Source organism: Pagrus major, chromosome 19, assembly GCF_040436345.1.
Source record: "Pagrus major chromosome 19, Pma_NU_1.0".
Taxonomy (NCBI): domain Eukaryota; kingdom Metazoa; phylum Chordata; class Actinopteri; order Spariformes; family Sparidae; genus Pagrus; species Pagrus major.
In genome coordinates, this window is record NC_133233.1 from 23,670,497 (window position 1) to 23,786,659 (window position 116,163).

A 116,163-nucleotide genomic window follows, 5' to 3' on the forward strand; every position below is an offset into this window, starting at 1 on the left:
AGCTTCCAGGTCTTTGGACCGATTGACTCGAAATTTCTCCCAAATGTGGTCCTATACTGGCTGAACGAGACACAGCAGTTCCCATTGGATTCCGGTGGAATTTGTATTTTTGGTGAATATTTTAGTGAAATGTTGCCATTTTTCATGAAAACGTCTACTGATTTTTTCAATAGCTTCCAGGTCTTTGGACCGATTGACTCGAAATTTCTCCCAAATGTGGTCCTATACTGGCTGAATGAGACACAGCAATTCCCATTGGATTCCGGTGGAATTTGCATTTTTGGTGAATATTTTAGTGAAAAGTGTTCATTTTTCATGAAAACGTCGGCCGATTTTTTCAATAGCTTCCAGGTCTTTGGACCGATTGACTCGAAATTTCTCCCAAATGTGGTCCTATACTGGCTGAACGAGACACAGCAGTTGCCATTGGATTCCGGTGGAATTTGTATTTTTGGTGAATATTTTAGTGAAATGTTGCCATTTTTCATTAAAACGTCGGCCGATTTTTTCAATAGCTTCCAGGTCTTTGGACCGATTGACTCGAAATTTCTCTCAATTGTGGTCCTATACTGGCTGAACGAGACACAGCAGTTCCCATTGGATTCCGGTGGAATTTGTATTTTTGGTGAATATTTTAATGAAAAGTGTTCATTTTTCATTAAAACGTCGGCCGATTTTTTCAATAGCTTCCAGGTCTTTGGACCGATTGACTCGAAATTTCTCCCAAATGTGGTCCTATACTGGCTGAACGAGACACAGCAGTTCCCATTGGATTCCGGTGGAATTTGTATTTTTGGTGAATATTTTAGTGAAAAGTGTTCATTTTTCATGAAAACGTCTAGCGATTTTTTCAATAGCTTCCAGGTCTTTGGACCGATTGACTCGAAATTTCTCCCAAATGTGGTCCTATACTGGCTGAACGAGACACAGTAGTTCCCATTGGATTCCGGTGGAATTTGTATTTTTGGTGAATATTTTAGTGAAAAGTGTTCATTTTTCATTAAAACGTCGGCCGATTTTTTCAATAGCTTCTAGGTCTTTGGACCGATTGACTCGAAATTTCTCCCAAACGTGGTCCTATACTGGTTGAACGAGACACAGCAGTTCCCATTGGATTCCGGTGGAATTTGTATTTTTGGTGAATATTTTAGTGAAATGTTGCCATTTTTCATGAAAACGTCTAGCGATTTTTTCAATAGCTTCCAGGTCTTTGGACCGATTGACTCGAAATTTCTCCCAAACGTGGTCCTATACTGGCTGAACGAGACACAGCAGTTCCCATTGGATTCCGGTGGAATTTGTATTTTTGGTGAATATTTTAGTGAAATGTTGCCATTTTTCATGAAAACGTCTACTGATTTTTTCAATAGCTTCCAGGTCTTTGGACCGATTGACTCGAAATTTCTCCCAAATGTGGTCCTATAATGGCTGAACGAGACACAGCAGTTCCCATTGGATTCCGGTGGAATTTGTATTTTTGGTGAATATTTTAGTGAAATGTTGCCATTTTTCATGAAAACGTCTAGCGATTTTTTCAATAGCTTCCAGGTCTTTGGACCGATTGACTCGAAATTTCTCCCAAATGTGGTCCTATACTGGCTGAACGAGACACAGCAGTTCCCATTGGATTCCGGTGGAATTTGTATTTTTGGTGAATATTTTAGTGAAATGTTGCCATTTTTCATGAAAACGTCGGCCGATTTTTTCAATAGCTTCCAGGTCTTTGGACCGATTGACTCGAAATTTCTCCCAAATGTGGTCCTATACTGGCTGAACGAGACACAGCAGTTCCCATTGGATTCGGGTGGAATTTGTATTTTTGGTGAATATTTTAGTGAAATGTTGCCATTTTTCATGAAAACGTCTAGCGATTTTTTCAATAGCTTCCAGGTCTTTGGACCGATTGACTCGAAATTTCTCCCAAATGTGGTCCTATACTGGCTGAACGAGACACAGCAGTTCCCATTGGATTCCGGTGGAATTTGTATTTTTGGTGAATATTTTAGTGAAATGTTGCCATTTTTCATGAAAACGTCTGCCGAGTTTTTTCAATAGCTTCCAGGTCTTTGGACCGATTGACTCGAAATTTCTCCCAAATGTGGTCCTATACTGGCTGAACGAGACACAGCAGTTCCCATTGGATTCCGGTGGAATTTGTATTTTTGGTGAATATTTTAGTGAAATGTTGCCATTTTTCATGAAAACGGCGGCCGATTTTTTCAATAGCTTCCAGGTCTTTGGACCGATTGACTCGAAATTTCTCCCAAATGTGGTCCTATACTGGCGGAACGAGACACAGCAGTTCCCATTGGATTCCGGTGAAATTTGTATTTTTGGTGAATATTTTAGTGAAATGTTGCCATTTTTCATGAAAACGTCGGCCGATTTTTTCAATAGCTTCCAGGTCTTTGGACCGATTGACTCGAAATTTCTCCCAAATGTGGTCCTATACTGGCTGAACGAGACACAGCAGTTCCCATTGGATTCCGGTGGAATTTGTATTTTTGGTGAATATTTTAGTGAAATGTGGCCATTTTTCATGAAAACGTCGGACGAGTTTTTCAATAGCTTCCAGGTCTTTGGGCCGATTGACTCGAAATATCTCGAAAATGTGGTCCTATACTGGCTGAACGAGACACAGCAGTTCCCATTGGATTCCGGTGAAATTTGTATTTTTGGTGAATATTTTAGTGAAATGTTGCCATTTTTCATGAAAACGTCGGCCGATTTTTTCAATAGCTTCCAGGTCTTTAGACCGATTGACTCGAAATTTCTCCCAAATGTGGTCCTATACTGGCTGAACGAGACACAGCAGTTCCCATTGGATTCCGGTGGAATTTGTATTTTTGGTGAATATTTTAGTGAAATGTTGCCATTTTTCATGAAAACGTCTAGCGATTTTTTCAATAGCTTCCAGGTCTTTGGACCGATTGACTCGAAATTTCTCCCAAATGTGGTCCTATACTGGCGGAACGAGACACAGCAGTTCCCATTGGATTCCGGTGAAATTTGTATTTTTGGTGAATATTTTAGTGAAATGTTGCCATTTTTCATGAAAACGTCGGCCGATTTTTTCAATAGCTTCCAGGTCTTTGGACCGATTGACTCGAAATTTCTCCCAAATGTGGTCCTATACTGGCTGAACGAGACACAGCAGTTCCCGTTGGATTCGGGTGGAATTTGTATTTTTGGTGAATATTTTAGTGAAATGTTGCCATTTTTCATGAAAACGTCTAGCGATTTTTTCAATAGCTTCCAGGTCTTTGGACCGATTGACTCGAAATTTCTCCCAAATGTGGTCCTATACTGGCTGAACGAGACACAGCAGTTCCCATTGGATTCCGGTGGAATTTGTATTTTTGGTGAATATTTTAGTGAAATGTTGCCATTTTTCATGAAAACGTCTGCCGAGTTTTTTCAATAGCTTCCAGGTCTTTGGACCGATTGACTCGAAATTTCTCCCAAATGTGGTCCTATACTGGCTGAACGAGACACAGCAGTTCCCATTGGATTCCGGTGGAATTTGTATTTTTGGTGAATATTTTAGTGAAATGTTGCCATTTTTCATGAAAACGGCGGCCGATTTTTTCAATAGCTTCCAGGTCTTTGGACCGATTGACTCGAAATTTCTCCCAAATGTGGTCCTATACTGGCGGAACGAGACACAGCAGTTCCCATTGGATTCCGGTGAAATTTGTATTTTTGGTGAATATTTTAGTGAAATGTTGCCATTTTTCATGAAAACGTCGGCCGATTTTTTCAATAGCTTCCAGGTCTTTGGACCGATTGACTCGAAATTTCTCCCAAATGTGGTCCTATACTGGCTGAACGAGACACAGCAGTTCCCATTGGATTCCGGTGGAATTTGTATTTTTGGTGAATATTTTAGTGAAATGTGGCCATTTTTCATGAAAACGTCGGACGAGTTTTTCAATAGCTTCCAGGTCTTTGGGCCGATTGACTCGAAATATCTCGAAAATGTGGTCCTATACTGGCTGAACGAGACACAGCAGTTCCCATTGGATTCCGGTGAAATTTGTATTTTTGGTGAATATTTTAGTGAAATGTTGCCATTTTTCATGAAAACGTCGGCCGATTTTTTCAATAGCTTCCAGGTCTTTAGACCGATTGACTCGAAATTTCTCCCAAATGTGGTCCTATACTGGCTGAACGAGACACAGCAGTTCCCATTGGATTCCGGTGGAATTTGTATTTTTGGTGAATATTTTAGTGAAATGTTGCCATTTTTCATGAAAACGTCTAGCGATTTTTTCAATAGCTTCCAGGTCTTTGGACCGATTGACTCGAAATTTCTCCCAAATGTGGTCCTATACTGGCTGAACGAGACACAGCAGTTCCCATTGGATTCCGGTGGAATTTGTATTTTTGGTGAATATTTTAGTGAAATGTTGCCATTTTTCATGAAAACGGCGGCCGATTTTTTCAATAGCTTCCAGGTCTTTGGACCGATTGACTCGAAATTTCTCCCAAATGTGGTCCTATACTGGCTGAACGAGACACAGCAGTTCCCATTGGATTCCGGTGGAATTTGTATTTTTGGTGAATATTTTAGTGAAATGTTGCCATTTTTCATGAAAACGGCGGCCGATTTTTTCAATAGCTTCCAGGTCTTTGGACCGATTGACTCGAAATTTCTCCCAAATGTGGTCCTATACTGGCTGAACGAGACACAGCAGTTCCCATTGGATTCCGGTGAAATTTGTATTTTTGGTGAATATTTTAGTGAAATGTTGCCATTTTTCATGAAAACGTCTAGCGATTTTTTCAATAGCTTCCAGGTCTTTGGACCGATTGACTCGAAATTTCTCCCAAATGTGGTCCTATACTGGCTGAACGAGACACAGCAGTTCCCATTGGATTCCGGTGGAATTTGTATTTTTGGTGAATATTTTAGTGAAATGTTGCCATTTTTCATGAAAACGTCTACTGAATTTTTCAATAGCTTCCAGGTCTTTGGACCGATTGACTCGAAATTTCTCCCAAATGTGGTCCTATACTGGCTGAACCAAACACAGCAGTTCCCATTGGATTCCGGTGGAATTTGTATTTTTGGTGAATATTTTAGTGAAATGTTGCCATTTTTCATGAAAACGTCTACCGATTTTTTCAATAGCTTCCAGGTCGTTGGACCGATTGACTCGAAATTTCTCCCAAACGTGGTCCTATACTGGATGAACGAGACACAGCAGATCCCATTGGATTCCGGTGGAATTTGTATTTTTGGTGAATATTTTAGTGAAATGTTGCCATTTTTCATGAAAACGTCTACTGATTTTTTCAATAGCTTCCAGGTCTTTGGACCGATTGACTCGAAATTTCTCCCAAACTTGGTCCTATACTGGCTGAACGAGACACAGCAGTTCCCATTGGATTCCGGTGGAATTTGTATTTTTGGTGAATATTTTAGTGAAATGTTGCCATTTTTCATGAAAACGTCGGCCGATTTTTTCAATAGCTTCTAGGTTTTTGGACCGATTATCTCGAAATTTCTCCCAGATGTGGTCCTATACTGGCTGAACGAGACACAGCAGTTCCCATTGGATTCCGGTGAAATTTGTATTTTTGGTGAATATTTTAGTGAAAAGTGTTCATTTTTCATTAAAACGTCGGCCGATTTTTTCAATAGCTTCCAGGTCTTTGGACCGATTGACTCGTAATTTCTCCCAAATGTGGTCCTATACTGGCTGAACGAGACACAGCAGTTCCCATTGGATTCCGGTGGAATTTGTATTTTTGGTGAATATTTTAGTGAAAAGTGTTAATTTTTCATTAAAACGTCGGCCGATTTTTTCAATAGCTTCCAGGTCTTTGGACCGATTGACTCGAAATTTCTCCCAAATGTGGTCCTATACTGGCTGAACGAGACACAGCAGTTCCCATTGGATTCCGGTGGAATTTGTATTTTTGGTGAATATTTTAGTGAAATGTTGCCATTTTTCATGAAAACGTCTACTTATTTTTTCAATAGCTTCCAGGTCTTTGGACCGATTGACTCGAAATTTCTCCCAAATGTGGTCCTATACTGGCTGAACGAGACACAGCAGTTCCCATTGGATTCCGGTGGAATTTGTATTTTTGGTGAATATTTTAGTGAAAAGTGTTCATTTTTCATTAAAACGTCGGCCGATTTTTTCAATAGCTTCCAGGTCTTTGGACCGATTGACTCGAAATTTCTCCCAAATGTGGTCCTATACTGGCTGAACGAGACACAGCAGTTCCCATTGGATTCCGGTGGAATTTGTATTTTTGGTGAATATTTTAGTGAAATGTTGCCATTTTTCATGAAAACGGCGGCCGATTTTTTCAATAGCTTCCAGGTCTTTGGACCGATTGACTCGAAATTTCTCCCAAATGTGGTCCTATACTGGCGGAACGAGACACAGCAGTTCCCATTGGATTCCGGTGAAATTTGTATTTTTGGTGAATATTTTAGTGAAATGTTGCCATTTTTCATGAAAACGTCGGCCGATTTTTTCAATAGCTTCCAGGTCTTTGGACCGATTGACTCGAAATTTCTCTCAAATGTGGTCCTATACTGGCTGAACGAGACACAGCAGTTCCCATTGGATTCCGGTGGAATTTGTATTTTTGGTGAATATTTTAGTGAAATGTGGCCATTTTTCATGAAAACGTCGGACGAGTTTTTCAATAGCTTCCAGGTCTTTGGGCCGATTGACTCGAAATATCTCGAAAATGTGGTCCTATACTGGCTGAACGAGACACAGCAGTTCCCATTGGATTCCGGTGAAATTTGTATTTTTGGTGAATATTTTAGTGAAATGTTGCCATTTTTCATGAAAACGTCGGCCGATTTTTTCAATAGCTTCCAGGTCTTTAGACCGATTGACTCGAAATTTCTCCCAAATGTGGTCCTATACTGGCTGAACGAGACACAGCAGTTCCCATTGGATTCCGGTGGAATTTGTATTTTTGGTGAATATTTTAGTGAAATGTTGCCATTTTTCATGAAAACGTCTAGCGATTTTTTCAATAGCTTCCAGGTCTTTGGACCGATTGACTCGAAATTTCTCCCAAATGTGGTCCTATACTGGCTGAACGAGACACAGCAGTTCCCATTGGATTCCGGTGGAATTTGTATTTTTGGTGAATATTTTAGTGAAATGTTGCCATTTTTCATGAAAACGGCGGCCGATTTTTTCAATAGCTTCCAGGTCTTTGGACCGATTGACTCGAAATTTCTCCCAAATGTGGTCCTATACTGGCTGAACCAAACACAGCAGTTCCCATTGGATTCCGGTGGAATTTGTATTTTTGGTGAATATTTTAGTGAAATGTTGCCATTTTTCATGAAAACGTCTACCGATTTTTTCAATAGCTTCCAGGTCGTTGGACCGATTGACTCGAAATTTCTCCCAAACGTGGTCCTATACTGGATGAACGAGACACAGCAGATCCCATTGGATTCCGGTGGAATTTGTATTTTTGGTGAATATTTTAGTGAAATGTTGCCATTTTTCATGAAAACGTCTACTGATTTTTTCAATAGCTTCCAGGTCTTTGGACCGATTGACTCGAAATTTCTCCCAAACTTGGTCCTATACTGGCTGAACGAGACACAGCAGTTCCCATTGGATTCCGGTGGAATTTGTATTTTTGGTGAATATTTTAGTGAAATGTTGCCATTTTTCATGAAAACGTCGGCCGATTTTTTCAATAGCTTCTAGGTTTTTGGACCGATTATCTCGAAATTTCTCCCAGATGTGGTCCTATACTGGCTGAACGAGACACAGCAGTTCCCATTGGATTCCGGTGAAATTTGTATTTTTGGTGAATATTTTAGTGAAAAGTGTTCATTTTTCATTAAAACGTCGGCCGATTTTTTCAATAGCTTCCAGGTCTTTGGACCGATTGACTCGTAATTTCTCCCAAATGTGGTCCTATACTGGCTGAACGAGACACAGCAGTTCCCATTGGATTCCGGTGAAATTTGTATTTTTGGTGAATATTTTAGTGAAAAGTGTTAATTTTTCATTAAAACGTCGGCCGATTTTTTCAATAGCTTCCAGGTCTTTGGACCGATTGACTCGAAATTTCTCCCAAATGTGGTCCTATACTGGCTGAACGAGACACAGCAGTTCCCATTGGATTCCGGTGGAATTTGTATTTTTGGTGAATATTTTAGTGAAATGTTGCCATTTTTCATGAAAACGTCTACTTATTTTTTCAATAGCTTCCAGGTCTTTGGACCGATTGACTCGAAATTTCTCCCAAATGTGGTCCTATACTGGCTGAACGAGACACAGCAGTTCCCATTGGATTCCGGTGGAATTTGTATTTTTGGTGAATATTTTAGTGAAAAGTGTTCATTTTTCATTAAAACGTCGGCCGATTTTTTCAATAGCTTCCAGGTCTTTGGACCGATTGACTCGAAATTTCTCCCAAATGTGGTCCTATACTGGCTGAACGAGACACAGCAGTTCCCATTGGATTCCGGTGGAATTTGTATTTTTGGTGAATATTTTAGTGAAATGTTGCCATTTTTCATGAAAACGTCTAGCGATTTTTTCAATAGCTTCCAGGTCTTTGGACCGATTGACTCGAAATTTCTCCCAAATGTGGTCCTATACTGGCTGAACGAGACACAGCAGTTGCCATTGGATTCCGGTGGAATTTGTATTTTTGGTGAATATTTTAGTGAAATGTCGCCATTTTTCATGAAAAGGTAGGACCATTTTTTCAATAGCTTCTAGGTTTTTGGACCGATTATCTCGAAATTTCTCCCAGATGTGGTCCTATACTGGCTGAACGAGACACAGCAGTTCCCATTGGATTCCGGTGGAATTTGTATTTTTGGTGAATATTTTAGTGAAATGTTGCCATTTTTCATGAAAACGTCTAGCGATTTTTTCAATAGCTTCCAGGTCTTTGGACCGATTGACTCGAAATTTCTCCCAAATGTGGTCCTATACTGGCTGAACGAGACACAGCAGTTCCCATTGGATTCCGGTGGAATTTGTATTTTTGGTGAATATTTTAGTGAAATGTTGCCATTTTTCATGAAAACGTCGGCCGAGTTTTTTCAATAGCTTCCAGGTCTTTGGACCGATTGACTCGAAATTTCTCCCAAATGTGGTCCTATACTGGCTGAACGAGACACAGCAGTTCCCATTGGATTCCGGTGGAATTTGTATTTTTGGTGAATATTTTAGTGAAATGTTGCCATTTTTCATGAAAACGTCGGCCGATTTTTTCAATAGCTTCCAGGTCTTTGGACCGATTGACTCGAAATTTCTCCCAAATGTGGTCCTATACTGGCGGAACGAGACACAGCAGTTCCCATTGGATTCCGGTGAAATTTGTATTTTTGGTGAATATTTTAGTGAAATGTTGCCATTTTTCATGAAAACGTCGGCCGATTTTTTCAATAGCTTCCAGGTCTTTGGACCGATTGACTCGAAATTTCTCCCAAATGTGGTCCTATACTGGCTGAACGAGACACAGCAGTTCCCATTGGATTCGGGTGGAATTTGTATTTTTGGTGAATATTTTAGTGAAATGTTGCCATTTTTCATGAAAACGTCTACTGATTTTTTCAATAGCTTCCAGGTCTTTGGACCGATTGACTCGAAATTTCTCCCAAACTTGGTCCTATACTGGCTGAACGAGACACAGCAGTTCCCATTGGATTCCGGTGGAATTTGTATTTTTGGTGAATATTTTAGTGAAATGTTGCCATTTTTCATGAAAACGTCGGCCGATTTTTTCAATAGCTTCTAGGTTTTTGGACCGATTATCTCGAAATTTCTCCCAGATGTGGTCCTATACTGGCTGAACGAGACACAGCAGTTCCCATTGGATTCCGGTGAAATTTGTATTTTTGGTGAATATTTTAGTGAAAAGTGTTCATTTTTCATTAAAACGTCGGCCGATTTTTTCAATAGCTTCCAGGTCTTTGGACCGATTGACTCGTAATTTCTCCCAAATGTGGTCCTATACTGGCTGAACGAGACACAGCAGTTCCCATTGGATTCCGGTGGAATTTGTATTTTTGGTGAATATTTTAGTGAAAAGTGTTAATTTTTCATTAAAACGTCGGCCGATTTTTTCAATAGCTTCCAGGTCTTTGGACCGATTGACTCGAAATTTCTCCCAAATGTGGTCCTATACTGGCTGAACGAGACACAGCAGTTCCCATTGGATTCCGGTGGAATTTGTATTTTTGGTGAATATTTTAGTGAAATGTTGCCATTTTTCATGAAAACGTCTACTTATTTTTTCAATAGCTTCCAGGTCTTTGGACCGATTGACTCGAAATTTCTCCCAAATGTGGTCCTATACTGGCTGAACGAGACACAGCAGTTCCCATTGGATTCCGGTGGAATTTGTATTTTTGGTGAATATTTTAGTGAAAAGTGTTCATTTTTCATTAAAACGTCGGCCGATTTTTTCAATAGCTTCCAGGTCTTTGGACCGATTGACTCGAAATTTCTCCCAAATGTGGTCCTATACTGGCTGAACGAGACACAGCAGTTCCCATTGGATTCCGGTGGAATTTGTATTTTTGGTGAATATTTTAGTGAAATGTTGCCATTTTTCATGAAAACGTCTAGCGATTTTTTCAATAGCTTCCAGGTCTTTGGACCGATTGACTCGAAATTTCTCCCAAATGTGGTCCTATACTGGCTGAACGAGACACAGCAGTTGCCATTGGATTCCGGTGGAATTTGTATTTTTGGTGAATATTTTAGTGAAATGTCGCCATTTTTCATGAAAAGGTAGGACCATTTTTTCAATAGCTTCTAGGTTTTTGGACCGATTATCTCGAAATTTCTCCCAGATGTGGTCCTATACTGGCTGAACGAGACACAGCAGTTCCCATTGGATTCCGGTGGAATTTGTATTTTTGGTGAATATTTTAGTGAAATGTTGCCATTTTTCATGAAAACGTCTAGCGATTTTTTCAATAGCTTCCAGGTCTTTGGACCGATTGACTCGAAATTTCTCCCAAATGTGGTCCTATACTGGCTGAACGAGACACAGCAGTTCCCATTGGATTCCGGTGGAATTTGTATTTTTGGTGAATATTTTAGTGAAATGTTGCCATTTTTCATGAAAACGTCGGCCGAGTTTTTTCAATAGCTTCCAGGTCTTTGGACCGATTGACTCGAAATTTCTCCCAAATGTGGTCCTATACTGGCTGAACGAGACACAGCAGTTCCCATTGGATTCCGGTGGAATTTGTATTTTTGGTGAATATTTTAGTGAAATGTTGCCATTTTTCATGAAAACGTCGGCCGATTTTTTCAATAGCTTCCAGGTCTTTGGACCGATTGACTCGAAATTTCTCCCAAATGTGGTCCTATACTGGCGGAACGAGACACAGCAGTTCCCATTGGATTCCGGTGAAATTTGTATTTTTGGTGAATATTTTAGTGAAATGTTGCCATTTTTCATGAAAACGTCGGCCGATTTTTTCAATAGCTTCCAGGTCTTTGGACCGATTGACTCGAAATTTCTCCCAAATGTGGTCCTATACTGGCTGAACGAGACACAGCAGTTCCCATTGGATTCGGGTGGAATTTGTATTTTTGGTGAATATTTTAGTGAAATGTTGCCATTTTTCATGAAAACGTCTAGCGATTTTTTCAATAGCTTCCAGGTCTTTGGACCGATTGACTCGAAATTTCTCCCAAATGTGGTCCTATACTGGCTGAACGAGACACAGCAGTTCCCATTGGATTCCGGTGGAATTTGTATTTTTGGTGAATATTTTAGTGAAATGTTGCCATTTTTCATGAAAACGTCCAGGTCTTTGGACCGATTGACTCGAAATTTCTCCCAAACGTGGTCCTATACTGGCTGAACGAGACACAGCAGTTCCCATTGGATTCCGGTGGAATTTGTATTTTTGGTGAATATTTTAGTGAAATGTTGCCATTTTTCATGAAAACGTCTACTGATTTTTTCAATAGCTTCCAGGTCTTTAGACCGATTGACTCGAAATTTCTCCCAAATGTGGTCCTATACTGACTGAACGAGACACAGCAGTTCCCATTGGATTCCGGTGGAATTTGTATTTTTGGTGAATATTTTAGTGAAATGTTGCCATTTTTCATGAAAACGTCTACCGATTTTTTCAATAGCTTCCAGGTCGTTGGACCGATTGACTCGAAATTTCTCCCAAACGTGGTCCTATACTGGCTGAACGAGACACAGCAGTTCCCATTGGATTCCGGTGGAATTTGTATTTTTGGTGAATATTTTAGTGAAATGTTGCCATTTTTCATGAAAACGTCGGCCGATTTTTTCAATAGCTTCCAGGTCTTTAGACCGATTGACTCGAAATTTCTCCCAAATGTGGTCCTATACTGGCTGAACGAGACACAGCAGTTCCCATTGGATTCCGGTGGAATTTGTATTTTTGGTGAATATTTTAGTGAAATGTTGCCATTTTTCATGAAAACGTCTACCGATTTTTTCAATAGCTTCCAGGTCGTTGGACCGATTGACTCGAAATTTCTCCCAAACGTGGTCCTATACTGGCTGAACGAGACACAGCAGTTCCCATTGGATTCCGGTGGAATTTGTATTTTTGGTGAATATTTTAGTGAAATGTTGCCATTTTTCATGAAAACGTCGGCCGATTTTTTCAATAGCTTCCAGGTCTTTAGACCGATTGACTCGAAATTTCTCCCAAATGTGGTCCTATACTGACTGAACGAGACACAGCAGTTCCCATTGGATTCCGGTGGAATTTGTATTTTTGGTGAATATTTTAGTGAAATGTTGCCATTTTTCATGAAAACGTCTACCGATTTTTTCAATAGCTTCCAGGTCGTTGGACCGATTGACTCGAAATTTCTCCCAAACGTGGTCCTATACTGGCTGAACGAGACACAGCAGTTCCCATTGGATTCCGGTGGAATTTGTATTTTTGGTGAATATTTTAGTGAAATGTTGCCATTTTTCATGAAAACGTCGGCCGATTTTTTCAATAGCTTCCAGGTCTTTAGACCGATTGACTCGAAATTTCTCCCAAATGTGGTCCTATACTGGCTGAACGAGACACAGCAGTTCCCATTGGATTCCGGTGGAATTTGTATTTTTGGTGAATATTTTAGTGAAATGTTGCCATTTTTCATGAAAACGTCGGCCGACTTTTTCAATAGCTTCCAGGTCTTTGGACCGATTGACTCGAAACTTCTCCCAAATGTGGTCCTATACTGGCTGAACGAGACACAGCAGTTCCCATTGGATTCCGGTGGAATTTGTATTTTTGGTGAATATTTTAGTGAAAAGTGTTCATTTTTCATTAAAACGTTGGCCGATTTTTTCAATAGCTTCTAGGTCTTTGGACCGATTGACTCGAAATTTCTCCCAAACGTGGTCCTATACTGGTTGAACGAGACACAGCAGTTCCCATTGGATTCCGGTGGAATTTGTATTTTTGGTGAATATTTTAGTGAAATGTTGCCATTTTTCATGAAAACGTCTACTGATTTTTTCAATAGCTTCCAGGTCTTTGGACCGATTGACTCGAAATTTCTCCCAAATGTGGTGCTATACTGGCTGAACGAGACACAGCAGTTCCCATTGGATTCCGGTGGAATTTGTATTTTTGGTGAATATTTTAGTGAAATGTTGCCATTTTTCATGAAAACGTCCAGGTCTTTGGACCGATTGACTCGAAATTTCTCCCAAACGTGGTCCTATACTGGCTGAACGAGACACAGCAGTTCCCATTGGATTCCGGTGGAATTTGTATTTTTGGTGAATATTTTAGTGAAATGTTGCCATTTTTCATGAAAACGTCTACTGATTTTTTCAATAGCTTCCAGGTCTTTGGACCGATTGACTCGAAATTTCTCCCAAACGTGGTCCATTAGCAGTTCCCATTGGATTCCGGTGGAATTTGTATTTTTGGTGAATATTTTAGTGAAATGTTGCCATTTTTCATGAAAACGTCTAGCGATTTTTTCAATAGCTTCCAGGTCTTTGGACCGATTGACTCGAAATTTCTCCCAAATGTGGTCCTATACTGGCTGAACGAGACACAGCAGTTCCCATTGGATTCCGGTGGAATTTGTATTTTTGGTGAATATTTTAGTGAAATGTTGCCATGTTTCATGAAAACGTCGGCCGAGTTTTTTCAATAGCTTCCAGGTCTTTGGACCGATTGACTCGAAATTTCTCCCAAATGTGGTCCTATACTGGCTGAACGAGACACAGCAGTTCCCATTGGATTCCGGTGGAATTTGTATTTTTGGTGAATATTTTAGTGAAATGTTGCCATTTTTCATGAAAACGTCGGCCGATTTTTTCAATAGCTTCCAGGTCTTTGGACCGATAGACTCGAAATTTCTCCCAAATGTGGTCCTATACTGGCTGAACGAGACACAGCAGTTCCCATTGGATTCCGGTGGAATTTGTATTTTTGGTGAATATTTTAGTGAAATGTGGCCATTTTTCATGAAAACGTCGGACGAGTTTTTCAATAGCTTCCAGGTCTTTGGGCCGATTGACTCGAAATATCTCCCAAATGTGGTCCTATACTGGCTGAACGAGACACAGCAGTTCCCATTGGATTCCGGTGAAATTTGTATTTTTGGTGAATATTTTAGTGAAATGTTGCCATTTTTCATGAAAACGTCGGCCGATTTTTTCAATAGCTTCCAGGTCTTTGGACCGATTGACTCGAAATTTCTCCCAAATGTGGTCCTATACTGGCTGAACGAGACACAGCAGTTCCCATTGGATTCTGGTGGAATTTGTATTTTTGGTGAATATTTTAGTGAAAAGTGTTCATTTTTCATGAAAACGTCTACCGATTTTTTCAATAGCTTCCAGGTCTTTGGACCGATTCACTCGAAATTTCTCCCAAATGTGGTCCTATACTGGCTGAACGAGACACAGCAGTTCCCATTGGATTCCGGTGGAATTTGTATTTTTGGTGAATATTTTAGTGAAATGTTGCCATTTTTCATTAAAACGTCGGCCGAGTTTTTTCAATAGCTTCCAGGTCTTTGGACCGATTGACTCGAAATTTCTCCCAAATGTGGTCCTATACTGGCTGAACGAGACACAGCAGTTCCCATTGGATTCCGGTGGAATTTGTATTTTTGGTGAATATTTTAGTGAAATGTTGCCATTTTTCATGAAACGTCTACTGATTTTTTCAATAGCTTCCAGGTCTTTGGACCGATTGACTCGAAATTTCTCCCAAATGTGGTCCTATACTGGCTGAACGAGACACAGCAGTTCCCATTGGATTCCGGTGGAATTTGTATTTTTGGTGAATATTTTAGTGAAATGTTGCCATTTTTCATGAAAACGTCGGCCGATTTTTTCAATAGCTTCCAGGTCTTTGGACCGATTGACTCGAAATTTCTCCCAAATGTGGTCCTATACTAGATGAACGAGACACAGCAGTTGCCATTGGATTCCGGTGGAATTTGTATTTTTGGTGAATATTTTAGTGAAATGTTGCCATTTTTCATGAAAACGTCGGACGATTTTTTCAATAGCTTCCAGATCTTTGGACCGATTGACTCGAAATTTCTCCCAAATGTGGTCCTATACTGGCTGAACGAGACACAGCAGTTCCCATTGGATTCCGGTGAAATTTGTATTTTTGGTGAATATTTTAGTGAAAAGTGTTCATTTTTCATTAAAACGTCGGCCGAGTTTTTTCAATAGCTTCCAGGTCTTTGGACCGATTGACTCGAAATTTCTCCCAAATGTGGTCCTATACTGGCTGAACGAGACACAGCAGTTCCCATTGGATTCCGGTGGAATTTGTATTTTTGGTGAATATTTTAGTGAAATGTTGCCATTTTTCATGAAAACGTCGGCCGATTTTTTCAATAGCTTCCAGGTCTTTGGACCGATTGACTCGAAATTTCTCCCAAATGTGGTCCTATACTGGCTGAACGAGACACAGCAGTTCCCATTGGATTCCAGTGAAATTTGTATTTTTGGTGAATATTTTAGTGAAATGTTGCCATTTTTCATGAAAACGTCGGCCGATTTTTTCAATAGCTTCCAGGTTTTTGGACCGATTGACTAGAAATTTGTCCCAAACGTGGTCCTATACTGGCTGAACAAGACACAGCAGTTCCCATTGGATTCCGGTGGAATTTGTATTTTTGGTGAATATTTTAGTGAAATGTTGCCATTTTTCATGAAAACGTCTACTGATTTTATCAATAGCTTCCAGGTCTTTGGACCGATTGACTCGAAATTTCTCCCAAATGTGGTCCTATACTGGCTGAACGAGACACAGCAGTTCCCATTGGATTCCGGTGGAATTTGTATTTTTGGTGAATATTTTAGTGAAATGTTGCCATTTTTCATGAAAACGTCTAGCGATTTTTTCAATAGCTTCCAGGTCTTTGGACCGATTGACTCGAAATTTCTCCCAAATGTGGTCCTATACTGGCTGAACGAGACACAGCAGTTCCCATTGGATTCCGGTGGAATTTGTATTTTTGGTGAATATTTTAGTGAAATGTCGCCATTTTTCATGAAAATGTCTAGCGATTTTTTCAATAGCTTCCAGGTCTTTGGACCGATTGACTCGAAATTTCTCCCAAATGTGGTCCTATACTGGCTGAACGAGACACAACAGTTCCCATTGGATTCCGGTGGAATTTGTATTTTTGGTGAATATTTTAGTGAAATGTTGCCATTTTTCATGAAAACGTCTACCGATTTTTTCAATAGCTTCCAGGTCTTTGGACCGATTGACTCGAAATTTCTCCCAAACGTGGTCCTATACTGGCTGAACAAGACACAGCAGTTCCCATTGGATTCCGGTGGAATTTGTATTTTTGGTGAATATTTTAGTGAAATGTTGCCATTTTTCATGAAAACGTCTACTGATTTTTTCAATAGCTTCCAGGTCTTTGGACCGATTGACTCGAAATTTCTCCCAAATGTGGTCCTATACTGGCTGAACGAGACACAGCAGTTCCCATTGGATTCCGGTGGAATTTGTATTTTTGGTGAATATTTTAGTGAAATGTTGCCATTTTTCATGAAAACGTCGGCCGATTTTTTCAATAGCTTCTAGGTTGTTGGACCGATTATCTCGAAATTTCTCCCAGATGTGGTCCTATACTGGCTGAACGAGACACAGCAGTTCCCATTGGATTCCGGTGAAATTTGTATTTTTGGTGAATATTTTAGTGAAAAGTGTTCATTTTTCATTAAAACGTCGGCCGATTTTTTCAATAGCTTCCAGGTCTTTGGACCGATTGACTCGAAATTTCTCCCAAATGTGGTCCTATACTGGCTGAACGAGACACAGCAGTTCCCATTGGATTCCGGTGGAATTTGTATTTTTGGTGAATATTTTAGTGAAAAGTGTTCATTTTTCATTAAAACGTTGGCCGATTTTTTCAATAGCTTCTAGGTCTTTGGACCGATTGACTCGAAATTTCTCCCAAACGTGGTCCTATACTGGTTGAACGAGACACAGCAGTTCCCATTGGATTCCGGTGGAATTTGTATTTTTGGTGAATATTTTAGTGAAATGTTGCCATTTTTCATGAAAACGTCTACTGATTTTTTCAATAGCTTCCAGGTCTTTGGACCGATTGACTCGAAATTTCTCCCAAATGTGGTCCTATACTGGCTGAACGAGACACAGCAGTTCCCATTGGATTCCGGTGGAATTTGTATTTTTGGTGAATATTTTAGTGAAATGTTGCCATTTTTCATGAAAACGTCTACCGATTTTTTCAATAGCTTCCAGGTCTTTGGACCGATTGACTCGAAATTTCTCCCAAACGTGGTCCTATACTGGCTGAACAAGACACAGCAGTTCCCATTGGAATCCGGTGGAATTTGTATTTTTGGTGAATATTTTAGTGAAATGTTGCCATTTTTCATGAAAACGTCTACTGATTTTTTCAATAGCTTCCAGGTCTTTGGACCGATTGACTCGAAATTTCTCCCAAATGTGGTCCTATACTGGCTGAACGAGACACAGCAGTTCCCATTGGATTCCGGTGGAATTTGTATTTTTGGTGAATATTTTAGTGAAAAGTGTTCATTTTTCATTAAAACGTTGGCCGATTTTTTCAATAGCTTCTAGGTCTTTGGACCGATTGACTCGAAATTTCTCCCAAACGTGGTCCTATACTGGTTGAACGAGACACAGCAGTTCCCATTGGATTCCGGTGGAATTTGTATTTTTGGTGAATATTTTAGTGAAATGTTGCCATTTTAATGAAAACGTCGGCCGATTTTTTCAATAGCTTCCAGGTCTTTGGACCGATTGACTCGAAATTTCTCCCAAATGTGGTCCTATACTGGATGAACGAGACACAGCAGTTCCCATTGGATTCCGGTGGAATTTGTATTTTTGGTGAATATTTTAGTGAAATGTGGCCATTTTTCATGAAAACGTCGGCCGAGTTTTTCAATAGCTTCCAGGTCTTTGGGCCGATTGACTCGAAATTTCTCCCAAATGTGGTCCTATACTGGCTGAACGAGACACAGCAGTTCCCATTGGATTCCGGTGGAATTTGTATTTTTGGTGAATATTTTAGTGAAATGTTGCCATTTTTCATTAAAACGTCGGCCGAGTTTTTTCAATAGCTTCCAGGTCTTTGGACCGATTGACTCGAAATTTCTCCCAAATGTGGTCCTATACTGGCTGAACGAGACACAGCAGTTCCCATTGGATTCCGGTGGAATTTGTATTTTTGGTGAATATTTTAGTGAAATGTTGCCATTTTTCATGAAACGTCTACTGATTTTTTCAATAGCTTCCAGGTCTTTGGACCGATTGACTCGAAATTTCTCCCAAATGTGGTCCTATACTGGCTGAACGAGACACAGCAGTTCCCATTGGATTCCGGTGGAATTTGTATTTTTGGTGAATATTTTAGTGAAATGTTGCCATTTTTCATGAAAACGTCGGCCGATTTTTTCAATAGCTTCCAGGTCTTTGGACCGATTGACTCGAAATTTCTCCCAAATGTGGTCCTATACTAGATGAACGAGACACAGCAGTTGCCATTGGATTCCGGTGGAATTTGTATTTTTGGTGAATATTTTAGTGAAATGTTGCCATTTTTCATGAAAACGTCGGACGATTTTTTCAATAGCTTCCAGATCTTTGGACCGATTGACTCGAAATTTCTCCCAAATGTGGTCCTATACTGGCTGAACGAGACACAGCAGTTCCCATTGGATTCCGGTGAAATTTGTATTTTTGGTGAATATTTTAGTGAAAAGTGTTCATTTTTCATTAAAACGTCGGCCGAGTTTTTTCAATAGCTTCCAGGTCTTTGGACCGATTGACTCGAAATTTCTCCCAAATGTGGTCCTATACTGGCTGAACGAGACACAGCAGTTCCCATTGGATTCCGGTGGAATTTGTATTTTTGGTGAATATTTTAGTGAAATGTTGCCATTTTTCATGAAAACGTCGGCCGATTTTTTCAATAGCTTCTAGGTTTTTGGACCGATTGACTCGAAATTTCTCCCAGATGTGGTCCTATACTGGCTGAACGAGACACAGCAGTTCCCATTGGATTCCGGTGAAATTTGTATTTTTGGTGAATATTTTAGTGAAAAGTGTTCATTTTTCATTAAAACGTCGGCCGATTTTTTCAATAGCTTCCAGGTCTTTGGACCGATTGACTCGAAATTTCTCCCAAATGTGGTCCTATACTGGATGAACGAGACACAGCAGTTCCCATTGGATTCCGGTGGAATTTGTATTTTTGGTGAATGTTTTAGTGAAATGTGGCCATTTTTCATGAAAACGTCGGCCGAGTTTTTCAATAGCTTCCAGGTCTTTGGGCCGATTGACTCGAAATATCTCCCAAATGTGGTCCTATACTGGCTGAACGAGACACAGCAGTTCCCATTGGATTTCGGTGAAATTTGTATTTTTGGTGAATATTTTAGTGAAATGTTGCCATTTTTCATGAAAACGTCGGCCGATTTTTTCAATAGCTTCCAGGTCTTTGGACCGATTGACTCGAAATTTCTCCCAAACGTGGTCCTATACTGGCTGAACGAGACACAGCAGTTCCCATTGGATTCCGGTGGAATTTGTATTTTTGGTGAATATTTAAGTGAAATGTTGCCATTTTTCATGAAAACGTCTAGCGATTTTTTCAATAGCTTCCAGGTCTTTGGACCGATTGACTCGAAATTTCTCCCAAATGTGGTCCTATACTGGCTGAACGAGACACAGCAGTTCCCATTGGATTCCGGTGGAATTTGTATTTTTGGTGAATATTTTAGTGAAATGTTGCCATTTTTCATGAAAACGTCGGCCGATTTTTTCAATAGCTTCCAGGTCTTTGGACCGATTGACTCGAAATTTCTCCCAAATGTGGTCCTATACTGGCTGAACGAGACACCGCAGTTCCCATTGGATTCCGGTGAAATTTGTATTTTTGGTGAATATTTTAGTGAAATGTTGCCATTTTTCATTAAAACGTCGGCCGAGTTTTTTCAATAGCTTCCAGGTCTTTGGACCGATTGACTCGAAATTTCTCCCAAATGTGGTCCTATACTGGCTGAACGAGACACAGCAGTTCCCATTGGATTCCGGTGAAATTTGTATTTTTGGTGAATATTTTAGTGAAATGTTGCCATTTTTCATGAAAACGTCGGCCGATTTTTTCAATAGCTTCCAGGTCTTTGGACCGATTGACTAGAAATTTCTCCCAAACGTGGTCCTATACTGGCTGAACGAGACACAGCAGTTCCCATTGGATTCCGGTGGAATTTGTATTTTTGGTGAATATTTTAGTGAAATGTCGCCATTTTTCATGAAAATGTCTAGCGATTTTTTCAATAGCTTCCAGGTCTTTGGACCGATTGACTCGAAATTTCTCCCAAATGTGGTCCTATACTGGCTGAACGAGACACAACAGTTCCCATTGGATTCCGGTGGAATTTGTATTTTTGGTGAATATTTTAGTGAAATGTTGCCATTTTTCATGAAAACGTCTACCGATTTTTTCAATAGCTTCCAGGTCTTTGGACCGATTGACTCGAAATTTCTCCCAAACGTGGTCCTATACTGGCTGAACGAGACACAGCAGTTCCCATTGGATTCCGGTGGAATTTGTATTTTTGGTGAATATTTTAGTGAAATGTTGCCATTTTTCATGAAAACGTCTACTGATTTTTTCAATAGCTTCCAGGTCTTTGGACCGATTGACTCGAAATTTCTCCCAAATGTGGTCCTATACTGGCTGAACGAGACACAGCAGTTCCCATTGGATTCCGGTGGAATTTGTATTTTTGGTGAATATTTTAGTGAAATGTTGCCATTTTTCATGAAAACGTCGGCCGATTTTTTCAATAGCTTCTAGGTTTTTGGACCGATTATCTCGAAATTTCTCCCAGATGTGGTCCTATACTGGCTGAACGAGACACAGCAGTTCCCATTGGATTCCGGTGAAATTTGTATTTTTGGTGAATATTTTAGTGAAAAGTGTTCATTTTTCATTAAAACGTTGGCCGATTTTTTCAATAGCTTCTAGGTCTTTGGACCGATTGACTCGAAATTTCTCCCAAACGTGGTCCTATACTGGTTGAACGAGACACAGCAGTTCCCATTGGATTCCGGTGGAATTTGTATTTTTGGTGAATATTTTAGTGAAATGTTGCCATTTTTCATGAAAACGTCTACTGATTTTTTCAATAGCTTCCAGGTCTTTGGACCGATTGACTCGAAATTTCTCCCAAATGTGGTCCTATACTGGCTGAACGAGACACAGCAGTTCCCATTGGATTCCGGTGAAATTTGTATTTTTGGTGAATATTTTAGTGAAATGTTGCCATTTTTCATGAAAACGTCGGCCGATTTTTTCAATAGCTTCCAGGTCTTTGGACCGATTGACTCGAAATTTCTCCCAAATGTGTTCCTATACTGGCTGAACGAGACACAGCAGTTCCCATTGGATTCCGGTGGAATTTGTATTTTTGGTGAATATTTTAGTGAAATGTGGCCATTTTTCATGAAAACGTCGGACGAGTTTTTCAATAGCTTCCAGGTCTTTGGGCCGATTGACTCGAAATATCTCCCAAATGTGGTCCTATACTGGCTGAACGAGACACAGCAGTTCCCATTGGATTCCAGTGAAATTTGTATTTTTGGTGAATATTTTAGTGAAATGTTGCCATTTTTCATGAAAACGTCGGCCGATTTTTTCAATAGCTTCCAGGTCTTTGGACCGATTGACTAGAAATTTCTCCCAAACGTGGTCCTATACTGGCTGAACGAGACACAGCAGTTCCCATTGGATTCCGGTGGAATTTGTATTTTTGGTGAATATTTTAGTGAAATGTCGCCATTTTTCATGAAAATGTCTAGCGATTTTTTCAATAGCTTCCAGGTCTTTGGACCGATTGACTCGAAATTTCTCCCAAATGTGTTCCTATACTGGCTGAACGAGACACAGCAGTTCCCATTGGATTCCGGTGGAATTTGTATTTTTGGTGAATATTTTAGTGAAATGTGGCCATTTTTCATGAAAACGTCGGACGAGTTTTTCAATAGCTTCCAGGTCTTTGGGCCGATTGACTCGAAATATCTCCCAAATGTGGTCCTATACTGGCTGAACGAGACACAGCAGTTCCCATTGGATTCCGGTGAAATTTGTATTTTTGGTGAATATTTTAGTGAAATGTTGCCATTTTTCATGAAAACGTCGGCCGATTTTTTCAATAGCTTCCAGGTCTTTGGACCGATTGACTCGAAATTTCTCCCAAATGTGGTCCTATACTGGCTGAACGAGACACAGCAGTTCCCATTGGATTCCAGTGAAATTTGTATTTTTGGTGAATATTTTAGTGAAATGTTGCCATTTTTCATGAAAACGTCGGCCGATTTTTTCAATAGCTTCCAGGTCTTTGGACCGATTGACTAGAAATTTCTCCCAAACGTGGTCCTATACTGGCTGAACGAGACACAGCAGTTCCCATTGGATTCCGGTGGAATTTGTATTTTTGGTGAATATTTTAGTGAAATGTCGCCATTTTTCATGAAAATGTCTAGCGATTTTTTCAATAGCTTCCAGGTCTTTGGACCGATTGACTCGAAATTTCTCCCAAATGTGGTCCTATACTGTCTGAACGAGACACAACAGTTCCCATTGGATTCCGGTGGAATTTGTATTTTTGGTGAATATTTTAGTGAAATGTTGCCATTTTTCATGAAAACGTCTACTGATTTTTTCAATAGCTTCCAGGTCTTTGGACCGGTTGACTCGCAATTTCTCCCAAATGTGGTCCTATACTGGCTGAACGAGACACAGCAGTTCCCATTGGATTCCGGTGAAATTTGTATTTTTGGTGAATATTTTAGTGAAATGTTGCCATTTTTCATGAAAACGTCGGCCGATTTTTTCAATAGCTTCCAGGTCTTTGGACCGATTGACTCGAAATTTCTCCCAAATGTGGTCCTATACTGGCTGAACGAGACACAGCAGTTCCCATTGGATTCCGGTGGAATTTGTATTTTTGGTGAATATTTTAGTGAAATGTTGCCATTTTTCATGAAAACGTCGGCCGAGTTTTTCAATAGCTTCCAGGTCTTTGGACCGATTCACTCGAAATTTCTCCCAAATGTGGTCCTATACTGGTTGAACGAGACACAGCAGTTCCCATTGGATTCCGGTGGAATTTGTATTTTTGGTGAATATTTTAGTGAAATGTTGCCATTTTTCATGAAAACGTCGGCCGATTTTTTCAATAGCTTCCAGGTCTTTGGACCGATTGACTCGAAATTTCTCCCAAATGTGGTCCTATACTGGCTGAATGAGACACAGCAGTTCCCATTGGATTCCGGTGGAATTTGTATTTTTGGTGAATATTTTAGTGAAAAGTGTTCATTTTTCATTAAAACGTTGGCCGATTTTTTCAATAGCTTCTAGGTCTTTGGACCGATTGACTCGAAATTTCTCCCAAACGTGGTCCTATACGGGTTGAACGAGACACAGCAGTTCCCATTGGATTCCGGTGGAATTTGTATTTTTGGTGAATATTTTAGTGAAATGTTGCCATTTTTCATGAAAACGTCTACTGATTTTTTCAATAGCTTCCAGGTCTTTGGACCGATTGACTCGAAATTTCTCCCAAATGTGGTCCTATACTGGCTGAACGAGACACAGCAGTTCCCATTGGATTCCGGTGAAATTTGTATTTTTGGTGAATATTTTAGTGAAATGTTGCCATTTTTCATGAAAACGTCGGCCGATTTTTTCAATAGCTTCCAGGTCTTTGGACCGATTGACTCGAAATTTCTCCCAAATGTGTTCCTATACTGGCTGAACGAGACACAGCAGTTCCCATTGGATTCCAGTGAAATTTGTATTTTTGGTGAATATTTTAGTGAAATGTTGCCATTTTTCATGAAAACGTCGGCCGATTTTTTCAATAGCTTCCAGGTCTTTGGACCGATTGACTAGAAATTTCTCCCAAACGTGGTCCTATACTGGCTGAACGAGACACAGCAGTTCCCATTGGATTCCGGTGGAATTTGTATTTTTGGTGAATATTTTAGTGAAATGTCGCCATTTTTCATGAAAATGTCTAGCGATTTTTTCAATAGCTTCCAGGTCTTTGGACCGATTGACTCGAAATTTCTCCCAAATGTGGTCCTATACTGTCTGAACGAGACACAACAGTTCCCATTGGATTCCGGTGGAATTTGTATTTTTGGTGAATATTTTAGTGAAATGTCGCCATTTTTCATGAAAATGTCTAGCGATTTTTTCAATAGCTTCCAGGTCTTTGGACCGATTGACTCGAAATTTCTCCCAAATGTGGTCCTATACTGTCTGAACGAGACACAACAGTTCCCATTGGATTCCGGTGGAATTTGTATTTTTGGTGAATATTTTAGTGAAATGTTGCCATTTTTCATGAAAACGTCTACTGATTTTTTCAATAGCTTCCAGGTCTTTGGACCGGTTGACTCGCAATTTCTCCCAAATGTGGTCCTATACTGGCTGAACGAGACACAGCAGTTCCCATTGGATTCCGGTGAAATTTGTATTTTTGGTGAATATTTTAGTGAAATGTTGCCATTTTTCATGAAAACGTCGGCCGATTTTTTCAATAGCTTCCAGGTCTTTGGACCGATTGACTCGAAATTTCTCCCAAATGTGGTCCTATACTGGCTGAACGAGACACAGCAGTTCCCATTGGATTCCGGTGGAATTTGTATTTTTGGTGAATATTTTAGTGAAATGTTGCCATTTTTCATGAAAACGTCGGCCGAGTTTTTCAATAGCTTCCAGGTCTTTGGACCGATTCACTCGAAATTTCTCCCAAATGTGGTCCTATACTGGTTGAACGAGACACAGCAGTTCCCATTGGATTCCGGTGGAATTTGTATTTTTGGTGAATATTTTAGTGAAATGTTGCCATTTTTCATGAAAACGTCGGCCGATTTTTTCAATAGCTTCCAGGTCTTTGGACCGATTGACTCGAAATTTCTCCCAAATGTGGTCCTATACTGGCTGAATGAGACACAGCAGTTCCCATTGGATTCCGGTGGAATTTGTATTTTTGGTGAATATTTTAGTGAAAAGTGTTCATTTTTCATTAAAACGTTGGCCGATTTTTTCAATAGCTTCTAGGTCTTTGGACCGATTGACTCGAAATTTCTCCCAAACGTGGTCCTATACGGGTTGAACGAGACACAGCAGTTCCCATTGGATTCCGGTGGAATTTGTATTTTTGGTGAATATTTTAGTGAAATGTTGCCATTTTTCATGAAAACGTCTACTGATTTTTTCAATAGCTTCCAGGTCTTTGGACCGATTGACTCGAAATTTCTCCCAAATGTGGTCCTATACTGGCTGAACGAGACACAGCAGTTCCCATTGGATTCCGGTGAAATTTGTATTTTTGGTGAATATTTTAGTGAAATGTTGCCATTTTTCATGAAAACGTCGGCCGATTTTTTCAATAGCTTCCAGGTCTTTGGACCGATTGACTCGAAATTTCTCCCAAATGTGTTCCTATACTGGCTGAACGAGACACAGCAGTTCCCATTGGATTCCAGTGAAATTTGTATTTTTGGTGAATATTTTAGTGAAATGTTGCCATTTTTCATGAAAACGTCGGCCGATTTTTTCAATAGCTTCCAGGTCTTTGGACCGATTGACTAGAAATTTCTCCCAAACGTGGTCCTATACTGGCTGAACGAGACACAGCAGTTCCCATTGGATTCCGGTGGAATTTGTATTTTTGGTGAATATTTTAGTGAAATGTCGCCATTTTTCATGAAAATGTCTAGCGATTTTTTCAATAGCTTCCAGGTCTTTGGACCGATTGACTCGAAATTTCTCCCAAATGTGGTCCTATACTGTCTGAACGAGACACAACAGTTCCCATTGGATTCCGGTGGAATTTGTATTTTTGGTGAATATTTTAGTGAAATGTTGCCATTTTTCATGAAAACGTCTACTGATTTTTTCAATAGCTTCCAGGTCTTTGGACCGATTGACTCGAAATTTCTCCCAAATGTGGTCCTATACTGGCTGAACGAGACACAGCAGTTCCCATTGGATTCCGGTGGAATTTGTATTTTTGGTGAATATTTTAGTGAAATGTTGCCATTTTTCATGAAAACGTCGGCCGATTTTTTCAATAGCTTCTAGGTTTTTGGACCGATTATCTCGAAATTTCTCCCAGATGTGGTCCTATACTGGCTGAACGAGACACAGCAGTTCCCATTGGATTCCGGTGAAATTTGTATTTTTGGTGAATATTTTAGTGAAAAGTGTTCATTTTCATTAAAACGTCGGCCGATTTTTTCAATAGCTTCCAGGTCTTTGGACCGATTGACTCGAAATTTCTCCCAAATGTGGTCCTATACTGGCTGAACGAGACACAGCAGTTCCCATTGGATTCCGGTGGAATTTGTATTTTTGGTGAATATTTTAGTGAAAAGTGTTCATTTTTCATTAAAACGTTGGCCGATTTTTTCAATAGCTTCTAGGTCTTTGGACCGATTGACTCGAAATTTCTCCCAAACGTGGTCCTATACTGGTTGAACGAGACACAGCAGTTCCCATTGGATTCCGGTGGAATTTGTATTTTTGGTGAATATTTTAGTGAAATGTTGCCATTTTTCATGAAAACGTCGGCCGATTTTTTCAATAGCTTCCAGGTCTTTGGACCGATTGACTCGAAATTTCTCCCAAATGTGTTCCTATACTGGCTGAACGAGACACAGCAGTTCCCATTGGATTCCGGTGGAATTTGTATTTTTGGTGAATATTTTAGTGAAATGTGGCCATTTTTCATGAAAACGTCGGACGAGTTTTTCAATAGCTTCCAGGTCTTTGGGCCGATTGACTCGAAATATCTCCCAAATGTGGTCCTATACTGGCTGAACGAGACACAGCAGTTCCCATTGGATTCCGGTGAAATTTGTATTTTTGGTGAATATTTTAGTGAAATGTTGCCATTTTTCATGAAAACGTCGGCCGATTTTTTCAATAGCTTCCAGGTCTTTGGACCGATTGACTCGAAATTTCTCCCAAATGTGGTCCTATACTGGCTGAACGAGACACAGCAGTTCCCATTGGATTCCGGTGAAATTTGTATTTTTGGTGAATATTTTAGTGAAATGTTGCCATTTTTCATGAAAACGTCGGCCGATTTTTTCAATAGCTTCCAGGTCTTTGGACCGATTGACTCGAAATTTCTCCCAAATGTGGTCCTATACTGGCTGAACGAGACACAGCAGTTCCCATTGGATTCCGGTGGAATTTGTATTTTTGGTGAATATTTTAGTGAAAAGTGTTCATTTTTCATTAAAACGTTGGCCGATTTTTTCAATAGCTTCTAGGTCTTTGGACCGATTGACTCGAAATTTCTCCCAAACGTGGTCCTATACTGGTTGAAGGAGACACAGCAGTTCCCATTGGATTCCGGTGGAATTTGTATTTTTGGTGAATATTTTAGTGAAATGTTGCCATTTTTCATGAAAACGTCTACTGATTTTTTCAATAGCTTCCAGGTCTTTGGACCGATTGACTCGAAATTTCTCCCAAATGTGGTCCTATACTGGCTGAACGAGACACAGCAGTTCCCATTGGATTCCGGTGAAATTTGTATTTTTGGTGAATATTTTAGTGAAATGTGGCCATTTTTCATGAAAACGTCGGCCGATTTTTTCAATAGCTTCCAGGTCTTTGGACCGATTGACTAGAAATTTCTCCCAAACGTGGTCCTATACTGGCTGAACGAGACACAGCAGTTCCCATTGGATTCCGGTGGAATTTGTATTTTTGGTGAATATTTTAGTGAAATGTCGCCATTTTTCATGAAAATGTCTAGCGATTTTTTCAATAGCTTCCAGGTCTTTGGACCGATTGACTCGAAATTTCTCCCAAATGTGGTCCTATACTGTCTGAACGAGACACAACAGTTCCCATTGGATTCCGGTGGAATTTGTATTTTTGGTGAATATTTTAGTGAAATGTTGCCATTTTTCATGAAAACGTCTACTGATTTTTTCAATAGCTTCCAGGTCTTTGGACCGATTGACTCGAAATTTCTCCCAAATGTGGTCCTATACTGGCTGAACGAGACACAGCAGTTCCCATTGGATTCCGGTGGAATTTGTATTTTTGGTGAATATTTTAGTGAAATGTTGCCATTTTTCATGAAAACGTCGGCCGATTTTTTCAATAGCTTCTAGGTTTTTGGACCGATTATCTCGAAATTTCTCCCAGATGTGGTCCTATACTGGCTGAACGAGACACAGCAGTTCCCATTGGATTCCGGTGAAATTTGTATTTTTGGTGAATATTTTAGTGAAAAGTGTTCATTTTCATTAAAACGTCGGCCGATTTTTTCAATAGCTTCCAGGTCTTTGGACCGATTGACTCGAAATTTCTCCCAAATGTGGTCCTATACTGGCTGAACGAGACACAGCAGTTCCCATTGGATTCCGGTGGAATTTGTATTTTTGGTGAATATTTTAGTGAAAAGTGTTCATTTTTCATTAAAACGTTGGCCGATTTTTTCAATAGCTTCTAGGTCTTTGGACCGATTGACTCGAAATTTCTCCCAAACGTGGTCCTATACTGGTTGAACGAGACACAGCAGTTCCCATTGGATTCCGGTGGAATTTGTATTTTTGGTGAATATTTTAGTGAAATGTTGCCATTTTTCATGAAAACGTCGGCCGATTTTTTCAATAGCTTCCAGGTCTTTGGACCGATTGACTCGAAATTTCTCCCAAATGTGTTCCTATACTGGCTGAACGAGACACAGCAGTTCCCATTGGATTCCGGTAGAATTTGTATTTTTGGTGAATATTTTAGTGAAATGTGGCCATTTTTCATGAAAACGTCGGACGAGTTTTTCAATAGCTTCCAGGTCTTTGGGCCGATTGACTCGAAATATCTCCCAAATGTGGTCCTATACTGGCTGAACGAGACACAGCAGTTCCCATTGGATTCCGGTGAAATTTGTATTTTTGGTGAATATTTTAGTGAAATGTTGCCATTTTTCATGAAAACGTCGGCCGATTTTTTCAATAGCTTCCAGGTCTTTGGACCGATTGACTCGAAATTTCTCCCAAATGTGGTCCTATACTGGCTGAACGAGACACAGCAGTTCCCATTGGATTCCGGTGAAATTTGTATTTTTGGTGAATATTTTAGTGAAATGTTGCCATTTTTCATGAAAACGTCGGCCGATTTTTTCAATAGCTTCCAGGTCTTTGGACCGATTGACTCGAAATTTCTCCCAAATGTGGTCCTATACTGGCTGAACGAGACACAGCAGTTCCCATTGGATTCCGGTGGAATTTGTATTTTTGGTGAATATTTTAGTGAAAAGTGTTCATTTTTCATTAAAACGTTGGCCGATTTTTTCAATAGCTTCTAGGTCTTTGGACCGATTGACTCGAAATTTCTCCCAAACGTGGTCCTATACTGGTTGAACGAGACACAGCAGTTCCCATTGGATTCCGGTGGAATTTGTATTTTTGGTGAATATTTTAGTGAAATGTTGCCATTTTTCATGAAAACGTCTACTGATTTTTTCAATAGCTTCCAGGTCTTTGGACCGATTGACTCGAAATTTCTCCCAAATGTGGTCCTATACTGGCTGAACGAGACACAGCAGTTCCCATTGGATTCCGGTGAAATTTGTATTTTTGGTGAATATTTTAGTGAAATGTTGCCATTTTTCATGAAAACGTCGGCCGATTTTTTCAATAGCTTCCAGGTCTTTGGACCGATTGACTCGAAATTTCTCCCAAATGTGTTCCTATACTGGCTGAACGAGACACAGCAGTTCCCATTGGATTCCGGTGGAATTTGTATTTTTGGTGAATATTTTAGTGAAATGTGGCCATTTTTCATGAAAAAGTCGGACGAGTTTTTCAATAGCTTCCAGGTCTTTGGGCCGATTGACTCGAAATATCTCCCAAATGTGGTCCTATACTGGCTGAACGAGACACAGCAGTTCCCATTGGATTCCAGTGAAATTTGTATTTTTGGTGAATATTTTAGTGAAATGTTGCCATTTTTCATGAAAACGTCGGCCGATTTTTTCAATAGCTTCCAGGTCTTTGGACCGATTGACTAGAAATTTCTCCCAAACGTGGTCCTATACTGGCTGAACGAGACACAGCAGTTCCCATTGGATTCCGGTGGAATTTGTATTTTTGGTGAATATTTTAGTGAAATGTCGCCATTTTTCATGAAAATGTCTAGCGATTTTTTCAATAGCTTCCAGGTCTTTGGACCGATTGACTCGAAATTTCTCCCAAATGTGGTCCTATACTGTCTGAACGAGACACAACAGTTCCCATTGGATTCCGGTGGAATTTGTATTTTTGGTGAATATTTTAGTGAAATGTTGCCATTTTTCATGAAAACGTCTACTGATTTTTTCAATAGCTTCCAGGTCTTTGGACCGATTGACTCGAAATTTCTCCCAAATGTGGTCCTATACTGGCTGAACGAGACACAGCAGTTCCCATTGGATTCCGGTGGAATTTGTATTTTTGGTGAATATTTTAGTGAAATGTTGCCATTTTTCATGAAAACGTCGGCCGATTTTTTCAATAGCTTCTAGGTTTTTGGACCGATTATCTCGAAATTTCTCCCAGATGTGGTCCTATACTGGCTGAACGAGACACAGCAGTTCCCATTGGATTCCGGTGAAATTTGTATTTTTGGTGAATATTTTAGTGAAAAGTGTTCATTTTTCATTAAAACGTCGGCCGATTTTTTCAATAGCTTCCAGGTCTTTGGACCGATTGACTCGAAATTTCTCCCAAATGTGGTCCTATACTGGCTGAACGAGACACAGCAGTTCCCATTGGATTCCGGTGGAATTTGTATTTTTGGTGAATATTTTAGTGAAAAGTGTTCATTTTTCATTAAAACGTTGGCCGATTTTTTCAATAGCTTCTAGGTCTTTGGACCGATTGACTCGAAATTTCTCCCAAACGTGGTCCTATACTGGTTGAACGAGACACAGCAGTTCCCATTGGATTCCGGTGGAATTTGTATTTTTGGTGAATATTTTAGTGAAATGTTGCCATTTTTCATGAAAACGTCGGCCGATTTTTTCAATAGCTTCCAGGTCTTTGGACCGATTGACTCGAAATTTCTCCCAAATGTGTTCCTATACTGGCTGAACGAGACACAGCAGTTCCCATTGGATTCCGGTGGAATTTGTATTTTTGGTGAATATTTTAGTGAAATGTTGCCATTTTTCATGAAAACGTCTACCGATTTTTTCAATAGCTTCCAGGTCTTTGGACCGATTGACTCGAAATTTCTCCCAAATGTGGTCCTATAGTGGCTGAACGAGACACAGCAGTTCCCATTGGATTCCGGTGGAATTTGTATTTTTGGTGAATATTTTAGTGAAATGTTGCCATTTTTCATGAAAACGTCGGCCGATTTTTTCAATAGCTTCCAGGTCTTTGGACCGATTGACTCGAAATTTCTCCCAAATGTGGTCCTATACTGGCTGAACGAGACACCGCAGTTCCCATTGGATTCCGGTGAAATTTGTATTTTTGGTGAATATTTTAGTGAAATGTTGCCATTTTTCATGAAAACGTCGGCCGATTTTTTCAATAGCTTCCAGGTCTTTGGACCGATTGACTCGAAATTTCTCCCAAATGTGGTCCTATACTGGCTGAACGAGACACAGCAGTTCCCATTGGATTCCGGTGAAATTTGTATTTTTGGTGAATATTTTAGTGAAATGTTGCCATTTTTCATGAAAACGTCGGCCGATTTTTTCAATAGCTTCTAGGTTTTTGGACCGATTATCTCGAAATTTCTCCCAGATGTGGTCCTATACTGGCTGAACGAGACACAGCAGTTCCCATTGGATTCCGGTGAAATTTGTATTTTTGGTGAATATTTTAGTGAAAAGTGTTCATTTTTCATTAAAACGTCTAGCGATTTTTTCAATAGCTTCCAGGTCTTTGGACCGATTGACTCGAAATTTCTCCCAAACGTGGTCCTATACTGGCTGAACGAGACACAGCAGTTCCCATTGGATTCCGGTGGAATTTGTATTTTTGGTGAATATTTTAGTGAAATGTTGCCATTTTTCATGAAAACGTCGGCCGATTTTTTCAATAGCTTCTAGGTTTTTGGACCGATTATCTCGAAATTTCTCCCAGATGTGGTCCTATACTGGCTGAACGAGACACAGCAGTTCCCATTGGATTCCGGTGAAATTTGTATTTTTGGTGAATATTTTAGTGAAAAGTGTTCATTTTTCATTAAAACGTCGGCCGATTTTTTCAATAGCTTCCAGGTCTTTGGACCGATTGACTCGAAATTTCTCCCAAATGTGGTCCTATACTGGATGAACGAGACACAGCAGTTCCCATTGGATTCCGGTGGAATTTGTATTTTTGGTGAATATTTTAGTGAAATGTGGCCATTTTTCATGAAAACGTCGGCCGAGTTTTTCAATAGCTTCCAGGTCTTTGGGCCGATTGACTCGAAATATCTCCCAAATGTGGTCCTATACTGGCTGAACGAGACACAGCAGTTCCCATTGGATTCCGGTGAAATTTGTATTTTTGGTGAATATTTTAGTGAAATGTTGCCATTTTTCATGAAAACGTCGGCCGATTTTTTCAATAGCTTCCAGGTCTTTGGACCGATTGACTCGAAATTTCTCCCAAACTTGGTCCTATACTGGCTGAACGAGACACAGCAGTTCCCATTGGATTCCGGTGGAATTTGTATTTTTGGTGAATATTTAAGTGAAATGTTGCCATTTTTCATGAAAACGTCTAGCGATTTTTTCAATAGCTTCCAGGTCTTTGGACCGATTGACTCGAAATTTCTCCCAAATGTGGTCCTATACTGGCTGAACGAGACACCGCAGTTCCCATTGGATTCCGGTGAAATTTGTATTTTTGGTGAATATTTTAGTGAAATGTTGCCATTTTTCATGAAAACGTCGGCCGATTTTTTCAATAGCTTCCAGGTCTTTGGACCGATTGACTCGAAATTTCTCCCAAATGTGGTCCTATACTGGCTGAACGAGACACAGCAGTTCCCATTGGATTCCGGTGAAATTTGTATTTTTGGTGAATATTTTAGTGAAAAGTGTTCATTTTTCATTAAAACGTCGGCCGAGTTTTTTCAATAGCTTCCAGGTCTTTGGACCGATTGACTCGAAATTTCTCCCAAATGTGGTCCTATACTGGCTGAACGAGACACAGCAGTTCCCATTGGATTCCAGTGAAATTTGTATTTTTGGTGAATATTTTAGTGAAATGTTGCCATTTTTCATGAAAACGTCGGCCGATTTTTTCAATAGCTTCCAGGTCTTTGGACCGATTGACTAGAAATTTCTCCCAAACGTGGTCCTATACTGGCTGAACGAGACACAGCAGTTCCCATTGGATTCCGGTGGAATTTGTATTTTTGGTGAATATTTTAGTGAAATGTCGCCATTTTTCATGAAAATGTCTAGCGATTTTTTCAATAGCTTCCAGGTCTTTGGACCGATTGACTCGAAATTTCTCCCAAATGTGGTCCTATACTGGCTGAACGAGACACAACAGTTCCCATTGGATTCCGGTGGAATTTGTATTTTGGTGAATATTTTAGTGAAATGTTGCCATTTTTCATGAAAACGTCTAGCGATTTTTTCAATAGCTTCCAGGTCTTTGGACCGATTGACTCGAAATTTCTCCCAAACGTGGTCCTATACTGGCTGAACGAGACACAGCAGTTCCCATTGGATTCCGGTGGAATTTGTATTTTTGGTGAATATTTTAGTGAAATGTTGCCATTTTTCATGAAAACGTCTACTGATTTTTTCAATAGCTTCCAGGTCTTTGGACCGATTGACTCGAAATTTCTCCCAAATGTGGTCCTATACTGGCTGAACGAGACACAGCAGTTCCCATTGGATTCCGGTGGAATTTGTATTTTTGGTGAATATTTTAGTGAAATGTTGCCATTTTTCATGAAAACGTCGGCCGATTTTTTCAATAGCTTCTAGGTTTTTGGACCGATTATCTCGAAATTTCTCCCAGATGTGGTCCTATACTGGCTGAACGAGACACAGCAGTTGCCATTGGATTCCGGTGGAATTTGTATTTTTGGTGAATATTTTAGTGAAATGTTGCCATTTTTCATGAAAACGTCTAGCGATTTTTTCAATAGCTTCCAGGTCTTTGGACCGATTGACTCGAAATTTCTCCCAAATGTGGTCCTATACTGGCTGAACGAGACACAGCAGTTCCATTGGATTCCGGTGGAATTTGTATTTTTGGTGAATATTTTAGTGAAATGTTGCCATTATTCATGAAAACGTCTACCAATTTTTTCAATAGCTTCCAGGTCTCGATTGACTCGAAATTTCTCCCAAATGTGGTCCTATAGTGGCTGAACGAGACACAGCAGTTCCCATTGGATTCCGGTGGAATTTGTATTTTTGGTGAATATTTTAGTGAAATGTTGCCATTTTTCATGAAAACGTCGGCCGATTTTTTCAATAGCTTCCAGGTCTTTGGACCGATTGACTCGAAATTTCTCCCAAATGTGGTCCTATAGTGGCTGAACGAGACACCGCAGTTCCCATTGGATTCCGGTGAAATTTGTATTTTTGGTGAATATTTTAGTGAAATGTTGCCATTTTTCATGAAAACGTCGGCCGATTTTTTCAATAGCTTCCAGGTCTTTGGACCGATTGACTCGAAATTTCTCCCAAATGTGGTCCTATACTGGCTGAACGAGACACAGCAGTTCCCATTGGATTCCGGTGAAATTTGTATTTTTGGTGAATATTTTAGTGAAAAGTGTTCATTTTTCATTAAAACGTCGGCCGAGTTTTTTCAATAGCTTCCAGGTCTTTGGACCGATTGACTCGAAATTTCTCCCAAATGTGGTCCTATACTGGCTGAACGAGACACAGCAGTTCCCATTGGATTCCGGTGGAATTTGTATTTTTGGTGAATATTTTAGTGAAATGTTGCCATTTTTCATGAAAACGTCTACTGATTTTTTCAATAGCTTCCAGGTCTTTGGACCGATTGACTCGAAATTTCTCCCAAATGTGGTCCTATACTGGCTGAACGAGACACAGCAGTTCCCATTGGATTCCGGGGAAATTTGTATTTTTGGTGAATATTTTAGTGAAATGTTGCCATTTTTCATGAAAACGTCTACCGATTTTTTCAATAGCTTCCAGGTCTTTGGACCGATTGACTCGAAATTTCTCCCACATGTGTTCCTATACTGGCTGAACGAGACACAGCAGTTCCCATTGGATTCCGGTGGAATTTGTATTTTTGGTGAATATTTTAGTGAAATGTGGCCATTTTTCATGAAAACGTCGGACGAGTTTTTCAATAGCTTCCAGGTCTTTGGGCCGATTGACTCGAAATATCTCCCAAATGTGGTCCTATACTGGCTGAACGAGACACAGCAGTTCCCATTGGATTCCGGTGAAATTTGTATTTTTGGTGAATATTTTAGTGAAATGTTGCCATTTTTCATGAAAACGTCGGCCGATTTTTTCAATAGCTTCCAGGTCTTTGGACCGATTGACTCGAAATTTCTCCCAAATGTGGTCCTATACTGGCTGAACGAGACACAGCAGTTCCCATTGGATTCCGGTGGAATTTGTATTTTTGGTGAATTTTTTAGTGAAATGTTGCCATTTTTCATGAAAACGTCTACTGATTTTTTCAATAGCTTCCAGGTCTTTGGACCGATTGACTCGAAATTTCTCCCAAATGTGGTCCTATACTGGCTGAATGAGACACAGCAGTTCCCATTGGATTCCGGTGGAATTTGTATTTTTGGTGAATATTTTAGTGAAATGTTGCCATTTTTCATGAAAACGTCGGCCGATTTTTTCAATAGCTTCCAGGTCTTTGGACCGATTGACTCGAAATTTCTCCCAAATGTGGTCCTATACTGGCTGAACGAGACACAGCAGTTCCCATTGGATTCCGGTGAAATTTGTATTTTTGGTGAATATTTTAGTGAAATGTTGCCATTTTTCATGAAAACGTCGGCCGATTTTTTCAATAGCTTCCAGGTCTTTGGACCGATTGACTCGAAATTTCTCCCAAATGTGGTCCTATACTGGCTGAACGAGACACAGCAGTTCCCATTGGATTCCGGTGGAATTTGTATTTTTGGTGAATATTTTAGTGAAAAGTGTTCATTTTTCATTAAAACGTCGGCCGAGTTTTTTCAATAGCTTCCAGGTCTTTGGACCGATTGACTCGAAATTTCTCCCAAATGTGGTCCTATACTGGCTGAACGAGACACAGCAGTTCCCATTGGATTCCGGTGGAATTTGTATTTTTGGTGAATATTTTAGTGAAATGTTGCCATTTTTCATGAAACGTCTACTGATTTTTTCAATAGCTTCCAGGTCTTTGGACCGATTGACTCGAAATTTCTCCCAAATGTGGTCCTATACTGGCTGAACGAGACACAGTAGTTCCCATTGGATTCCGGTGGAATTTGTATTTTTGGTGAATATTTTAGTGAAATGTTGCCATTTTTCATGAAAACGTCGGCCGATTTTTTCAATAGCTTCCAGGTCTTTGGACCGATTGACTCGAAATTTCTCCCAAATGTGGTCCTATACTGGATGAACGAGACACAGCAGTTCCCATTGGATTCCGGTGGAATTTGTATTTTTGGTGAATATTTTAGTGAAAAGTGTTCATTTTTCATTAAAACGTCGGCCGAGTTTTTTCAATAGCTTCCAGGTCTTTGGACCGATTGACTCGAAATTTCTCCCAAATGTGGTCCTATACTGGCTGAACGAGACACAGCAGTTCCCATTGGATTCCGGTGGAATTTGTATTTTTGGTGAATATTTTAGTGAAATGTTGCCATTTTTCATGAAAACGTCTACTGATTTTTTCAATAGCTTCCAGGTCTTTGGACCGATTGACTCGAAATTTCTCCCAAATGTGGTCCTATACTGGCTGAACGAGACACAGCAGTTCCCATTGGATTCCGGTGGAATTTGTATTTTTGGTGAATTTTTTAGTGAAATGTTGCCATTTTTCATGAAAACGTCTACCGATTTTTTCAATAGCTTCCAGGTCTTTGGACCGATTGACTCGAAATTTCTCCCAAATGTGGTCCTATACTGGCTGAATGAGACACAGCAGTTCCCATTGGATTCCGGTGGAATTTGTATTTTTGGTGAATATTTTAGTGAAATGTTGCCATTTTTCATGAAAACGTCGGCCGATTTTTTCAATAGCTTCCAGGTCTTTGGACCGATTGACTCGAAATTTCTCCCAAATGTGGTCCTATACTGGCTGAACGAGACACAGCAGTTCCCATTGGATTCCGGTGAAATTTGTATTTTTGGTGAATATTTTAGTGAAATGTTGCCATTTTTCATGAAAACGTCGGCCGATTTTTTCAATAGCTTCCAGGTCTTTGGACCGATTGACTCGAAATTTCTCCCAAATGTGGTCCTATACTGGCTGAACGAGACACAGCAGTTCCCATTGGATTCCGGTGGAATTTGTATTTTTGGTGAATATTTTAGTGAAAAGTGTTCATTTTTCATTAAAACGTCGGCCGAGTTTTTTCAATAGCTTCCAGGTCTTTGGACCGATTGACTCGAAATTTCTCCCAAATGTGGTCCTATACTGGCTGAACGAGACACAGCAGTTCCCATTGGATTCCGGTGGAATTTGTATTTTTGGTGAATATTTTAGTGAAATGTTGCCATTTTTCATGAAACGTCTACTGATTTTTTCAATAGCTTCCAGGTCTTTGGACCGATTGACTCGAAATTTCTCCCAAATGTGGTCCTATACTGGCTGAACGAGACACAGTAGTTCCCATTGGATTCCGGTGGAATTTGTATTTTTGGTGAATATTTTAGTGAAATGTTGCCATTTTTCATGAAAACGTCGGCCGATTTTTTCAATAGCTTCCAGGTCTTTGGACCGATTGACTCGAAATTTCTCCCAAATGTGGTCCTATACTGGATGAACGAGACACAGCAGTTCCCATTGGATTCCGGTGGAATTTGTATTTTTGGTGAATATTTTAGTGAAATGTGGCCATTTTTCATGAAAACGTCGGCCGAGTTTTTCAATAGCTTCCAGGTCTTTGGGCCGATTGACTCGAAATATCTCCCAAATGTGGTCCTATACTGGCTGAACGAGACACAGCAGTTCCCATTGGATTCCGGTGAAATTTGTATTTTTGGTGAATATTTTAGTGAAATGTTGCCATTTTTCATGAAAACGTCGGCCGATTTTTTCAATAGCTTCCAGGTCGTTGGACCGATTGACTCGAAATTTCTCCCAAACGTGGTCCTATACTGGCTGAACGAGACACAGCAGTTGCCATTGGATTCCGGTGGAATTTGTATTTTTGGTGAATATTTTAGTGAAATGTTGCCATTTTTCATGAAAACGTCGGCCGATTTTTTCAATAGCTTCCAGGTCTTTGGACCGATTGACTCGAAATTTCTCCCAAATGTGGTCCTATACTGGCTGAACGAGACACAGCAGTTCCCATTGGATTCCAGAGAAATTTGTATTTTTGGTGAATATTTTAGTGAAATGTTGCCATTTTTCATGAAAACGTCTACTGATTTTATCAATAGCTTCCAGGTCTTTGGACCGATTGACTCGAAATTTCTCCCAAATGTGGTCCTATACTGGCTGAACGAGACACAGCAGTTCCCATTGGATTCCGGTGGAATTTGTATTTTTGGTGAATATTTTAGTGAAATGTTGCCATTTTTCATGAAAACGTCTACTGATTTTTTCAATAGCTTCCAGGTCTTTGGACCGATTGACTCGAAATTTCTCCCAAATGTGGTCCTATACTGGATGAACGAGACACACCAGTTCCCATTGGATTCCGGTGGAATTTGGATTTTTGGTGAATATTTTAGTGAAATGTGGCCATTTTTCATGAAAACGTCGGCCGAGTTTTTCAATAGCTTCCAGGTCTTTGGGCCGATTGACTCAAAATATCTCCCAAATGTGGTCCTATACTGGCTGAACGAGACACAGCAGTTCCCATTGGATTCCGGTGAAATTTGTATTTTTGGTGAATATTTTAGTGAAATGTTGCCATTTTTCATGAAAACGTCGGCCGATTTTTTCAATAGCTTCCAGGTCTTTGGACCGATTGACTCGAAATTTCTCCCAAATGTGGTCCTATACTGGCTGAACGAGACACAGCAGTTCCCATTGGATTCCGGTGGAATTTGTATTTTTGGTGAATATTTTAGTGAAATGTGGCCATTTTTCATGAAAACGTCGGCCGAGTTTTTCAATAGCTTCCAGGTCTTTGGGCCGATTGACTCGAAATATCTCCCAAATGTGGTCCTATACTGGCTGAACGTGACACAGCAGTTCCCATTGGATTCCGGTGAAATTTGTATTTTTGGTGAATATTTTAGTGAAATGTTGCCATTTTTCATGAAAACGTCGGCCGATTTTTTCAATAGCTTCCAGGTCTTTGGACCGATTGACTCGAAATTTCTCCCAAATGTGGTCCTATACTGGCTGAACGAGACACAGCAGTTCCCATTGGATTCCGGTGGAATTTGTATTTTTGGTGAATATTTTAGTGAAATGTTGCCATTTTTCATGAAAACGTCTACCGATTTTTTCAATAGCTTCCAGGTCTTTGGACCGATTGACTCGAAATTTCTCCCAAACGTGGTCCTATACTGGCTGAACGAGACACAGCAGTTCCCATTGGATTCCGGTGGAATTTGTATTTTTGGTGAATATTTTAGTGAAATGTTGCCATTTTTCATGAACATGTCTACTGATTTTATCAATAGCTTCCAGGTCTTTGGACCGATTGACTCGAAATTTCTCCCAAATGTGGTCCTATACTGGCTGAACGAGACACAGCAGTTCCCATTGGATTCCGGTGGAATTTGTATTTTTGGTGAATATTTTAGTGAAATGTTGCCATTTTTCATGAAAACGTCTACTGATTTTTTCAATAGCTTCCAGGTCTTTGGACCGATTGACTCGAAATTTCTCCCAAATGTGGTCCTATACTGGATGAACGAGACACAGCAGCTCCCATTGGATTCCGGTGGAATTTGTATTTTTGGTGAATATTTTAGTGAAATGTGGCCATTTTTCATGAAAACGTCTACTGATTTTTTCAATAGCTTCCAGGTCTTTGGACCGATTGACTCGAAATTTCTCCCAAATGTGGTCCTATACTGGCTGAACGAGACACAGCAGTTCCCATTGGATTCCGGTGGAATTTGTATTTTTGGTGAATATTTTAGTGAAATGTTGCCATTTTTCATGAAAACGTCGGCCGATTTTTTCAATAGCTTCCAGGTCTTTGGAACGATTGACTCGAAATTTCTCCCAAATGTGGTCCTATACTGGCTGAACGAGACACAGCAGTTCCCATTGGATTCCGGTGGAATTTGTATTTTTGGTGAATATTTTAGTGAAATGTTGCCATTTTTCATGAAAACGTCGGCCGATTTTTTCAATAGCTTCCAGGTCTTTGGACCGATTGACTCGAAATTTCTCCCAAATGTGGTCCTATACTGGCTGAACGAGACACAGCAGTTCCCATTGGATTCCAGTGGAATTTGTATTTTTGGTGAATATTTTAGTGAAAAGTGTTCATTTTTCATTAAAACGTCGGCCGAGTTTTTTCAATAGCTTCCAGGTCTTTGGACCGATTGACTCGAAATTTCTCCCAAATGTGGTCCTATACTGGCTGAACGAGACACAGCAGTTCCCATTGGATTCCGGTGGAATTTGTATTTTTGGTGAATATTTTAGTAAAATGTTGCCATTTTTCATGAAAACGTCTAGCGATTTTTTCAATAGCTTCCAGGTCTTTGGACCGATTGACTCGAAATTTCTCCCAAATGTGGTCCTATACTGGCTGAACGAGACACAGCAGTTCCCATTGGATTCCGGTGGAATTTGTATTTTTGGTGAATATTTTAGTGAAATGTTGCCATTTTTCATGAAAACGTCTACCGATTTTTTCAATAGCTTCCAGGTCTTTGGACCGATTGACTCCAAATTTCTCCCAAACGTGGTCCTATACTGGCTGAACGAGACACAGCAGTTCCCATTGGATTCCGGTGGAATTTGTATTTTTGGTGAATATTTTAGTGAAATGTTGCCATTTTTCATGAAAACGTCGGCCGATTTTTTCAATAGCTTCCAGGTCTTTGGACCGATTGACTCGAAATTTCTCCCAAACGTGGTCCTATACTGGCTGAACGAGACACAGCAGTTCCCATTGGATTCCGGTGAAATTTGTATTTTTGGTGAATATTTTAGTGAAATGTTGCCATTTTTCATGAAAACGTCGGCCGATTTTTTCAATAGCTTCCAGGTCGTTGGACCGATTGACTCAAAATTTCTCCCAAACGTGGTCCTATACTGGCTGAACGAGACACAGCAGTTGCCATTGGATTCCGGTGGAATTTGTATTTTTGGTGAATATTTTAGTGAAATGTTGCCATTTTTCATGAAAACGTCTAGCGATTTTTTCAATAGCTTCCAGGTCTTTGGACCGATTGACTCGAAATTTCTCCCAAATGTGGTCCTATACTGGCTGAACGAGACACAGCAGTTCCCATTGGATTCCGGTGGAATTTGTATTTTTGGTGAATATTTTAGTGAAATGTTGCCATTTTTCATGAAAACGTCTAGCGATTTTTTCAATAGCTTCCAGGTCTTTGGACCGATTGACTCCAAATTTCTCCCAAACGTGGTCCTATACTGGCTGAACGAGACACAGCAGTTCCCATTGGATTCCGGTGGAATTTGTATTTTTGGTGAATATTTTAGTGAAATGTTGCCATTTTTCATGAAAACGTCGGCCGATTTTTTCAATAGCTTCCAGGTCTTTGGACCGATTGACTCGAAATTTCTCCCAAATGTGGTCCTATACTGGCTGAACGAGACACCGCAGTTCCCATTGGATTCCGGTGAAATTTGTATTTTTGGTGAATATTTTAGTGAAATGTTGCCATTTTTCATGAAAACGTCGGCCGATTTTTTCAATAGCTTCCAGGTCTTTGGACCGATTGACTCGAAATTTCTCCCAAATGTGGTCCTATACTGGCTGAACGAGACACAGCAGTTCCCATTGGATTCCAGTGAAATTTGTATTTTTGGTGAATATTTTAGTGAAATGTTGCCATTTTTCATGAAAACGTCGGCCGATTTTTTCAATAGCTTCCAGGTCTTTGGACCGATTGACTAGAAATTTCTCCCAAACGTGGTCCTATACTGGCTGAACGAGACACAGCAGTTCCCATTGGATTCCGGTGGAATTTGTATTTTTGGTGAATATTTTAGTGAAATGTTGCCATTTTTCATGAAAACGTCTACTGATTTTATCAATAGCTTCCAGGTCTTTGGACCGATTGACTCGAAATTTCTCCCAAATGTGGTCCTATACTGGCTGAACGAGACACAGCAGTTCCCATTGGATTCCGGTGAAATTTGTATTTTTGGTGAATATTTTAGTGAAATGTTGCCATTTTTCATGAAAACGTCGGCCGATTTTTTCAATAGCTTCCAGGTCTTTGGACCGATTGACTCGAAATTTCTCCCAAACGTGGTCCTATACTGGCTGAACGAGACACACCAGTTCCCATTGGATTCCGGTGGAATTTGTATTTTTGGTGAATATTTTAGTGAAATGTGGCCATTTTTCATGAAAACGTCGGCCGAGTTTTTCAATAGCTTCCAGGTCTTTGGGCCGATTGACTCGAAATATCTCCCAAATGTGGTCCTATACTGGCTGAACGAGACACAGCAGTTCCCATTGGATTCCGGTGAAATTTGTATTTTTGGTGAATATTTTAGTGAAATGTTGCCATTTTTCATGAAAACGTCGGCCGATTTTTTCAATAGCTTCCAGGTCGTTGGACCGATTGACTCAAAATTTCTCCCAAACGTGGTCCTATACTGGCTGAACGAGACACAGCAGTTGCCATTGGATTCCGGTGGAATTTGTATTTTTGGTGAATATTTTAGTGAAATGTTGCCATTTTTCATGAAAACGTCTAGCGATTTTTTCAATAGCTTCCAGGTCTTTGGACCGATTGACTCGAAATTTCTCCCAAATGTGGTCCTATACTGGCTGAACGAGACACAGCAGTTCCCATTGGATTCCGGTGGAATTTGTATTTTTGGTGAATATTTTAGTGAAATGTTGCCATTTTTCATGAAAACGTCTACCGATTTTTTCAATAGCTTCCAGGTCTTTGGACCGATTGACTCGAAATTTCTCCCAAATGTGGTCCTATACTGGCTGAACGAGACACAGCAGTTCCCATTGGATTCCGGTGGAATTTGTATTTTTGGTGAATATTTTAGTGAAATGTTGCCATTTTTCATGAAAACGTCGGCCGATTTTTTCAATAGCTTCCAGGTCTTTGGACCGATTGACTCGAAATTTCTCCCAAATGTGGTCCTATACTGGCTGAACGAGACACCGCAGTTCCCATTGGATTCCGGTGAAATTTGTATTTTTGGTGAATATTTTAGTGAAATGTTGCCATTTTTCATGAAAACGTCGGCCGATTTTTTCAATAGCTTCCAGGTCTTTGGACCGATTGACTCGAAATTTCTCCCAAATGTGGTCCTATACTGGCTGAACGAGACACAGCAGTTCCCATTGGATTCCGGTGAAATTTGTATTTTTGGTGAATATTTTAGTGAAAAGTGTTCATTTTTCATTAAAACGTCGGCCGAGTTTTTTCAATAGCTTCCAGGTCTTTGGACCGATTGACTCGAAATTTCTCCCAAATGTGGTCCTATACTGGCTGAACGAGACACAGCAGTTCCCATTGGATTCCGGTGGAATTTGTATTTTTGGTGAATATTTTAGTGAAATGTTGCCATTTTTCATGAAAACGTCGGCCGATTTTTTCAATAGCTTCCAGGTCTTTGGACCGATTGACTCGAAATTTCTCCCAAATGTGGTCCTATACTGGCTGAACGAGACACAGCAGTTCCCATTGGATTCCAGAGAAATTTGTATTTTTGGTGAATATTTTAGTGAAATGTTGCCATTTTTCATGAAAACGTAGGCCGATTTTTTCAATAGCTTCCAGGTCTTTGGACCGATTGACTAGAAATTTCTCCCAAACGTGGTCCTATACTGGCTGAACGAGACACAGCAGTTCCCATTGGATTCCGGTGGAATTTGTATTTTTGGTGAATATTTTAGTGAAATGTTGCCATTTTTCATGAAAACGTCTACTGATTTTATCAATAGCTTCCGGGTCTTTGGACCGATTGACTCGAAATTTCTCCCAAATGTGGTCCTATACTGGCTGAACGAGACACAGCAGTTCCCATTGGATTCCGGTGAAATTTGTATTTTTGGTGAATATTTTAGTGAAATGTTGCCATTTTTCATGAAAACGTCGGCCGATTTTTTCAATAGCTTCCAGGTCTTTGGACCGATTGACTAGAAATTTCTCCCAAACGTGGTCCTATACTGGCTGAACGAGACACAGCAGTTCCCATTGGATTCCGGTGGAATTTGTATTTTTGGTGAATATTTTAGTGAAATGTTGCCATTTTTCATGAAAACGTCTACTGATTTTATCAATAGCTTCCAGGTCTTTGGACCGATTGACTCGAAATTTCTCCCAAATGTGGTCCTATACTGGCTGAACGAGACACAGCAGTTCCCATTGGATTCCGGTGGAATTTGTATTTTTGGTGAATATTTTAGTGAAATGTTGCCATTTTTCATGAAAACGTCTACTGATTTTTTCAATAGCTTCCAGGTCTTTGGACCGATTGACTCGAAATTTCTCCCAAATGTGGTCCTATACTGGATGAACGAGACACAGCAGTTCCCATTGGATTCTGGTGGAATTTGTATTTTTGGTGAATATTTTAGTGAAATGTGGCCATTTTTCATGAAAACGTCGGCCGAGTTTTTCAATAGCTTCCAGGTCTTTGGGCCGATTGACTCGAAATATCTCCCAAATGTGGTCCTATACTGGCTGAACGAGACACAGCAGTTCCCATTGGATTCCGGTGAAATTTGTATTTTTGGTGAATATTTTAGTGAAATGTTGCCATTTTTCATGAAAACGTCGGCCGATTTTTTCAATAGCTTCCAGGTCTTTGGACCGATTGACTCGAAATTTCTCCCAAATGTGGTCCTATACTGGCTGAACGAGACACAGCAGTTCCCATTGGATTCCGGTGGAATTTGTATTTTTGGTGAATATTTTAGTGAAATGTTGCCATTTTTCATGAAAACATCGGCCGATTTTTTCAATAGCATCCAGGTCTTTGGACCGATTGACTCGAAATTTCTCCCAAATGTGGTCCTATACTGGCTGAACGAGACACCGCAGTTCCCATTGGATTCCGGTGAAATTTGTATTTTTGGTGAATATTTTAGTGAAATGTTGCCATTTTTCATGAAAACGTCGGCCGATTTTTTCAATAGCTTCCAGGTCTTTGGACCGATTGACTCGAAATTTCTCCCAAATGTGGTCCTATACTGGCTGAACGAGACACAGCAGTTCCCATTGGATTCCGGTGAAATTTGTATTTTTGGTGAATATTTTAGTGAAATGTTGCCATTTTTCATGAAAACGTCGGCCGATTTTTTCAATAGCTTCCAGGTCTTTGGACCGATTGACTAGAAATTTCTCCCAAACGTGGTCCTATACTGGCTGAACGAGACACAGCAGTTCCCATTGGATTCCGGTGGAATTTGTATTTTTGGTGAATATTTTAGTGAAATGTTGCCATTTTTCATGAAAACGTCTACCGATTTTTTCAATAGCTTCCAGGTCTTTGGACCGATTGACTCGAAATTTCTCCCAAATGTGGTCCTATACTGGCTGAACGAGACACAGCAGTTCCCATTGGATTCCGGTGGAATTTGTATTTTTGGTGAATATTTTAGTGAAATGTTGCCATTTTTCATGAAAACGTCGGCCGATTTTTTCAATAGCTTCCAGGTCTTTGGACCGATTGACTCGAAATTTCTCCCAAATGTGGTCCTATACTGGCTGAACGAGACACAGTAGTTTCCATTGGATTCCAGTGAAATTTGTATTTTTGGTGAATATTTTAGTGAAATGTTGCCATTTTTCATGAAAACGTCGGCCGATTTTTTCAATAGCTTCCAGGTCTTTGGACCGATTGACTAGAAATTTCTCCCAAACGTGGTCCTATACTGGCTGAACGAGACACAGCAGTTCCCATTGGATTCCGGTGGAATTTGTATTTTTGGTGAATATTTTAGTGAAATGTTGCCATTTTTCATGAACACGTCTACTGATTTTATCAATAGCTTCCAGGTCTTTGGACCGATTGACTCGAAATTTCTCCCAAATGTGGTCCTATACTGGCTGAACGAGACACAGCAGTTCCCATTGGATTCCGGTGGAATTTGTATTTTTGGTGAATATTTTAGTGAAATGTTGCCATTTTTCATGAAAACGTCTAGCGATTTTTTCAATAGCTTCCAGGTCTTTGGACCGATTGACTCGAAATTTCTCCCAAATGTGGTCCTATACTGGCTGAACGAGACACAGCAGTTCCCATTGGATTCCGGTGGAATTTGTATTTTTGGTGAATATTTTAGTGAAATGTTGCCATTTTTCATGAAAACGTCTACTGATTTTTTCAATAGCTTCCAGGTCTTTGGACCGATTGACTCGAAATTTCTCCCAAATGTGGTCCTATACTGGCTGAACGAGACACAGCAGTTCCCATTGGATTCCGGTGGAATTTGTATTTTTGGTGAATATTTTAGTGAAATGTTGCCATTTTTCATGAAAACGTCGGCCGATTTTTTCAATAGCTTCCAGGTCTTTGGACCGATTGACTCGAAATTTCTCCCAAATGTGGTCCTATACTGGCTGAACGAGACACAGCAGTTCCCATTGGATTCCGGTGGAATTTGTATTTTTGGTGAATATTTTAGTGAAATGTTGCCATTTTTCATGAAAACGTCGGCCGATTTTTTCAATAGCTTCCAGGTCTTTGGACCGATTGACTCGAAATTTCTCCCAAATGTGGTCCTATACTGGCTGAACGAGACACAGCAGTTCCCATTGGATTCCAGTGGAATTTGTATTTTTGGTGAATATTTTAGTGAAAAGTGTTCATTTTTCATTAAAACGTCGGCCGAGTTTTTTCAATAGCTTCCAGGTCTTTGGACCGATTGACTCGAAATTTCTCCCAAATGTGGTCCTATACTGGCTGAACGAGACACAGCAGTTCCCATTGGATTCCGGTGGAATTTGTATTTTTGGTGAATATTTTAGTAAAATGTTGCCATTTTTCATGAAAACGTCTAGCGATTTTTTCAATAGCTTCCAGGTCTTTGGACCGATTGACTCGAAATTTCTCCCAAATGTGGTCCTATACTGGCTGAACGAGACACAGCAGTTCCCATTGGATTCCGGTGGAATTTGTATTTTTGGTGAATATTTTAGTGAAATGTTGCCATTTTTCATGAAAACGTCTACCGATTTTTTCAATAGCTTCCAGGTCTTTGGACCGATTGACTCCAAATTTCTCCCAAACGTGGTCCTATACTGGCTGAACGAGACACAGCAGTTCCCATTGGATTCCGGTGGAATTTGTATTTTTGGTGAATATTTTAGTGAAATGTTGCCATTTTTCATGAAAACGTCGGACGATTTTTTCAATAGCTTCCAGGTCTTTGGACCGATTGACTCGAAATTTCTCCCAAATGTGGTCCTATACTGGCTGAACGAGACACCGCAGTTCCCATTGGATTCCGGTGAAATTTGTATTTTTGGTGAATATTTTAGTGAAATGTTGCCATTTTTCATGAAAACGTCGGCCGATTTTTTCAATAGCTTCCAGGTCTTTGGACCGATTGACTCGAAATTTCTCCCAAATGTGGTCCTATACTGGCTGAACGAGACACAGCAGTTCCCATTGGATTCCAGTGAAATTTGTATTTTTGGTGAATATTTTAGTGAAATGTTGCCATTTTTCATGAAAACGTCGGCCGATTTTTTCAATAGCTTCCAGGTCTTTGGACCGATTGACTAGAAATTTCTCCCAAACGTGGTCCTATACTGGCTGAACGAGACACAGCAGTTCCCATTGGATTCCGGGGGAATTTGTATTTTTGGTGAATATTTTAGTGAAATGTTGCCATTTTTCATGAAAACGTCTACTGATTTTATCAATAGCTTCCAGGTCTTTGGACCGATTGACTCGAAATTTCTCCCAAATGTGGTCCTATACTGGCTGAACGAGACACAGCAGTTCCCATTGGATTCCGGTGAAATTTGTATTTTTGGTGAATATTTTAGTGAAATGTTGCCATTTTTCATGAAAACGTCGGCCGATTTTTTCAATAGCTTCCAGGTCTTTGGACCGATTGACTCGAAATTTCTCCCAAACGTGGTCCTATACTGGCTGAACGAGACACAGCATTTGCCATTGGATTCCGGTGGAATTTGTATTTTTGGTGAATATTTAAGTGAAATGTTGCCATTTTTCATGAAAACGTCTAGCGATTTTTTCAATAGCTTCCAGGTCTTTGGACCGATTGACTCGAAATTTCTCCCAAATGTGGTCCTATACTGGCTGAACGAGACACAGCAGTTCCCATTGGATTCCGGTGGAATTTGTATTTTTGGTGAATATTTTAGTGAAATGTGGCCATTTTTCATGAAAACGTCGGCCGAGTTTTTCAATAGCTTCCAGGTCTTTGGGCCGATTGACTCGAAATATCTCCCAAATGTGGTCCTATACTGGCTGAACGAGACACAGCATTTCCCATTGGATTCCGGTGAAATTTGTATTTTTGGTGAATATTTTAGTGAAATGTTGCCATTTTTCATGAAAACGTCGGCCGATTTTTTCAATAGCTTCCAGGTCTTTGGACCGATTGACTCGAAATTTCTCCCAAATGTGGTCCTATACTGGCTGAACGAGACACAGCAGTTCCCATTGGATTCCAGTGAAATTTGTATTTTTGGTGAATATTTTAGTGAAATGTTGCCATTTTTCATGAAAACGTCGGCCGATTTTTTCAATAGCTTCCAGGTCTTTGGACCGATTGACTAGAAATTTCTCCCAAACGTGGTCCTATACTGGCTGAACGAGACACAGCAGTTCCCATTGGATTCCGGTGGAATTTGTATTTTTGGTGAATATTTTAGTGAAATGTTGCCATTTTTCATGAACACGTCTACTGATTTTATCAATAGCTTCCAGGTCTTTGGACCGATTGACTCGAAATTTCTCCCAAATGTGGTCCTATACTGGCTGAACGAGACACAGCAGTTCCCATTGGATTCCGGTGGAATTTGTATTTTTGGTGAATATTTTAGTGAAATGTTGCCATTTTTCATGAAAACGTCTAGCGATTTTTTCAATAGCTTCCAGGTCTTTGGACCGATTGACTCGAAATTTCTCCCAAATGTGGTCCTATACTGGCTGAACGAGACACAGCAGTTCCCATTGGATTCCGGTGGAATTTGTATTTTTGGTGAATATTTTAGTGAAATGTTGCCATTTTTCATGAAAACGTCTACTGATTTTTTCAATAGCTTCCAGGTCTTTGGACCGATTGACTCGAAATTTCTCCCAAATGTGGTCCTATACTGGATGAACGAGACACACCAGTTCCCATTGGATTCCGGTGGAATTTGTATTTTTGGTGAATATTTTAGTGAAATGTGGCCATTTTTCATGAAAACGTCGGCCGAGTTTTTCAATAGCTTCCAGGTCTTTGGGCCGATTGACTCGAAATATCTCCCAAATGTGGTCCTATACTGGCTGAACGAGACACAGCAGTTCCCATTGGATTCCGGTGAAATTTGTATTTTTGGTGAATATTTTAGTGAAATGTTGCCATTTTTCATGAAAACGTCGGCCGATTTTTTCAATAGCTTCCAGGTCTTTGGACCGATTGACTCGAAATTTCTCCCAAATGTGGTCCTATACTGGCTGAACGAGACACAGCAGTTCCCATTGGATTCCGGTGGAATTTGTATTTTTGGTGAATATTTTAGTGAAATGTTGCCATTTTTCATGAAAACGTCTACCGATTTTTTCAATAGCTTCCAGGTCTTTGGACCGATTGACTCGAAATTTCTCCCAAATGTGGTCCTATACTGGCTGAACGAGACACAGCAGTTCCCATTGGATTCCGGTGGAATTTGTATTTTTGGTGAATATTTTAGTGAAATGTTGCCATTTTTCATGAAAACGTCGGCCGATTTTTTCAATAGCTTCCAGGTCTTTGGACCGATTGACTCGAAATTTCTCCCAAATGTGGTCCTATACTGGCTGAACGAGACACAGCAGTTCCCATTGGATTCCAGTGAAATTTGTATTTTTGGTGAATATTTTAGTGAAATGTTGCCATTTTTCATGAAAACGTCGGCCGATTTTTTCAATAGCTTCCAGGTCTTTGGACCGATTGACTAGAAATTTTTCCCAAACGTGGTCCTATACTGGCTGAACGAGACACAGCAGTTCCCATTGGATTCCGGTGGAATTTGTATTTTTGGTGAATATTTTAGTGAAATGTTGCCATTTTTCATGAACACGTCTACTGATTTTATCAATAGCTTCCAGGTCATTGGACCGATTGACTCGAAATTTCTCCCAAATGTGGTCCTATACTGGCTGAACGAGACACAGCAGTTCCCATTGGATTCCGGTGGAATTTGTATTTTTGGTGAATATTTTAGTGAAATGTTGCCATTTTTCATGAAAACGTCTACTGATTTTTTCAATAGCTTCCAGGTCTTTGGACCGATTGACTCGAAATTTCTCCCAAATGTGGTCCTATACTGGCTGAACGAGACACAGCAGTTCCCATTGGATTCCGGTGGAATTTGTATTTTTGGTGAATATTTTAGTGAAATGTTGCCATTTTTCATGAAAACGTCTAGCGATTTTTTCAATAGCTTCCAGGTCTTTGAACCGATTGACTCGAAATTTCTCCCAAATGTGGTCCTATACTGGCTGAACGAGACACAGCAGTTCCCATTGGATTCCGGTGGAATTTGTATTTTTGGTGAATATTTTAGTGAAATGTTGCCATTTTTCATGAAAACGTCTACTGATTTTTTCAATAGCTTCCAGGTCTTTGGACCGATTGACTCGAAATTTCTCCCAAATGTGGTCCTATACTGGCTGAACGAGACACAGCAGTTCCCATTGGATTCCGGTGGAATTTGTATTTTTGGTGAATATTTTAGTGAAATGTTGCCATTTTTCATGAAAACGTCGGCCGATTTTTTCAATAGCTTCCAGGTCTTTGGACCGATTGACTCGAAATTTCTCCCAAATGTGGTCCTATACTGGCTGAACGAGACACAGCAGTTCCATTGGATTCCAGTGGAATTTGTATTTTTGGTGAATATTTTAGTGAAAAGTGTTCATTTTTCATTAAAACGTCGGCCGAGTTTTTTCAATAGCTTCCAGGTCTTTGGACCGATTGACTCGAAATTTCTCCCAAATGTGGTCCTATACTGGCTGAACGAGACACAGCAGTTCCCATTGGATTCCGGTGGAATTTGTATTTTTGGTGAATATTTTAGTAAAATGTTGCCATTTTTCATGAAAACGTCTAGCGATTTTTTCAATAGCTTCCAGGTCTTTGGACCGATTGACTCGAAATTTCTCCCAAATGTGGTCCTATACTGGCTGAACGAGACACAGCAGTTCCCATTGGATTCCGGTGGAATTTGTATTTTTGGTGAATATTTTAGTGAAATGTTGCCATTTTTCATGAAAACGTCTACCGATTTTTTCAATAGCTTCCAGGTCTTTGGACCGATTGACTCCAAATTTCTCCCAAACGTGGTCCTATACTGGCTGAACGAGACACAGCAGTTCCCATTGGATTCCGGTGGAATTTGTATTTTTGGTGAATATTTTAGTGAAATGTTGCCATTTTTCATGAAAACGTCGGACGATTTTTTCAATAGCTTCCAGGTCTTTGGACCGATTGACTCGAAATTTCTCCCAAATGTGGTCCTATACTGGCTGAACGAGACACCGCAGTTCCCATTGGATTCCGGTGAAATTTGTATTTTTGGTGAATATTTTAGTGAAATGTTGCCATTTTTCATGAAAACGTCGGCCGATTTTTTCAATAGCTTCCAGGTCTTTGGACCGATTGACTCGAAATTTCTCCCAAATGTGGTCCTATACTGGCTGAACGAGACACAGCAGTTCCCATTGGATTCCAGTGAAATTTGTATTTTTGGTGAATATTTTAGTGAAATGTTGCCATTTTTCATGAAAACGTCGGCCGATTTTTTCAATAGCTTCCAGGTCTTTGGACCGATTGACTAGAAATTTCTCCCAAACGTGGTCCTATACTGGCTGAACGAGACACAGCAGTTACCATTGGATTCCGGGGGAATTTGTATTTTTGGTGAATATTTTAGTGAAATGTTGCCATTTTTCATGAAAACGTCTAGCGATTCTTTCAATAGCTTCCAGGTCTTTGGACCGATTGACTCAAAATTTCTCCCAAATGTGGTCCTATACTGGCTGAACGAGACACAGCAGTTCGCATTGGATTCCGGTGGAATTTGTATTTTTGGTGAATATTTTAGTGAAATGTTGCCATTTTTCATGAAAACGTCTACCGATTTTTTCAATAGCTTCCAGGTCTTTGGACCGATTGACTCGAAATTTCTCCCAAATGTGGTCCTATACTGGCTGAACGAGACACAGCAGTTCCCATTGGATTCCGGTGGAATTTGTATTTTTGGTGAATATTTTAGTGAAATGTTGCCATTTTTCATGAAAACGTCTAGCGATTTTTTCAATAGCTTCCAGGTCTTTGGACCGATTGACTCGAAATTTCTCCCAAATGTGGTCCTATACTGGCTGAACGAGACACAGCAGTTCCCATTGGATTCCGGTGGAATTTGTATTTTTGGTGAATATTTTAGTGAAATGTTGCCATTTTTCATGAAAACGTCGGCCGATTTTTTCAATAGCTTCCAGGTCTTTGGACCGATTGACTCGAAATTTCTCCCAAATGTGGTCCTATACTGGCTGAACAAGACACAGCAGTTCCCATTGGATTCCAGTGGAATTTGTATTTTTGGTGAATATTTTAGTGAAAAGTGTTCATTTTTCATTAAAACGTCGGCCGAGTTTTTTCAATAGCTTCCAGGTCTTTGGACCGATTGACTCGAAATTTCTCCCAAATGTGGTCCTATACTGGCTGAACGAGACACAGCAGTTCCCATTGGATTCCGGTGGAATTTGTATTTTTGGTGAATATTTTAGTAAAATGTTGCCATTTTTCATGAAAACGTCTAGCGATTTTTTCAATAGCTTCCAGGTCTTTGGACCGATTGACTCGAAATTTCTCCCAAATGTGGTCCTATACTGGCTGAACGAGACACAGCAGTTCCCATTGGATTCCGGTGGAATTTGTATTTTTGGTGAATATTTTAGTGAAATGTTGCCATTTTTCATGAAAACGTCTACCGATTTTTTCAATAGCTTCCAGGTCTTTGGACCGATTGACTCCAAATTTCTCCCAAACGTGGTCCTATACTGGCTGAACGAGACACAGCAGTTCCCATTGGATTCCGGTGGAATTTGTATTTTTGGTGAATATTTTAGTGAAATGTTGCCATTTTTCATGAAAACGTCGGCCGATTTTTTCAATAGCTTCCAGGTCTTTGGACCGATTGACTCGAAATTTCTCCCAAATGTGGTCCTATACTGGCTGAACGAGACACAGCAGTTCCCATTGGATTCCGGTGAAATTTGTATTTTTGGTGAATATTTTAGTGAAATGTTGCCATTTTTCATGAAAACGTCGGCCGATTTTTTCAATAGCTTCCAGGTCTTTGGACCGATTGACTAGAAATTTCTCCCAAACGTGGTCCTATACTGGCTGAACGAGACACAGCAGTTCCCATTGGATTCCGGGGGAATTTGTATTTTTGGTGAATATTTTAGTGAAATGTTGCCATTTTTCATGAAAACGTCTACTGATTTTATCAATAGCTTCCAGGTCTTTGGACCGATTGACTCGAAATTTCTCCCAAATGTGGTCCTATACTGGCTGAACGAGACACAGCAGTTCCCATTGGATTCCGGTGAAATTTGTATTTTTGGTGAATATTTTAGTGAAATGTTGCCATTTTTCATGAAAACGTCGGCCGATTTTTTCAATAGCTTCCAGGTCTTTGGACCGATTGACTCGAAATTTCTCCCAAACGTGGTCCTATACTGGCTGAACGAGACACAGCAGTTGCCATTGGATTCCGGTGGAATTTGTATTTTTGGTGAATATTTAAGTGAAATGTTGCCATTTTTCATGAAAACGCCTAGCGATTTTTTCAATAGCTTCCAGGTCTTTGGACCGATTGACTCGAAATTTCTCCCAAATGTGGTCCTATACTGGCTGAACGAGACACAGCAGTTCCCATTGGATTCCGGTGGAATTTGTATTTTTGGTGAATATTTTAGTGAAATGTGGCCATTTTTCATGAAAACGTCGGCCGAGTTTTTCAATAGCTTCCAGGTCTTTGGGCCGATTGACTCGAAATATCTCCCAAATGTGGTCCTATACTGGCTGAACGAGACACAGCATTTCCCATTGGATTCCGGTGAAATTTGTATTTTTGGTGAATATTTTAGTGAAATGTTGCCATTTTTCATGAAAACGTCGGCCGATTTTTTCAATAGCTTCCAGGTCTTTGGACCGATTGACTCGAAATTTCTCCCAAACGTGGTCCTATACTGGCTGAACGAGACACAGCAGTTACCATTGGATTCCGGTGGAATTTGTATTTTTGGTGAATATTTTAGTGAAATGTTGCCATTTTTCATGAAAACGTCTAGCGATTCTTTCAATAGCTTCCAGGTCTTTGGACCGATTGACTCGAAATTTCTCCCAAATGTGGTCCTATACTGGCTGAACGAGACACAGCAGTTCGCATTGGATTCCGGTGGAATTTGTATTTTTGGTGAATATTTTAGTGAAATGTTGCCATTTTTCATGAAAACGTCTACCGATTTTTTCAATAGCTTCCAGGTCTTTGGACCGATTGACTCGAAATTTCTCCCAAATGTGGTCCTATACTGGCTGAACGAGACACAGCAGTTCCCATTGGATTCCGGTGAAATTTGTATTTTTGGTGAATATTTTAGTGAAAAGTGTTCATTTTTCATTAAAACGTCGGCCGATTTTTTCAATAGCTTCCAGGTCTTTAGACCGATTGACTCGAAATTTCTCCCAAATGTGGTCCTATACTGGCTGAACGAGACACAGCAGTTCCCATTGGATTCCGGTGGAATTTGTATTTTTGGTGAATATTTTAGTGAAATGTTGCCATTTTTCATGAAAACGTCTACCGATTTTTTCAATAGCTTCCAGGTCTTTGGACCGATTGACTCAAAATTTCTCCCAAATGTGGTCCTATACTGGCTGAACGAGACACAGCAGTTCCCATTAAATTCCGGTGGAATTTGTATTTTTGGTGAATATTTTAGTGAAATGTTGCCATTTTTCATGAAAACGTCTACCGATTTTTTCAATAGCTTCCAGGTCTTTGGACCGATTGACTCGAAATTTCTCCCAAATGTGGTCCTATACTGGCTGAACGAGACACAGCAGTTCCCATTGGCTTCCGGTGGAATTTGTATTTTTGGTGAATATTTTAGTGAAATGTTGCCATTTTTCATGAAAACGTCTAGCGATTTTTTCAATAGCTTCCAGGTCTTTGGACCGATTGACTCGAAATTTCTCCCAAATGTGGTCCTATACTGGCTGAACGAGACACAGCAGTTCCCATTGGATTCCGGTGGAATTTGTATTTTTGGTGAATATTTTAGTGAAAAGTGTTCATTTTTCATTAAAACGTCGGCCGATTTTTTCAATAGCTTCCAGGTCTTTGGACCGATTGACTCGAAATTTCTCCCAAATGTGGTCCTATACTGGCTGAACGAGACACAGCAGTTCCCATTGGATTCCGGTGGAATTTGTATTTTTGGTGAATATTTTAGTGAAATGTTGCCATTTTTCATGAAAACGTCTACCGATTTTTTCAATAGCTTCCAGGTCTTTGGACCGATTGACTCGAAATTTCTCCCAAACGTGGTCCTATACTGGCTGAACGAGACACAGCAGTTCCCATTGGATTCCGGTGGAATTTGTATTTTTGGTGAATATTTTAGTGAAAAGTGTTCATTTTTCATTAAAACGTCGGCCCATTTTTTCAATAGCTTCCAGGTCTTTGGACCGATTGACTCGAAATTTCTCCCAAATGTGGTCCTATACTGGCTGAACGAGACACAGCAGTTCACATTGGATTCCGGTGGAATTTGTATTTTTGGTGAATATTTTAGTGAAATGTTGCCATTTTTCATGAAAACGTCGGCCGATTTTTTCAATAGCTTCCAGGCCTTTGGACCGATTGACTCGAAATTTCTCCCAAATGTGGTCCTATACTGGCTGAACAAGACACAGCAGGTCCCATTGGATTCCGGTGGAATTTGTATTTTTGGTGAATATTTTAGTGAAATGTTGCCATTTTTCATGAAAACGTCTACCGATTTTTTCAATAGCTTCCAGGTCTTTGGACCGATTGACTCGAAATTTCTCCCAAATGTGGTCCTATACTGGCTGAACGAGACACAGCAGTTCCCATTGGATTCCGGTGAAATTTGTATTTTTGGTGAATATTTTAGTGAAAAGTGTTCATTTTTCATGAAAACGTCGGCCGATTTTTTCAATAGCTTCCAGGCCTTTGGACCGATTGACTCGAAATTTCTCCCAAATGTGGTCCTCTACTGGCTGAACGAGACACAGCAGTTCCCATTGGATTCCGGTGGAATTTGTATTTTTGGTGAATATTTTAGTGAAATGTTGCCATTTTTCATGAAAACGTCTACCGATTTTTTCAATAGCTTCCAGGTCTTTGGACCGATTGACTCGAAATTTCTCCCAAACGTGGTCCTATACTGGCTGAACGAGACACAGCAGTTCCCATTAAATTCCGGTGGAATTTGTATTTTTGGTGAATATTTTAATGAAGAGTTAGGGTTAGGCGTTGGGGGTTAGGGTTAGGGTGTGCCGTCAGCAGCAGCAGATAGGGTGTGAGAAAATCGCTTGAAAACAGTGAGGTGTAGGACAGTACAAGGGAGTAAATACATAAAGTCAGCTTGTGTCTTGCAGCTGCCATCTTGTGTTGTTCAGAGGATGTTGTGCTGAAGGACTACATTTAGTAAGTAAGATATCCATGTTTAATGTATTTCTTCTGGCGAGGTGTCTGCAGCCAGCTGATGCCACTGCCAGTCATTTTAAATTCAGGCTATAGCTCATTGATTCAGAACCGTGAACAGACCGTGTCCAGAGGTTTTTTTCCCCGACACCCTGCAGCCAATCAGCTCCTTTACAGATCAAATAACTCCTTATGGATTAGCTGTATTTTGACACGTCGCAGTCGGGGGAAAAGTGTAAATAATGAAATGCACGATGGTGGAATTCATTTAGCCGCTTCACTTTCAGCCTGCTGTCAAGCTGTCACACTGGGAACACCTGTGCCTTTTCCTATTACAACACGTCAAAATGTCTGCTGTCAAGAAAAGGCCTGTTGCATCGACCGTGCATCTCACTCGACTGCCAGACGTTTCTGAACTTTGTCTTCTGAGTTGACAGGGAGTTATTTTCTGCACAGACAATTTATGTGACTCACAGTCGGAGCACTTGTTTGGCTTGGCGGGGCACGAATCTGTCCAAGTTTGTTCGTTAGTGCGAGCCAGAAAGAAACAAGACAAACAACACAATATTACAAATGAAAAGCAAGGGAAAGCGGTGTTCGTCTCGGTGGAGTGTAACTTTCACGTCTCCGGCCTGAGACAGAATGCTGAAAAGGTAATCGGATGAGACTCGTCTGCAGCCGCATTAGTGGCTCTGTGAGGCCGTTAAGCTCAGTGTCGGGTGAACTTACAGATGGATGCGTTTTTATTTTATAGCAATTCATTTAATAGTCTCAGTCTGGACTTTCCAGCAGTTGTATATGAACATACATTTGCAGCAGAGTGTATATTGTTATCACCTGAATCAGCAGCTCTCCCCTCAGCTTTGCAGAGCTTTAAAGTGGGTTTCAGCTCATTGTTTATCCGTCTGGTCCACAACTTTCTCGCTGATCTCCTAACGTCGTGATCGGCCACAGCAGGCAGCTGTTTTTTCAGCAAATAAGCTCTTAAAATCCAACAGTACACTACCTGCTTATCACCACACAGCAGACAGACACGGTTAGAGACGAGCTGGTGGACACTGTGGAGCATTTAGCTGCTAAAGAGTGTGGTGGAGACCAAAAACAGAGCTAAAAGAGAGGGAATAATGGACAAAAACTCCTCTCAAGAAAACCCACTAACATCTGGCCTTTGTCGCCAGTAGACCATATTCACAAGGCGGCCATTTTCCTCTGACATCACACTCAGGGTCAGAAGTGTCGACTCTGTAGTCTCATTTAGCCACTTGTTACTGTAGCAACCGCTGTTTTTAAGACACGAAGGATATTAAAGATGTGTTTCATGTTGTTTCGGGCATTTAACCGAAAACCAATTAAAAGACTTTGAGACGGGGGATGTGCTAAAAAGCGAATTGATTTCTGACCTCAGGACCACAAACTGCACCGCTCGGTTGGTGGATGAAAGGCAGCACTCGGATAATGGCTCTGCGACCCTGTGCCGTAACCTGCATATGCACGTGTCAATGTTGCTGCCCCAAAGTGGCCAAAAGTGGAAAAACAAGGTTGCATTATGGGAAAACAGGTAGAGCTTCTAAATGAGCTGACTAATGAGGCAACAATGAAGGAAAGAAATGGTTTGAGGGTGGAGAAGAGGTGGAGAGGTGGACTGAGGATTCATTAAGTTTCCTCACATGGTGGAGGACGCACAGTGTGTGTGTGTGTGTGTGTGTGTGTGTGTGTACCCCATGTTTCTCTGTAGGCAGAGGACACACGCGCGCGCACACACACACGCACGCACGGCCTGATTAAGCATCCTCTGGGACTATATTCCCCCCCATCATTGCTGCATGTTTCTGTCGCTCCGCAGGGAAATACGCCGACATGTGCGCGCGGAGCCACCCACGGAGCGCGTGCACGGGTTAATCATATCTGTGGGGGGAGAGAGAGAGAGAGAGAGAGAGAGGGAGGGAGAGGGAGAGAGAGAGAGAGAGAGAGAGAGAGATGCTGTCGGGTGTTGAGTCCGGTGTGACTTATCTATCCTACTCTGCTGCTGTCGGTAACGGACCGGCTGCGCACACACCTACACACACTCCTCTCTCACTCACACGCACACACACACACGCACACACATACCAGGAGGACCGGAGTGGCGCACCGGGAAGAAGAAGAAGAAGAAGAGGAAGAAGAAGAAGAAGAAGAAGAAGAAGGGAGGGAAGAGAGGAGAAAGAGACACATGTCAGACCGGATCGCGCAGGGGAATGTACCGGATCCCGCTGCTGCCCCGCACTGAGGGCTGCGCTGCGTTAACGGGACGCGACACCGGGCTGGAGCACCGGACCGGGATAGTGTGAAGAGGAGAGGAGTCACCTGGCTGCGCGGAAGGGAAGGAAGGAAGGAAGGAAGGAAGGAGGGAGGGAGGAGGGCGGGAGGGTCGCAGGGGGGGAGCAGATCTTTTGTTTTGGTGACAACACCGCTTGCGCGCAACGGAGAGTCGGCGCAAAGTTTCCTCGATGGCGCTGGTGATGGAGCCGGTGAGCAAATGGAGCACGAGCCAGGTGGTGGACTGGATGAAAGGTAAGAGGACACACTGACTTCAACACCTGATCAGTTTATAGACGACAAAAATCTCACCTGGATGCGCACACACACACACACACACACACACACACACACACGGTGAGTGATCACGACTGGTGTGATCGGTGCAGGGGGAGACAGAGGCTGGAGAGATGTGATGATGATGCGTGGGAGGTGTGTGTGTTTGTGTGTGTGTGTGTGTGTGTGTGTTAGGTTCATGCATCATCCTGGCACCTGATGATCAGTGGGAGATGATGTAATGTGTGAGTGACAGGAGGAGAACTTCAGCAGGGCCGGGCTGAGAAACTTTATGGATGGGGGGATGTGAGGGTGCCCCCAGGGAACATTAGAGAGTGACGTTAATTGTAGTTAATTGTGACTTCAAGCATCCTACAGCTACAGTCGGATCAACACACATAAGGCAACGAACCCTCTCCAACATATGAGCAAGACGTCCAGACTGAAAGAGACAGGAAACATCTTTGAAGTAATCTTGTGTTTCTCGGTGACGTGATTGAATCGTCTCGGGTCATTTCATGTCTCTTGTGGTCCAGAACAAGCCCCCAGGAAGAGCGCAGGTCTGTGAAGTCTGTTTTCATAGTGGTCAGACAGTGTAATTACATCGTCACGTGACGCACAGGGGCCCAAAACGACTTTTTTCCGTAAGCTAACAGTGTGAATGTTTTTGAGCGTCACAACTTGTTTCACTGTCATTATTTGAGCCATTCAGTCCAATAACATTTAGAAAGTCTAGAAGAGCTGCACGATTAACTTATTTTATCCCCGTTTAAGTTAGCCGACTCGGTCTGCGGGAGTCGAGATTTAATATAACGTCCTTGGCCCTGACACACCAAACTGATACCAAAAGAAGTAGTGGCAACAAAGCCGGATTGTTGTTTGGCCTTGAGTCGCTTGTGTCTCGGCCAAAAAAAGTGCACTTTAACACACTTAAGGACTACCGCTGACTAATTGGCTTGTACGTTCCCTTTTTCACGCCACTCTTGCTAAAATAACCTCTTCTAATAGAGAATATGTCTGATAAAAAGTTGAAAATGACGAGAAGACGAAGGCAAAATAAGGAGAAACTGCGCTAAATGGTTGTAATCATGGATACTACAGCGACAGGCTCGAGGGGCTTTCCCTTTTCTTTTACTGTTTCCCTCCTTGTTCACTGATTGGCTTAGCTGAACAGCCAATCAGAATACTCGCTCAAACGGCCAAAAACTCGCAGACTACAGGGCTGAACAATATAGCGTTTCAGCATCGATGCAGGTTAACTCAAACACAACATGCTTCAGCTTTTTCGCTGCTTGATACCAAACAAAATTGCCATAGTTCTCATTTTTCATGACTAAAAAATGTCACTTTTTTCCAATATCGTGCAGCCCTAGTCGACACATGCAACAACTAGAGCCACTGACGCTTACTGACGGCCCCAACATTGGCCAACTCGGGCCTTTAGTGGCCAGTTTTATGGTTGTTATTTTGGCATTGTACTGTATTAATTCAAACCATAGATATATTACATTTGTACATTTCTTTACGTTTCAATTTTATGTCATGAAAACCCCTGTGCTTATAGTCTGGTTAGGTTGAGGTACAAAAACAACATGGTTAGGGTTTGGAAAAGATCATGTTTTGGCTTAAAAGACCTGGATTTGTCGCTAAAAACACGTCTCTATGTAAATATCCAGTTGTTAGTCGGTCTTGAATGGCTGCTACCTGTCACACCTCCATTCCCTCCTCCTCACCATGCAAAACTCAGCTCATAAACATATAATCTGAAGAACGTCACTGCAGAAATGCTGATACAATGCCATCGTTTTATTCTGGCTACCCGGCTGTGAGGTTGTCTCTCTTGGTGTTCATTATGCGGGGAGGTAATCAGATTCCTGGGAGGCCGACCACGCCGGTGGCTCTTAGAGAGACTCTTGACTTCTGAGGACTAACCGACAGGATTAAGCTCAAATCACTCGTCCTTTTCAGTTTGACAATAGTCGTAAAAGATGTCAAATAATGTCCTCTGAAGCGCTGTCAGACGGAGATCTGGGGGATTGAGGAGCCACTCCACCGGAGCCCTTAAAGAAAAGACGCACACAAAAACACCTAAATGAGTATTTATCTGAAAATGTAATTGAGTTTTGTTTACATGAATGCTTGTGAGACGTTGCAGTGATCAGACTGGAGATTACAGTCATGCATAATTCAGGAGGCAGGCTGATTAGGTCTGTACCCAGGAGCCTGTGTGAACACTGTAAAACTCTCTCACACATTAAAAAAAGAAACAGCCCTCGCAGATACGTCGTGCTCTCCGGCTTCCACGCTGATGTTTGGCAGAGATTTTCTGCTCTATAACGAGCCGGTGTTGACGATTATGATGTTCTACTGCATTTTGCTCGATTGCCATCTTATTTACCTTTTTCTAAGCACAGCAAACATTCGATATGAGTTGCTGGCCGACACATTTCTGGTTGGTAACGGCTCGTTTTTGGCTCAGGCCTTCCCCAGAAACCACCTGCCAAAACTGAGAACTGCCACGGGAAAGACGGGTCTATTAATCAGATTTATTATCAAACCTAATTTAGACGAAATTAGCAGCGAGAGTTTTAAGCTGCGATGCCAAATCTATAAGTGCAAGATACATTAAAAAGGATGTGTAGTTTGGCCAAAAAAAGGGACGAAGTGAAGGTCATGAAGAACTTTATATTCAATATTCCAGTTTGAAACATTATTTTGGGATTAAATAAATATAATAATCTTGATTTTCGGTGACTTTTTCCTCTCAGTTCTCCAGCTGTTGGTGTTTTCGAATCTCAGCACACATCACAGTTGAGTTTCAAGTACATTTTATTGGATTTGGAGGTGTTATTGGACACAAAAACAACGTGAGGAATTGAAAACGATAAAGTTTTACACCCCCCAGAATCTCTATTTTTAGCAATAAACACTCGGTCACTTACGGGACAAATAGGTGGTCGTGAAAAGTTTATAGTTTTTGGAGAACTGAGGTGAAAGAAAACAGAAAATTATTCCCTCCTGTGTGAGATTATAGACTCAGACACATGTTCTTTATTTAAAATATAGTCATGAGAGTACGATACACTGAAAAATGTGTCATTAGTAATTTCATAGCGCAGCTTGTGTGGTTTGTTTCCGACTTCACATCAGCTGTTGAACTCTCCCCTTCACAGCATTTCTGGCGCTCCACCTGCTCGACTGGACGCTGGAGAGGATGAAAAAATTGTGTTCTGCTGTTGCTTCTCACATTCCTGACATAGTTTGTTGTGGCTGTGGCCTTTAAACTAATTGAGTAAACCAAGTCCAGACGAACATATCGTTAATATCATGCTAAAACTGTCACTTTACAAATGATGTTTATCTCGTAAAATCGGGGTAAAACTACAATTTCGGAAGGATATTTAACTAGTTTCAAGAGGTTCAGCTATTTCTGACCAGTTGTTTTAGCAGTAAAAACCTTCTAAATAACCTTAAAGTTCAGCGCCAGGACCTTCTTCCTTTGCTGTTATAATAATCAATATGGCCACTAGAGGTCGCCGCCTAAGAAGAAACATAACGGGTCGTATAAGCTACTTATGACCTATATGATCATTTTTCTGATGAAGACGGCCTGGATCATATTTTATCAACGGATCATTTGATGTGTAAAATCTTAATTTGAAAGGTAACAAGGTAAGAAAGGTGTCATGAGTAAAGAAGAAGTACCAGAAACACTCTGAATGTGTTTTCTCACTCGCAATCATCTCGTCTTCCTCCGAAACTGTAAAAAAACATCTCGTCTTTGTGTTTATTGTGACGTCATTTCCACCTCTGCCAACGACTAAGTGACGAGTTTTTGCCCTTTAACACAATCAATGACATTTTTTTCCTCGTACTGGATCGCGGCGCCCGAAGATGCATCATCGCTCCGTGTTTCATCAACCAGAGAAACGTGACTCACAAACACTGATATTAGCGATCTTTGTTATTCGCTCTGTCTGGTTGATGCATAAAAAGCAGGTCAGGGAATTTTTATTGACTCACGCGCTTCGATAAAAATGCAAAATAGAAAAATCGTGACATGAGATTTTATTTACATGATGCACAGTGTCGGTTTTCTCAGAGCCTCATCGTTGGACTGGGTTGTGTGCATATGGTGTGTGTTTATGTGTGTGTGTAGTCGGTGTGTGTGTGTGTGTGTGGGTGGATGGTGACTTGTTCGTCTCAGACCGTCTGTGCAGAACAGCTGACAGACACACACACACACACACACGCACACACACCGGCTCTGAACAGAAGGCTCCACCCGGGCCTTCGGACATTTGCGCACACACACACACATACAGAAAAACACACACACACAGCACACGTGGCATGCCTTAGTGTGGTATTCCGCTCACGCTGGGTCTCTTGGGCGTGTCGGTGGCGACAGAGGGCAACATGATATACTGTATTTGTGTGTCTGTGTGTGTGTACAATAATATATCCACATCACATATGCCCACAGGCGTTCGAGGGCCAAAAGGTCTCGGCTTTGTTGACTTGGCGACAGCGTTGCGTTGGCACGCCTGAGGCTAAAACAATATGGGGAGCGGTGCACTTCAGTGGTAATGTGAGAACTTTACCGTGCGTCGCTGGGAATGATGTGAATTTTCGCAGCCTCTTGTCATATTTTCGATTGCAGAAAGGGCATAATTGTGCCTCATTTCCCTTGCATGAACTTGATTGCTAGGCTGCAAAAATCAGCAGGGAAATTGGCGCGCCAGGCATAGGAGCAACATCTGATGACAACACTGCCGGGGTGATAGTCACAGCCTTTAGGATCAGAGGATTCGGGGTGCTTGATCTGTTTAGACTCTTTCTTTTTTTAGGCTCGTGAGGGTTGAGATTACTTAAAATATTCACCAGTTTGCATCAGAAATGTCAGATTTGCGTGCACCGAGCAAACAAGTGGCGCGTAAGGGGAATTAGGTTCGGTCATTCGGAGGCCAAAGAGTCCAAGCGAGGCCTGTAAAAGTCACTCCAGCGTGTTGAGCTCCGGCTTAAGGCATTTACATACTGCAGTGATAAAGCTCAGCGTTTTTTAAATGCATCAGTTAATGTCCAACACGACACTTATATAACAGGAAGAATTATTAGAGTCGAGGTAAGAGGCTTAAAAAGTCTTCTTATTACAGACAAGTGGATTCAATTAGGCTATTAAAGTTCCCATGAAGTCAAAATGACGTTTAAATGTTTTTTATTACTCCATATTTCACCTACACGACAGTTTCAGGCACAAAAATGGCAAAAAAAGTCATTTTGTAGATATTTTCAGTGTGTAACTTCCTGGAAAATGCTGAAAATGTTGATGACTCATCCTGCACTCGGAGGCGTGTATTCATTTTTCATCCAATAAAAACTCTCCTAACTTTTATGACACTGCCATGAGTGTATGAAGTATTTTCTGGATTTTCTCGATGTCCTCGCTGGTCTGCTGCAAGCCTGGACAGTTAGCTTTACTTGTTGCTAAAGCAACTGCTAACTAGTGCTTACCACCTGCCTCCTAATGAGCAGCCTCCCAAAAATGACGACAGAGACCAGTTACAGTATCTAGATGATTTATAGACTTTTCTGATGGACTTCTACTGGTAGCTTTGTTACTAACGTAAGCGCTAGGTGCTGCTAAATGTAGCTGCCGTTAGCTACTTTGCTAGCAGCAGCTGGGGACGTATACAGCCTCTGAAAACGATGATGGAGGGTAGCGACAGTACCGGGGTGATTTATGGACAGATACAAGTAGCTTTGATGTTTGTAGTTAGCGTTTGCTAGTTAGCGGTCCAAGCCACCAACACCACGTCAGTTGCTTACTGCCCTCTCAGAGATGACATTGTCCAGGCCAGGTTCATACAGCTTTAACTGCAACACAAGATGTCTCCTACATGGATCATCAACTCATGAGGATGCTAACTTGTTGCCTGGCACCTGTTAGCTTTAGCCTCAGTCTTCTAGGAGAAGGGCTTGGTGAACAGTGAATAAACAACAAGAAAGCAAGAAACATTTATTTGGAGTCATGTTTCTGGTTCTCTGATGACCTTCAGACTGTTATTCACACTATTTTAGCTCAGTTTTTGGTCTCCACCAACTCCTGATGGATACATCTGGCTCTTTAGTTGCTAAATTCTCCACTCAACTAGATGCTAACTGTGACTGTTTGCTGTCTTGTTGCTGAAAAAAGCTTCCTGCTGCAGCAAAACAAAATATGATTAAAAGAACAGTGAAACTAAACCAAAACAGTAAAGTCGTGACCCCAAAACAATTAGCTTAAAGTCGCTAAAACACACTGTAAAGTTGAGAGGAACTGGAGAATTGGCTGATTATTCTGTGTGGGTTCATCACGCTCATGTTACAATTAGTCAACCAATGTTTGTTGTTGTTTATTCATTTTTTTTTGCCATTTCAGGGTTTGAAAAACATGCTATTGTATTCTGTTATTAGCTCGATTAACAGGATTGTGTGTCTGTGGCTTTGGTAGAAATGTAACGTACATTTTTCCAATTAAATACCAGACGGGAGCGGAGATTTACAGGCACCAGGGTTTAATCTTTCCTGACATAAATTGTTTTTTATGACTAATTGACGTATCTGAACTTCCAAGAAAGAAAACTTACAGTTCTCTGCAGTCCCTGGGGCCAATATTTCTTCTGACTATGTTTTTTGTTTTCAGCTCGCCTAATTATATCAGAATAAGACTGACAGGGAGAGGAAGGAAATATATACGGCCTTTTAGTCTAGAAAAGTGACACTGGGATTTACACCAGCAACCCCAGAGGCCATAAACTCACTTCTGATAACCACTTTGCTTTCGAAAACATTCTGCATTTACAAATCCCAGGAAACACAGCGAAACGTTCCCTCTAACTTTTTTATTGTTACCGACACTGCACAGTTCTTGGCACAGATGACACATAACTGGACCGGGAGGGCCGGATCTTTTATAGGACTCTCAAACATCCCAGTAGTCACCCGCAAAATCTCGTTTTATTAGACGTGTGTGTGCGACAGAGAGAAAGAGGGTGTTTGTGGGAGTTTTGGCTCGCCTGCTGTTGTGAAAAGTGTGCCTCTGTGGGAGTTAAGTGTGTGAGTCAGCTATGAATCACACTTTTTCTGTATCAGTCGAACACATGCGCACACACAAGCTCTCCATCGCACATGAGCACATACTGTACGCAGAGATATGAGTGCATGATTATACAGATTAGACACCATTATACAACAAACCCACACGGGCATTTACACCGAGCATGTGATAGTCAATTTATAGAAAAAAAAACGTGAGCAAGGTACATTTTAGCATTTTTATTGGATATGCAGGAGAAACCTGAATACAAAACAGGGGTGCATGTTCCCAAGACGGCACTTCTGCACTTGCCACAGGGTAGCTGCAAGGGGTAGGACTATAATTAAAAAAAAAAGAAATTATATTTAGTTTGAAAAGAAAACACTGTGAGCAGTTGAGAATGGGTGAAAATCAGGTTGCAAGCAAGGAGAGAGATTGAAAAGTTACCTGAAGGTAATTGAAAAACAGTTAAAAATAGCTAGAAGCAACAGATAAATTGTTGGTTAGCATATCTAAGTAGTGTAAGAAGGCTAACGGGGAAACAGTTTTCTAAAATTAATTAGTTATCCGTAGTCAGTTAAATGATAAATGGTTGAAACTTAAGGCTAGTTTGCTAATTAATGGTAAGTAGTTAGCTTAAAGAAATGGATAAATGGTTACTACTTAGCTTTAAGTAGCTGAATAATGATAGTTAGCTAAAAGTAAAACGGTTAAAACTTTAGGCTAGTTAGCTAAGTAATGGATAAAGCAGCATAATAGATATACCGTTACTACTTAGCATATTGTAATGGATAAATGCTAGTTAGCTTAAAGATAAACTGTTGAAACGTAAGGCTAGTTCGCTAAGTAATGGATAAACTAAATAGTTAGCTTAAAGTGATTTAATAATGATAGTTAGCGAAAAGTAAACTAGTTGTGGGCTAGCTAAGTAATGGATAAACAAAATAGCTTGCTATAAGTAATAGATAAAGTAGCCTAATAGATAAATGGTAGTTAGCTAAAAGATAAATGGTTGAAACTTCAGGCTAGTTTGCTAATTAATGGATAAACTGTTCAAGTAGTTAGATAATAGTGGATAAAAAGTAGCTTAACAGATAATTGATAGTTAGCTGAAAGATAAACAGTTGAAACTGTTAAAAGTATTAGATTTACAGTTCAAATAGTTATTTTAAAGTAGTGGATAAACGGTTTAAATAACTAAAGCTAGAAATGAAACAGCTGAACATTGTTTAATAGCTAGCTAATAGTTGGAAACGTTAACTAAATGTAATTAATAGCCTAAACGCTGGTTAGCTTCGAGATAATTGGTTGAAATTATTAGCTAAGTGGCAGCTAACGAGGCTGTACAGGCATATTTTACAGAAAAGTTTGGGAGAAAAAGTGAATCCAGTGCTGCAGTCATTAAACTGCACATATATATGAACTGCATAACACTGTTTTAGTTTCTTGTTCAGTCTGCGGGGGTGTGTGTGCTCGCTCACTGATGTCACTAACAATTTGACTCATCAGTATTCAGGGCATTCACGCTCTCCCTCACTGCCAGTGATAAGCGGCGCTGATTATCAGTGAACTTTCGCTGCACAGCGTTCATCTTCCCCCTTCTGCTTCTGTGCCTCGCTCTCAGCTCTCTCGGCGGTAGTAACACTTTGCCTGCGAGAGCCAACATTGTTTTAATCAGCTTCACGTCTATTAGAAAATCAGCTGCTATTAACACTCATTTAAAAAAAAAAAAACACACACACACAAGTTTCACTGTTAGAGGGAAAACGGGTGCTCAGATGCCTTATGTGATTAAAAAATACAACACAAATTCACTGAAATTGCCCCCGTATGTGACCGCTGGACGTCTTACTCCAAAACTGTGAGTATTATCTGCTGCCCCGACTCTTCTAGGAAGGATCTCGGCGATAAAATTTTGTAACCTGGCTGCTGGGACTTGATCCCATTCAGCCGTAAGAGCATTAGAGGGGAAGTCGGCCATTGATGCTGGGCGATAAGCCTCGCAGTAGGTGTGTGATGGGGGTTGAAGTCAGGGCCTGTCGGCTTCCTCCACGTTTCTTTAAGCACAATGGACACGCATGTCCTCGACAACCTCTCGTCAAAATCCGTCCCGTGTCCCTACGAGACCTTAAAAACTGGGAATATCCGCACAAATCACATCAGAGCGCGTTGATGTCTTTATTCTTATCAAGTCCTTTCATGCTCGTCAGTGGAAGCTGCGAGCCGAAGATATCGCTCATCGACTTGAAGTGTTTCGGGGTCCAGATAGTGAAATCAATTCGTCTGGATCAGATAATGGTGCAACAGACGACGCTTCGAGCACGAGTATTTCATTTTTAAGACTTGTTTATTTAAGTTTTAAAGGATTAATTGATGTGTTTTTTACGCATTTCAGCCTCCGACGTCTGGATATTCTGGCATTTTTGAGCCAAACGCTTCATTTAGACTTCAGATGTGGCGGCTGAGGGGAGGGGAAGAAGCAATGCGAGGGTGCAGAGAGCCACAAATGCTGTTTGCTCGTCGCTGATGAGAGAAGGAATGTGTGTGTGTGTGTGTGTGTGTGTGTGTGTGTGTGTGTGTGTGTGTTAAATAGTTCGAATGCAATTTAGCAGCTGGCTCACGAGCTTCCTTTTGCCTTCTTCCTCCTCTTTCCTCCCTGACTCTTCCTCCGCACTCTTCCCAGTTTTGTTTTTTTTTCCCATCTTTGTTAGTGTGGTTATGATAGATGAGTGTATTATAACGCTGGGACTTGAAGCGGGGGAAATCAATGCTCATTCCTCAGAGGTGTGTGTGTGTGTGTGTTGGCTGTTTGTTAAGAGGTTAGGAGCTGGATACATTCATTGTTTTGGGAGCCAGGGGCTGCAGCTGAGCTGCTCTGTCTTGATCTGCTTTCCTTTGACTCAGCAAACCCGGCCAGGCCAGACAGTACACACACACACACACACACACACACACACACACATTAACAACGCACCCACCCACTTGTACGCTCACACACTCAGATCTAGAGAGACCGTCCCACTCACAACACAGACGTTACACAATCCAGCAGAGACTGAAGTCTTACCTGGGTGGCTGCCTGATTGCCCATCCATTACCTCCTTCATTCCAGTCTCTTGACTCTAGTTTCAGGTAACAGAGTTTATATTTGGTCCTTCGGAGAGTAAATTCGCACTAATTTTTCATGCTGAGTTCTGCTGTGGTCCGACTGCGACCCGCGAATTTGGGCCGTTTACCAGCAGCAGGCTTGTCTTGACAGTGCCGACCTCTGATGGAGGCAGCTAACGTACCTTATAAAGAGCCCGTGGGACCTTATTTTTAGAAAACCTTTGTATGGTAGAGAATGGAGAATGATTTTTATGATCACGCTTGAGTTGAACCGTGATTCACACATATGATTTTTGTCAATTTTTTAAAATATCATCTAGTTTTGTGTTAAACGTTCAGTGAACTACATCGTCTCGCTCAACATACGTCACCAACACCAACATGGCCGCCAACTCGCCTCAGAAAAGGTACAAAAAAAGATGAAGATCACAATAAATCTGCTCATATTGACAGCTGCAGTTGTGTGAAAGGAGAGTTCGTCAGTTTTGTGAGCAGCTCTACAAGGTTTAATTTACGGGTTTTGGTGGCCGTTTAACGAGACGACGTCACCAACGTGACCGTTGGCTGTGTCGTCTTTACAATTACAAATTTTCACTTATATTTCGTTAGTTTTACGACAAACTGCAACTTTATTGACTTTTAAATTGACAACTGGATTTGTTGCATTCACTTGTCTCCAGAATAAAGAATAATTAGCATGTGTAATCCACCACAGTGTACTTACATCGTTGTCCGAAGGTAATGCAATGCAGAGCTCTCACTTAGCATGCAATGACAATAAAAGCTTGACATGTTTACTGCAGTCTAGATGTTTACTGCAATGGATTTACAAGAGCCGACAAGTTGATTTCCACGCTGCAGAGAAATGAATCCGTCCGCCATGTAAATCATTTGAAAAAATGGTGTCGAGCACACACGATTTGCAGCTATGTGCTAAAATTCGCAAACACACTGGCACGCTGCTCTGAAGTGCTGTTGAGAGCTTTGTTACACTTGTGGGTTGAAGCGTTTTCTGGCCACGATACAAGTCCAGATATTGTTGATCATCTCTCCCTTTCACACTGTAGGAGAGAGAAAAACAGTCTGTCTTTTTCTTTTTTTTCCCTCTCTGTTCACCCTCATTTTATGCTGAAACGGGTCACGGTGTCAAACATTTAGCTCATAAATGGACAGGAACAAAATGTTTTCTGCCTTATGCCTCAGTCGTCTCTCAAAACAAGCTGTATTTCATACTCGTGTGCTACCGAAGGTTTTGAAACAGCGTCGTGCTGAAGTCTACAAAACTGCAAAACAAGCTCAAACGTCTGCAAAACACGACCCAGCAGCTGTGGTATTATCCAAGACAAACAGGAATAAGTAAAAACGTGTCTTGCATTTTCCTGTGCAGACTGAAAAGAAATCTGTCCTCCCTATAGGCTGACTTTGAAGAGGGAAACCGCCGGTGAAAAATATGGCGAGGAAAGCTGATTAGTTCTTCTGGAGTGCAGCCCGATACCTATAATTTTCGAGCAGGGTCGTTTGCGGTCATCGATCAGGAGACCGAACGTGTTGAAGAGAGTCTTGGCGGTGGACAGGTCAGCAGGAGTGATGGTGTTGTTGGGATGAAATCCTCCTCCTGTGCCCAGGGTCTATTATTTCTATCTACCTTATGTGTACTTTCATAGCTGCCATAAAACAGATATGATTACAGGCAGTATAAAGATGAACACCTCCCACCAACAGTTTACCTTGATTTAGCGGTGTAATAATGTTTTAGAAGGCTAAAAGAAAATCCCTCATGGTACCGAAAGACTGTTATGAGATAAAGTTTGCTGATAAATAAGTTTGCTGCAGTTCATTTCCTTCCTAAGTCATTTGTTATTGTCCTTAAAGCTGCACTGCTTAATATTTCTACGTTAGCGATAATTCAAATGACTGCACGCAACGTTCTGTTAGCCGTTAGCTCAGTTAGCCAAACACACCGCAGGACTTTTTGTATGTTGTTCAACAATCGGACGAAATAGATAAAATATAAACACATCCGCATACCGAGATGTCTGAATTGGTCGTTTTTTACGTTTTTTAGCTCCGCTGTAAGATAGTTACGTTAGCTACTAGCTCCGTTAGCCAAACACGCCACAGGACTCGGCTGCCTACTGGCTGCTAATATCAAACGAGCTCTCTTAGGTCAATTGCCAGTCGCTACCTCACCGTTCCCAGAACAACAAAGGTAGTTATGTTAGCTGTTGGCTCCGTGCTCTGTTTGGTTTGTCGCGTAGCAATAGTTACACTATGTAAATACAAAGATTATGACCGAGAGGTGTCACAGAGAGGATGTTTTGCTGTCCTTCACGGGAAAATGGGATGTCAGGAGTTGGTGGAGACCAAAACCAGAGCTAAAAGAGAGTGAATACTGGACTTACATTCATCCGGTGGACACAAACCAAATGCCAAATGAATGCTAATGTTGCTCCGTAACTGCTGGATGTGTAAACACCAAGTTAACTTACAGTAAAAGGTGACAGCAGCCCAGTGTTGTGTTCTTCCCTCCCCAGATTGGCAGAAATCACAGGTTTTAGCAGATTTAAAGTGTTATTTTCTTGAGATCTGCCAGTTAAGGACGGCGTCCCAAAGAAAAAAGGTGTTTCAAAGTATTTTCTTGATTCTAAATCAGCAGCCAAAGATTCAACATCTCTTGAAACAGGTTGAAATATGTTTTTGTTAACTAAACTATAGATGGACCGACTTGTTAAATGTTTGCAGTGTAGATTTAATAAAGTCTACCCAGTTTACTGTTCACACAAACATCACGTTTTGTTCTCAGTCCCGGAGAAGAAGAATTTTTCATTGTGAGATTATTTACTGTGAGTAACCCTCGTAATATGTGTGTGTGTTTGCCGCAGGTCTGGACGACTGCTTGCAGCAATACGTGTGTGTGTTTGAGCGCGGAGGTGTGTGCGGCGAGAGGCTGCTGAGGATTAGCCACGCCGAGCTGGAGGAGCTGGGAGTTTCTCGCATCGGGCACCAGGAGCTCATTCTGGAGGCCGTGGACTTGCTCTGCGCTCTGGTGAGTCCTGGACCTTCGTCAGCCGTCGTTACAGACTGCAGCTGTTAATGTATCCGTGTTCTGCTCTGACGCACAATATAATAGATATGCAGTAAATCGTCACTTCACTGCATCACATCGTTGCATCTCATCTCCTGGCATTGTCACAATCACAAACTAAGAAAGTAGTTTCAAAATGGCACCTTAAATCTCTTTTTTTCCAGTTGTAATAACAGGAGTATTATGAAATACGCTTCTTAAATTCCTTAAGTGGCCCGACACCATAAAGTCGATCTGACTAAATGGTCTGTGGGGAGACAGGAGAGGAATTATTGGCGTCTGAGGGAGAGTAAACAAACTACACCCCATCGGATAAAGTAGAAGTAGAAGTTGAATCTTATTCCCTGCTCATAAAACAAAAGCAATTGGTTTGGGATTAAAAATAATTGAATAAAGTCTTAATTGCATGTAACTCTGGAGAATATAAGAAAAGTAAACAAAAGGAAATTAAAGGCCTCGATTAGGAAACAGTTCTTCCTAAGAGGTCCAGTGTGAAGGATGTAGGGGCAGAAATTGAATATAATATCAATAATTGTATTTTCATCAGAGTATAATGACCTGAACTGAAAATGGTTGTGTTTTTGTTATGTTAGAGTCTTTAATAGAGCACGACCGATAGTGGATATTCACAGAAAACATAAACAAATACACATTTTTTGCCATGAAAAAGAGTCTACAGCCTCACCGCTACATGCCACTCAATCCTACAAACCAGACTTTTAAGTTTTATTTCAATGGCTAAACTAGTAAGGAAATTAACTTCTTTTTTGGGTCATTATTGTCTGTTCAAAAAATCGGTTGGTTGGATTCAGGCAATGACACCACGTGGTTAGGTTTAGGAAGATATTGTGGTTTGCAAGTTTATTAATGAAGCACAATTCAGACACAAGGCAGGCAAGAAAAACAAAAAGCAAAAACACACAATTAATACTTTGAGATTCGTAATTAATTGCATTTAAGACAGTTAAATCATAGAAAGCAGCATAAAAAGTTGGAAAACCACAGTAACAGTAATGTTTTAAACCCTGATTTGGGTTAAAATAACTACATTTCTTACATAACTTCAATTACAAACAAACGTAGAAATACGTTACGTACACAAACAGCACTTTCCTGGATGAAAGTCGTGTGCTTGTCTTACCAAAACATCGTCGCTCTTTATACTACTTTACCTGACTTCCTCCTTTGCTACTGTAATTATGACTTCGGCCACCAGAGGTTTAGCTTTAATTTTACCTCACAATGTATTTAATTATGAATAAATAATGAGGAGTCGAGGTGTTCAAACAGTTTGATGACCTTCTCTCAACAGACCATGCAACGTGAGTCATTAATATACACCAGGCTCCTTCACGAAAATCTGATAAACATGTTGACAATTAGGATGCTGTTTAGTATTCATGGTGTTTCACCGTCTGTGGGCTAATCTTTGTTTACGCGTGTGTTTGTGTGTGTGTGCAGAACTCAGGTCTGGAGACGGAGAGCGTCAGGACTCTGGCGCACAAACTCGGCGCCTCAGCCAAGAACCTGCAGAACTTCATTTCTGGACGGCGTCGCAGCAGCCAATCGGAGAGCAGGTCCTCGCGGCGGCTCCCCAACGACCTGCTGACCTCCGTGGTCGACCTCATCACCGCCGCCAAGAGCCTGCTAGCCTGGCTGGACAGGTAATGATGTGTTCACCTCTCTGACTCTTTCTCTGAGATACGCTCTGTTTCTCTTGTACACAGATGTGACTGCGTGACTCTGCCGACTGTGAAATGTCAAAATGTCCTCCACAAATAATAGAGAAATCATCGGCTGCATTCAGAAACGAGGAACAGAAAGACCTCCCGTTAGTCTGACATGGAGCTATTTTGGTCATATCAGAATACATACCAGATACAAACAGTTGGTAGCTTCTTTTAAATGAGCTGAGTTAGTTGTATTAGTCTTAATATTTGATTTTATATAATTATAACACATATTTTTATTATGTTTGCGTCAGAATAATTACAGTCCATAGAGAAAATTACGTGTGAATATGAATAGTGAAATGTTTTGGCAACAATTTTTAATCATTTATTGATCACTGAAGATACAATAAGGCTTCATTCACAAGGACAGAAATCAATACAGATGAAGAAAGAAAAGTTACAAGTACATGAAAAGAAAAATAATAAAGAGAAATAGAAAAAGAAACTGTACAAAAGCAATTAAATGCAAAATGAACATAAAATCAACTGAATAGTCTGACATAATGACATCGTTCAAGTCATTTTTTAAGGAAAAAGGCCTTAAATTAACTGGTTCTGCAACGAACGACATTGAAACAACCACTTATAACGACATAAGTAGGCCTCCGTTAAATAAGAGAGGTCACATCACGATCAGTGTGTTAACAGGAAGGATGTCACACCTGAGAGTGAGTCTACCTCTGCAGAGCATGTGTGATTGACAGGTGATGGGGGGGGGGAGAGCGAGGACAGTCTGTCACCTAGTCAGTCGACTGTGGACGGCATCTTCCTCTCGGTATAAGTATAAAGTGCTAAAATGGGTTTGCCAAATGTATTTGGCCGTGAATATACCGAGGCGGACTGCACCAAGTGAAGTATATGTGTGGGAAACACTGTCGCTTACAATAACTCAATAACCATCATGCTTACAGAGCTTACATGCATTTTAATGGTTGTTTTTCCATGATGTTTGTCTGTTGTATACATCTAATTCATCTGAAATACATGTTTGATGCTTTTCTATCTGATTCACTAACGTTAGTTCGGAGGCCGAATGTACCTGTTGGGCCACAGAGTGAAGAAAAGGACAGCAATGACCTTTTATTTACTTTTTTTCATTGCACATAAGGGAAAAAAAATACATAATACATCAATAACAAGAAAGAGAATACATTCAGTAGATAATGATTGGAAAGTAGAAGACAATAACTTCAGAAAGAAAGATTTATTAAGCTGAAATAAGACTACTACAAAACATGAAACAGCAGACACTTTTAAATTTTTAAGAGGTTTAGTCTGAGTACAGCTACAAACAGCCTCTTCTCTAAATGTTTTAAAACATTTAACACTTGAGGAGAAGATTTACAGGGATCAACTGTAGTGCACCTCAGATTAAATGTAATGGGAAACATTTGACATGAAGACAAACAAGAGTTTACCCCGAAACTAGCTGTCAGACCGAGACGTCACCGTAGTTTAGACAACAAAGATGTTAGGAAAGCAACAAAAGCACGCAAGACGAGCACAGCAGACACATCAGACAGGTGAGACCACCGTCTTTACAAAACAAGACAGCTGAATATCTCACTTCTTGTGCTCAAAGATAATGATTCTGACATTTTAAAGACAGAATCAAAAAGTTAGATAATAAAATCAACACAATTTGCAGCCTTCAATTATAGATCGTCCCCTGAAGTTGAAGTCTTTGATCCATCGCCTGTAAAAGTTTTCTAGTTTTAGCCATTTTGCAGAACTAAAGCTCGAATCTGCAAAACATTCTCTCTGCCGCAACCATCGGTCGTTGACATCTTTTCAGAAATCTGTTTTTTTTCCAACCAACGGGATAATGTCAGACCTTTTTTCTCACCAACGTCTCGCCGTCTCTCCCTCGCTCTCTTGTCCTCCCTGTCACTTCATTTATTCATGACTCGACTCGATCTCCCCGCACACGACACACACACATCACAAAACACAACTAAAGGTCTTTGACATCCGCGTCTTGAAAATGCCGGCCACCCACCCACATCTGTCCCGAGGCCATCCAGACACGCAGAAGCATATAGAAACACAGACCCGTGGAGAACGCCCACGCACAAACACACAACTGGCAGACACACACCCACGTCCGCACGCACCGACACACACACACACACTTATGCAAGCGCGCACGCGTTCGCCCACGCACGGTGATGCAACTGTAAATGGCAAAGCGACATTGAGAAAGGGATAGACTCAGCAGAGCCGTCGCTTCACGCTCTCTATTCCCCCGTCTCGGAGACATAACTCGGTGTTCAGGCGTTGTCAAACACTCCTTTTTATGCCTTTATCCTGCACAGCTAACGTGAAAGAAAGAGCATTTTCCAGCTGTGTGAGGCCACGCTGATAGATTTGACATGCATATGATCCCAGTGGAGCTTTTATTTCAGGGAAATATCATCGTCTTAAAATCGATTTCCACCGAATAACAAATGAGCGAGTAAAAACAGGCTGCGTGGTGGGCTGATGTGTTGAATTCATTAGTGGACCCTAACGATGTGGAAAAGGTTACGATTCCCGGGCATGTTTGGCTACGCTCTGTCTTGTACTCGTACCCGACAGATGACTCCTTTCCTAAAAGGGTTTTCCAAATTAGCATAAATCGTGTTAAAACTGAACTTTCATCTTCTCCCTGATTGTGAGTTATTAGACCTCTCGGGGGACGGAGGAGAAGTGCAACATCGGTTCAGCGCTCAGGCAGCGAATGTAAAGCACTTTGTAGTTTCTCTGTAAATGACTTGTGAAGACACTCTCGCAACCTTTTCCGTGGATGAAATAACAGCGTGGGTTCGACACGGATCATCTTTTTTTTCCCTTCCTCCGATAACACTTTTCTCTTTGTCTGTGGCGACAAACACCATTTTCATCAAACTGACAGAGAGTGCAGGAGCCAAGCTATTCCCCTTTGAATCTGTCAGGGAGAAAAAGTGAAATTATTATCCAACGGTAACTGAAATTTGCAGTATTTCTCTCTCTTTGAACTCCTCATTTCCTCTTTATATGCACATTTGGAAGCACCTTACCATGAATTAATAACATGGTCTCAGAGACTACAGTTTATGTGATGTATTTTGCTGATAGCCTAAAAATGCAGCAGTGTGTCTTTCCTTTTGTTGTATTTCTATTTTTAACCAAAGGAGTGAATGAGTAGACGTTTACCTCCGAGACCACTTGTTGCTGGTCTACAGCTGCCTCGGGCGCTTAGTTTTGGTAGCCGTGCCCTAAAGCATCCCCCTCATTCTCGTCTATTTTACTCTAAATCGAACCATAATTTACTAAATGAACATCATGCTGAGTTGAAGAAGACTTTAATCTACAGATTGAGACCATGAACTCATCTTTACTAACTTAACTGTGTTGGTAAAGTGAGTGAGAAGTAGGGTCATTTTCTCATAAGCTTACGTACATTCGGATCTTTTTGCAACCAGTGGAGTCGGCCCCTGCTGGCCATTGTCTCACAACATTACAGAAAGGATCCCTATAGAGACATATCTGCGTATCTTTGTATTTGTTTAACCAGAAACAGCCGTTACGTCGCTCTGTTCCAATCCACCAGACTCCATTGACAAAAACAGCAATTTTACCTCGCAGAACATTTGGCGGTCCACCATGGCCTCGATCTGTTAGTTTGTTTGAGTTATCGTGTGACGTTGGTGTTCCTCAAGAAAGTGTAAGTCAGACTGAATCCAAAAATATCTGTATCACGTCTGTGTCGTCACATCTGACTGAGTTATAACTCTGAGAAGTTGTTAGCGCTTTAAACTTCCTTAATTGCCGCAATTTGACTCTGAGCTCGGAAAAAAAAAGTGTTTTGTGAGCGTTGTTTGAGTGTTGGAGGCTGACGGTTAGCAAACAGTCTGTGTAGCCTTAGGTCCTGCGTGTATATATAGCACACAGCCTCAATACTGATGACCCAAATCACACACACACACACACACACCACAGATACATCATCCACTAGAGGCTGTGGCCGGATTTTAATCTGGGTCTTTAGAACAATGAAGCAAAGTAATGGTGTGTGTGTTATTATAATGACTTTGCTGTATATCAGCGGTAGTTCTGGTTCTCTCTTTGTGTCTGTCTGCGGTCATTAGCACCCCATTAGCTGCAGCATGTTCCTCATCATCAACACCTCGTTCACACCTGAACAGTCCGTTATGTTACGGCACACCTCATTTTATAAACATTGTGTTTGCACAAAAGGGGCTTTAAAGACCCTCTTCTCACTGAAAATAAAGGCTTTTCGTAAAACAAACTTGACAGCAGAATGAGCTCACTTCTGTGGAAACTCTGATTATGCATAAAAACATGTGGGAGACTTGATTGTGGTGGCACAATAAACCCACAGTGGTCTCATAACCCTCCTCACACAGCTGTTTTTTTATTTTAAAAAGAACAACCGACTTTAAACTGCCTTTTTTCTTCGTTTGTTTCTGAAGCCTGGACCGAAATGACAAGTATTCAGTGTGAGGTGTGTAAACTGGTGCACTCAGAGCACAATGGCCTATTTACCTTGTTCTCTGATGCAGCTTCATTCATCCGTCCACTGGAGCTGTGTGCTCGTTTCTCTGTGGAGATGTATATTAAGGAAGCCAGACGTCATGGGCTGTTTTCTCCAGTGTCCCCTGAACGCACCTGTACTGGTTTGGATTTCTGAGCTAGTTTGTGTTGTCTTAGTTTTGAGCTTGTTCTCTCTCTGCAAAATTAACTACAGGTTGCATATATGCCTGGATTTGAGAGGCGTTTGTGTTATTTTCTATCACAGTTGATCACCATCACAAAAAACTTTGAATCAGTTAATCGTTGAAGTAATTTGTCAAGCAGAAAGGCCACACACTTACACAGGAAATCCACTGGTTGCATGTACGCTGCGGAACGGCTCCGCTACAGTTTTGCTCCGAACCGAGGAGTTCCCACGATGATTACAGAATCACGCATGACCGCAGTTATACGTCAATGTTTTATTATGAAAATGTTGATGTTTCGGTGTCCGACTTCCTGTCTGCTCTGTTCTGAATTCGGCTGAATTGCGGCACCGCGCTCCGGCATCCGGTAGAAAAAGAAGCCATGCATATCTGCTACAGAAGGGTCCGGACTGGCGTGGCGGATCGGAGAAGGACCGAACACGGACCGAACACGGACCGAACACGGACCTGGTGGAATTTAGGGGCTATATTGTGTTTCCAACTTCCTCAATGTGAGGATTTGCTGCTTTTCTCTGTTTAGCATGGACTCCGGACAATATATAAAGAATCAGATCAGGATCACTTCCACATTTGCGTGTTCACACATGCAGAACCCAATAGGAGATTGTCCGCGTTCACACATGATGGAAATAATCCATATGGTTAGGGCAAGGTAGGGTAGGAGGCTACAGACTGTTTTTGCGTTGATATCAAAGTATTTCGATGTATCCGTAATATGCTATCCTAGAACGAAGATCCCACCGGAGCTGGGGGAAATCTTCTGGGTAGATATTTCTCAGATCTTTGACGATGAGCAGTTTAAACGCCGTTTTCGTTTGTGTTACAGCTGATGAAACCTGCACTGAGACAGTTGTCTCTGCTCTATTCACACATGTGGCTCACTTGGATTTGGCACTTGGGAGCTGGCAGGGTAAAGTCCAGGGGAAATAATGCAGACGTTTGTTTTCACACATACAGCTCCTCTGGGTAAACTCTGGATGAACCCAGAGCTGCAGTGCATGTGTGAAATGGGCTTCGTCTGGAAATTGAATACCCTCGATGTCACATTGCAGGAAGAGTACATCTAAGGGTGGCAACAAGAAAAGACTGGCGTTGATTTTTAACAAATGCTTTATTTTTTATAATAACACTAATAATCAATAGCGTTGATAAGGGAACGTACACGCTGTGATATAGATGGCTCTTTCTCAAGAAACTAAACCAAAAATACTTCAGGGAACAGGGTAATGAGCCGTAAGATAAGACCCGCCTTCTTGACATTTAGCAACCGATCAATGACAATCAACAACCTGTTGCTGTGACAAATGTTTGATGGACAAAACAAAAAATTCAAAGACGCTACTGGGAAAATCTGACAAGTATTTTCACCATTTTCTGACATTTAACAGAGTAAACAATCAATCAATCCAATCATAATTGATAGATAATGTAAACAGTCACTAGTCGCAGCTCTGTGTGGATCACCCACTTCATTAACCATATGAATATAGTTGTTTAATTACATTTTTCCACTTCGTAGCATGTTTTTTTATTCTGTTCCTAAACTTTCAGCTGTCACACATCGTTGTTTGTATTGTTGTTGGCTGTTTTGTTTTTGTCTGGATATCTCCTCAGTGGTCTTTCGAGATAAAAATAAAGTTTTGGAAATAGATATCCTGATTATCTAACTTGTTTTATGTGGCTATAGCAAAAACAATACAAGGAAACACAAACAAATCTAAAGAGAAATGACATTAACGTCATTTTCGAGCGACTCATTTGTCACTTTACATACAGTTTATACGCTATACTGCAGATTGAGTCCTGAACCTGCTTCTTGTAAATGTTTTTACCTGTGTGCACACACACACACACACACACACACACAGTGTCCGTGTCTGTAACAATGCTCCCGTCCGTCTCCTCTGTACATTATCTAATGCAGCAGAAACATTTTTAAGACGTGCCGCTGTGTGTTATCTGTTCCTCCCAGGTCTCCCTTTGCTGCAGTGGCAGACTACTCAGTAACCCGAAATAATGTCATTCAGCTCTGCCTGGAGCTCACCACCATTGTACAGCAGGTGTGTTGAATTGTTTGTGAGTGTGTGTGTGTTTATGTGAGGCTGAAAGCTCGTATTCTGCCACGGTTGTCATATCCCCCTAAGAAACAGTGTGAGTGTGTGTGGGTGGGATGCAGCAGACTCTGCTCTCTGCATCCTTGAGAGAGACTCGATTTCTTTTGCTATTTACGTCCTTACAGTCTGTCTTTTGTATGACTGATGTGTGTGTAAATAAAAGATAAATGTGTCTGCTTGCGTGGGCGTGCTTCCTATCTGCGAGGGTATATACGCTGTGCAGGTGCCGGGTTCAGTAACGTGAGGCCCAGACACCGGGAATGCTGTGTGTGTTTCTTGAGGTTTTTTTGCAAGACAGGATGTTCTGCTCGCGCTACATTAAATTCTGCTTCTCCCTCAGGACTGTACGGTGTTTGAGACGGAGAACAAAATCCTTCATGTGGTGAGTCCTGCTTCCTCGTCCAGCTGTCGCGTATTTGCTCTGTGTTGATGGGTAGCGTCCTTTTTTTGTGTGTCTTTATCCCTTCGTACACGCTCACACACTGCTCCCCAAACACAGAAAACTCCAGCTCCAGCCGGATATGTGAATAAATCACAACAGCGCATCCTGCGGTATTTTGGAGATGTTTTGGGAAGCGTGCATTGTTGCGTTATTGCCAAGAGATGGATGAAAAGCTCATCTGTCTGTTGAATTCAAAGCTGCCAGCCAACAAGTGATTAGCTTAGCTTAGCATAAAGATAGGAAGCAAATGAAACAACTCGCCTGGCTCTGTCCATATTTAAAAAACACACCAATTACAGCGAAGCACAGTAACTTCCCGACACTCATCACGAGCCGTAACTTGCTAGGCCATCAGGATGTGCCGAAAACCACAAAATTATTGTTTTTCCTTTTTTGTTTGTGTACTGAGAAATAAATACAAAATATGTGTCCATTTCAAACATTTACAGGCACTGGTAGTTGTATATTTGATCTTTGGAAAGAGCTAGGCTCGCAGTTTCCCTCTGATTCCAGTCTTTTTGCTAAGCTAGGCTAGTTGCATCCTGCCTCAAGCTCCATACTTAGTGCTGCATTCACACCATGTTCACATGGGAAGAAAAGGAAAAACTCCAGTTATCTGACTTGGGAGTGTTAACACACTGCAGCTGCAACGATTAGTCGATGGATCGAAAACTAATTTCCAACTATTTTGATAATCCATTAATCGTTTTAGTCATTTTTCAAGCAGAAACGTGCAATATTTGCTGGTTTCAGCTTCTCTGCCGCGTTGGTGGCAGTTGTGGCCGGAGGCATTACGTCATGGGGTTGTCTGTCTCTCCGTCCCATTCTTGTAAATGCAATATCTCAAGAAAGCCTTTAGGCAGTTTCATCGAATTTGGTACAAATGTTAACTTGGACTCGAGGATGGACTGATTCGATTTTGGTGGTGAAAGGTCAAAGATCAATTTCATTGTGACCTCATGCAACCCATTCTTATAATATTTCTAACAGGATAAAATGATGAAGTAATTATATTTTAAATCTAAAAGGTCAGAGGTTAAATCCACTATCCACTATGACATCATGATATCCTGCAAAAAAAAAATCTGGCCTATTATTCAACAGCTTGACTTTGTACAAGTTGATTGTACTTTTGTATAGTAATCCATGGAATGAACCCCAGAAACACTCCGTGTCCTTCTCTTTATTCATCCACGGCAGCGTTACAAAGATTAAAAAAAAACATTTATTGGAGAAAAAATTATCATACGCCTCCGAGTACAGGATGAGTCATCAACAATTTATATCGTTCTCCAAGAAGTTTCAAACTCTCAAATACTCCTAATGAAAACATTTAAACATGAATTTAAATGCAGCTTCAGCTCCAGTGATGTTGGCGTCTGTCAGAGACTCTCTGACTCTTAATTACAACTCGGAGTTTGATGTTAATGGGTTTTTTTCGAATTGGTTGCTCGTCACCGTGGTTCGCTGAGGCCACAGACACGAGAGTAGTTTTAATCTTTTCATCCAACTCTTGGCAAGATCCTTCAAAAGGTTTGGTCCAACTTACTCCCGAGGTGCTCACAGCATCGAAAAAAAATAAATAATTCAGCAGCAACATCTCCTTCCAGAAAAACCAAGATCTGGATCAGCTGCTCCCAAACTGAGGGGCTGCTACAGTTTAATTGACCGTTTTTCCCAGCAGGCGTTTTGACTTGTCAAACACGAGTGTTACTAATACGTGTGCTAATTGCGGCACGCCATCGCAGTAATTGCTGGAACGCAGCTTTCAATGACATTAATGTTATTAGTTCCACCTGTGCTTTACCTGCTATGACAAGTGGAAATGTCCTCTGTCTGGCATGTTGTCTGGAGTCTTCTGTTCTTCGCGCCCTGCATTCGATTTTTAATGTAATTTGTGAACGCCGCGGACCCAGAAAATTAAATTCACCTCCATTATATCGATGTGGAGGCAGATCATTTTAGAGACCCTGGACAAATAAACCAAAAATGATCTGCATGGATGCTCCCTGAGATGAGAGAGAAAATATGTTCTCTAATAGTCACTTATGTGAACTGACCCTTTAAAGTGAGACAGGAAGCCACAGAGGTGTGTTAATGTCTGCAGCCTCTAACAACGTCCATTCTGAACCGTTCTATTGAACATTTGGACGGGAAATCTGTTTGTTTTCTCAGAAAAAAGCTCTAATAAAAGACAAAAGCAGCAACACGAAGCTGACAAACACGGCGCGCAGGTTGTTTTCTCTTTTGTTTTCACCTGTTTTCAGTGTTTCCACAGGTGAAGCTGTTCTATAAAAGCTGTGTGTGTGTTATTATTCGTTCTCTCTTGTTTCTCTCTGTAGTGCAAAACTCTGTCGGAGGTGTGTGAGCACATTGTTTGTGTGTCATCGGACCCGCTGGTATCTCAGTCGGCCCACCTCGAGCTGGTTCACCTCACCAACATCAAACCCTCTGAAGGCCTGGTAATGAGTGTGTGTGTGTGTGTGTGTGTGTGTGTGTGTGTGTGTGTGTGTGTGCGCTGGGCTTTTGTGTGTAGTTATTAACTGGTACCTGTTCTTTTGTTTGTGTGCATGGGTGTATTAGAGGTTGAAGTGTCAGTTTCTTTTTTGGAAATCTTTCAACATGTACAACAGCATGGTCTGTAGCTCAGTACATTTACTCAAGTACTGCGCTTAAGCACAATTTTGAGGTACCAGCTCATTTTATGCCGCTATATGCAGTAAAATACGGAAGCCCAGAGGGACAAATGACAAATGACATCTGATCTAAGTTGTTTACTCTTCTGTGTTTATGACTTGAGAACTGGTGAGGAAAAAGGTTTTGCCAGAATAATCTTTATAAATTCCTCAATTTTTTTTATTTAATCTGTAAAAACACATGATTTTTTGTTTGTTTGTTGTTTTGCAGGAGAAAACAATGTTTTTTCATGTGTGCAACCAAGTGAAAAAAACATTCCAGGAGAGTTTTTATTGTGTGTGTGAAACTGAGAGGAAAAAACATTTTTCAGGCAGAATTTTTTTTAATTTGTGATTTTTAGGGAGGATAATTCCCAAATTACTCCTGAAAAATGTTTTAAAAAGCAAAAATAAATGCATGGTTTCACACTTCAAAATGTAATCTTCTGGAAAATAAAATACAAATTCACGTGTTTAACTTAGGAAAAAAACAGTTCACAAGTCATAAATCAGGAGAAAAAACCCATTTGGATCAGACTTGGATCTTGTCATCAATCAGACGAATGGATCAGCAGAAAAAAATATTTCTCACTGGCCCCTCAGGGCTTCCGTAGTACTATTACTCCACTATTTCATAAAAAGTGTATTTTTTTAAGTTCCTTGGAAATTCAGATTGATAACACAACAAACAACAATATAATGAACAAATAAATCATGATGTCTGAACTTTATTGATTCTTACATGAAATTCACAAGAAGTATATGAATTAAAAATGAGCCAGCTGCAACATTAATCCATAAAAAATTACAATCTTTGCATTTTGTGTAGTGAGAACTCACTTTTGGTACTTTAAGTAGATTTTGATGCTAATACTTTTACTTAAATATTTGCGGCCAGGTCTTTGTTATATATTTTGTTGAGTTGTGTGAATACATTATCCCAAATGTTTCCAACAATGTTCAAACCAGAGAAATCCACAAGTTTTCTGAAGCTAATGGTTCGTCTCATTTAGTCGCCCGTTGCTACTTCCGGGATAGGGAAGTCGGCGAGCGAGACTAAACTTAACACTAACAAAAAAATTGCTGCTGCAGTCAGGTTGATGAACAGGAGTGAAGATAAATCCACTGTTTTAATCCCTAAAGATTAAAAGTAATCTCTGAGCTCTCTCTGAGGATCCAGTGTGAGGGTGTCCGGGTGTTCGTTCCTCCAGAAGGTCTGACTCTGCACCCGATACTTAAATAAAAGATCTGTGCTCGTCTTCTACTCATAATGATTACATGCATATCAGCAGGGTTTGAAATATCCCATCAGCCCGAATGTAAAACGAGTCTCCTTTCTTCTTCAGCTGTTTTGGGAAAAGGACTCTTTGAAGACACTTCACACATTTCATCAATCATGAAGGGAAAGTTTTTAGACAATTTAAAGAGAAGAGAGTCTTCATCCCTGAAGCCTTTTGTCTCGTTAAAGTGAAAACCATTTAAACAGAATTCAAAAAGCCACATTACTGGAGCTCGTCTATCAGTCACGCTCTCGCTCGCTCCTGTCAGGCTGCTGGAAGCGACCAGAATTATGACATTATCATTTTTTAGACTGTCTCAAGAAAAGTTTGGCTGCTGTCTTGTTATTATGCTCGCTGCAGCTGGTGTCTGTGCTCTGCCAAAAAGATTTTTGTGACCTCGAGTCATTTTTTAACATTATCTTCATTTTTCTGAATGAGGGAGTAAGTAGCTCCTGATATACAGAAGACTATGGCTGTTACGTTAAAGTGACAGATTTAATTTAATGAACATTTCACATATTCTGCTGCTCATCTCATTTTCGGGTTATCAACATTAATTAGGCTGCCACTGAAAACTGTAGTGTTTCTGACTTATCAGCCAAAAAAAAAAGGTGATAAGACTCATGGGAGTTGTAGTTTTTTAGTTAGTTTTTAGGATTTGAAACTGACTTTTTTCCTCTCTCCATCAGGGAATGTACATCAAGTCGACCTACGACGGCCTCCACGTAATCACAGGAACTACTGAAGGGGTAAAAATCATTTCCACACATTCACACACACCAAACTACAGCCGAGCGGTGAAAGCCCTTACTCAGAACATAACAGATCTATAGCAGAATATCAGCTTCCATAGGGAATGAGTCTGCACGGCTCTCCCTCTGTATTAGAGTACAGTATGCTGGACCACTTGCCCGCATCGGTGTACAGACGATCAATAAGCTCAGATCAATTCATAGTCTTCTGTTTTTCTTTTTGTCTCTTTTCTCTGTGTGTGTAGTCTCCAGCTGACCGCTGTAAGAAGATCCATGCAGGAGATGAAGTCATTCAAGTCAATCACCAGACTGTGGTGGGTTTCTTATTCTGTCTGCGTGTGTGTGTGTCTATATGTGCTAAATATATCGTCTTGTGTTTATGCAGGTGTTTATTTATAGGTTTTCTATGTGAGAGCAGGAAAATGCACTTAAATCTTCTTGAAATTATCTTAAATTAAGAGTGAATCCGAATATCTGAACTAGATTGGGTAAAATGCATGTTAAAGGACCATTTTGTCTTTTTTAAACTGTGTATCCACCTTATATAACTGAAATTTTAATTTTGTATGTTTCTAAAATGATTTAATAATATGAAGATGCATATTTTTACAGATATTACAGATGTAAACAAACATTTAAAGCGACTATAATGAATATTTTTGTGATAAAAATAAATCAAATGACAGTGTGTAATGTTAAAGGGGTTACTCGTAGTGATGAATCCAAAGATCAGCTCTTCGGATTATTTCAGGATCTTGCAGCTCATTGTCTTGGTTGTCAGGCCCAAATCCACTCGCCAGGTTTACGTTAAAAGTTATTAGCTGACGTTGCACCCAGGTGTTTCAGTATTTGTAAGTGTGAAACAGCTGGATATTTTTAAGGAGATCTTGGGACAATATCCAGCTTTGTTTGTGGCAACAACAACACGTTTTTTGGGGTTTTTTTTTTACAAGAAGTTGGGAACATTTTCCAGCTGTGTGTTGGTGACCAAAGCAGGTATTTAAAATGATAACCATATCTTTTCCGAACCCTAACCAAGTGGGTTTTGTACCTAAACGAACCCAAAAAGGCTGGAAGATGCAACATAAAGAAATGTTCAAGAAAAGTCTCAACTCATCTGTGGTTTGCAGAACTTACATTGGCAGTATTTACTCCAGTGATTGGCTTGCAACTTTACTGTTTTGGTCCAGTCTCACCACTCATATCGCTGCAACATTTTCTGCTGTTTCCAGCAAAAAAATACAAAAACAGCTTGGAAAACCCACGGTACTCTACCTGCCCAGCACCAAACACCAGACAGTAAATATCTAGCTGGTGAACATAGTGGAGTATTTAATAGCTAAAGGGACAGATATATGTATCTTTGTGGATGAGGTGGTGGAGACCAAAAACAGAGCAAAAACATTTGTTACGTCGGCAACAAGTTTGACATATCAACTTAAAAACTGAAAATATAACAGTGTTGTGTTCACGGCTGCCCCCAAGTGGCCAAAAAATGATATGAACCGTAACTTTTCAGTAAGATGTTGTTGTTATCTTATGTCCAATTTGTTGTGTCTTGTTTTTCCTCACTTTAATCGTGGGTCTGAGGACAGAAGGTGTTGTACAATATACAGATTATAAAGCTCACTGAAGCAATGTAATTTGTGATTTAGGGATTTATAATTAAAACTGCATTGACTTGACTTGACATCAGGAGAAACCCAATGAGATTCCCCATCTTGTTTTCACTGGGTGCGGTCTGATATTATACTAAGACCTCTCAATCGAATTAGGAGTTCAAGCCAGTTGTAATTATGCGTCTCGAATTTTGGTAGCAGGACGACCCATCTGTTTACAGCTTTACTGCAGACTGTGCCACACTTTTACAAGGTGCAAATGAACGCAGCTTGCATTGCAATTAGTGTAATCAGATCCTGCACCTCCTCTTGCATTACGATCAGATCTCAGGTCAATCAACTAAATGCAATTAAGATAGTGTGTTCGCCTTAATTAGAAAATGAGCACAGACGAAAGAGGCTTGAACAGCGAGAAAAAATAAAGTTCTGGTGAGCAGATAGTAGCTGTTTTTTGTTCACAAATGTCCTGGCAGAGTTTTGTGAAAAACAGTAGCTAAAAATGTAGAGAGATGTATGATAAGATGCATTTGTTTTGAAATTGAGGGCAGGTTACATCACATGAAAGCTCTATAGATAGACTTACCACCTCCACACCCACTTGCCTTTGCACAGAAGGCTCAACAAGCGAGGTCCAATCACGACGTGGACCGAATTCAAACTACATGCTGAATATAAATGTAATGCCGTGATTGTTCATTATCCAGATGATGATAACTCACCAGCAGGACAGCGAGTGCTCTGACCCTCTGGCGTCTCTCATCCACAGGTGGGCTGGCAGTTACGTAACCTGGTCGGCTCGCTGAGGGCCGATAAAGGCGTCGTGTCCCTGACCCTGAAGAAGCGTCCCCAGAGCACGCTCAGCTCCGCCCCCGCTCTGCTGAAGAACATGCGCTGGAAACCCCTCGCTCTGCAGGTGGGACCGGCTCTACCTTTTATAGACTTTATTAAAACACCGCACTGGCCCACATAATTCCCCACGGCATTCCCACACTCCCTCTACGACTGCAGCCAAAGCGCGTAATTAGGTCAGGGTACTGTGGCTCAGCAGGGTTTTGTTTGCCAGCTGAGACAAACTGGAATGACTGGAAGGGAGAATTGATGGCACCATCCACCCACATTCCCACTGCTCCAGCAAATTATGAAATACATCTCCCTAATTAACACTGATTATCCACACAATCAGGAGGAAGCACGAAGCAAAACAGTTTTCCTTCCCCTCCATCGCTGTTTTGTTTTGTGGGAACACTTCAGTTATGACTTTTAAAGGATAATTTTTCACAACTCTTGTCTCCTAGACATCATGTCTACAGGCTATATTACTAATTTGCTTTTAATTGTCTTTGGAAATGTAATTCCTACCTGCAAATATGTTGACCAGCAACAGATTTTCCAGTCACATCTTTGCACAGATTTTGTCGGAGTTGGTGGAGACCAAAAACGAGCTAAAAGAGAGTGAATATTTCCTCAAACGACAGCTTGGTCTCATGTTATGGCTGGATATTGGTCGCCACAAACCAGTAAAGAGAGAAAACAACAACTGTGGATAAACTCCATTGTGCCTGCAACTAAGCACATTTCCATCGCTTTGATTTAATAAATTGGAAAACATAATTTATTGTTTGACACCTCATTTGACCAGATATGATCTTCTATGCCCGCCCTAGAGCCTACAACAGCCAACAAGTGATCGGGTAGACATAAAACCCCCTGTCCATTTTTCTACCTAAGCTCTTGTTTCAGACTATTTTACTATATATGCAGAAAGTTAGTGTAAACAGTAACAAAACTTGAACATGGGAAACAGCTGCTTCGTCTGTTGTGTCCGCTCCACCTACTCTTTCCGGCGGACCAACCAGTGCTCGGTGATGGAAAGTGCGTCACTAACAGTTCCTAATACTGCAAGTGCAAGAAATTTCATCAATGGATCAGAGGCTCAGTCTACATCGTGTTACCTCATTCAGCGATAGATAGTGACTTTACAGATATTTACATGTAAAATATTTGAGAAACCTGATCCACTTTTCCTTTCTTCAGCCAACCAGAAGTCCTGGCAGCGGTTCGGCCACACCCTCAGGCACACCCACCAAGAACTCCGCCCTCCAGGACCTCCACATCCCCCCTCCACCTGCTGAGCCATACGCACCCAGGTACAGTGTCTTTGTCTGGGGGAAAAAAAAAATTCAGCTGATAAGAAAGTAAAACCGGTGACAGCAGAGAGGGGCTCTGACTCTGACGACCATTCGTTTGCCGCCTCTGCTGTTGCCATAGGGATGAGACAGGAGCCTTGTCTGGAGATGAGGCCTCACGTAACCACGGTGGCGTCAGCGTCGCTAAGCGCTCTGAGTCACCAAACTCCTTCCTGGATCAAGAGTCTCGCCGGCGAGAAGAGGAGGAGCCCGTGTACTGCACCACGCCTACATATGGTACGCTCTTGTGATGAAAGTGTGTGTCTGTGTGTGTGTGAGAGAGAAAATGAGAGAGATCACTGAGTTCAGTCTCATTCTGTTGTATTGAACCACTTCACAAAAAACAATCATGGGGCTGAGAGTCCACCTGCCACCCTGAGGCTGTTGATAGAAAAGTTTGTGAAGTGAGCGAGGAGGGCTGGGAGATAGAGCTGAAGAATTTATACAGATAAAACGTTTCATTTGAGTCCGTTTTAATAAGTTTAACGACCTGCTTTTATTAAGACTTTAACAACTTTATTTATTAAAACACACAGGGAATAATTTAACCTCTCCGTCATGGACTGTCTGCAAGTTGTTTCTTGAGATTTAGCAGATGTAGGTCGTGACTGACGTCATGTGGCAAGCCTCTGGAGGGTGGAAGCGCCTGAAGGGATGAAATAAGTGCGAGTTCACCCCGAAATCAACATATTCTACCTCTCCCCTGTTGTGCTATTTATGCTTCCAGACTGTTTTGGTGTGAGTTGTCGGGTTTTGGAGATATCAGCCGTGGAGATGTCTGCCTTCTCTTGAATATAATGGAGCTGGATGGCTCTCGGCTTGTGGTGCTCAGAGTTTCAAAGAAAACATTTGGAAAAACTCGACAGCAGTGTCTCTTTGCAGAAATCATGAACTGGTTGCTCAAGATCATCCACAGTTGTGCGCTCATTTTCTCATGCCACAAGCTGGAATCAGCGATTGTTGACTACTTATTGATTAATTGTTGCGGCTCTGGATTTGATAGGCTTTTTATGTGGGTCTGTTATGTGCTGTCATGGTGTTCGTTAAACGCAATAAAGTAAAACTAATGAACAATTGATATTAATGGAGCTTTAATGAATGCTAAGATGGTGGCCAACCTGTGAGCTATAGACACCTCATTTTGCCAGATATGAGCTTCTACGCCCGCCCTAGAGCCTACAACTGCCAACAAGTGATCGCATAGGCATGAGACTAAGCTCTTTTTTCCTGTTGAATCTAAAGAAATAAAATAGTTGTAGATTAATTTAATAATTGATTAAGTGTTGCAGCTCTTGATTTGAGCCAGTGTGTGTCCGTTACGTGCTTTCATGGTGTTCATTTAACGCGATAAAGTGAAACCAATGCACAGTTTTGTTATTGCTATTAATGGACCTCGTATAAATCGTGGATGAAGTAAACAAAAACTTTGCAACAATCCCCAAATCTTCACATTTCAGAGTCTAAAAATGGAGCCAGAAACCTAATCCTCTCCAAGGAGAATATTAAGTTTTATAATTATGTATGTGTGTGTGTGCGTGTGTGCGTACTTGTAGGCAGGCTGAGGCCCATCTCCATGCCTGTGGAGTGTAACTGGGTGGGCGACTATGAAGACCCAGCCAAGCTTAACAGAGAGAGCCGCAGAGGTGAGTTGCCGGCGTGTGGAGTGCATATGTGTGTGTGTGCACCTCCTGAAGAGGCTGTTAGATTCAGTTTAATGTTCCCTTCGCTCTGTATTAAGACCAGATCAGTGTGTGTGTGTGTGTGTGAGAGAGAGAGAGATCAATGCGCCTCCATTCCTTTCTCTAATTCTCTCTCTGATTAGCATCACAGAGAAACGAAATAAGAGGGGATGAGAGGGGGTGAGAGAAAAAAAAAAAAGAAAGGTAGACAGTTGGCACAAAGGCAGAGAAAATGAAAGGGAGGAAGAATAAAAGCGTTTGGAAAGGAGAGGAAGAGAGGAGGGAGTGAAGAGGAGGAGGAAGAGGAGGGAGGAACAGGGAGAGGGAAAAAAAAAAGACTATTCTCCCTGACCTCCACCTGAATCACTCACGCAGTTGCCATGGCGACGCTGACAGCAGCTCTTCTCGGTGTCTCACTTTCCTCCGGCCGCTGCCTAGCAACCAGGGGGAGGACAGGACAGGGCGGGCGGGAGGAGAGGGAGTGAGACCTGAGTTTTCCTCCCCGAGGTGGAAAAGCGGTAAAAAAAAAAGGAAGTTGGCGGGGAAGAGATGTAGAGAGCGCGAACCCCTGAACTAATCCAATAAACACACAACGGCGTTGTTGTCCCGCACGCCGTAACAGAAGGTGCTGGAATACGGCTTCATCATCAACTTAGAGACTGTGTGGTAAATATCGGATGGAGCTGACATGCCGTCACACGTTGGTTTTGAGTTTTCGCATTAAGGCCTTCGCGATTGAGCGAGAATTGACAACATGGAGCTGGGAAGGATATTCTGATTGGCTCTGACTGAGGATGCAAACGGTAGCCCCGCCCTAAAGTATACCATGTTTTAGACCATAACTTACTAAACGAACATCATGCCGTGTTGAAGACGACTTGAAACTAGAGATTGAGACCATGCTAGCTAGCAGCATACTTTCCATAAATGTGTGTGTGGAGTGTGTTTTTGTCTCACAAACAAAAGTTATATTTAAAACATTTATTATGATGATGATTTTCAAAATATTTTGAGTTATGTCGTGATTGCATCCATGTTTACTTGCTCATAATGACTGATTAGCACAATAATGATGCTGTGATTAAAGGTCAAAGTCTGTAACTGAATAATTATTTATTATTTTTAACACCACTAGTCTGATTTTAATGAATCTTTGAGTGATGTGACCTTTTTTGCATTGTGTTTTATATAAATATTTCTTAATTTTAGTCTCAAATTAACGTAGAAAAACCCTTACAGAGATTAAAAATCTTCTGTAGCACTGAGGTGAAGATCAATACTGTCGAGAAAACTGTGTTTGCATGTGAATTTGATGGATTTGACTTTCGGTTAATTCCACAGAAGCAACACTGATGCGTTACGTGGGGCTGTCCAGCATCGACGACAGGACCGGCCCTGACGACTACTCCTCCCACACAGCTCGTCCGGGCAAACGGTCCAATGAGACGGCCAAACGCGCCAAGAGGCGGAGCCACCACAGCCAAAGCCCCTCCCACTACGTCCTCCAGACGAGTCAGAGAGAGTCTCCGCCGAGAGACCCCGCCTCCATTTATCACGTGAGTCAGTTAATTTATCAGTAGACCATATTCACACGGCGGCCATTTTCTTCTGATGTCACGCTCAGGGTGGGTAAGCTAATAGCTAATATTGTATGTATTTAATCTGACATCATCATTTCACAGCATCCTGATTGATTAGCTATCGTTAGCTAATGTATGCTAACATAAAACCATATATGTGATGACTGCAGTTGCATTTAAACAACAGCTAACATTAGCAGACGTTATGATTTGGTCATTATTTGTCAGATTAAATAGGTTAAGGCCACTAAAGAAAGTCTTTTTTTTAAGTCTTTAGGCCAGGCTAAGCTAAGCTAAGCTAAGCTAACAGCTGCTTTTCCATCTTCATAGAACACAGATGTAATATTGGTAGCAATCTCCTTATCTAACTATCAGCGCAAAAAGCTAATAAGTGTATATTCAAAAATGCCAAACTAGCTGTTTCCCGAAGCTAGCTGTTCCTCTCTATTCCTAATCATTAAGCTAAGCTAAGGTAAGCTAAGCTAACGGCTGCTTTTTCCAGGTTCATTGCTGCAGTATAAATGTAAGAGTGGCATCAATCTTTTCATCTAACTCTCGTCAAGAAAGCAAACTGTCAAACTATTTTTTAAGAGAAGTCTTAGCATCCATGTTGCTAATGCTGATAAAGACAGAAGTACCAGCATTTGAAAGGTTAGAAATAAAGTTATTTCTACCTGGAGTTGCAGGTTGTAGCTTGCACATTGCGTTATGTAGTTGCATAATTGTGATCAAACCAGGTCATGAAACTCGTCTTCTTGTCTTCTCCCCTCAGTTGCCTCCTCAGAGTAAAGACAAGTTGAATGACGTAACGATGTGCCTCCTCTCTGATTTGTTTTGATGCTCAGACATTTGAGGGGAAAAGAGAAAACATTCGAGCTTTTCTCCCTCTGGTGAAAAAGCGCAGCAGTGGACTGTGATCCGAGCGAATGCTGACTCCTTATTACCCCCCTGTCACTTCCATGACATCTGTCTGCCCTGCCTCTCTGTCTGAGCTCGCCGCTCTCACGTCCAGACAGTCAGCCTGGCCGGCGGCGACCTTATACGTCCTGACAGCGTCTCTTTGTAAATTAAATGTGTTTGCATGTGTGTGTGCGTGCCCTTGTTTTGCGTGAGTGTTTACAGTGTGCATGGCTGCTGCGATGGCAGATGGCGTGTCAGTGGGTGTGGGCGGGACCATGTCATCTGTCTTGCTGAGCGTGGGGCCGTGAGTGGCCGAGCTCCAGGCTCTGACATGTGTAATATAGTGACATCAGAGCCGATGTGTGTCGCCCCGGCTGACCTGTCGAGAGAGGTCACATCTCAGATATATGCCAGCTGGAGGTGAATGTTGTAGATCAGAGGTTTTGTGAGAGGTTTAAGGTGGAGATACACAAGGTGAAAGTACTGCGATCTTGAAATAAACATCCGTGAATCAGCTTAGAAATCATTAGTGCGAGAGGAAGTATTCAGATCCTTCCCTCAATTGAATAACGATGCCTCTCATGACCTACATAAGCAAATAAGAGCGCGAGTGAGTAGATTAACAATCATATTTTGTGTTGTAACGGTGGAAACACGACCACTTTTGTCCACAGGGGTCGCCAAAATCAACTACAGCAAATATCCTCTGAGTTCCTCATTCTAGTTTAAAGTCAAAATATGCTAATTCAGTCAGGAAAATGTGCTTAAAGTAGTAAAAGTAAAAGTTATAATGCAGAAAAAGGTCCTGTGTGACTGTTATAGTATTTATAGTATATCATTAGGTTTTTATTACTCATGCATTAATGTAAAAGCAGGATTTTATGGTTGAAGTTGGTGCAAATGTAGATAATATTGAACTATTTGCATGTTTTTGGACCGCAACTAATGAGTAATGTTATAATGGATTGAGCTGCTGATTTATTTTCTAAATTACAGGACCAGTCTGTGGGATGTAGGGGACTTATTGGCAGGAATGAAATTCAAAAATCATTATTATGTTTTTATTGATGTATAATCACTTGAGCAAGGTGCAATATCTAAGAATTGGCCACTTCATAGTCGTAGTTAGCTGAGTTAGCTAGCCAGCGGTCCGGACTGGTTAGCATGCTAACTTCAGTAGACATTGCTTATATACAAGACACATACAACATGATATCAGAAGTGTGTTCTTACATATTGCATGTTAAAATGCGCTAGTTTCACCTGGATCTGCAGATATTCAGACAACATCATGGTCAATAGTCGTCTTGTGATCAGTCTGTTTTTATCACACTCTCTTATTAAACTACGGTGGCTCTGAATAGTCAAACAACCCTCCAAAGGGTGTGATTAGCTTTATTCCACTACTGGAAATCATAGAAGAAAAGATGCTTCTCACGACTGCAGAACTTGCCTTAGAATAATCACGTTTTTAAGTTTTCCTCAGCATCAAAGCGACCCAGTGACAGTTGTCTGTACATCAGTGGGTACGCTGCCAACAGGAAGTGCTAATAATGAATTGGGCATGACTTTCCAAGGTGCCAGTTAACAAACACAGGCTTTGTGGTTCACAGCTAACGAACAGACTCAGTATCAGACCTTGAAGCCTCTCTAGATGTTTGTCCTTCATGTTTTGCTTACTGATATTTCAGTGTAATCCCACGAGGCCCCTGCGCTCTATTTTCCCTCATTTCCTCGTCACCTGGACATCCTATTGTGCAGCCGCTCACCTCCCCTCCCATCCTGTCCCTCTGTTCTATGTTTAGAGGTGTGAGCGCTGCTGAAGTCCTCCATGAGGTTGACTTTTCCACCCGGTGTGTGAGAAAGAGATAATGAGCGAGCTTCCCTCCGAATCTGTGCGCCTACTGCCTCCTCTGCTCTGCTCCCTGTGATCTGTCATCTTTCATATCCCAGGATTCTTTGCAGCAAACAAAGGCCACTGATTCATCCTGACAGCCTGCTCACGCTCCCTCTCCTCTCTCTTCCTTTTCCAACATGCTCTCAGACATACCAACAGTCCTCCTCTCTGCAGTCAAAGACCAGGAAGAAGAATCGAGGTAAGCAGAGACGCCACCTGTTCGGTTTTTCAGGCAGGAGCTGCCGTCACAGTCCGACACTCGCCCCGCCGCGGTCGTTCATTCGTTCACTCTCTCTCTGAGGGACGTCGAGCTAATGGACGGTGAACAAAAAATGTGAGAACAGCTGCTGCTTCCATTGAACCAATTATCTCAGTAACACTTTAATTCGCGGGTCTGTAATTGGCTAATAATTTCCTTGAAATTTAGGCAAAAAATATGTATTTTGGGAACCAATTTTTCGTTTGAATAGAGACAAAATACCGAGACTTTAATTAGTTAGATTGTGTTTACAAACAGTTTGTCATTTGCAGAGCGATTTCCATCAATTTCCACCCAAATTAATCTTTAATGGAACTGAATTAGGTTTCACAGAGCGGTTGATAGTCTTCCTGGGGTGCTTATTCACAGTCAGTCACAAACAAAAAAACAAATTTAAACAAGACCAGTACAGAAAGATCAGGAAATTAATGAAATAACAACACAAACACACGGCCATTTAATCAATTAAAACGTAATAATCAATTGTATGCTCACCTGTGGATGTATTTCCCTCCTAGAAATGATTCAAGACAAAACAATACTCTCCTTTGCCATCACCCTGAATAAAGTATGACCAGCAAGACAATCTGAATTTAAAATACATCATCGAAAAAGTCGAGCCACAGCAGCGAAATCAGAATTAGCATCAACATCAGTGTGAAACTCTGAACAGTGAAGCTCATCAACATGAAGTAGCAAGAAACTAATATTTTTGTATTAGCAGCTGCTGTGCACTTACTAGAAGACTCTCTAATGGTAGCAGCTAATTAGGGAGCAAATAATTAGAAAGGCATCACTGAACACAGCGTCTGCAGTTTCCTTTCCAGGAACTTTCCTATGAATTTAGAGCTTGATAACACTTCAGTTCTGGGAAACTATCAACCCAAACCGAGAACCGAAGCACAGAATATGTTGAAACTTAGCATTTCTTTATGCTGTGTTTTCTATTTATGTTGTGAGAACGCTGTGCTGATGCTCTGGTTAGGTGTTTTGGCACAAAATCCACTTGGTTAGGTTCAGGAGAAGATCGTGATTTGTCTTAAAACACCTTAAACGGGGCTGAAAATGTAACGAGGTTGTAACTGACCCGAGTTTTCCTCAAAAATATCCAGTTGTTTCACGCTTACAAATGTCAACACGCAGTCTCAACCTGCTGATCTGACAGTTTGCTCAAAAACAATGGCTGAAAATAAGTTGGATATTTACTTAAACTCATTACTTAAGTAAGTGATGATTGTCTTTGTCATGTGTTCTCAGGATTCGGCCTGAAACTAATAATTTCCAGCTATTTTTTTAATTGATTTCTGATTAATTGATTAGCCTTTCTCTAAAACAGCCCACACAAGTGATGAATGGCTATAAAAATCAATCAAAAACGTACAAAAAAATCAATTTACATTGATATAAAACACATTAAAGTCATTAATCTTCACATTGAGAAGGTGCAACCTGCAAATATTTGACACATTTGCTTAATTAAAGGCTTCAATGATTAATGATTTGTGCTGTATTGGTCATTTATTAATATTTATACTGTGCTGGTGAAAAGATGCCGAAGCAAACCCACATCTTCTTGTTCGTTTCATCTGCTCAGACATAAATATATAACTCATCTTTCCTGTAAGTTGGGGATTTATCCGACTGGAGTTGCCAAATTAACAGCTGCTTGAAGTTGAGTCCCCACAACAGAGTCGGTTTAGAGTCTGGAAAAAAAAACATTTTTCCTCCCTTCTTGTTGCAGAGAGACGACTGTATTTGCATTTTAACACATCATGATGATTTTGCAGATTTTCAGACTGGACTGCAGGCGAGGCAGTTTCCAGTCTGTTAGCTATACACTCTGCACTTAGTCCACATCAACATTTACATATGAAAATGCAGTGATTCAGCACTTCTTTATATAGGGCAGGATAGTAGAGCTGAAAACTACTTTTAATGGCAATAAGAGTGTAACACAAAGTAAAAAAGCCAGGTGATATATCCTTAAAAATCCTTTTGTTTCCTGTAGTTCGGATGATTTCTCTCCCTCGTCGTCCTCTCTCCAGCTCTCTGGTATCGGTTTCTTCTCCTCTCTGACCGAAGCTTTCTCTTCCTCTCACCACACTAACGAGGATCAACATGTTGGAAGTGATTCTGTCGCTCCTTTCACCATCTGCCACCGCGAGAAGGCTCTGAAAGCTTAAGCTCCGTCTGCACTTTCTCTCAGGCTTTGTTTGTTTACAGCGATTAAACCAAAGTCTGAAAATGAATGCGATGATAATGATTTTTTATTTTAATCTGCCTTCATCTCCATAATCAATAACAGGTAAAGAAGCAGACTCAAGAATTATTTCTGTAGTAAAATCATTTAATGACTTTTTAAAAGCTCTGCGCCCTCATCAAACACGTAATGAAATATTAGTTACTGGTCCGTCCTGAAGCCAGAACTCAAATTGGTGATGGTATCAGGCCGTTCAGTGGAGCTGCTGCACAGAAATTAAATTAAAAGTAAAAGATGTGAACTTCTGTACATTATCAGGACGTTCAGTGTCCTCTCTGTCTGAGTATATAACTCGTTAAAGTCAAAGTAAAATAAAATCCATCATAGCAAGAGAAAAGCTGAGGCTCTTGTCTTCTGTCTCATCCTGTCCTACGTTACGCCACATTAAGTTACGTTACGAGAGCAGAGACTGACACATTCAAACAGTTATAATAATTTATTGACTTTAACAGCTTTTTAGCTTCGGTTGTACAGATTTAGGGATATGAACAAGTCTGTACGTGTTAGCATGGTGTTGTTAGCATCAAGCACAAAGCAGCTAGCGTGGTTTTAGACTCTTATTCTTGTTTAATTCAGCATGAACACGTAATAAATGGAGTTATATATATGCTATCTACTATGCGGCCGATATTTCAGCATCGGTATCTGTGACTCTTCTGTCAGACTGACGATAAAATTAACTATGGTAAAAATGTGCAACAACATCTGATTGGTAACACGTCAGAATTAACAGCCTGTAAACACTGAATCTGAATCAGCAAAGTAACTAGTAACTAAATGTATCAAGCTATTTCCTTTTTTCTATCGACGACACGTCTATCGCCGATACATATTGCTATCGTTTTATCGCCCAGGCCTGCGTGAAAGTCCTGTGTTTGTTGAACCCAACCGTTCACCTCCGCTTCTTCCTTGTGCTGATTTTGTTGCTCTATATATCTCTCAACCGGACTTCCTCCTTTGCGGATGTAATAATTGCTACGGCCACTAGAGGTCACCGCCTAAAAAGAAACGTCAAGATGGGTCGTAATAAGCTGCGTTCACAATCAGATTTTTCGAATGAGGACGGGCTGTTTACGACTTAATTTGAATACTTTTCTCAATTATAATTGTTCATTAACTTATATAACATTATAAGCTCAGGTTTTACCGATTTTTGGGATATGTAAAGATAATCCATGAAGCAAAAATACCAAGGTACACACAGGCGGGCCATTTCTATTGGAGAGTTTAAAGGTTTGATTATCTCTGAACCTTCAAACCTTTTCCACGCTTCATGTTTGAACTGTAGTTTTCTTGTTTATAGCACAGTGGAAGAAAGTTGTTTTGTGTAAAGACACGCTGACACTGCACTTTGAACAGAAATAAATGGAATATTGAATTGTATCCTTCCTGTTTAAAGTTGTAAGACTTTTGATACAGCACAAAAATAAGTTTCTTGGCGTCCCCCCTCGACTGGGAGCTAAAGTTTGCCTGGTAATCTCTAATGAGGAGCCCGCTGTGAAAAATGTTACGGGGCTTTTTATGCCAGAAGGAGGGGAAAAAAAGGCAATTCTTATTAAACACCTCTTACCTTCACTGCAGTGCAGCAGCGTTCTGTCAAATCCGGAGGCTGAACTCCTGCCAGGAATTATTGCTACATCAGGATGTGGCACTTTGTGAATGCTCTTACTTCACACTACGATGAAAGAGTGAGCGCTTACAAGCAGCATTAGTACGACGCTCTGCCGTTTGACTGACAGCTCTTCTTGTATTCGACCCAACTTTCCTTCAGTTTTTCTGATTTATATTCTCTGTTTGTCAACACCGCCTTCATGTTTCTTTCGTGTCGTTCCAGGACGAAGTTTGGCCTCCCTGAGTCGGAGGCGTGTTTCCTGCAAGGCGTTGGGCAGAGGAGACTGCGAGGGCTGGCTGTGGAGAAAGAGAGATGCGAAGGGTTACTTTTCTCAGAAGTGGAAGAAGTACTGGTTTGTTCTGAAGGACAACTGCCTGTACTGGTACATCAACGAGGAGGCGAGTCTCTTTCTATACTCGTCCTCTCCTTTTCCAGTATTTCAAGTGGCAGTTTCCCAACGTGTGTAACATATTTCATAGTGTTTAAGAAGCCGGAAAGTAGAGGTCGGAAACAAATGATGAAATTTGACTTAATGGTTTGAAATGATTCTGTATATTTGGAGGTCCACGGAGTCACAGTAGCCACATTTATGGGAAATACACCAGACTGACATAAACCAACATTTTCCATTCCAGCAGATTTCATTAGCTCATGATATCATTTCTGTTCCTGTTCAGGATGAGAAGGCGGAGGGATTCGTCAGTCTTCCAGAGTTTAAGATCGACCGGGCCAGTGAATGTCGCAAGAAGTAGTAAGTGCACGACGAAAACAGCCTATCGCACATTTAAGCGTGTAAACTCATGCATGTGCAGCGTACATGCTCTTGCAAATAAATGTTTGGCTGCAAAAATAACCCCCTCTGTTTCCCCTCGTGTCTCTGTAGTGCTTTCAAAGCATGTCACCCCAAGGTCAAGAGTTTCTACTTCGCGGCAGATGGAGTGGATGACATGAACAGGTAAAGCAGCGTGTGCTCAACACTGATGAAGGTTATGCAGTGAGGGCAGACTCCCTGTTGGGTGGCGAGAGTGCAGCTTCCTGTTTACTGTCCCCAGGCACAAAACAAATGTGTTTTTATTTGATAAAACAAAGAAAGATGCTTTTATCTGCCAAGTGATGCGAAGGAAGAACATCATTTGTGAGATATTTCTGTGCAGAGGCTCTCCAAGCTTTGTTGTTCTTTATATAATCATCTCTTAATACAGTTGATTACACTTGTTTGAGTATAAATAATAAAAATATTAACAAAATATCCTGTAATTGGTTGAATTGCAGTGGCAAAAGGAAGAAATAAGTCCTTAAGACCTTTCTTAAAAACTTATTTGTGAGTTACTTTATGAGCATGTTTGAGATTTCTGGGAAAAGTTCACTTTCTTGCCAAGAGTTGAATGCGAAGACGCAGCCAGTTAGCTTAGCTTAGCATGACGACTGACAGCTGGCCAGGCTCAACCAATTTTTTACAGATTAAACTAGAACAGCAGGCATCTGCCGAGGCGCAACAGTCCTCTTTAATTCAATCAAGCCTAATCCAGGATCAAATAAAACATTTTTAAATCCGCTACATCTGGATTTTTATCTGGATCCGCATCAAACTGTAGCCACTCATAGATACCAGCCTAAATACGCTTGATTTTTTTCATCAAGATTCCCAAAATTAATGAAAATGTTGGGGGAAAAAAGCCCTATTAAGCATTGTTAAAGAAAATGGGAACAAATTCTTGGATCTGGACCCACACAGAAAGTTAATGGGTCTATTCTGGACTGATCATCCATCAAAGTTTCATGGAAATCCGTTAAATAGTTTTTGTGTAATCCTGCTGACAATCCAACAAACAGACACGGGTGGAAATATAACCTCCTCAGCAGAGGTGATAAACAAGATATTACCTTCAGACAGAGCAGGCTAGCACATGTTTTCTAGCCTTAATGCTAAGCTAAGCTAAGCGAGACAGATATCAGTGGTATCATCTGACTCTTTGCAAGAAAGCAAATAAACTAGTTTTCCCAAATTTTGTGAAACACAAAGCTTGTGCCTCGGTCACACTACACGACTTTCAGAGTTGTCAGATCGCTGTACCGCTCAGGCGTCTCAACTTCCTGTCTTGTATTCGGGAGTCTTGCTGTCCTGGTTTTCGCACTACATGGCTGATCAGCGGCAGGGGGTCACACATCACGAGATCACACACACACGAGATGTGACACAGAACGGCGCGATCCAAACGGTCCAGGTTGTTTGTGCGCTGATTTACAACGAAAGGGTGAGAGAGCGGATTGTGATCCGTGGGCAGCGAGGAGTATTTTTGTACTGATAATGTGAAACTGCCTGCTTGTATGCTGGTAACAGACACAGCCACTGGAAGCTGTGTTAGCTTAGCATTAGGTGAGGATTACAAGTTCAAAATGAAAAACATCTGGCGTTAAGTAACCTAACAAGACCTCCCTGAGCTGATGCCTCATCTCTGCTACCCTAAATCTCCAATGGAACTGTTGTGGGGTGAGGTGCATTGTGGGTAATGTAGGCACTGGGTTTTGACAGGGAGGACAAATGCGAATAATAATAATAATAAATGGTATCTCTGCTTCCTCTGCATTAATTTTCATTAATTTTTGTATCAGTCCGTGGTGACTGACGATGTCGTAGGAGTGAAATCAAATCTGTGAATTCGAGACATTTTCTCTTAATGTGCTCAGCGGTGATGTCGTGCTGTTTTTCATTATGTATTTCCTTTGGGTCGGTCGTGATATCTGGAGGGTGTGCGTGGTTCATTTGTCTTGCTGTGTGTCTTCATTTCTCTCTCTTTATTCCTTCTTTTTTGTTTAATGTCATGAATCCACAAATACGGTCCTCCCTTTCTGCTAGATGGCTGAGTCGTCTCAACATGGCCGCCGTGGGCTACGCCGAGCGAGAGAGGATACGCCAGGAGCAGGGTGAGGGGTTCGCTGGAAGATTAATATTCTCAACTACCAAACACGCTGATACTCCTCTTGTATTCATAGATGGATTCAGTGTTTCTGACTGTGTTTGTGTGGGTTTCCTGCAGATTACTGGAGTGAGAGTGAGCATGAGGATGACACCACCTCCAGCCCCAAACAGGACAGTCCCCCACCTCCATACGATACCTACCCACGGCCTCCATCAGTGAGTCACACACACACATGACTGTATCACACACTCATGAAGGCAAAAAAATCACGCTGGGTGCTCCTCCGCAGTCCATCGCAACAGTTAAAGTTATCGCCAATTTAGCCTACAGGGAGCAGTCGGGCTAAAATTGGTATAATTGATGCTATAATTGTCCCTCATGCTGCTTTGCTCCACATTAAATGTCTTTGTCTTTGGGCGTGTGTGTTTTTTTAGCCCGCGATAAAATGAAAAAGCGAGAACAACAACAGCTTTTACAACACCTTTTCTCAGGCTGCTAACTTGTTAAGATAATAATCCTCGTAATGAAGAGTCTCCTGTGTTTCGACAAACACTCATTTCTCCTCGCTCCCAAACACTCTCCTTCTTCCTCTCTCTCACATCTTTATTCAACAATCACCCTGCACCCTTGGAAGACATCTGGCTGCCTCTCTGGATCGAATCCTGTTTTGAAGTGTGTCATTACGTTTTGAATGAGACCAGTCGATCGGTTCCACTTCTGCCAGGGTTTTTCACTCTTTCCTCTCTCTGTCAGATGAGTGCCTACATGGAAGGCCGGACCACTCGTCTGTCTTCCACGGAGACGTCTCGCTCTCGCTCTTCCCAGGAGGACTTCCTCTGCGGCGATCCCCCCATGGTGGCTGCGGAGCCTCAGTACCACCCCGGTCCTCTAGGGGGAGGCACCACGCACAGCGGGAGGAAGCCAGGGGGCAGCAGCAGCAGCGACGTGCAGTACAGATGTGATCCTGTGGAGGTAAGTGTCAGTTCAAAGCAAGATATCTAACATACCAGAGGCCTGATTTCACTAAAGGTTGTGTATTATGTTAATTTTGCCTGTCTCTTTAAGACCCCCCTCTCGAAAAGCCCAGTCTGCTCTGATTGGTCAGTTCTCACAGGCCTGAGCGGATGTTTGATACTTTCTCAGTGTAAACAAAGAACTAGACCTCTATTTGGATGCCTTTTTTTAATTTCTTCTAGAGATTTACGACTCATATCTGTCAAGCCAGTAGATGTATTTCCTTTCCAATGATGGCTAAGTTCTCTTCTCACCTCTGGTCGATGGGAAAACTCTCCAAAAAACATAAATGAATGAGTGATTTTGCTGAAAAATACTTCTGTTTTGTCTTTTGTTGTTACCTGTAGTACCGGTCCAGTCCGGCGGGGGGCAGCAGTGAGACGGGGTCTCCGGGCCGCTCCTCCTCGTCGCAGAGACGTTCCTGGCAGGACCTGATCGAGACACCGCTGACCGAGGCCGGACTGCACTACCTTCAAACCGGACCGCTCGGTAACACAGTGAATCAGATACACAACCCCAGTTTTTTGCATAAATACTCAGATTGTTCATTTATATTTATAAATGACAAAGAAAAACAAATCTTTACATTTAAGATGCCGGAACCAGGAAATATGAGTCGAATATCAAAATAATAATAATAATTATTGGCAATTGAAGACCAATCATAGTTGCTGGAGAGGTTAAGGTTGGACACTGAATATCTTTATGTTCTGTTAAACTGAATAATGTATTGATTTTTAAAGCCACCACATGATGTTTGTTCCCCCTCGTCTTGTGCTCTCTTATCGCTACAGAGGACGCCGTCTTCGCCGAGCCCGGTCCGGGCGGCGGCGGGACCATGATGGCCGGAGCCGTTTACACTCTTCCTGCACAGAGGAATGTCCCGTTGCCCATGGCGATGCAGAGGCTGATTCCTATGGCAACCCAGGGAGGGAAACCCCGCAGCTTCACGCTGCCACGAGACAGCAACCTACACACACTCCTCACGCCCCCTGCGAAAGAAGAACAGCAAACACGCAACGGTGAGTTTCAGCCAGGAACATGCGTGCACAAAACACGTGGACACGGGCGAGAGGTGAAGCTGCACAGAGCAGCAGATACATGTTGCATTGTAATGTGTGTGTGTGTGTGTGTGTGTGTGGGCGGATGTTGGATGTTAGGTAAGAGCAGGGAGGAAAAACTGTGGCTCACATTGAATGACAGCCACCAGAGACCGGAAAAAAAAAAAAAAAGAAGATTGTTTCTTTTCGAGGTGAAGACGTTGACGTCAGTACATGTGCCAGAAATAAAAAACGCTCTCAGGCAGACACATTTCCATTTAAATCATCAGCGTTTAAGTCTCACACACACTCCAGTCTAACAGCCATCTAATGAGGCTAATGAGACAATGGTGCGCCAGTTGCCAAGGTGAGCCCAGCGGTGTCCAGACACAAAAGTGACAAACTGAAATAGTAAACAAGAGAGAGAGAAACAAAGACATCAACAATGAAATGTAAGAATAATCATCACGTCAATTCTCTTTTAATTTCGTCGGAGGAAATAAAACTGCCAGAGTGGAGAAATATCCCTGAGGCTGACAGGAAAGAGAGAACAGGACTTAATCATCATTAATAATCTCCCTATGACTAATAGGAGTCATTATCCTGTATCGTACACATGTTGAGGTGTGTGCTGCTGTCCTCCAGTGGTAACTCAAGTGTCTGACAGCTCTTTTACTTCATATCTGGAGAGCGAACGAGGGTTTAAATCATCATTAACTGTGCGACTGTGTTTCTCTCCGGCTGTGTGAAGGCGGCAGCGAGGGTGCGTCCCTGGGCGACCTGTTCCGTGCCTGCGAGCAGGGCGGGGTGTGTCCTCTCGGCCGCGGGTCGGAGGGCAAAGATCAGTCCGAGTTCAGGCAGTCCTTCCTGCGACGGGCCGCCGACCCTCAGCTCAACGACCGACTGCACCGCCTCCGCATACTGACGTCCACGCTGAAGGTTGGTTCACACAAAGACAGACATTCAGGAAAAAATGTAGGCATAAATGTGAACACACAAATGCATATACACATCGATATCATGCACACATAATAAGAATTAAAAGATATTTCAGCACATCACTATTTGTTTTTTGTAAAAGTTATAATCCTTAACATTTTCGTCCTGGATGATTTGGTGACACCAAGTGCGGTTTAAAACTACTTCACTTTGTTTTCATAAAGAAGTCGGTCAAAATCCATGATAAACGCAGGAGAAGGTAGCAGGAGGAAGAGTTGGAAGTGGCTGCTCCTTCTTCTTTCATTACCTGCTTTTATATTCAAAGCTGAGCTGTAAATCATAGTTGTGTCGCTTTGTAGACACATTTTTGGATGAACAATTGCTGTCAGCGCCAATCTTGGCAACAAATATAAAGCAATTCCTGAGTTCTTTGGAAAGAAAACAACCGTGTTTCACGAGTTTGACACTTACAAAATCAAGATGAAATGAAAAAGGCCTAATTTTTTTAACGCTTTTAGATCACCTATTTATCTAGATTTACAATATCTAACTTCTGCCTCCAGGGGGCTCTCTAACCAAACAAAACAAAAAACATTGTCACAGCAGATTCTGCTCTGATATGGAGCTGTTTACCGACGGGAGGAGAGCTCAGAGATTAGTTTTTAACTTTCTGGATTAAATGTGGATTTATCTTCACTCCTGTTTATCAACCTGACTGCAGCACCGATCCGTGGAGGCTCTGATGCAGCATCTTCTCACACAATATCTCTGCCTCGACTGGTCGGGTTGAGAGAGAGAGATTAGAGTAGTGGTACTCAAGTAAAGTACCTGAAAAGTGTACTTACGAACAGTACTTTGACACTAAGATTTTCATTTTTACTGCAAATGAATATCGATCCCAAATATCTGTTCACAGTCGCCTAGATTTCTAATAATCTGTATCAGTATTGGCTCTGAAAAAGCCACATCGGTCGACGTCTACCACTGATAACAAAAACAGGACTTGATTTCATGAAAATATTAAGGATTGTAACTTTAAACTGCAGTATACCTCAGTCATAACTCACTCTGATCCCACTCCTCTGTACCCACTCTTTTAGACCATCTCTCTTCTTGTTCACAAGCCATCCTTCCAACCTTTAGAGATATAAATGCTTTAGTCTGGATAAAGGTTGGCATTTTCTCATGCAACTCACTTGGTGTTGCTAACATTTGCCGAACACCATTTTCAGATGAAAATCCTCTATTTCTTCTCGTCCGCTGTGGACTGAAAGAATGACCTTTCTCACAGTCTATTTTTTTGTCCTGGCCCATTGGGTTACAATAATCACATCCACACATGAATGCCCTCTCACCACATTAAATGTGAGCGGGGTGAAATGGATAAAACGTTACTGCTAATTATTTTTCTGGAGGGAGACTTGGAACCGCTCATGTGCAATTTTTTACTCTAATACACCTTGAAAACATAAACATAAACACATATACGCTGGAAACTGTCTCTGTCTTGTTAGTTTGAGTGCTGTCATCTGTCCCAGTCTGTCTCCTCGGTTTTGGTTTGAGCTTTGTTAAGCAGCCATCTGTGGCTGTATGCTGTATGAGCAGTGGTTATGTCTCTGGGCTGGGTGCCTGTGAATGGCTCTTTTGCTGTGGCTGTTTTTGTTTTTGTTTTTTTGTCTCTGGAGTTTGTATCTTTGTTGCTTCCTCCGTGTTCGTGGGCGGGGATGGTCGGCGAGGGCGTCGGGGTGCTTCTGCGTGTCGCTACAGTAGCTCGTTATCGAAGGTCTGTGGCTTTGGCTGCCCGTGTCTGCTGGTAACAGGTTGGGTGGAGGAGCTTTCATGTTTGTTTCTCTGTCTGGCGTCTCTTAAAGGAATACACCAGGTTTTTTTGGGGGGGGAGTTTGGATGAAATGTACCTCTTGTCAAAGAATGAGAGCATTCAGTAGACATCAAAGTCATCCTTGTGACCCAGGTGGACCTTAAATCAGGTTGTATTTGTGTGTTCGGGCAGCATCGACTCATCTGCAGTGGTTGCTGTGGAAACAACAAAGACATTGATATTTCCTCTGTATCTTTATGCATCAGAATTGTACTGAAACTAGCTACAGTCTAGATGACAAATGAAGATGAGCATGTTTGCTCTTTATAGCAGTGGTGATGCAGAATTTGTCTGATGCAGCGTATTAAATCATTTTATTCTGGTCAATCCAATAAGACCAATTAGCTTCTTAAAGTAAGAAAACTTACTTTTTATTGATCAAAATGTATTGATTGTTCACATAATCCAGCCTTGAAATATCAATAGTGTAAATCTGACTGTCACAATGTCACATTAACACTCAGTTCTGGTGAAAATAAAGGAAATATTTCATCTAAACTTCAATGTTAAGACACTGTTTATAATTATTAATGGTCAATTTATAATTTGCTAATTCTTACTTATGCTTCATAGATCAATTATAAGCCATGAAGAACAACTCAAGCCATCAAGTCTGCACTTATAGTAAGTTATTAATTAACAGTCATGTGTTTCTTACTACCTAACAAACCATACGATCTGTATGGAAGCCCATTTGCGCCAATGTGATGACAAAAAATATCTTGTAAGTCATAAGGATGAGAAAGTTAATGAGTTATTATCCCAAAATATTGACTTCATATCCCAAAATAATGACTTCATATCCCCAAATAATGACTTAGTATCCCAAAATAATGACTTCATATCCCCAAATAATGATTTAGTATCCCAAATTAATGACTTAGTATCTCAAATTAATGACTTAGTATCTCAAATTAATGACTTCATATCCCCAAATAATGACTTATTATCCCAAAATAATGACTTAGTATCTCAAATGAATGACTTAGTATCCAAAATAATGACTTAGTATCTCAAAATAATGACTTAGTATCCCCAAATAATGAGAAAGTAGTTGTTTTTTTATCGCAGGGGGTAGTTTGATATCCTGCATTTCCTCCAAAAATCACTACAATATCACTATTTGTGAATCCATGTCTAAGATATAGTCTTTAATGATACTATCTGTGACTTATGGGATATTCTTTCTTATTTTATCACATTGGTGAAAATGGGCTTTTATAAGTCTGCACTAACTGCTGTCCTGTGAAAACTATGTATGTAACTAAAACGTCAACATGTCATGTTCCAGAAAACAGCCTGTTTTAGCTTCAATTTGAAATAGTTCAGTACATTTAGGAAGTCTGAGAAGTTTCTCAACCCATAAAAAAACTTTTCATTATTAATAAAAAGAATCCAAATCCCCAAATTTGGATGTTTTTAGAGTTTATTAGTGGACACGATGTTACATTTCTTAACAAAATGTTTTGATAAAGGCTCACAGGTTCAGTAAGTCCTCTTCAATCAATAAAGTCAATCACATTTTCTTCTTATTTCTAAATATTCGTGTGTTGTTAACAATTGTGTTGTCTTGTAAAGCACTCTGAGTGGTCAATAAGACGAGGAAAGTGCTACATAAATGCAGTCCATTTACCATTTTAATGGCTTTGGCCCTTTTCCAGAATGAGATCAAACAGTCTTTGCTCGAACACTACCCAAGGGCATTTTTTACAACCTGGCAACCCAACGTTGTTCCTATTACTGCTTCATATCTTCATAATGCCATTTGCTACTACATCTGAGCCCTTTATAAAAGTGTCCTTACTTACCATGGGGTTTTAGAGTAGCTGTGAGAGTGAGAGTCTTAAAAACCAGAACAAATAATCCACCAAGAACAATAAAAAGTGTGAAACCTCCCCCAAACTTAGTGTATCCCCTTAAGTGTGTGTCTTGCTTCTCGTGTGTCTGCGTTATAAAAGCTTAGTCGTTTAAATTTCTAAAAAATCTAAAGAAGTGACGGAGACCCTCCTGTGTTTCTGCATCCCTCATAGGACAGGGAGGGGGAGCTAGCGCTGATTGACAGGCTGTTGGCCAATCCCCAGCTGTCGTCGGCAGACTTCCAGGAGTGGAAAAGAGCCTATCAGGAGCTGTTCTCTCAGGAGCCAGACTCGACCGCTGAACCCGACCCGGGCCCGCCCCCTCTCACCCCCTCACTCTCTCACACACACTCCTACATCGAGACCCACGTCTGACGAGTACAACGCTCACGCTCATACACGCTTAAGTTGCTCTCCTGGTTCTGGAAAGAGTCGAACAAGAGGTTTTGGTTGCGATCAGTGATGGACAACTTGACTTCTCATCCCGATACGCTTTCGGCAGCCGCTGTGTACAAGTGCAACATGACAGCTTTCTGAGGAGACGCCCGTGTGGCTATCACGTCACATCGATCTACGAGCTGATTGGTTATGCCACTCCAGCTGGCTCGGGGGCGGACGATGCTCTGATTCTTAAGTATTACATGTCAGCTTTTGTGCTCTTTGATACGCCACAAAACTCCCGTTGGACATCAGTGTGCTCCTCCTCACGTGGACAGAGGTCTCAGAATAGTATCTTCATTAACAGCATTTCATCCTGCTTGTTGTGCCATGTTTATACTGACTGCACAGTGTCTCATAGACAGCCTAATAGCCAACATATTGTATCCTATCAAGCCTTATACTTGATGTCTATGATGATATTTTCTGTACAGTTGGTGTTACAGCAGAGAACAATTAGCACAAGTCTTTTTTTAACTCAACTAGTCTCAGTTTCTATCTAGTTTTAGAGACTTTTTGTTCGTGCTGGTTTGGTAGAATTACGTACTGTGCTGGGCTGGACCTGAAGCATGCACACTCCTGGAATATAGGACCGGTTTAAAGGAAAAGTCCACCCTAAAAAAACACTTTAACACTGTTTTCAAACAGCTAGCGAGCCCAGGTTGTTGTATTTTTGGTTATATTTGCACAAAACTGAGATGATGCCAGTTTCCCTGTCAAGTCTCGCAGTTTAAAAGCCATTAAATGCACCAAAGAATACTGAAAATAAATATAGGCATTAATAAAATGTTGCATTAATTCATATTTCTGTTTTTTAATTTGCTTCTGTATTTGTTTACCTTTTTTCATTCCCTCTATTTATTTAATTTGTTTTACAAGTTTATTCATTTGTTAATTAATTAATCTATTTATGTATGTATTTACATATTTACTTACGTATTACATTGAAGAGAATACAGAAATAAATAGAAATGAATACACGAGTAAATAAATGGATAAATGTATGAATAAAATGGGAAATTAAACGGGAAAATTCATAGATTCTGCAGAAATATCAAATAATGTCACGTTTTATAAATTAACTTATGCCTATATTTACTATTAGTATAATGTTTTGTGCTTTTAATAGCATATCATTGATTTATTGAGCAATTTATTCACTTAATTATTTATTCATTTATTTTTAATTTTGGCACTTACGGCCCTCCATACTGATATCTCGATTGCCTTGTCTTCACCTGTTTTCCTTTTTTTCACCCTTTGACTTTTACTCATAGTTCGTCCTGTACCTGAGATAGTCACCTGGTCACCATGGCAACTGTAATAAAGGTTGTTCTGGTCCTCACAGAGAGGCTTCACATAATCACAAAATAACTCGAACGTCCTTGATTGATTATCTTTTATAAAACGGTGTTAAAAGTTTCTCGGGGGTGGATTGTTCCTCTGAGGCTCTCTGTATCCTGCATGCCACATAGAAGATATGAGGAAATATTTAAATAAGATTTGAAATATGGATCTAATAAAGATATATTAGTTTGTTATTTGTACGCTGCTGGCAAATGACTTAATACTCAGAGACACTGCACAAACCTATGAAAGCAATCGTACACACAGATACACACACACACGGACACAATAAACAACAGTTTTGAATGCTCTTTCTATGCTGCCGCCCGTGGTTGGTTGTAGTAGCATGTCTTTGTTGTAGATAAACACAATATTCCTTTTTCTGTTTTTGTGTTTGAAATCTCTAGATACAGTAGATCTCTCTTTATAGAGTGCATACTAAGTGTCTCGGATAATGTTCTCTAATTCTATCAGGTTTTTTGAGTAAAGATTGTTTAATGTTCAATCTATTAAATTATGGTTAAAAAAATAACAGTATTTATTTTACGTGATCATTCTTGCGTGTTCTGTTTCGGAAGAAGAGGGTTGGATCAATAAAGTGTGGTCATTTGGATGAAGGTGTGTTTGTGGTTTTGTTTTTACGGTTGAGGAAAGAGAGGAGACGAGGCCGACGGGATGACGAGCGCCGGTAACAGCTGCTGCACCGGCTCTTGTCAACATGAGGAGGCAGCCAGAGAGAGTCCACGTTCCTTCTCCCAGCTGACCGGTCCTAATCCCTGCCCGTGTGCCTTCGTGCTACAATCGCATCTGAGGAAAAACTCAAACAACTCTCCTGCAGGAGGATAATCTGACAACAGCAGTTGGGGTTTTCAGTTGCAGCGTTGTTACATTCGGTGTTTCCAGCCACCTGTTTTATGCACTTTTTTAATTTGCACTTTAAAGAACAGCAGATTGGAAACACTGTAAATTCAGAAAAACTTTAAATTTGTTGTTTCCACTCGACTGAGGTGGTTAAAAACAAAAACATGACGACGCAAACAGATTTCCTGAATAACTGGAGACCTAAAGGAGACCATATCGTTCCCCTAAATTAATACATGAAACACAAGGAAAGGGCATATTTTCATCATGTTTCCTACATTGTTTTCAACCGTCGTGCCCTCCTCTCACTGATGTGATGTCACTGACTGCAGAATTGTCGTCAACAGCTGTTTATCTTGATGGACCATCCCCTTTACATAACATAGTAGTAGTAATCGTAGTAGTAGATGCACATCGATTTGCATTTTCTTTTGCTGATTTGGTTAAAATTTGAATTACATATGGATGAGAACCTGGCTACTCTACAGCAGGTATTGTACAACAAACTCTATGCTAGAGGTCAGGGTACAAGTCAGGAGATGAGATACTGTAAACAAATATAAAAATGAATCAGCACAGTATCATCAGTGAACGATACGCAAATATAAAAACTATACAGCTGATAGTCGTGCTAGTGACGTCAACTGTCACCGAACCCTTAATTTAAACCTTGTAGAGCTGCTCCTGTATATTAGCAGCTCACAAAACTGACAAACTACCCTTTCAAATAACTGCAGTTGTCAATATGAGGAGATTTATTGTGATTTTAATTTTTTTTAGTACCTTTTCTGTGCCGAGTTGGCGGCCATGTTACCTCGTTTTAGCTAATCTGGTTGTTCAGAAACGTTAGCTAACGTTAGCTAACCAAATTCAGTTTCTATGATAAAGCAGCTAACGTAGAAAACTTTAGCTAGATCAAGTAAAAAGACACCAGAGCTAATCACTTTTACAATTCAGTTTATTGGTTCCTAATAGTAATTGAATAAATGCATGATCAGATTTATTTTCAGTGGTTCATGATCAAAATTTGTGATACTTACATACCAATAGGAATGTTTAATTGTAAACTGCTGCTGCAAAAAAACAATGTTTTGACAATAATAGACCCAATTAATTTTGAATCCGACATCAGCTCCAAACCTGTTAAATAAATAATGTTTATGCCAACAGCACAAGGAGGCATTCAGGATTAAATGGAAGTAGTCCATGAATAATGAACTCCTCGCAGGTTACCTAGCTATTACACACAAATCATGCATATGATTTCCTGTTAATGCTTCTTCTACTATGCAGCTCTAAACCTATTTTGTCCATTTTGGTTGTCAGCGCTGATGGAAAATGGATGAAACAAGAAAACAAGACAGAAAAAAGGTCACTCAATATCTTTGGTTTGCTTCTATTTCTCTATCTGTCTTTTAGAAAACGTAAATTATTCATCGCTAGTCGATCAACAGGAATGTCACATGCATATCTACAACTTCTATAAAATATTAAACTTGGCTTTTTCTGTTGTTTTTATTTCAAAGATGTCCTCCTCCACCTTCCTCCACCTTATCTCCTGTTTCGACCTCTTCTCTGTTCCCTCTTATGTGTGATAGCCTCCTCCACAGTCTGGCTCAGCCTCTTCACGAAATTTAATCTGCGCAGGAATTACCTTCTCCCCCACTAAATCTCTTTACCTCGCCTCTACTTGTTCTCAAAATCCCCCATTTTTATCTCCGTCCTCAGCTCTTGTCTGATTTCTCCTCTTTTGCCACATTCGGTCACGGGAATATCAATCACAAAACACAATGTATCTCACCTCTCGCAAGTGGTAAAGGGACTTTAAGCTTTTTCTACTGTTATGTCGTAATAATTGGTTTCCAACAGCCATATGTTTTACCAAAAAGTGAGGACTAAAAAGACGTAGCTGTAGTTAGGTCGCATCCTTTTCCCGTGTCAGTTCTGTAATTTTGTAACTAGTCTTCATATGTATTTCTTAATGAATTTTCCAACCTTTTGTCGTTACACTTTCTTGCCAAGACTCAGATGAGTTGATCTCCACCACGCTCTCCCTTAGTTAGAACCACTAGCACGTTAGCTTAGCTCAGCATAAAGACTGGAAACAGGGAGAACAGCAACAGAAGGAAAAATGCTTACAAACACCTCTTACGCTCACTAATTAACATGTTATATGTTGTTTGTTTAACACTGACAAAAAAAACAACTGTACAAATGAGAAGTTGGGGTTTTATTTAGAGCTAAGGCAGCTAATTTAGGCTAACGGTATCCTGCTGTAGCTTCATATTTATCTCACGGATTTGAAAGTTATATTGATCTTCTAAGCTAATGCCTTCAAATACTTCTTAAGATCACTATTAATTCATTTTATGTTGTTTGTTTTATCCTTCAAAATCTGAACTGTAAAAATGACAAGTTGGTGCTCCATGCTAATTCAAGCTAATGGTCTCCTGGATCTAGCTTCATATTTTGTTTTTCTCACCAAAAGTGAGAATAAGTATATGTCCCAAAATGTTGAACTATACTCCTGTAATATGAAGAAGGGTAGCTTAGCTTAGCATAAATACTAGTAACAAGGGAAGACTGCTAGCATGGCTCCGTCT

At 40.9% G+C, this 116,163-nt stretch overlaps 1 protein-coding gene across 1 annotated transcript; it reads left to right on the forward strand.

The window, feature by feature from the left end:
* The first annotated feature begins 60,200 nt into the window (after positions 1-60,200).
* cnksr2a (connector enhancer of kinase suppressor of Ras 2a) lies at positions 60,201-111,289 on the forward strand. The gene is made up of 24 exons (XM_073488524.1): positions 60,201-60,264; positions 73,354-73,517; positions 75,018-75,220; positions 81,983-82,070; positions 82,465-82,506; positions 84,909-85,028; positions 87,211-87,270; positions 87,519-87,587; positions 89,659-89,805; positions 90,927-91,039; positions 91,161-91,315; positions 92,632-92,721; positions 94,099-94,313; positions 97,282-97,333; positions 101,488-101,663; positions 101,943-102,016; positions 102,149-102,220; positions 104,123-104,190; positions 104,304-104,401; positions 104,940-105,158; positions 105,548-105,689; positions 105,995-106,222; positions 106,992-107,179; positions 111,089-111,289. Exons 1-24 carry the CDS (start codon positions 60,201-60,203, stop codon positions 111,287-111,289), a joined length of 3,048 nt encoding a protein of 1,015 aa, XP_073344625.1.
* Positions 111,290-116,163: the final 4,874 nt, after the last annotated feature.

Bases quoted from the DNA above. Each gene is read 5' to 3' on its own strand.
- cnksr2a (XM_073488524.1), top strand. From the start codon at position 60,201: ATGGCGCTGGTGATGGAGCCGGTGAGCAAATGGAGCACGAGCCAGGTG. The intron at 87,588-89,658 runs GTGGGTTTCTTA...TCTCATCCACAG, and splicing joins AAGTCAATCACCAGACTGTG to GTGGGCTGGCAGTTACGTAA. The intron at 91,040-91,160 runs GTACAGTGTCTT...CTGTTGCCATAG, and splicing joins GCTGAGCCATACGCACCCAG to GGATGAGACAGGAGCCTTGT.